At 41.9% G+C, this 144,179-nt stretch overlaps 2 protein-coding genes and 2 long non-coding RNA genes across 13 annotated transcripts; 2 read left to right on the top strand and 2 right to left on the bottom strand.

The window, feature by feature from the left end:
* Positions 1-17,594: 17,594 nt before the first annotated feature.
* On the top strand, positions 17,595-26,332 carry PAX1 (paired box 1). Its single transcript, XM_025469103.3, has 5 exons — positions 17,595-17,853; positions 18,276-18,905; positions 20,474-20,616; positions 21,154-21,376; positions 26,153-26,332. The coding sequence occupies exons 1-5, from the start codon at positions 17,595-17,597 to the stop codon at positions 26,242-26,244; spliced, it is 1,347 nt and encodes a 448-aa protein (XP_025324888.1). The 3' UTR covers positions 26,245-26,332.
* Positions 26,333-45,567: 19,235 nt separating this feature from the next.
* On the bottom strand, positions 45,568-47,953 carry LOC125753485 (ankyrin repeat domain-containing protein 13C). Its single transcript, XM_049100287.1, has one exon. The coding sequence runs from the start codon at positions 47,766-47,768 to the stop codon at positions 46,191-46,193; it is 1,578 nt and encodes a 525-aa protein (XP_048956244.1). The 5' UTR covers positions 47,769-47,953; the 3' UTR covers positions 45,568-46,190.
* Positions 47,954-56,582: 8,629 nt separating this feature from the next.
* On the bottom strand, positions 56,583-57,970 carry LOC112673352 (uncharacterized). Its single transcript, XR_003144740.3, has 2 exons — positions 57,625-57,970; positions 56,583-56,905 (listed from the first exon to the last, which is right to left on the bottom strand). It is a non-coding gene; the product is annotated as an uncharacterized LOC112673352 (long non-coding RNA).
* Positions 57,971-58,016: 46 nt separating this feature from the next.
* Positions 58,017-140,119, top strand: LOC112673489 (uncharacterized). 10 transcript variants are annotated; one of them, XR_003144811.3, is made up of 11 exons: positions 58,017-58,174; positions 83,698-86,150; positions 110,774-110,867; positions 113,973-114,098; positions 116,421-116,558; positions 118,242-118,389; positions 119,417-119,549; positions 121,337-121,500; positions 123,014-123,193; positions 123,810-123,957; positions 139,296-140,114. It is a non-coding gene; the product is annotated as an uncharacterized LOC112673489 (long non-coding RNA). The 10 variants fall into 10 exon arrangements; XR_003144816.3 differs by lacking the exons at positions 113,973-114,098; positions 116,421-116,558 and adding an exon at positions 138,448-138,881 and having other exon boundaries at positions 139,296-140,119; XR_003144813.3 differs by lacking the exons at positions 113,973-114,098; positions 116,421-116,558 and adding an exon at positions 121,997-122,079 and having other exon boundaries at positions 139,296-140,112.
* Positions 140,120-144,179: the final 4,060 nt, after the last annotated feature.

The raw sequence follows: 144,179 nt of genomic DNA, 5'->3' as shown, positions 1-144,179 counted from the left end.
GTCTTCTTGTACTTCTCCCTCTGCTCCTCCTTCCACTTCTCTCTCTCTTTCTCTCTCTCTCTCACTAGCAAATAAATAAATAAATAAAATCTTAAAAAAATAAAAAAGAACTGGCCTGTTTTCTCTCCAATGCAGAACTGTAGAACCCATCCTGTTTTCCCCAAATTTTAATGTTCAACTATCACAATTATATTGGATATATTTGCTGGAGCATTTATTTCCTTTTGGAGGCGGAAGGGCAGAAAGATTCTTAAGTAGGCTCCATGCCCAGCACAAAGCCCAATACAGGGCTATATCTCACAACACTGAGATCATGATACCAAACCGACTCAGCCACTCAGGTGCCCCAAAGCAGACCAGTTCTTTAAGAAAGACAAATGGGGAGTGGGTCTATGAAAAATCCTGCCCAGAGATATCATACAGGGAACACTGATGGATAAGTTTTTAGTAATCCCCATGGTGATATGATTAAATCAATACTAGAAAAGTATGCTTCATATTACATGTATAGACTTAGCCTCAAAATTTAGATCTATATATTGTACATGAGCAGGAATTATAGATCGATAAATTATAGGTGAGCAGGAAACTGACATTTAGAAGGAGGAGCAGAAAAATTGACTGGCCATTCTTTGGAGAGCCATTTGAGTTCAACCATGTTTGAGAATAAAACAAGTTTTAAGAACCATTTGAAATTGACCACATAGATTTTTTTTTTTTTAATTTTCCGGTGCCTCAGACACTTAGGAAGAGGTTGGTGGCTCTTGCTACCACTTCCCAAGCTCTGGTGAGAAAGGAGACTAGGTATTAAAAATAGATTTGACAATGTCTTCAATGAAAAACTAAGAATGTTGGGCAGCCCCGGTGACTCAGTGGTTTAGCGCCGCCTTGAACCCAGGGCCTGATCCTGAAGACCCGGGATCGAGTCCCATGTCGGGCTCCCTGCACCTGGCATGGAGCCTGCTTCTCCCTCTGCCTGTGTCTCTGCCTCTCTCCGTGTCTCTCATAATAAATAAATAAATAAATAAAATCTTTATTAAAAAAGAAAAAGAAAAACTAAGAATGTCAACTCTCACCGAACTATCTGCATCTTATCAGATTCATGTTATGACCCAACTTGCTTAGAGGTAACCCTCATACTGAGGGACATATTGAAACTAAGCTATGCTCCTATGCTCATGTGACCCTGTGCTGGGAAAGTTCAGCAAATTCCTCCTGGAAACTCAATGCTTGAGGCCCCCTGGAAGGATGTAGGCCTTGCCTGTTGACTTTGAACATCTCCTGATGTAGTTAGAAGTCATGGGTAAGAAATGTACTAGGGTACAAGTAAGTGTGTTGGACTGTATTAAAGCCAATCCCTGATGCCATTTTATCAGTAAATGTTTTAGTATATACAGCTGAGAGATGAAGATTTTTAAAAAACAAAAACACCATTATACACCTAAATAACTAATAGTAACTTTAATATTTTTAATATCTTGTCAGTGTTCCCATTTTCATGATTGATCAATAAACGGGTTTTTGCAGTTGTTTTCTTTGAATCAGGATTTGGTCAAGATCAGCTCTTTCCATTGGCTGATATATCTTTTTGGGCTCTTTTGTTTATCTTAATTTTTAAATCTATTTTATGTTCTACTCTTTTTTTAATATTTTATTTTAATTTTAAGTAGGCTCCATGCCCAACATGGAGCTTGAATTCACGATCCTGAAGTTAAAAGTCACGTGCTCTACCAACTGAGCCAGCTGAGTGCCCTATATGTTCTCTCTTTTTAAAACTTGCTATTTGTTGAATAAATTGGGTCACTCAAATGTGTAGAATTTCTTACATTTTGGATTTGACTAATTGTATTCTCATGAGGGCATTCAATGACAATCTTTATCTTTCATGTCCTGTAAGCTGGTAATTTGATCTGGACTTTTGATCAGACTCAGGTTCACTCTTCGGGCCTAGGACTTCCTACAGCAACATATTGAGGAAGACAATGTCTGGTTGCTCCTCTTTTTGTGATATGATTGATTGTTGGGTTCAGGTGCTGTCAATCTTGTCTATAGAAAGTTTTTCACCTTTCATGAAAGGCCTACAGACAACTTTTGAACTCTAACATGTTTCAGGTAGAGCTGACAGCCTAGTATCAAAAAATAGGGACACAAGGCAAGATGAAGATAGAGGTGCACATAATAGGGACGCCTGGGTGGCTCAGTAGTTGAGCATCTGCCTTTAGCTCAGGGCGTGATCCTGTGGTCCTCGGATCAAGTCCTGCATCGGGCTCCCCGCAGGGAGCCTGCTTCTCCCTCTGCCTATGTCTCTGCCTCTCTCTGTGTCTCTCATGAATAAATAAATAAAATCTTAAAAAGAAAATAGAAGGAAGCACCAGGCAATCACCTAACATGTGAGGAATGGCATGGGATAACATTGTCAGAGTCCAAGAGCACAAGTTAGGAAGCTTTAGTCATCATCAGGCCAGGAATTGTGCATTGTCAGCTCAAAGTGACATTTCTGAGTGGATCCTCTCCCAGGTGGCCTGCTGGAGAAAGATAGACCCACACCTCACACCACACACTCAGGTTAATGCCAATGGATCACAGATTAAATGTTAAACATGGAGCCATGAAAGTACCAGATGGACGCATGAGAGATTTGTATCACGGAGGGAGGAAACCTTTCCTAATAGTGACCAGAGTTCTTACAATTAAGGAAAAAAAAAAAAGAGTAATCTAATTCCTGAAAGTCAAGAATCTCTATGTTAAAAAAAATCACCATAAGGAAACTCAAAGACAAGTGAGAAACTGGAGGAAAAATCTGCATCTTTGGGACACCTGGGTGGTTCAGTTGGTGAAGCATCTGCCTCAGCTCAGTTCATGATCCTGAGGTCCTGGAATCAAGCCCCAGGTCTGGGTCCTTGCTCAGTGGGGAGCCTGCTCCTCCCTCTCCCTCGGCCTGCTGTTCCCCCTGCCTGTGTTCTCTCACTCTCTGTCAAATAAATAAATGGAATCTTTAAAAAAAATCTGCATCTTATATTACAGATAAAGTGTGAATCTCCCTAATATATTAGGATTTCCTAGAAACCGAGAAAAGAGCCAAGAACCCAATATAAAAATGAGCAAAGACATTTCACAAAAAAAGAACTGCAAAATGCCTTCAACATGTGATAAGATGTTCCATCTTGTGCATATGAAGAGAAATGCAAACTATAACCGCAATAATACACCATCCATCTCATAACAGATTGGCTGAGAAAAGCTGCTTTGGGGAGTGCAATATAGCACAACCCCCACGGAGGACCATTTGGCAGTATTTATCAAGATTACAATGCATATATCCTTTGGCACAGAAATTCCACTTCTGGAATGTATCCCACAGATGCATACCTGTGTACCCACAAGATAGCCAAAGATTGGACATAATTCAAACACTGAATAAATTCTGGTACTCTGATAGTGGAACACTATGCAGCTCTTAAGAAAAGAACATCAGGCTCTTCATGTGCTGAGATAGAAAGATATCCATGATAAGTGAAAACAGCTAAGTGCAGAACAACGTGCCTGCACTCTGTCTTTTGTGGAAGAAAGGGGGGAAAAGACTATGTGTTCTTATTTGCATAAAAGGACACAAAAGCAAATGATAAGAATGTGTTCCTGTACATTTCAGGGAGGGAACAGGACAAGATGTGGGTGAAAACAAGGCTTCCCTAAGGGAAGCTCTTTATATCTTTTAGATACTTGGGTCCTATGAAAGTCTTACCTATTGACAAAAAATAAAATCAAATGTAAATTTATTTATTTATTTATTTATTTATTTATTTATTTAGAGACAGAGGTCACGTGCATGGATGGGAATGGGAGGAGAGGCAGAGGGAGAAAGAGAAAGAGAATCTCAAGCAGGCTCCATGCTCCGCACAGAGCTCCACACGAGGCTTGATCTCATGACCTGAGATTATGACCTGAGCTGAAATCAAGAGTAGCTGCTTAACTGACTGAGCCCCCAAAATTGTTCATGAAAAACACAGAGAGAGGCAGAGACACAGGGAGAGGGAGAACCAGGCTCTCCAAGGGGAGCCCGATGGGGAACTCGATCCCAGGACCCCGGGGATCATACCCTGAGCCGAAAGTAGATGTTCAACCACTGACCCACCCAGTCGTCCTTGAAATCAAATTTTAAAGAATGAGTAAAGTAGACCATGGTCTCAAAGGTCTATAACTTCCTCAGGGAAGAGATCTGTGTACTGGTAGGTGTAGGTGGTCCCACCCATAGGTCTGGCCCATCAATCTCCAGGGAGGCCCTAGACATGATGCCTTTGCTTCCCTCTACTCCCTGGACCCTCCAGATTATATCCAAACACCAGTTTGCTCTCCAATGGCTGCTCCCATTGCTGAGTGTTTTGAGGTGGGACTCGAGGTGGAGGGGTGAGGGTGGTAGAGAATGTTGTGAAAGCATACCTCAACTAAAAAGCGTTTTTAAAATGAGGTTCTGTTTTTCTGGGATAAACATATTGGAGGCCAGCAGGCTGTGGCTTGCAGAAATTCTGCCTTAGTGAGGAACTAAGATTGTTTTACAATGAGCAGAACTGCTGCCTGCCTGGGTGACTTTGCTCTCTGGCATTCCCAGCTCACAGTTCACCTGGCTTCCCCTTGATTTCTTGAGAACCACCCTAGCCAGTATATATCACACTAGAAGTGTTATATAACATTATAACCAGTAATTGTTACTATAGCATCTATTGAGCATTTGCTATGCAGCTGGCACTTTACTAAATGCCTTATCTTCTTAATCTCATTACCTCCTGATGTCCTCAAGGAATGGGTTCTATTGTGATCCTATTTTCCAGATGGCAAAACTGTAGGTTTGCTGCCTTGCCCACAGGAGGAAAGTGGTAGAGCCAGGAGTCAGCTTCAGTATGCAGAGTCTAAGTTCTGAAGCCAGTGCTCTTTCCCCTGGGACTCGGGCCTCAGCTCAGCAGCTTTCCCTCCCTGGGGCCCCTTTACTTATTTCCCAATGCCCCCACTGCACAGCCTCAATCCCCTGTCCTGCTTCCCCTGCCACTCATTTCCAAGTGGAGCCCCACTCTCCACCCAAACCAAACTGGTTACTCTTCACCCCTGCTTTCCCATGAAAGCTTACTTTGCTCACTTAGCTTTCATGGAAAGGCCCTTCCTGCTCTTCCTTCACCCTCTGGGCCTCCATCTGCCAAAATCCACTCAAAATCACCCTTTAAGATTGATCTCAGAAGCTAACTCCTTCCTCAAACGCCCAGTGGCCCCTGGCCATTCGTGACCTCTTCCACCTCAGAACTAGTCACTCTGCCTGCAAGTGGGGCTCAAAGGTTTCTACCACCATTTTCCTCCTGGTGCCCAAGGGGAACTCCCTGCCTACCCAGAGGCTCCAGGGTGACATCTTCTATTTTATTCTTCAAATGGGTAAAGAGTTTGAATCCTATACCATGAAGAATCCATGCTTGTTTTTTTTTTTTTTAAGGAAGGAAGCTTTATATATATATATATATATTCAATTTTAATTCCAGTATAGTTAACATTCAGTGTTATATTACTTTCAGGTGTACAATATAGTGATTTAATAATTCTATACATCACCTGATGCTCATCACCATTAGTGCCCTCCTTAATCCCCATCACCTATTTCCCCCATCCCCCACCACAACCCCTCTGGTAACCAGCAGTTTGTTCTCCATAGTTAAGAATCTGTTTCTTGGTTTGTGTCTCTTTCTCTCCCCCACCTGCTTTGCTCATTTGTTTTGCTACTTAAATTCCACACATGAGTGAAATCATATGGTATTTGTCTTTCTTTGACTTATTTTGCTTAGCCTTATACTCTCTAGTTCCACCCATGTAATTGCAAATGGCAAGATTTCATCCTTTTTATGACTGAGTAATATTCCCTTGTATATATACACCACATCTTCTTTATCCATTCATCAGCTGATGGACACTTGGGCTGCTTCCATAGTATGGCTATTATAAATAATGCTGCTAGAAACAAAGGGGCCCTGCTTGTTTTGATATAAAAATAATGTTATTTTCCAAAATCATTGGGTGAGATTGACATTTCAGAAGGATGTGCTTTCTCATGACTGGAAGCTCCCTCTGTCCCATGCCAAGCACCAGTGGAAGCTCCCTCTGTCCCATGGCCAAGCACCAGCTGGAGATGCATGTCCAAGTTTAAGAAACAGGTCACCAAAGCATAAAGTCTATATAAGGCAAAAACTACATCTTGATCCCAAGCCCTGAATCACCATTCATGTGTTGATTATAGAAAGAATTTTCTATTTTCACAAATGAAGTACCCATTAATGCAACCCTTCTAAAGAGTCTGAAAGTCATTTATTTTTCAGTAGATATAAGTTTCCCTTGTAATTGAAGCTGGTTGATTAATTAGCTCAATGAAGCTATTTTTTTAGAGCTGGTACAGCCCACCAACACAGTTCATATTCTCCAATTCTAATTTGTGGAGTCCCTAGGAGTTCTGCTGTATTTCCACTCCAGAAATTTACATATATTGGAAACAGAGCCAGACCACATTTTTAAATCACTGCCTTTGTCCCAGAGTCCCCTCCCCCATGCCTCCATACTTACTGCCTTTCTCTTGCTACTCAGATTCTAAGAGCCCTGATGTTAATCTGGGATGGTCCTGATAGAGCTTCCCCACCTCCCTCCTAAATAATTTTCCTTCTCTGAGAACTGCCACCTGCTTCGAGCAGTTCCCTCGGTTGGGCAGGAAGATGGTGGGGCAGCTGGAAGTCAGCCACCCTGGCTTCCATCTCTGTATGATTTGGTGGCAATGATTTTCACTCCAGGCCTCCACCCTTCATCTCTGGAACAAATCCACATGATTGGAAAAGGAGGTAATATACGTCATGGACTGGGTTCCCCAAGAAGCAGACTGAGCTGGGATTTGTGGCAAGAGGTTTACTGTGGAGTGTTTTGTGGATTGACACCTCTGAGGGATGAGGGCCCACTCCTAGCAGCAGGGGTGACTATAACAGAGCTGGAGGGCAGAATGGGTGAGGGATCTGGGCAACATGCAATAGTGCCCACCATGGTACATAAAGTGCCCATCCTACAGTAAACAGAGGCCATCATCAGAACACTAAAGCACTTGCATCCATGAATAAGGCCTAAATAACAAGGAGCCTGATTATCTCAAGGGTATTGACTTTTAAGAACGGAAGATGCCAAAATCTTGGATCTGAGGCACTTTGGGGCATTGGGAAAAGTTAAAAATGTGGGGCAACTCAAGAGAGATGTGCATTTCTGGGGAAAAAGTGATAATCTTGGGCAGGTGAGGGACTCAAATCTCAGTCTCCTTCAGCCAGGGACATGCCTTCACAGCAGGGGCCTGCATGGGGAGACAACCCCGTTCACGCCAAACTCTTGGATTTGGTTTACAAGCCACTAGGCCTAGGCCCTGAGGGAGCCCCCAGTGCTTCCTCTGGGATAAAGAACAGACAGGCAAGGGAAAACCCTCCGCTCAGGACACAAGAGTGAGAAAGTAAACACAGAAATAAAAGACCTTCTTATCTCGGACAAAGGAAGAGAGTGACATTATAGCTGATAAAGCCACAACAGGCCCGGATCCTGTCGGCACAGGGCCCAACACTTCCAGATGAACTGGCTCCAATAAAAACCACAGTTCTCCAAAGTTATTGGAAAACTCTAGCCAATCTATTGATTTTCTTCTTCCTTACTTTCCTCAAACTGGAGACTTTACAGCTGCCACTCAACACTTCAGCTACTTGCCTTCCTTTGGCAGTAGACCCTGTGTCCCAGATGGGTGTCACTTCAGTGCCCTGAGCCAGTCCTGTGCAGTCCCTCAGAACCACAGAAGAATGTGGCAAACAAATAGAAATTCAGGAAAATGCTTTAAGCTGTTTTCCTCTGAAGACACAATTTAATACAACTTGATTTATAAATATTTCTATTAGCAAATCACCCACTGCATGTCTAACAGATGTCCTATAAAAGAGACAAAAATTAAAATGTATTAGTTTCTTAAAAATATGGAAAAATAATGTAATGAGAACAATGGCCACTGATTAACCACCTCCTGTGGTGAAGGATTTTCCATGGTTGGAGCAGTTAATCCTCACTGTGACCCTCTCTTGTAGGTGAGCCCACAGAGACTCAATGGTGTTAGGGCTCAGTAAGTGGTAGAGCCTGGATTCCAAGGGGGGACTTTAGGACTAATAAGAGGCCCAGACTCATCAATATTGTGCTTTCTGTAGCCAGGTTATAGTTCCTGAGTTTGAAGTGCATGCGCTTTTTTGATCCAAAACATAGTGAGGCTTAAAGAGGATGTATAGACTCTCTGTGCCAACTCCACAATTAAAAACACACGATCCTGCCATGAGTAGTAGCTCTAATCACATTTGATAATAAATTACCCCAACCTTCCCATCAGCTCAAATATTAGAGACACAAATAAAAGCTCTCATAGCACAGTGAGAACAGAGAGCCATCAAATTACATCCCCATTCCCTCTGTGATGAAGGGCAGTGTGAGTACAGTCCCAACTGACACAAGCACCTCAAGCCTACGGTGCCATTAAACCACCATCAAACTGCACCTAAGGCTATTCATCCAAATTAGAGCTCTGCTGGTCCCCAAGCCCCAGCCAATTTCACCACCCCCTTCCAGAGTTACCTACGCCTCAGTTTAAAGAGAGACAGAGATGAAAGTGCCAGATTCGTTCTGCCCAAATCAGTTGCCTGACATTGCAAACACGAACACATGTCCTGCACATGCAAAGACCCGCTCCTCGCAAAATGACCTGGGTTGTATTTTGTGAAACGTAATTACAAAAGAGACATGAAACCGAGCAGAGTATTGGCTCAAACAGAGGTGTTATTACAAAAAGAGAGGTGGACGGCATCTCTGGTGCTGCCCCATTACAGGGGAGCAAATCTCTCGCCTGCTGGCCTGTCAAGAGGCAATATTCCAAATGCTGAGTAATTCCCAGTCAGGCAGCTATTAATTCAGTTATCCACTTTGCCAACGTCTCAATGCTAGAAACTCTGTCAGAATTCATTTTCTCCGCATATCCGTTTGTAGGGTCTTACAGGTCTGTAGCTGTCTGTGTTCAGCATCTGTTACTGCCTTTTTACTATTCTGTAACCTTTAAGCTTCTGGTTGTGGCTGAGAAATGCAGGATCATTTGAAGGGCATTTCAGTTTTCATTGTTACTATTATTATTCATTTTCACGTACCTTTAAATGATTTCAACATTATCTTAGAACAGTATAAACAGTGTCATCTTACTAAAGTAGATGAATATAAATAATTTTTTACAGGGTCTATACTTTGTAAAATATACATTTTTAAGATCTCAAGAGGCACCCCTGTAAGATTTTTAAAAATAAACAAGACCTAAAAGCCCCACCAGAATTAGTGTGGCTTGTTCTTTTAGTCATATCGGTGACTTAGGAACAAAAATTTATTGCCAAAAAGGCTCTTTAAAACCTGCACTTTTGGGATCCCTGGGTGGCGCAGCGGTTTGGCGCCTGCCTTTGGCCCAGGGCGCGATCCTGGAGACCCGGGATCGAATCCCACGTCGGGCTCCCGGTGCATGGAGCCTGCTTCTCCCTCTGCCTGTGTCTCTGTCTCATTCTCTCTCTCTCTCTATGACTATCATAAATAAAAATTAAAAAAAAAAAAACCTGCACTTTAAAAGTCAAGGACATTTAGATCCTGCAGCAATGGACTTACTTTCAGATTTTCTTCGAACTCGTTTAAAAATGAAATGTAGTTTATATTTTGAAATATGCATAAGCTTATAAAACAATAAAAATAAAGTCAAATAAAGCAGGCTAAATCTGAACATTTATCGCCAAGGCGAGGTGAATAAAAATGAAAAGGAGTTTTCTTTTAATTGGTTTCTGAGACTTTAGAGAGGATACCTGAAGTATTTTTCCTTCTTTCTCTTACCTCCTCTCCTCCTCCTCTTTCTACGCTCCCCTCACCATATTGACAATTCTATTGTTATCCCAAGCCAGCAGTCTTGTGGGAAAAGGAACTGCTGAGATCTAAAAGGCAACACGGCCAGAGCCTTTGTAAAGAAGCTGTCCTACCCTAAGTGCATGGCAATCAAATAATGCTAACCATAAGAGCAATGACCATAAAACCTTGAAACGCAGATTCAGTGTTTCTTAGATGCTACTAGAAGCTTAAGGATTTTGCCTGCCCTGCTATTAGGTGTCTAGGATACAGTGTTAGGTGATGACGTCAAAAGTCTAGCTGGACCCCCACCTCCTTGGACAATGCAATCATTCTGACTCCCTTTGGGCCCGCATTTTTTATTCATTGCCAACTCTCCCAAAGTCCATCTTCTTCAATAGGCATGGCATGGCTGTCAACCGCTCGCTCCAGGGTGGCCCCCTTTACGCTTAACCAGGAGGCTGTGATCACCTGTGTGGGACAGGGAGACAGGGTTCTTGTGTTAAGACAGAAGCTAACCTAGAACAGCAAACAGACTGAGAAGGCAGCAGTTTCCTTTCAAGCTCTTTCTGACAGCCAGAGTGACACCGTGTAAAAATGCACAGGATGTTTTAAATGTGGATTTAAACATATTTTCAGGGGCTCCTGGGTGGCTCAGCCGTTGAGCGTCTGCCTTCCGCTCATGGTGTGATCTTGGAGCCCCGGGATCGAGCCCCTCATTGGGGTCCAGGCAGGGAGCCTGCTTCTCCCTCTGCTATGTCTCTGCCTCTCTGTGTGTGTCTCTCATGAATAAATAAAATCTTAAAAAAAATAAATAAAATAAACGTGTTTTCATGTGTTGTGATCCCAGAAAACAGTGGCAAAATAAGCATCACATTCTATCGTCCCTTCCCTAAGGCAGAGATTCCAAGACTTTACCGCACATTAGAATCACCTGAGCAGCTCTTCAAAACTCTGGCGCCCAGGCTGCACCCCAACAAGGAACCAGAATCCCTGGGGGTAGGGCTCAGCCATCAAATGTTTTAAAGCTCCCCCTACCTCCCTACCTCCTGGTGATTGTAATGTGCAAGCACTTGGAGAAGCGGTGTTTTCAAGAACACTTTTTGCATTAGCAGGACTGGCTGAAGTGGTCTTTATTCAAAGGCATAAAAACTAAACATTGATTCTAGATGGCTGTGCAGTCGGCTTATTGCAGCACTAGGGAGGAGCCCTCAGATCGTGATGGTGATGCGGGTCTTTGCCTGCATACAATCTGCAGACCCTGTCTAATATTTTCCATACCGGGCAATGAGATCACAAACTCCAAAACACTAAATCAAAACCGGAGGCATTACGGGTCTTCAATAAAACTCCACAGCCCATACATAGGGGAGGAGGGGCGAAAATCAGAACCATCACCAAGCTGCGGACATAGCACTATATATATGTATACACAGCAGGCATCGGGATATTGCCGCAATCAGACAAAAGAGTTATCAAGCAGTAATTAGCTACAAGTGATCAGTAAAAGTTACAAAAAATTCCACTTGTGCCTGAAAGAAAGCTCATCATAAAGGACACTTGATTTCTGACAAGGAAAATTATTTAAGTGGCGTCTCGGGGAGAAATAACATCAGAGTATGCATATGAAATATTAAACGATCCCAGAGACCCTGCTTTGAGAATGCGCAGTTCCAGAGGCCTTCAAGACTTCTGAGCTTGTTCTACAGACAAACCCACAACCAGGGAACAAAGCTTTTATTCCAAAATAGCAATGTTTCTAAATACTACAGGGGATATGAAAAATAAAATCAGTAACAACTAACTATGAATGATAATCTTAAGCATGCAAAAATAGGTAACCAAAAATGGGCACAGGATTCCTGCTTCACTGTCCATCTGCCTGAGGGCAAGTTGAGAATCATTTGACAGCAGGTTTCTGTGTTCTCTCTGTGCCCAGCTTACTATCACAACAATCATTCTGCAAAACCTCTTCACTATCCAGTTTCCAGCGCTTGAATTATGGCTGTGTGTGTGTGTGTGTGTGTGTGTGTGTGTGTACGCACATGCACACAATGAAGCCTGACAAGGACTCATCTTTAATAAGAAATCAGACAAATCCAGGTAAACTGGACTGGCTAGGCATTGCCTTTAATTCGAGAAAAAGGCTCTCCTCTAGTCCTTCGGTTTCCACATCCTTATTCATATCCAGGTTCTACGTTCAGAGGATGAGAAATTTCCAAAGCATTCAAGGGCAGTTCACTTCAGGCTGGTTCCAATTAGGCTGGCCAGTGTGAATGCCTCAGACGTGTCAATAGTTGCAGCAGGGCATGTCTGATTCACCAGGGCATCCTCTGGGCAGCAGGAAACCCTTGCCCACTGCTGTCTACGTGACTCATCTTGTAGGCAGGCATGCCTTCACCCTGTCGTTTCCCTTCAAAACTGTCACTTCTATCTTTTGTCCCCATGTGGCTACTCCTGGATCTCTCTTTTTTCAAGCACCCAGACTCTGCAGGAGATATGCCCCATGGACGTTTTAAGTTTCCCAAATATTTCCACTTTAATATTGCTGCTGTTTAGACTTTAAGCACTGTCACATAAACATTTCTGAGAGCTCACTGCAAAGGTGGAATTTTGACCTGTGCCTGAAGCCCTGTGAGGATTTTATGTTGATGGAATAAAATGAAATAGATTTAATTAAATAGTATATAAGTCATTCTATAGGGGAAATTGAAGCTTATCTGACATGATCACTGCCAGGGAAATCAGGGAGATTTAAGAATAAAGGAAGCCATGGATTGGGCACCTATTTGAACACATGCAAGAATGACAAGGACGCTGCTCCTGCAGAAAGGTTCAAAGAAACCGTTCCTTTCTGCAAGTGACACCGTTTTCCTATACTTTATTTTTATCACCCAAATGCAACATTTAAAATGTTTCTACTCCAAAAGGGATGCTACAAATGCAGTAGTCAGATCCCTGCATCACAGGATAGAAAGTATCTTGGATCTTCATTTGCCAGAATCAATTTATCCGTGTTTGTTTCTTGTGGGAGAGTTAGGGCAGATGTTTTTTGATTTTTTTCTTCTACCTCTTTGAATCCAATGCGGGGACTGCTTTGTTATTCACACGGAAAATACTCTATTCTTTCATTGTAGAAAAGTGACAAAAATTATCTTTCTCTCCTCTTCCAGCGGCAGCCAGTGTAGGCAGACATGGCTCTCCACCCCGCTCCCCACTACCAACTTGACCTGTTTTCCATAACAAACATTTCCAGGATAGCAAATAAAATAGGAGGCTAGTCACAGGACTTCAAGCCCATCTTGGTCTCCAGCAGGCCAAGTGCAAACAAACCTCTGAACCGTTTGAAGATGGTTTTTGTTCTTGGGTGCTCTTTAAAATTTTCAGCACCTTCATTTGGATTTGTGGAGTGTGTCCCAAAGTGGAGCGGCAGGTGCAGGGCGCGACTCCCCCACCCGCCTTCGCGGTGAGTCCCCTTGGCGAGGAGGTCGCAGCAGCCCGGCACTCCGTGGGCACCACTCGCAAAGGGGCCGATATAGCCTCGAGTCCTCCTCCCTCTTGCCTCCCCTCCCTCCACCACAGCGGCCACTCCAGGTGGCATTTCATTATTTTATCTCACGTTCCCGGTTCCCGCGAGCTAGTTTGCTGCTCACGCGTTCCAGGAGAGTTTGCAATTCCCTCTTGGGGTCAGCTCTTCCTCCCGTGTGTCTCCTTGCAGCTGGCCATTTCTTACCATTAGCATTTTTTAAAGTGTGATGCGTGGGATATTTGCAAATCTGTGTGTGTGTGTGGGGGCGCACCATATAACTTGGGGCATAAAGGGCGTAGTAGCCTGCGCTACTTTTTTGAAGAAGGAAAATTAAGATTCGGTTTGACTTCGATTTCTGACCACACGACGCATCGCACAGTGCTCTTAAAATCACAGCAGAGACTCTGGGACGGGGCTGAACCGGGACCCAGGCTGGAGCCACTGCTGCTCCGCAGGCCGAAGCACGGCTTTCGGAAGGAAGGAAGACCGGGATTCTGGGGCTGCTCGCGCGGAGCCCGCGCGGGTTCTGCGCCCGGGGCGGGAGGCTGCTGCCCGAGCCGCGCGGGTCCTCAGGCACAGGCTCCGAGCTGGCCCTCCCGGGAAGCTGCCTGCGTCTCCTGCCCTCGGGTCCTCCCTGGTAGACTTGACAAGCAAGCCGGGGCGCGTCTGACCTCGAGGCTGCTTCTCCAGCCCGCGGGACCAGAGTCGGGCTTTCATCGGCTCCCGAAGACCATGAAATACGCGGCTCCCGGGAACACCCCGGCCTACAGCGACCAGCACGTTTCCTTTGCATCCTAACGGCTCCCTGAGATAGTCCCACCAAAAATTAAAACGACGCAGGATGCATAAAGTAGGTGTGATCGCCACTCCAGGGGTGACCCTGAACGACCCTTCCCACCGCCGCCAGCGCCCAATCCACCCCCCATCGCCGCGGGGAGCGGGGGAGGCAGGCACTCTTTTCCTGCCTCATCTTTAACTCACGGTTTTGGCCCGAAGTCTGCCTCTCCTTTCTCTGCCTTGGGAAATGTGGGTCAGTTCCCGGGGACCCTCATGTCCGTCCTTAGCCCTCAGGGCGTCCAGCGCTCGCTGGACCCGTCATGTCACAAGTCCCGGCGCGCGCCTTTAGCTCGGCGGCTCCCGGGCCCCTGGGAACCGTCCTTCACTTGCAGCGTGCGCCCTGGGCGCTCAAAACCACCAAGCCAAACCCAGTCCGCTTACACATGGAACTGAGATTTTTTTTTTTTTTTTTACCTCTGCGGGTTCAGAGCCAACCATGCCGCCCTCCCTTTGGTCGTATAGGGGACCAAGCTGCATCCCAGGGAGTAGAAGAGACGTTTCCTTTCCTTCCTTGCCTTCGACAATCCCACCTTTGGACCGTCTCGCCCCCAGCCCAGCCGGCCAGGGGAATCTGCAGAGTCTGGCCGGAGGACGACAGGGGGCGACAAACTGTAAGCTTTTTCGGGGGCCGGGCGGTGAGTAGGCTGCGGCTAGCGCAGTGTGGTCCCCGCAACCGGCAGCCGGGTGCTGGAGGGGTGGGGAGGGGTGGGGTGGGGTGGGGTGGGGTGGGGTGGGAGGAAGATGTGGGATGTGAAGTGAGGGCTGGCGGGCTCTGACACCATAAAGAACTCCTGGGCCCAGTCTTCCAACCACCTCCCCAGCCCCAACGGCCTTAGCCCAGGGGAATGAACAGAAGATGCTCTCTTGCGCTGCCCATCTGGGCACCTCCTTGCCAGCCGCCAGCGCTCTACTAGCAGACGCGGAGTGATGTTCCCCTGACAGGGCAATTGCGAACCAGCTCTCACTGTGGCACTTCTGACTTTATTTGCTCTTCCTTGAGCGTGCACGTCGACTCCTCTCCTACAGGAGAAAAACAAAAAATGCCTTTAGCTGCTTCACTTGGTCTTGGGGGTGCACTGGGTTATGGATGCTGTGGTTCCCACGTCTAGGAACCCATCTTTTTGTTCTCCAGCCCCCGACTTGAAATTCAGGCGATGAAAATCTAGATCAGAGGCTAACAGGTTCCAAAGGACCTAGGAAAAACTAAGGGGAGAAGTGCTGCGCATGCCACTCCTGCAGCCTCTGAACACTCCACGTCCTGTGTGTGCTCAGTTCTCTGCTCCGTGCCTTTGCAGAGCTCCGCGCTCAAGCGTGCCCACCTTAATCCAAACCGCATCCTCCCCTACTCCCGACCGTAACCCGACCCTGACGGTCTTAAACAGGCTTCTTCTTCCAAATAGTTCCACCCCACTCTCCTCTTGCTAGAGCGCTGGCTGTCCTCTTCCCTGTCCCGGTGGCCTCCCCGACGCTCCCAGAGCCCAAGACTGCACTATGTTCTCCGTGCAGCGGAGGGAAGAGTCCTTACCTCTTCAGAACCTGGGTTTTCTTTTTCCAAGGGTGACTCTTGCCTGGGCCCCTGCCCCAGCCCTGCCGAGCCCCTCACTCTCTGTCCGGAGAGGCCAGGGTATAGGGCGCAGGCCTTTCGGACACATTTCCACAGGTCGATTAGGAGCGATTGGATGCTCTTTGGTCCGGTAGCGGAGGGTAAGAAGATCGCCGCTACTCCCCGGGCTGCGCTGGTCGGGTGCATCTGTGGCTCCCGCAGCGGCTCCCGCAGCGGCGCCGGCGAGCGGCCGCAGTATGCAGCTCTCCGCCGGCTCCCAAGTTCTAGACTCTTCGGGGACGCAGGACCGGGGAGCTTCTTGCCTCCGGAGGAGAGGTGGGAATCCTGAGAACTGAGCACTCCCTCGTAGGTGCCCCCTTCCTGCTCCTGCTAGTTCCGCCAATGCCCTTGGTGCTGATTGACCCCCAGCTCTGAACTCCTACATCTCAGCCTCCTTTTGTCAGTTCCGTGCAAAATCGGGAGCTTTCTCCCTCCACCTGCTGTCTCTTGGACCCCACTGCCTGACTCCCTCTGGGACGATCATGGTTGGCGACACAAGCTGGGAAGTCCAGAACCGGGTGTTGACTCAATTAGAAATGGACAAGTGTTGACAGGCAATGCTAAGGCCAAAGAGTTCAGGGTTGTGCCAACCCTCACACAAATAAAGGGGAAAGGACCATTCCTGACTTAACAAGACCCCGGGAAGCCACAGGTGCTGGGTGGAAGATGAGGCTAGGCCGCCCGGGTGGAAAAGGATGTGGGCTTTCTGGCCTGATGGAAAGGAACTGTCTTTTAGGCCTAGAGTGGAAGCTGTGGTGTGTGACCTCCCATAGGCCAGGCCACCAGGACAAACCTGGGGTCTGAGAATGAAGGATCTCTGTTCCTGGGAGCAGCAGCCCACAATTACTTTCTGACTGGTGTCCTGTGCCACCTATCAGAAATGAGTTCCGGTGGGTGGACGTGTCCGCAGACAGACAGAATCTAGAATGTGCCCTTTTTACACCACTGAAATCACACCACTGTCCCAATGGAGTGGGTGGCAGTTAAGTATTATAAAAATTTCCCTGAAATCTGGTTTGGGGCGTCCTCTGGAAATGAGACACTCAGGAGTCTGTTCAACCCCAAACAGCTCTCTCGGACAAGCACCAGGCACCACGCTGAACACTCACCACAACACAGCCATGACCGCAGCTGGGTTACTGGCACCAGTCTCTCCATGCCCTGTCGGGAGAGGGGCGGTAGAGGCAGCTATACACTAATGACCTTGCTATGATCAACTTTTACCCACTGGTATCTTAGCGGTAATGTTGGTGCAAGTAGTAATAAAACTAAAAGCAAAACTAGTACTAGTACTAATAGTAGCACTAATAAACCCTCATCAATTTGTTGCGACTACCCCATCATTCTCAAAACCGGAGGCATAAGGGGCTTCAAGGGGAGCCAGGAGAGTGGAAGGTCCCAGGTCCCGCTGGGGTTAGTTAGGATTTGTGTGTGTGTGTGTGTGTGTGTGTGTGTGTGTGTAGGGGGGGGATGGGTTGCGGAGGAGGCCGAGGGGGGAGGAGGACAAGAGGAGGGGGTAGAGTTTCAGGCCGGGGAGGGGGGCGCCGGATGCAGTGACGGGAACCAATGAGCTGCCAACTCGCGCGCCTCCGGCGTGACTGCCGAGATTGACGTGGAGGACACGTCAAATTGATCTCCGCACGCTGCAGCCTCCCGGTCAGACGAATTTCTCCTAATCGGATGAAGTTCACCCTAGGCCTGGGGTCGCGGGCGTGGAGAGGGTCCTGGGAGCGCCCGGCGGCGGGGGAGGGCGGCTGCGCGCTCGGCGGCGGCGCACCGCGAGTTTCCAGCCCGCCGCCCGGCCGCCGCGGCTCTCGGCTCGCGCGCGCCCTCCCTCTATGCCTCTCCCGCGGCGGCGGCGCCCGAGCTCTCCCGGACTGCGCCGGGCCCAGCCCCGGCCGCCTCGGCGCCAGGCAGCTGGCTGGCCCGCACGCTATGGGTAAGGGGCGGGCGGCAAGCGGGACGCGGGTGAGCAGACGAGGCGGGTTGGGTCCCGGCGCCTCCCTTTCCTCCCTCCTGGTCCCGGGCCCCGGACTAGTCGCGTCCTCCGCACGCCCCCAGCCATCTGGGGCTGGGTGGGGGGAGGTCGGCGTGTCGCCCCAGGGGATGTCGGAGGGGATGTACCGGTTGACGCGTCAAAGTCGAGCCCGGCACGCAGGGCTGAAGCGCGCGGCGCCCCCTCCGCAGCCCCTTGGCGGGCGCCCTCTCCCACGCACGGACCCGGTCCGTCTGCTCGCCCTGCGGGACGCTGAGGACCCGCCGCGAGCTCCTCCGGAGGCGCGCCTGGTGCGGCCACCCTGCTTGGCTAACCCGCCGGTGTTCTCTCCCCCGCCTGTTTACTCTCGTCCGGCGCGTCCGCAGAGCAGACGTACGGCGAGGTGAACCAGCTGGGCGGCGTGTTCGTCAACGGCCGCCCCCTGCCCAACGCCATCCGCTTGCGCATAGTGGAGCTGGCGCAGCTGGGCATCCGACCCTGTGACATCAGCCGGCAGCTTCGCGTATCCCACGGCTGCGTGAGCAAGATCCTGGCGCGCTACAACGAGACGGGCTCCATCCTGCCCGGAGCCATCGGAGGCAGCAAACCCCGCGTCACGACCCCCAACGTGGTCAAGCACATCCGGGACTACAAGCAGGGCGACCCTGGCATTTTTGCCTGGGAGATCCGCGACCGGCTGCTGGCCGACGGCGTCTGCGACAAGTACAACGTGCCCTCCGTGAGCTCCATCAGCCGAATCCTGCGCAATAAGATTGGCAGCCTGGCGCAGCCCGGGCCCTACGAGGCGAGCAAGCAGCCGCCACCGCAGCCCGCGCTGCCCTACAACCACATCTACCAGTACCCCTATCCCAGCCCTGTGTCGCCCACGGGCACCAAGATGGGCAGCCACCACGGGGTCCCGGGCACAGCAGGCCACGTCAGCATACCCCGTTCGTGGCCCTCGGCGCATTCGGTCAGCAACATCCTGGGCATTCGGACGTTTATGGAGCAAACAGGTCAGTCCGGGGGGGGCCCTCTGTAGCGTTCCTGGAAGGGGCAGAAATGGGGATTGGAGGTGGTGGGGGGGCGTGGACATGCGGGTGGAGGGTCACATCTTCCTCGGACCAGTTTTGGCAAAAGGGAGGGTTCAGGGCTGGGCAGGGAGACTGAGGGTCTTGGGCCTTCTGTGGGAGTCCTCTGACATCTTGAACATTTTATGACAAATATGGAAAATATTTCCCAAATGGAAGAGCAATCGCTGACCACAAAATCGGAGGCCTGAAATTGTGCTTTTTCATTCTTGCAAAAAGTATGCAAAACCCTATCACCAGATCTAAGCCAAACAAACCACAGAGTCAATCCTGCGACCTTTTCTTATGATCCTGATCTTCTGGGTTCCCTCAGCATTCCCCAGAGGGTTCTGTTCCTTCCAGGCCCAAAGAGTCTTTTGAGTAAAAGGGAAACGGGAGGTGTCTGGCAGGTCCTAACGCGGCCTACATCTCCAGCAGGCCCAGCAGCCCTGCAGCTCCTGGACCTGGGATCTCCCAGCCATCCTGGGGGGGGGGGGGGGGGGGAGTCGCTAGGATTTGCCCTTTGCCTGCAGTTATAACCTGTCAGTTCCTCTTTCTTCACAGGGCTGGGAGGCAGGGGAGGGAGAGGGAGGGAGGTTTGGGGTAGCCTTGATTTAAGGCTCGGAAGGAACTTACGTGGGTTGGGATGGAGTCCCCAGTCTCTTCACAGTGTCCCCTGCTCCCAACAACCAGCCAGGGAATTGCAGGATCTTAGATGAGCAGACTCAGGATGGGGGTAAGAAGCAAAACTCACCTTATCTCAAGAGAGAGGAGGGCCGGCTGGAAGGAAACTGAATGCTTAGCTCCAGTGGCAGTAAGGTGCGCCTCCAAGGCAGATGCCGGGTACAGCTTTGTTTCTCCGGGTGATTCAAGCCAGAGCTGTGGCTAGTGCTGGGCCAGAGCTTCCCAAGGTGCAATCAGTTGACTGGGAGGCGACTTCATCAGGTCTGCACTCAAATCTGGAGTCTTCTCTTGGTTACCCATGCACACACACGCTCCAGGAGCAGATCTGTGCCTGGGACACACGGGGGTCTCTGGGTTGTTGCCTCTTTTGGGAGATTTGGGCTGTATCCAGAGGCAGTTCTGCATCGCCTTCCATACGCTTGTTGAGACTGAGAAACCCATGTAATTCCCATGAGCCTGCGGTGGATTTGAACTTGGACTTTTGCGGGCACAGCCTCCAGACAGGTTAAAGTCGGCTTGGCGGAGCGCGCCTAGCCCTGGCCCGACAGGTCACCTGCCACCAGAGTCTTACTGTTTCGCGGGAAGCGGGTCTGAGGTTGGGAGGAGCGGGGAGCTTTCTTCCCTCTGCCCTGCTGGGAGTGAAAGTGAAACCGGGTACCCGCCACCCCTCTGCCTCCCGTCGCTCTCAGAGCCTTTGGGCACCTCAGGAGTGCCGGAGGACCCTCGGCGGCCCGCGGGTACCAGCTTGCGTGGAAACGTGTGGGCCGGGGGGCCGCGCGCGGGCCCCGCGCAGACTGGGGTGCCCCCTAATTCATCCCGTGTCCCCGCAGGGGCCCTGGCTGGGAGCGAAGGGGCCTCCTACTCCCCCAAGATGGAAGACTGGGCTGCCGTGAACCGCTCGGCCTTCCCGGCCGCGCCCGCCGTGAACGGGCTCGAGAAGCCGGCCCTGGAGGCCGATATTAAATACACTCAGGTAAGTGGCCGAGGGGCAGCGCAAGGAGGTGTCTTCAACGGGGGCGCAGGGGGTTGGTTGGCGGGTGCGGGGAGAGAAAGAGAAGGGAAGACTCGCCCCCCGGGGCTGGGATCGAGTCCGGGGTGTCTGGCCGCGCAGCCCGCCAGAGTCAGCGCCACAGATTTATTGCTCTTTTTCTCAAGCACACTAGTTGGGGGACGCTGTGGCTGACCAGGGAATTGCCTTGCTTTTTGCCAAGATATTTTGTAAGAGAAAAGAAGACGCTGGGACCCAGAACCCAGAAGGGAGAGGGCTCCCCTCTTCTGAATCCGGGTTGGGAACACCGCGACCCCCCTGGCCTTCTACTATTGTGTCTACCAGTTTGCTTGGAAATCACTTTGCCTGAGGCCTGACTGCGAGAGTCCGAGGCCAGGCCGCGAGTGGGGGACGGCTGAGCGGACGCAGGGGGACACGGGGATTCCCTAGCTCAGAGATTGCGCGCCCGAGCGGAGGGCGGGACTGCCTGCTGCTGACGGTCTGTCCCTGTCGTCCCTCCAGGCCGCCTCGGGCCTCTCTGCGGTGGGCGGCTTCCTGCCGGCCTGCGCCTACCCGGCCTCCAACCAGCACGGCGTCTACAGCGCCCCGGCCGCCGGCTACCTCGCCCCGGGCCCGCCGTGGCCGCCCGCGCAGCCGCCCCCGCTCGCGCCCCCTGGGGCCGGCGTCGCCGTGCACGGCGGGGAGCTGGCCGCAGCCATGACCTTCAAGCATCCCAGCCGGGAAGGTGAGGGGCCTGGGTGCGGAGGGCGTCGGTGGATGGCCCCGGGGTAAGGAAGGGTGCGCGGAAGGAGGGTAAGCGCGGGACGAGGTGGCAGAGAGAGAGACGGACAAAGAGGGGAGAGCTGGAGGGCTGGAGTGGGTCCCAGGCATAAATCCTTCCGAAGCCTTTAGCTTCTTGAAGCAGATTGATTTATAACAGGTGTATGCCCTGTTCTTAGAAAGGCAGGCAGAGCTTGAGAGAGGCGGTAGGACTGTCCCTCCTGACTTGTACTGAGAGAGAAGGAAGAGGGTCAGTTTGGCAAACAGAGCTCCAGCTTTGAACCTGGTTTTGTGTCGTTGACCGTGTCATTGCTCCTTTCTGGGTCTCAGTTTCTCCATCTGCAGAAGGGCTCAGAAGCATCATCCAGGCCCACCTTTCTTCAGCTTGCAGAGCTTTGCCTTCTGTGGTGGACTACACCTGATTCTTCTGGGTACCTTTCTCTCTTCTCCTTTGTTCCTCTCCTTCTCTCTTTCCTTCCTTCCTTCCTTCCTTCCTTCCTTCCTTCCTTCCTTCCTTCCTTCCTTCCTTCCTTCCTTCCTTCCTTCCTGTCCCTGGTCTTCGATTCATTTGCTTAACCATATGCTTTGGGAATGGAGAGAGCATTTCAACCATGTATCCCCAATCTAGACCTTTGAACTCTGTGTGATTGGGGGTCCTTCTTTCTGTGGGAAATGGAGCAGGAAGTTCTCCTTCCTCTTCTCCTTCCCTGATAAGTCCAGTAACAGACTTCAGGTATTTATTTCATTGATGGTCAACAGTGTGAGGGGCCTCTTCCTACATTGCCCTCAGGGTTCTATTTTTCCCCTATAACTTGGGAAAGGCTCACCTGCTTTTGAATCTCATTTTCCTCATTGGCGAACAAGGGCTGGATTCACTAATTTCAAGCCTTCCCGCATGTAGGTTCTTCTCACCAGAAATGTGCAACTTCCACAACTCTATAGAAGAGGAAAAGTCACCTTGGGGCAGGGGTGGGGTCCCAGCCCCAGCAGTGAAGGAGACAGCACAAACCTGGAGGGCAGTATGGGGAAGAAGGATGTTTTAGATTACAAAAGGATTTTTACCACTTGATCTTCCTTACACCTGCCAAGATGGAGGTTAGTCAGGCGACAGGCGGGGGCTTCCATCTTTGTGACATTCAGGCAAAAAACTTTATTTCCATGTAGTTTCAGTGAGCTGCAATAGCATGATCAGGGAGAGAGAAACCATTAAGATGCCATCAGTAAATAACAGTCAAGTGGAGGGAATTTTTTTTTTCTCTTCACTTTTTCTAGAGCATAAACATCTTGGGGCATAAATTTAAAAAACAGAATTAGAACTCCTTAAAACTTTACATTTCAGGACAGACTGTGGTGGGAGGGGGTGTCTCATGGTGAGTGCTTTTGCTCAGGGTCTTGTTCTTGGCCTTGAATCTACCTGCTTCCTTAAAAGAAGTTATGTGCTGAATTAGGACTAGAAATGGAATTTTCTCCATTACACAAGTCATTTAACTAAGCAGGTCATTTGAATTAGAAAAGTATATCCACAAATTGCAATGATTTCCACCCCCCTCTGGTGTGTGTGTGTGTGGGGTTGCAGAAAGCTCTTTATCTCCAGAATAGTGCGGTTGTTTGCTAACCCCACCACTTCATCTGGAGACATTTCAGACTCTACATTAGAAACAAAATATGACGTGTAGGTAACAATCCGAAGGGAAAACACACAGTTCAGAATTCTAAACTAACTCTAGCGAATTGAGGGGGTGAGAATCTGTTCATGGTTGATTTTCTTTAGAAGATACTTTCTTTCTGAAATACAGGGCCATTTAATGGCTCTGACATTCAGGTTTTACCTGTATACTTGCTTCCTGTTATGAAACGTCCCACCCATTTTCAAGATCCACAGCAATAATTAGCTACCTTAGTTATAAAAAATTAATGCTCGTTTCCTGACTCTCACAGTTCTTGAAATATCTAGATAAAAGATCATCGAATAAATCAGGTCCATCACTATAAATGATTTCTCAAGCTGGCATACAAGTGTTAGTGTTTGGACAGGAACATAAAAATCATGAGAATTACATGCCTATTTGGGTCATGGAGTTTTACCCTTCTCACTGGCAGAAAAGTGGACTTTAAAGACTCTCCCCTGCCCCTCCCCCAGCCCTCCCCACCCACTGGTCTTTGAAAAATTACAAAGTAATAAGAATCACTGCCTTTAATTTTTTTCTAATCTTTTCTTAAATTGTCTCACCCTAACTAATCCCATTTACTATCATTAATTGCTGTTCAGTTTTTAAGAATAGTAGGAATAACATTTACTGAATTTTTTTCAGTAACAAAAATTTTCTAATGAAGGCAATTTAATATTATGAATGCTCAGTAAAAAAGCAAATACTTTTGATCATCTGGTGCATACATGCACAACACACATATGCTATTATATCTACCTGTCTATCTGCACATCCATCTATTTCAGTGCATCCTCCAAACTAGGTGCAAATGAACATTAACTTACCCTGAGGGAAGCCGAATCAAATGTCAAATTTTGCATTGCTGCTTATTATTTTTATCTTGGTAAAGAGGAGCAAGGCTGGGCTCCCTACCTAACTTGTAGATGAGAAAATATGATTTATGTTTTCCATCTGTGAAAGGAAACTTTGATTCTTGGGGCCTGAGAGAAAAGGAAAGCTCCACCTCATCTACTTTTGGAAGGTACCTGATATTCTTGGAATCTCAGTATCCATGGGATTTCTGATTTCTTGTAGCCAGCACAGGACTGTCTCCACACACCTCTTTCCCACCTCTGGACAGGTGACAGGCCTCACTAGAGGTTCCCGCAAGACAACTGGTATTTACAATTACACTGTGTTTTCAGAAACCATCAAAACCTCATGGTTCTAAAATCCTTCCCAGAGGGGCTTTGGAAAAACTATGGATTCGAGTATCATTCGAATATCAAATCTAGAACTTGAAGCTAAACTGAACTTGAAGCTTCAGTCCACTCATCTCTGCTTGCGATTAGTTCTTGAAGGATTGATCCTGAAAGCAGACTTTGCCAGAGAGCATTAGGGTGCAGGTGTGTTGGCCTGAGAGATCCAACCACCTCTTGGTTTCATTTGACCTGGCCTGGAGTCCCCTACCTAGACCCCACCTCCATCCGCCCCAACCTTGGTCCCAGTGACCCTGCAACCGCAGTCTCAATATTTTGAAAACCCTCCCTTGTCTCCCCTCCCACCCCCTAAGATGAAATGAGCTAGCAGGGGGCTTAATGTGGGCTCAAGCCTCTGAAGCCCCCATGACATAGCCACTCATGCTTCCCCGGGGCCCTGCGGGTGGGAAAGGAGGGGAGGAGAGGTTCTATGGCGAGAGTCTGCCATGGACAGAGCTAAGAACATAGCAGCAGGAGTCTCCCCTGTCGAGTGGGGTGGAATCTGTCTCTTGCCCCCTGCGGTGTTTATTTTATACTCGTTCATTTTCTCCGTGGCATCTAAGGCAAGCAGCCCATAGCTGAGAAACCTTCTGCTGTGATGTTTTCTAAACAGGTCCTCACCTTGAAGTGAGTACAGGGTGGAAAGCAAGGGTCAGAAGACTTTGTTGGTTGAGCCGCCACGACTGTGTTTAGGAAAGAGAGCTGAGAGGTGGGGTAGAGCAGAGTGGTCACTTGGCCCTGAAAACCCCTGTGAAACCGTGTGTGTGTTGTGTGTGTGTGTGTGTGTGTGTGTGTGAGGTTTTGAACCAGGGGTATCCCCCGTGGCTCCCCGCAGCCACCGCAAGTTGCACCTGGCCTGGGCAGCTGCAAGGCAAGAAAATCCAGAGTTACTCCTGATCCCAAAGTGAAGCGCTTCGAGCACCCCCTTTGAAGAAGGAGTTGCAGGGGAAAAGAAGAAAGCTGAAATGGGCACCTTTAGGTATAAACAACTTGAACTTCCTGCAGGAGGAGCTGAGCGGCCAGGGGCTGGGAGAGGAGAAACAGGTTGCGCCTTCGTGGCGTCACTTTGCTGGTTTCCGGAGGCAAATCTTGGGCCCCTTCCCAAAACCCTAACTAATAGCGCAACGCGCAGGATGCCGTCTGATCTGTCACTTAATCTGGAGGCGATAGGCCCCGGGGCGTGCTGTGCCCGCAGGGCGGACGCAGCTGGACTGCCGGGCCGCGGGGCACAACGAAGTTGGCCACCCACTTACAGCGGGGCCGCCTCCGGTGCCTTAGGGAACCGGGCCGCCGCGGGCCGTCCACCAGGGGCGGCTTGGTGACCGCCTCCCGCTCGGTTAACCCTGCCCACCGCGAGCGTCCCGAGCCGCGGGGGACGGTGGACCTGACGGGCCGGCAGCTCCCTGGGCCCGCGCGCGGCTGGAGACTGGGTGGCGGTCCGGGGAGGGGCGCGGGGGTCTCCGCTCCCTGCCTCCTTCCCTGCCCCCTCCTCCCCGCCGGGGGCGCACGGGTCGGTAGGGCAGGCCGGCGCCCGGCACTCCTTGGCTGAGACGGTGCGGGGCGAAGACGAGCGCACTGCGCTGCGGTCAGGGGGCCTTGGCCAGAGCGCCAGGGCCGTGCTCACGGGTGGCTCCCTTGCGGGGATCCGGACGCGCGGGCGCTAGCGGGCGCGTGGGGCCCTTGGCGAGCGGCCCCGGCTTCTTTCTTTAGCCCCCGGAGCGTCCAGCCCAGGTCCTCGCGCTGTCACCCCGTTTGCGGACGTCGGGGCCTCCGGGTCTCTCGCCCTGCGCCGCGCCAGCCAGTGACCCGACACCCCTGTGCTTCCTCCCGCAGCGGCCGATCGGAAGCCGTCCAGCCCCGGCGGCAAGGCCCCGGATGGCCTCAGCAGCTTACACGGACTGCCCATCCCGGCCTCCACCTCCTAGGGGCAGCGCTTCCCCGAGCGCGAGCGCGAGCGCCAGCCCGGGCCCGGAGCGAGCGGCGGACCGGCCGACGGGGCCGAGGGAGCCGAGGGAGCCGACGGGGCCGAGGGAGCCGAGGGAGCGGCGCGCGGGACCCAGGACAGCCGAGGAGGTGCCCGGAGCCAGCCCGCTCGGCCAGCGCGTCGGCCCCCAGGCCACCCGCCCACCGGCCCGGCGGCCACACTTCCCTTACGGGCCAGGGTTTTTAGGCTTTCCTGACCTTTGGCTTTAGACCGTTTCACCCTCGTCCCGATCCTTGCTCCGACGTGGCCTCCCTCGCCCCGCCAGCCGCAAGTGTTTTTCCTACCTCTCCCAGGGTTGTTCGGCACCTTCCCTTCTTCTCCCCTTGCTCTCTCTCCCCAGCGTCCTTCCTGTCTTCACGTCCTCCTTCCTTCCTATCCTGCTTTCCTTTCCTTCTTCATGTTCCCCTGCCTTCCTTTTGTCCTCTGAATTTTTCTCCCGTCTTCGTTTCTTCCCTTTCTCCTCTCCCTTCTGCGCCACCGTGCTCCTTTTCCTGTGGTCCTAACCTCCCTTCTCTCTTGAGTGTCTTTTACAGCCAGGAAATCGGTTTCTCTTCATTCCTACTGCTTCCCTGACCTACAGTAGGTCTTCCAGGAGAGCTCCAGACTGGGTTCCTCCACCCTTAGTCCATGGCAGCTGAGACTCTGGTGTCCGCCTCTCGAAGCCCCCGAGCCCTAAGGGAGGGATCTGGGACCTAGGGCATGGACAAAGAGACCACGGCCTTTATTTTATATTTTCATGTTAATGAACCCAAGCAAAGCTGGATGAACTGTCCTCCCCCCCCCCCATCACATTGTCTGATAATCTGTATGTTCTCAGCACCTAGTGGCTGAGGTTCTCTTTGCTTCCTTTGAGATGATGTCACCCCAAAGAAGATTAGGGTAGGAGTAGAGGGCATTGGGGTCATTGGTATTTCTCTACTTAGAAAACTGCATGTCCTGGAGGTGCCCCTTCTCACCCCTCCACACTTAACAGGAGGGAACCTGACACAATGGAAATGCATCAGCACTGTTTTCAGTTTTCAGGGGTCAGCACATTTGTTCAGTTAAACCACACATTGCTTCTGGGTACAAAGGTGCAATCTGGCTTCTGGTTTGCAAGGGGATGAGGGTCAAAAAAACCCAGAGAGTGTCTTCTAGAGCTGGACACAAGAGCTGTTCACTGCTTCCAGGTTCAGGTGCACTAGTGGCAGGGACCCTGGACATAAAACTTGTGATTTTTGTAGTCATAAAAATATCACCGGTGAGAGTGTCTCACCTGTTAAATGTGGCTACCTTTGAATAAAGGAAAGCATCTGGAGAACGCGTTGTAAGGGTGAGCAAGTCTGTGTCCAGCCTGCAGGGCTGTGTAGGTCCGCCTCACCTACTCTAGTCCCTGACTTGCCAGCACAAACACTGTTCAGATGACATTCCTGCATCAGTTTATTCACTAGCACTCACTGCCCTGGGGCTGGGCAGGAGGTGGAGGAGAAGATGAAGGAGGAACACTTTCAGGGCTCTGCCCCAGGAAACTCCAAGGGCAGCCTGGAAGAACCAGGGCAGAGAAGCACTGTGCAGAAATCATGCTAACAGAAAGCTGATTCTTACAAGAACGAAAGACAGTGAGCAACAATGAGGACCTTTCCGGAACATTTCTAATGTTCTGAAAGCAAAAGAAAATTATCCCAGGCTACCAAACCATGTAGGGATTTCTAACTACACAGAGGTCTCTGGCTAGTTGTTTTTTTGTTTTGTTTTGTTTTGTTTTGTTTTGTTTTGTTTTGTTTTGTTTTTCCTTTCCATGTTTGGCTTTCTCAAGACATTTTTGAATTGAAAGTTTTGCTTGTAGTGGAGCTGCCTGTTTGGACTAATGGAGGCAACCAGTGAGGAAATTATTTTTTATTATAACCCATTGCAATCATACCCACTGAAGGTATGAACTACAAAACGAGACCTGTTTTTTTTTTTTTTTTTTTTTCATGTAGAAACTTTGGTTTCCAGATTTTCAAAGGCTCTTGCTTTAAAAAAAAAAAGTTCCATTTTATAGCTAAGAATATTGGGGACCAACTATTGGTTTCTTTTCTCTGGGCCGTACAGCTAACTACAAATTGCAGGGCTTAGGCACAAAGACTAGATGACAGTGTCTCATCAGAGAACCAGGATGGGGGCTTGAACTCTGAGCCTGGGGTACTCAGCCTTCTCTGCCAGCGTTTCCTGCAGAGAAGCTGGTCTAAATGGTAATAGGAATAAGATATGAAAAGGAAGCATGTCTTCCAGTCACTAGTCCTTTCTGCCGATCTTGTATTTACATGAGCTTTACATGCTTCTGATTTTCATGAGTCCGTGCTTGCTGCCTGGAGGAGGACAGGCTTGCCTGGGCCAGGAAGAAGGCATCCCCCCTGCCTCCTGAAGAAATGAGGAGACTCTACGTGTTTAGCCAAAGTCTCCAAGTTGCCGTCATCCCCATTTCCCTGACATTTCCCACTTGTGTGTTTGTGCTCCCCAGAGGTCAGGGTAAAAAAGCTGGGAAAAGCGACCTGGGAAGGATGGAAGACACCTAGTGTTGTAAATGCCACCTGGAAAGGGCGGCACTTGCCAAATCTGTCCCTAGTGGTTCCCCATATCCTATGGCTGGAGATGGGCCTTTCAGAGTTCCTTGGCCCTGGTGAGCCAGGGTGAGCTTTCATGGGGCATGGACAGCTCCAGGCACAGTGCCTGCCAGCAAGCTTTGACATTGCTGTGTGGGATATGCAGGGACATTCCTTCTTCTCTCTTGAGGCTTCGGGCCATGATAAGTCCCTGTTGAGTTTGAGTTAAATCTTTTCTCCACTGTACTGTGACTGAAGGAGGCCTGTGACCTCTGAGCCTCTGTGGTCTTGTCAATGAAATACACCATCCCGTGTAGTGACACCCATAGTGACCTGGTCTAGAGGAAGACTGACACTGGTGTTGCTTCATCCCCCTGGAGATGATTTTACTATTAAAAAAGGATAGGAGAGTCATTTTTAAGAGTTGATGGGGGACCATAATTTTAAACCTTCCCCCCCCCCCCCGCCCCAGAACATCCCATTAGTACATTGCCGTTTTGGTTTCTGTGCTTACGGATCTGTGGAGGTACTGGGGATGTAGGATAAAATTAGGTAGTACCATGCTAGGTAGAATAATTTAAGAAAAAAATTGCTCCTCAAAAGCAATTTGGCTTTCTAGCACTTGCCTCTTTTTTTTTTTTTTAATTTAAGAATAGTATTTCTTTTAACATAGAGAAACACTAAAACAGAAATAAACAAAAAAGATATAATCACTTAAATAACCCTTTGGGTTTTTTTTGAAAGAATGAAAGTAATACATGCACATTGTTAGAAAATTCTAGCAGTACAGAAACATCGAAATGAAAAGTGAAAGTTTCTTCCTATCCTCATTTCTGTTTTTAAAGGTGAACACTGTTACAGCCTTTTATGAATCCGTCCTGGAAAAAAAAATGCAGACAGTAGAATCTGTCTCTATCTGTATATGTGCTATTTAACAGCGCACACCAAGGATCTGTGCTCTATACACACAGATAGGGTCTGGAGATCTGATCTTTGCATACCAGCAGCTTCAGCTCCACTGTGTTCATTTTATTCTTTTGAATGGATGCATATCAACAGGGTTTATTGAAAACAGAGTATTTGTAAAGAGGGCCAGCTTCGTGCTTTAAGTGAGTAAAGGCAGGATTTTGTTGCATTCATTATTGGAGGAAGTGCTTCGAATGGATTGTAATAACTTCTCTGGGAAGGGTGGTTGCTCGTCAGCAAGGAGGAAGGGAAGGAGACGGAGGGACAAGAGACCTGGAGTCCTTCTTGAAGACACTCAGACTTGTTTTCCAGATCACCAAAGGGCATTCAAAGTGGCTAGGCACTGGCAAATGCAGTTATCCTTTCCTTTGAAGGGAGTCCATCTCTTTACGTCAGGAAAGAGACAGAGGCAAAGGGATGGGGGGAAAGAATATTGGATAGGAATAAAACATAAATATTCAGCACTGGCACAAACTTGCTTCTTACGTGTCCCAAATTCATTGGGATCTCTGTGGAATTAGCCTCCTGACAGATGAACCTCACTGGTAGACAACTGCGTTTTCCCATTTGCTTGTTTCTTGCCTCCTGTTCCAGAGGATGGGATCTATTTCATTGGGTGGTGGTTCGGGTTAATGCAGGCTGTGGGTTTCCTGCCATCAGCTTCCCTAGCTGGGGCTACGTTGGCCTGGGTCTCTTTTCAAAAGAAACTCTACCTGCTTCCTGTATTGCTGGATAATATGAATTTAGGATCTTGCCAAAATGTGCCTGAGGAGCTCAGTTGAAAGGACTGTGCACCCAGACAGGCTATGTAATGAGAAACACTTGATTCTCTTCTTTTAATGGGCAGGAATTATGCGCAAAATGTTATTTGGTCTTCACCTTGACCTCGCTGTCTGAACTATAGCATCATTCACTGAAGAAATGTCCCGTGGCTGAGATAGTTCTAGCCAAGCGATTGGATCTCCACTTAGGAGAAAAAACAAAAACAAAAAAACTTCTGTTTTTGGATTCTTCTTCTTCTTCCTTTTTTTTTTTTTTAAAGGCCAGAGCGAGGAGGAATCACAGTGCCTCTTTTTCAAGGCATTGCAACCAGAACCACACATTTAGTCAGAATCCAACTCGGGAATTCTAAACACTTGGAACAATTATACTCAATTAGGCAAGTCTCTTCTTTGGAGTTGAAACTGGTTGAAACCCCTGTTTCACTCTAAAGAGCTCTTCTCCAGGAGAAGCAGTCTGTGATCTTGGTCGGAACACACATCTGTTTCTGGGCTGGCCAAATCCAAAAGTGGAATCCCAATTACAGTTTTCATGGCTGATGGAATTTCAGCTGCACTACAGTTGAACCACCTGGGCTGCCTCCACTGTCTTTTTTCTTCTTAAGGATGAAATAAGCTGACCGAGTGTTCATTCAGCTCTTAAATTACATTTCCATCTTGTAACATTTTATTTCCTTTTTCTCTGGTGAGATATATTGACCAATGGATTATCTCCAGTTTCTTAGACCAGCCATACAATGTCCACTTTTGGGAGTTCTCCTGGGCACTGGTGGATGTGGTTTTAGCTTCCTAAGATTTTCTTTTACCCCAAACAACACACACCAAAACAAAAATTCTTTAACTAGTTGGTTTGGATTTAACAAGGAATCTCTTGGAGGAAAAAATGAGACAGATATTTGAATGAATTGAAAGAAGCTGTTTTTTTTTTTTTTTTTAAAGAATTGAATTGAAACCTAGAACCTGCGAAACATTTAAAAAAAAGAAGGAAAAGAAAACGTTCCTTTGGCAAAAGGTGTAAAAAGATTAGCTTGATGATCTAAGAAGGCAAACATATCATTCTGGCCACCAGGGGGAGCACATATTGTTCTGTGAGGATGAAGAGGGAAAACCAAGCTAACAATCTACAAAAAAATCCATCATTCTGGTAAACCTGTTCAGGTTGTGACAACACATGTTTACAAGAAGAATGCTTTTGTTGTTGATGTCATTGTTGTAATTGATAACCAGACTCTTTGATTCTGGAACAAAGAGGACCAGCCGGGCTTGTGAAAAATGATTTTATTGGTTCATCCACATGGGAATTATCAAATAAATTAGCTGAGAAGTCAAGAATCCCTTATAAATAAGTTTCACTTCTGACTTTGACTCTGGTAGATACATACATCCAATTCTCTGAATACAGAATGAGTTAATATGGGTTTGAAAAAGCAACCTAGGGGCACATGGGTGGCTCAGTCAGTTAAGAGTCTGCCTTTGGCTCAGGTCATGATCCTGGGATCCTGGGATTGAGCCCCATGTCAGGCTCCCTGCTTAGTGGAGAGCCTACTAGTCCCTCTACCCCTGCCCCCCTGCTCGCTCTTTCTCTCTCACGAATAAATACATAAATAAAAAAAAGAGAAAGAAAAAGCAGCCTACTCAAAACTGACACTTCTAGGAAATACGATGGATTTTATCTGTATTTGTGCTATTTTGATGTTTTGATTAATTTGGGTTTGAATTTCAATTTTAAGCAGCATATCCATTTTTAATAATTTTTGAGGTTCTTGTAAAGTCACAATTCACATTTACAGCAAGGGTCAATATATTACAAAGAGGCAGCAAACAGCAAAGAAAAAAAAAACTTTTATTTCCTTATTTTTCTATTTATTTTAGGATAAAATCCTAAAAAGGTGTGTGGGGGGTCTCTCTTACTATTTTTTCCTCTCTTATCATTTTTAACCTGTACTTTTATGTATATTGAATTCATCCTACTAGCTGTGGATTACCCCATCTGCAGAAAGTAGCCTGGGAGGAGATGGGGTATGTGGTGGCTAAAAGTTGCTAGAGCTAGCTAGGTTCAAATCTCAGTTTTACCACTTGGCCACTGTGGAGCTTTGGGTAAGTTCAGATAAAACTTACCAGCCTCAGTTTCCTTGTCTTTTTAATGGGACTAATATCTCCCTCTGAGGGCACTTGTGAGGATTATATGTAAATTATATGTAAAGAGCAGAGACTTGCTTTGGGTCAGTCGTTTGTGATTAGTTTTATTATTGTCGTTTTCTTCCTGTCCTTTGTGCATTCCCATCAATATTTTATAGTGAATTCATACGTGTCACAGCCCTGTAGACCATATTTTCTATATATCGGATTTGTGAAAAATACAGAGGCCATCAAGACTGCTAATGCTACTCTTGGAATTTCCTGAAACTTTCAACAGCATCAAAGGGAGTGCCACTGTCAGCTACTAATCAAAGCTGGTAGCCCTGGGACATTCACCAAACTTTAGGAGTACTTGATGATTTTATGGCTAAACTGGTGAGGATTAATGACTGGCCAGGTTGCCATCATTACTGCATTGAAGTAGATTTTACATGCCAAGTGCGCTTACTTAGATCAACGTCATGTGACCATGCTTCCTGTCAACTCAACAGACCAGAAAACAGAGACCTTGTCCTGCTCCGTTCACCTCAAGGAGGCCGAAAAGTCTGTTGCATTTCCTGCTGGGGGTAGCATGCGGATTATTGGCAGCCATCTTGCACTTTGGCTTTTGTCTTTCTACTCTACACTGAGTTTTCTTAAGATAAACCACCCTCATTCCTGCCTTCTCCCTCTGGCTGGCTGCCGTTGGGAATGCAACAAGCACAGAAGTCTTCAACTCTGGGGGAAAGTCCTCTTTGGAAGGTCCTAGGAGATATCAGGAGGGGAAATGACCTGTCCTCCTCAGGTCTCCATTTTGGAGCTTGAATCGTGGGTGAGATCTTTATATGTTGCTGAAGCTTAATTAGAGGAAATCCACACATGCTCAAATTTGTGAGACAAAATAGCATTTAATTTTATTTATTTATTTATTTATTTATTTATGATAGTCAGAGAGAGAGAGAGAAAGAGACACAGGCAGAGGGAGAAGCAGGCTCCAAGCACCAGGAGCCCGACGTGGGATTCAATCCCGGGTCTCCAGGATCGTGCCCTGGGCCAAAGGCAGGCGCCAAACCGCTGAGCCACCCAGGGATCCCCAAAATAGCATTTAAAAGATAGCTCTAGACTTTACTATTTTAGTGACATTCATATGCATGCATTTAGATCTTTTTACTTAACAATGCTTCTTTGCTCCGGAGGGAGTCCATGTTTTTTTTTTTTTTTTTTTTTTTTCCAAATGTTTGTAACCTTATCAGTTGTGTGTGAAAGGTGCATACTGATTGAATATGGCAGTTGGGTTCTGACTCCAAATTATTTGGAATTTAGTCTCACAGAACGGATGCTTTCAAAAGTAAACAAAGACATTAAAACATGTATAAAAGGACTGTGTCACACATTGTGAAGTGCAAAGTGTAAATGAATTTTTATAAGCATATGGACCTCATTTCTCTTAGGATATGCATGAATTTAAAAATTAAAAGAAAATGTGGTGGCTGCAATGTGTTTTTAGTTCACATTAGACTTGAAAAATAATCAGAGGTGCCTAATATATTCATAACGGAGCAGACTCCTTCATCATTTGAACCATGGGATAATGATTAATATTACCCCCAAGAGTCTTTCTTGAAAGAAGCTCCAGGGTGGTTCTGTTTTTAAGCACATTCTACAGTTTATGGCCAGACTTCTTTCTTCTTGCACAAACTTCCACATTGCCATGCTCAGCACACTATCACTATCATCTAAATTTGGCTAACACCATAGTTGAGTCAAACACTTTGGCTTCGTAATATTTACACTGAAGTGGAAGAGGCGTGAGAGAGAGGAGAAAAAGTGCAAGGGAAGCAATGTTCAGCCCCTGTGGTCACATGGAATGGATTCTGTCAAGAATGTAAAATAGCATTTGTATCTAAGTTGTGCTCAGAATCGGTAAAAGATCTAAGTCCAGTCAAGAATGTAGTCAGCGTTTTTAATTTTAATTGTCATGATAACATAGCCACAGAGAATTATTCAGGTTGTATTAAGCTCAGTATCAGAAGAAATTTTGGCTGCAAGAATTTCATTCTGTTTAATTAAACGAAAACCAATTAGCATGAAGTTTTTTCTTGCAAGCTTCACTTTCAGCTGTGATGTTGGCAATTGCTGTAAGAGTGATAACCACTGATCCAGTAATATTTCTTTTGAGAGTTTAATACATGTGAAAATAAGAAATGATCTAGTTGACTTCCATCTGTTTTGATCAATGTAGAGCCTTTTAACTCCGGATTCCTTGGGTAAAAATAAAATGTTCATATCCTCATACATGTAAAATATTATTGTTTCAATATAAGTATTATGGCTTTTAAAAAAGAAGTGATGCAGGAGAAAAAGTTCTAACCTTGAAAGAGCCATTCTCTCCCCCGTGCCCCCATGTAGATGGAAAAATGGAATCTCTTGTTTGTCCCAAGCTTTTCTAGCAGAGAGAGAAAGACATCATATCAGTGACACGTAATGTAGTGGCTATACTTTTTAAAGCCAGGGTGTAGGAAAACAGGGTGCATGAACATTGGCTGTCATCTTACATTATTAAATTCACTCTTACCAAGTGCCTAGGCTCCCTCCATCCTCAATAACAAAGGCTAATATTATGCTTTTACTAGGTGCCATGTATGTTTCAAGATTGCTTATGCATATTTTCTAATTCAGTCCTTACAGACCTCGGGGTGGGGGTATACTATTTCTATCCCTGTTGGGAGATAAAGAAATTAAGGAACAGAGAGGTAACATGACTTTTCTGAGGTTATTCAACTAATAATGTCAAGTCCAGTACTTGTGTCTATACACTTTGGCCTCAGAGTTTATGCTCAATCCCCATGAAACTAAGAGATTCTTATAAGCCCCTCAGTGATTTCATCCTTTCCTCTTCCTGACCACAAGTGGAGAGTCTCTGCCCTTCAGGTCTTACCTATTTCTGATGCTTATATGATGTTACATTTGGAAAGTCCCTACATTTGGGATTGGTTCCAAGGCAATGCAGAATTATCATCTGTATGTGACATTTGCAACATTATAGACTAGCCATTGCTGTGTAACAAACTGTTCCAAAACATAATAGCTTAAAACAATGATGATTTATTATATCTCAGTATTCTGTGGGTTGGCTGGGTGGTTCCTCAGCTGATTCCCCCTGGGCTCATTTACGCAGCTTTATTTGGCTGAAGTTTGGCTGGGCTGGAAGGCCCAAGGTGGCCTCACTCACATGGCTGGCAGCTGGTACTAATGGGTGCCTGGGGCTCCTTGGGTCTCTTCCATATGGCCTTTTCTCATCCAGTAAGCTAGTCCAGCTTCCTTACCTTACAATCCTAGGGTAGCAGTCTAAGAAGGCCAGAGTGGAAGCTGCAAGGTCTTTTAAGGAATAGTCTTTTTTTTTTTTTTTTTAAGAATTTGTTTATTAGAGAGAGAGAGAGAGAGCGCAAAGGGTAGTGGTGGAGGGAGACAGAGAGGGAGAAGCAAACTCCTCACTGAGCAGGGAGCCCAGAACACTGGGATCATGACCTGAGCCGAAAGCAGACACTTAGCTGACTGAGCCACCCAGGTGCCCATTTTAAGATATAGTCTTGAAAGTTGGATAATGTCATTTCCACAGACTTCTGTTGGTCACAAGGCAAACTAAGACTCCAGAGATGATAAAAGACTCTGGTTTTTCTACTTCTTTATGTGAGAACAGCAAAGTCACATTGTAAGGGCCATGACTACCCAAATGGGGGAATTTATGGTCAAGTTTTGCTGAGTTATCAATTTTTAAATAATCATAACAAAATATAGTTTTCACAATGTTTACAATGTTTCTTTAATGGCTTGGAAGTCATTTCAGCATCTTACTTCCAGGTGCTCATTAAGACATTGACAATTATTGTGTTAAACAAATGTTAGCTATAGAATTGGGAGGCACTTCTAGATTGTTAGTAAATCCAATATGAATGAGAAGAGTGAACAAGTGTTTTTCTGTTGTTGTTTTTTTGTTGTTGTTGTTTTTTGTTTGTTTGTTTACCTTCTGTCCAGTTGTCTGCATCCTGGAGGAAACATGCAAAGTAGGAAAGGGTATAGATGTTTGGTGTTTTATTTTGATATCTATATGTAAATAGTAAACTGAAAAACTGAGAAAGTCAGACATCCTCTGATTTTGGCTTCAATCATGTAGACGATTCAGTTCCTGCTTTCAGACTTTGCTCTGGGTCTGGAGGCACCTGTGAAAGGACAGCAGACACACAGAGTGCTGTGAACATGTCATTTTGGCTTTGTTTCTAGCAGGATCAAAAGCAGAGGACTAATCAAATGCAAAAGCCTATATAACTGCCACTTTTTAAACACAGTTGGGTGAAGGCAATGCTTAAGTGAGGAACTGGAATGCCAGTGATATACATGGAACCTGAACACTTATGTTTTTGAGATTCATTTGCTGAATCCTTAATGTTCTACATAAGAATTTAATTTTTTTTATTTTTTATTGAGGCTTGGCATTCAGCTAAGAACTAGGAAAACAACCTGCTGTTTATACAGAGAAAGAGAAAAAAAAAATCCTTGTCTTTAGCAGAAAATATCAGAGCTTCACCTCCCTCAGCCCTGAAGCCTCAGTGTGTGAGTTCACATCTGTTCAGGAGATTCTGGTCTTTCATAAGCATGAGGCCCGTTTTAGGCATGTGAAGTGCAAGACCACCATGTGGACTTGCCCACAGTCTTCCCAAATCCAGAGTTTCACTTGTGTTTGTGGAAGGTAGGGCTTGTGATTGCAGTGCCAGAACAACATGGAAACCAAGAGGGAGGCTCTGGATTCAGATCTAAATTTGAGCCCCTGTTTGCTGTTGATGGGCTGTGTTTACTTGGGAATTTACTCCGTTTCTCCTAAGACTCACATTCTTCATCTGTGAAATGGATCTGTATAGTGCCTGCTCTGTGCGATTGCCACGAGGGCTGTAACAAACCTTCCTGTTAATGCGCTTAGCCCAGGGCCTTGGAGGATGATCATTATTGGAAGTTATTGTTGAATTTTGGAATTATGACTTTGGGATCTTCAAAGAGCTCACATTTCAGGTTTTCACTTTAGATACTACCCCCAAATTGCCTGGAGGACTTGCAGTCTGATAATCTCCTAGCTTTTTCCTCTGGTAGCATTGCAGTCAGCTAATTTGGTTAAAAAAGAATTCAGTCACATCCTTTTTAGAAACTCATCAAGTGAAAACCTCATGGAACATTTTGTGCCTGGCTTAACTGGTCTATTTGGTCAAAAGAATTGATCTGGGGGCACTTGTGTGGCTTAGTGGTTGAGTATCTGCCTTTGGCTCAGGCTGTGATCCCAGAGTTGTGAGATCAAGTCCCATATCGGGCTCCCCATGAGGAGCCTGCTTCTCCCTCTGCCTGTGTCCCTGCCTCTCTGTGTCTCTCATGAATAAATAAATAAGAAAAATTAAACTAAAAAAACACAAGTCACAAAGGAGAAAACTGAGAGATTTTATTGCATACAAATGAAAATATCAGCTATTTGAGAGTACTATAAATCTAATTTGAAGACTAAGAATACATTTGGGAAGCTACCAGTTAGTAGGGAAAAGATGTTCACTGTGGTAGAAAAATGGACAACTGGAAAAAAACATTTGTATATCAGTCACAAAGAGCAAAAGCAAATGCCCCAGAAGCAATGAAACAAAGCCACCCTTGTGTTCATAATAATCAAAGAAAGGCCAAATAAAACCAGTTACTACTTTTCCTTTGCTCACTGAATATACAAAGATTTTTTTCAAACGTCAGAGGGGCTCATAGGGTTAGTGGGCCTGGTGGTCTGCAGAGGAGGAGAATTTGGTGCTGTTGTTTCTGGAATCTAGCAGGCCAGTGTGGCAGAGCAGGGTCCTCAGCAAGCGGACTGCCCTGGAAACTAGTGTGAGTTTTTCCCACTCATTTTCTCTCCTTTCCCCTATAATCCCTTTCGCTATTTTTTATATTCCCTGTATGAGTGAAACATGAGAGACTCCTAACTCTGGGAAATGAACAAGGGGTAGTGGAAGGGGAAGTGGGTGGGGGGAGGGGGGGACAGAGTGACAGGCACTGAGGGGGGCACTTGATGGGATGAGCACTGGGTGTTATACTATATGTTGGCAAATTGAATTCCAATAAAAAAATATACAAAACGAACAAACAAACAAACAAACAAACAAACTAGTTTGAGTTGTGCTGTGGGATCTGCGGGAATGGCTGGAGGGCAGCAGGGCTATGATGCCCGGGAGAGAGTTCTGGGGGTTAAATGGCCCTCCAGGGATGCACCAACCTGAGCGAGAGTGTGGGGACTTCACATCCCTGAAGTGGGCAGCTGCTGCGAAGGAGTGGCAGGCAACCCTCTGCAGCTAAGGCACTCCTTAAAGGTGGCATGGATTGTGCACTTGTGGCACTCCCAGAAGCTATGTGGAGGTTCCAGCCTTCCAGCACATTCTACACCATCAGATGCGGAGAACAGAGTGTCTACCAGGTGAGGGACATTTGAGCATAGATGTGACTCCCTGGTACCTTCTTGAGCTTCCCAAGGGCAAGTGCAGGGTTCAGCAGTTGGGATGGTCCAAGGAGTGCAGACCTGGGGCACCCCGCTTCTCCCGTCCGTGCACTGGGCAGCAGCTGCATCACCCTCTACTATGCACCGTAGGACCAAACAAAGGCCACCCTTGCTGCTCCCTGCTGTGGTTTCTCTGTTCCATTTCTTGTAGCATTACCAGGCCTCCCCACGAGGATCACTTTACAGTATGTTTACATTTTTATAAAGTAACTAATTTCTATATGCTAAGTGAAGGTCTGGAAGTAGATATGTCAAAGTGTTAAAAATGCTGCCCAAAGTGGCAGCTTTTAAAAAAATTAAATTCAATTTAATTAACACATACTGTATTATTAGTTTCAGAGATAGAGTTTCGTGATTCATCAGTTGCATATAACACCTGGTGCTCATCACTTCATGTGCCCTCCTTAATGCCCATCCCCCAGTTACCCCATCCCAAAACCCCCTCCCCTCCAGCAGCCCTCAGTTTGTTCTCTAGAGTTGAGTCTCTTATGGTTTTTGCCTCCCTCTCTTTTTCATCTTATTTTATTTTTCCTTCTCTTCCCCTACAATTTCACTCGTATGTGGAATTTAAGAAACAAAACAGATGAACATAGGGTTTTTAATTTTTCCTTAGATCTTTGTATTTTGAAATTTTTCTAGTAAAAATCATGTTCATTTAATAAGACAAAGTATTCTCTTCATTTTTTTTTTTTTTTTTTTACAAAAAATGATGTGAGAAGATGAAGAAAAATGTCAAAACAGAACACTTAAGTATAAGACATTAAATAATGTAGGGCTTTGGCATTGGGGTTAAAGGAAGTTATGAATAAAAAAGAAATTAAAAACTCAAGCATAATAGAAGAAAACAAAAAGAATCAAGTAGGGAGGATATTTAAAAAGCAAGAAAAGACAAGAGGTTTGGAGAGAGGTATGGTAAGTGAAATGTAGAAAATAACTATTTGTGAACACAGTTTTTCTTCTGTGAAACAGGATATTATCTTAGAAAGCCAGAATTTATTGAGAAAATATTCAGAATGAGAAAAAAATGAATCCAAAAAATTTTATACAGCATTTTAATCAATTTAGTCAATTAAATCAATTTAATTAAATCAATTCAATCAATTAAAATCATACAGATTTTAATCAATACTGGAATTTGAATTATTGAAAGGGAATTACTGATTTGCAAAAGAAATATATTTCAGAATTTTGTTAGAAAAATCGAGGCAAAATGTTCTAGTCTTCCACTATTCAAACATTTGTACCATCAGTAGAAACTTAGGACAATAGCATTTTATTAGTACAGGAGCAGGAAAGCGATGAAATGGAAAATATAATTTAAAGTAGAAAGTAAACTGGCCAGCTTAATTTTATTAAGAAGACAGAGGGAAAAACCACTCGCAGCAGGAATGATTTTTAGCTATGTTAAAAAATGTCCCAGCTGTCTAAGTCATTGGTTTTTCTTTTCTTTTCTTTTTTTTTTTTAAGATTTTATTTATTTGAGAGAGAGAGAGAGTGCATTAAGTAGGGGGAGGGGCAGTGGGAGAGGGAGAAGCAGACTCCCCACTGAGCAGGGTGCCCAACACAAGGCTCCATCTCAGGACCCTGGGATCATGACCTCAGCTGAAGGCAGACCCCTAACCCACTGAGCCACCCAGGCACCCCTAAGCCATTGATTTTTCAATATTTTAAGTTGGAGAACTGTTTTATTTCGCCAAAGGGAATGTTTCACGAAGGGTCATGAGGTGATGATGGTGGCATGGCTGGTGGTGAGGACTGTGCAGCATCTCCTTCTGCTGTTACACAATCGCCTTTCTCTTCTTGTCTCCTTCCAACATTTCCCATTTCCAGCCCAGAGCATAGATACCAGTACCTAGTCACAGATATGAGTGCCCTTGACACCCGCTGTGCAGCCCCTGTATCAAACAGTCCCTTTCACTATTAAACTTAAACTTTCTCCACCAGCCCAGAAGATGCCCTTCAAATCAGGGAGAAGCCCATTATATCATGGATAATAAGCCTAAGACATACCAGCATTGCCCCCTACCTAAAGATTTAAATTCCCAAGGGAGATGAACAAATGACATCACTGAAACATGCATGTTATAGGTTGATCGTGTCACTCAAAAAGGTGAATTGAAATCTTAACCCCTGCTATCCAGGAGCGTGATCTTATTTGGACACAGGGTCTTTGCAGAAGTGAATGAGTTCAAAGGATGTTACTGGGGTGTACTCCAACCCAATGGACTGGAGAAGAAGAAGGGCTGTGTGAAGACCACACAGGGATCACAGAGGCAGAGATTGCAGTGTTGCAGCTACAAGCCATAGAATTGACTGTCACTCTCAGAACCTAGAAAGAGGCAAAGAAGGATTCTATCTAGGCTTTCAGAAGACACTTAGTCCTGCCGATATCTTGATTTTGGATTTCTAGACTCCAGAGCTTGAGCTATTTTATTTCTGGTGTTTTGAACTATTCAGTTTGTGATAATTTCTTACCACAGGCAATACTATTTTAATCCTGAAGAATTTTTAAAAATTTTAAAATTTTTATTATTTTTTAAAAACTTTTTATTTATTTATTTATTCATGAGAGGCACAGAGAGAGAGAGAGAGAGAGAGATAGGCAGAGACACAGGAAGAGGGAGAAGCAGGCTCCATGCAGGAAGCCTGATGCAAGACTTGATCCCAGGACTCCAGGATCATGCCCTGAGCCCATGGCAAGTGCTAAACCACTGAGCCATGCAGGGATCCCCCCTCTTTCTCTTTTTTAAAAGTAATCTCTAAGTCTAGCATGGGACTCGAACTCATGACCCCTAGATCAGTTGTCATATGCTCTACCAACTGAACCCGCTGGGTGCCCTAGAATTTATATTTTTAATAATAATTTGAAAAAAGTAGGAAAAACATTTATTCTCAACATCTGAAGGTGAGCTCCTCAGAGACAAGTATTATGCCTTATTTATCTTTCCATTCATGCAGCTTGTAGAACAGTGTCCGGCACTCAATAATTGCTGGATGAATAAATAACGAATGAAGCTAATGGAAGATTCTAGAGACAAGTCCTGATTGACCCAGGCTGTTAACTTTGATCTGCATAATGCTGAAACCATCATCTTGGAAGGAGAAATTTCTGTCAGTTGTCTGTAATTTGGGGCTTGTGTGACAGTAACTGTTTTCAGAGCTGAAACAAGGAAAAACTGTCATGGGGAGCTTGTCTTTATACTGAGACTTTGGTTAATAGAAGTTATGTCAATGTGGCACCAGCAACATTTTAGTAAGGGTTTATACAATTTAAGTTTTGCTTTTAACCATAATTTAAGCTCAAGCGATGGTATCAGTTGAGGAATCCCAGATTCCACCCCCTATTTTTAATCTGAGCTCTAGAAGGTACAAGTTCATGCATTTTTGCCTTTAGTTTCAACTTATTCCTTCACTCATTCCTATTCATTTAAAAATACATGAATGAAAAAACAAATAAACAAAAAAGATTAAAAAAATTAAAATGCATGAAAGAGCAAATAGAGTTCCTTCTGTTTCCTTAGGCACTTTGATGGGTACTAGCAGCTTTCACATACGTTTATTATGTATTTTTTTTCCAATTGCAGGCTTTTTTATTGTTTTCCTTTTCTTCTGTTAATTTTCAGTTTGTGATAAATGAACTGAAATTCATTCATTCATTTTGAAATTGAAATTTCAAAATAATTCTAGACTTGCAAAAATGTTGAAAGAATGATACAGGAATTTCTATAAACTCTTTAAGGACCTCAGATTTGTGTCCAAATATTTCAATGTGTATTTCCTAAAATTGAGGGCATTTTCCTCTGAAACCACACCATGATTAGTAAACTCAGGAAGTTAACACTATTCTATTATCTAACTGATGGACTTTGTCCAGATTTTGCAGATTATTCCCTTTATCTGGCCCAGGAGCCAAACTGGTATTGCACGTTGCATTTAGTTGTGTATTTGTTTAGCTTCTTTTAATCTGTAAGAGTTCCTTGGTCTTTGTCTTTTATAACCTTGAGACTTTTGAGTACAATTCAGTATTTTGTAGAAATGCTCCAATTTGGATTTTTCTGACTTGTTGTCGTGATGAGATTCAGTTTATGGGGGCACCTGGATGGCTCAGTGGTTGAGCGTCTGCCTTTGTGATCTGCCTCTCTCTGTGTCTCTCATGAATAAATAAAATCTTTTATTATTTATTTATTTATTTATTTATTTTTTAAGATTTTATTTATTTATTCATGAGAATACACAGAGAGGAGAGAGAGAGAGAGAGAGAGAGAAAGAGGCAGAGACACAGGCAGAGGGAGAAGCAGGCTCTACGCAGGGAGCCCGACGTGGGACTCGATCCCCGGTCTCCAGGATCACGGCCTAGGCTGAAGGCGAGGCCAAACCGCTGAGCCACCAGGCTGCCCATAAATAAAATCTTAAAAAAAAAGATTCAGTTTATGAATTCTTGGCAAGAATGTCACAAATGTGATGCCCATTTCAATTTATCATAGCATGAGGCAGATGCTGTCCGGTTGTCTCCTTATTGCTATGTGTTGTTATGGGCTGAATTGTGCCCCCCTTTCATATGCTAAAATCCTAACTCCCAATATCTCAGAATGTATCTGTATTTGGAGACAGGATCTTACAGAGGTAATTAAATTAAAATGAGATCATTAAAGTGACCCCTATTCATTTTGACTAATATCTTTATAAGAAGAGAAATTTTTTTTTTTTTTTTTTTTTTTTTTTTTTTTTTTTTTTTTTTTTTTTATTGTGAAAAGTTTATTTGCATTTATTGACTCCTTGTTTTCACCATCATAAGAGATACATTTGCTTGTCCTTTGTGATCAAAGACATTTTGGAATGGATAATCTACTACTCTTTATGAAAGAAAAGGAGAGGAGTTAAGAACAAAATCCAAGTGCAAAAGTTCTCAGTAGTCTCCCTACCTCCAGTGTACCCCAGCAAGCCAGTCACGGCTCCGAGGAACCCAAGTCCCAAGCTGCAGGCTGCCACGCTGCTTCTGCGTCAGGTCGTCCGCACGTGTGCAAGAAGATCCGCAGCACCTTCCTGCAGGACAGCACGCTCCCGGGGAGGGCCCGGGGCAACAGCGGCCACGGCCACGGCCACGGCCACGCAGCCCCGCAGCCCTGCTCGCCCGTGCCATCACACGGGAGGACTCCACCTCCAAGTCCCCTGATCAACAAGCCTTCCCAAAATAACAGGGATCAACTGCTAGTCCATAAACCTAATCTGGGTTTACCAGCTCTTTCCACAAAATTCAACAGACCCACATACGGTGGGAGTAATTGGTCTTTGAATCTGTAACTATGATCACTTCATTATAAAATGTAATAAAATGTCAACATATGCAATGTCGTGTTTCAGCATGGAAGATGCAGCTTTATAGATGTTTATTATAAAATTTTCTTATGGTTGATGCTTTGGATTTTTAAATAAATCATCTCTTCAATAAAAGTCTCTAAATTCATTCAAATTATTTAAAATCCTGGAAAAAGTTTAGACTGTTGGTCGCTCTACAAAATTTGACAGATGCATTCTGACACATTGATCAGGATACATTTAAAAAACATTTTTTAGCTAAGCTCTTTAATATAACATAACATTTTATGACTGTTAAACATTATTCTCCCTAATTTATTTTCAGTCTTGGACCTTTAAACCGTCTTGGAATAAATATGAAAAATTTTAAATGCAAAAATGAGTAATGCATGATTTCACTTTGGAGATTAAAATCAATAAATATTTTCTCGTGACTTAAAAAAATAAACAGTAGGAATCGTCAATCCTGTGTACATTTCTGGAATTTAGCTTGTAACAAATATATTCTGTTAGCATATAAAATGTTTTTTTACCTTACTTTGAAAGCATTAAGTATGTAGGGATGTCCAAAGTACGTGGGTGGGTTTTTTTTTTTTTTAAACTGACAAGAATGCATCCATATTCCATTAAAAACAAACAGAATAATCAGAATGATGTGCACTTATTAGGAAGCGAGTTTAAAAATTTGGAGATTGTTTAAAGTGCTGAGATTTGGAAGAGGAATATCTTTAAGCATGCTAACCATACCTTATCATGAACACAAAAAGGACTTTTAAACTCAGGTTTAGAAAAAAAAAAGAAAAAATAGAGGTTCTATGAAAGGAAGATTAGTAACAAACATTTTCCATTGAAGAAAGAATTCAGGTAAAAACAAATAGCACCACAATGAATTGCACTAAGGTGCTAAAGGAGGTACCTTATTCCCTGCAGAGTGAACGCTCCTTCTGAAATGTATTGCAACATATAAATGCAATTGTTTAATGGTTACCATTTGGTTCATTCATCTACAGAAAACTGCATTCCTTCTAGTTCATTATACTGAACAAACATTCAAATTACTGAACTATACATAATGTTACATAGTTTACATTTTATGAAAACAAAGCTTGAAGGAATATTTATAAATGTCACCTTGAATATAAGATGACAAGTTTAAAAGGGCTTCATATCTCTTAAGACATTTAATTTATGTTAATGGTCCAGGAGTGTTTTAGATATAGATATAGATATAGATATATTTATATGCATATATATTTCAACAAGAAGTGTAAAAATCTTTAAAAACAAATCACAGCACTTATAGCTGTTTTACATAAGAAGTACTCAGGGTCATTAAGGTGTCAAACTATTACACTTATAATATGTATATTTTTAAAAAGACTGAAAATGGCACATCAGGAAACTTGCCGAAATTCTTTTTAAAGGCCCATCTCATTGTATCGTATTACTGATGTGTCGGCTCAATGTAATTCCCTTTTCTTCTCAGAACACCTGTCCCTTCTACTTGGATTCACTTCTGGGTCTCTGTATCTGCTTGCTTTCCTTGGTGAGAGGACATCACTTTCCATGTCAGCTAAAGATCAGGAAAACGGCTCGGGTCTTCCTTATAGTCATCGGGTATAGTGAAGATGGAGCCATCAAATTCATCATATCGAAACTCCTGAAAAGTCACAGTGGCTGTGATCGTAGGAAACACGGGAATATCTAGTTTTACAGGGAAGCCTGGAGGAAGCTTCATCTGAACAAATTCTCTAAGCTTGTTAAAGTGCTTGAAGGGAGCTATTACTTCCAAAACATTCAATAATGACTCTATTCCCAAAGGAAATTCCTGGCTCATGGCTATTGTCGCTTTAAATGTTTTTTTACTCTCTTTGCACACCAGTTCTCTACCCAGATGAGGAGCTTTTCCATTTTCAGCAGATATATACTCTTCCCATGTAATAGTGTTCTGAGGAGGAGGGGTAAGGGACTGTCTTCGAACCGGCTCAAAATTCTGTTCCATTATGTTTCCACCTTTACTCAAACTCTCCATAATGGCCTTATTTCGAAGAATATCTTCTTCACTAAGGTGTTCTCTTCTTTTTCTTGATTCTAAAACAAGTCCATTCACCAGATAAAAGTCTGCCAAAAAGTTTCCTACTCTTTCTGTTTTATCTTCCCGAAAAAGCCATCCAGTTTGGGCACGCGTGAAAGAAATTGATTTGGTTGATAAAGTTGCAGAGTAAATATCACTACTCATTAAAATGTCAACCTCCTCTTCTGTTTCCATCTCTGATTCCTCGTGGTGTATTCGCTGATAAACTTTTTGTTCATTGTCTAACACTACAAAAGATTCAGAGGGTGCCGCATCCCCATTGAAAATGAAGCTTAAATCCCCTCGTTGGCACTTCATGTCAGTAAAGTCTATGAGAGTAGTGTCAAGCCTGATATTGATACCTTGTTTGTATATTTTACATGCATCAGAAGGCAGAATTCGGGAAAGTAAAGGCACCCAGCTTTGAAAATCCCAGTGAAGTTCCAGATAAAAGTCACCTAGCTCTTTCAGGGCTTTTAATAATCGAGGTCGTTTTTCTTCAACACTTTCCCTGGACTGCTGCTTAAGCTTCCTTAAAAGAGCCGTAATCATCTGTCTATCTCCATAGCTGATGGCTTCCGCCAGTGGGCTCCATCCCTGAGCATTTTTCACCTTTACTGGAGCATTGTGAGCCAAAAGTAAGTGGGCACATTCTTTATTTCCTAACATCACAGCAAGATGTAAAGGAGTGTTTCCGTGGTCATCCTTCTGGCCGATGCTGTGCGTGCGGATGAGGGACGACAGCCTCCGCACGTCCCCCTTGAAGACGCTCTCGTGCACCGGGAAGCGCGCGGGGCCGGGGCCTCCGTCGGCGGCGGCGGGCGGCGCGGGGAGGCCGGGGCCGGGGCCGGGGGCGGGGGCGGGCGCGGGCGCGGGCGCGGGCTTGGCGGGCAGCCGGTGGTGGTTGCTGAGGACCCGGGGGCCGGGCCTGCCGCCCTTGCCGCCGCCGGTCCTGCCGCCCGGGAAGGCGCCGCCGAGGGCCGCCGCCGCCTCGTCGTCCCCGGGCTCCAGCAGGTCGCCGTCGTCCTTGCTGGGCTTGCGGTCCCTCCGCAGCGAGCGGATCTTCTCCCCGGTCATCGCCGCCGGGGGCGCGGGGGGGCGCGGGGGGGCTGCCGGCGCGCGGCGGAGCAGGGGCTGCGGCGGCGCGGCGCGATCAGAGCGGCGGCCGGGGGCCCGCGGCGCAGCATGAACCCTCCGGGCGCCCGCGAGCCCGGGGCAGGCGCATGTCCCGGCGGAGGCACCGAGGGCCGCGCGCTCGCCGCGGGGGGGCTGGGGCTCGGGGGCCGCGACGCCGCCGCCGCCGCCGCCGCCGCCGCCTCACAGCGCGGAGCAGGGCACGGCCCAAGAAGAGAAATTTTAAATGCAGACACATACAGAAGGAAGATAATGTGAACCCACAGGGAGATAACCACCATCTACAAGCTAAGGAGAAAGGCCTGGAAGAACAGATTCTTCCCTCAAGCCCCTCAGAAGGAATGAAACATATTGACATCTTGATCTCGGACTTCCAGCCTCCAGAACTGTGAGAAAATTAATTTCTGGTGTTTAAGGCATCCAGTCTGTGGTACTTTGTTATGGAAGCCTTAGGTAACTGACTCACATGTTGACTTGGATCACTTGGTACGGTGGCATCTATCAATTTTATCTACTGCAAAATTACTATTTCCCCTTCTTGATTAATAATATCTTGTGAGGAGTCACCCGGAGACTATAAATATCCTGCTTCTCATCATCATGTCGTGTCACTCACTTTAGCATCACTCATGACTCTTGCCTGAGATAGTGACTTTGTGGTGGTTGCCAATTGTATTAACTATTAAGTCAAAGTAAAACATAAATAGAAAGTATAGAAATCAGCAACTTAGGGTTCAATGAATTCTCACAGAGAACTCATGTGGCTTCTCACTGGCTCCAGGAATGGTACATTCTCAGCACCCAGAAGCGTCTTTGCTTCTCTTCTCAGACTACATCTCTCATTTCCGTAATGCTAACCATGGTCATGATTTCCAATACCAAACAACAGTTTCGCCCAATACAGATTTATATTATTTTTTAAAAGACTTTTTAAATTTATTTGAGAGAGAGAATGAGCTATGGGGGGAGAGAGAGAGAAGCAGACTCCTCACTGAATATGGGGCTCAATGCAGGACTCCATCCCAGGACCCTGAGATCATGACCTGAGCAGGAGAAAGACAATTAACTGACTGAGTCCCCCAGGATCCCCTAGAGATATATATATTAATGGAATAGTTTATTATGAATTGTTTTGCATCTGGCTTCTCTCAGTCAATATTTATTTTTATCACTGTATAATATTCCATTGTATGAATATATCACTGTCCATTCCACCATTGATAAGCATTTGAGAAGTTTCTAATTTGGGGCTGCTATGCATAAAGCTGTTGTAAATATTTTAAAAATATTTTCAATAATTTTTTTCATTTCTTCTTGATAAATATCTAGGAGGGGGATCTCTGAATCATACAATATGCACATTTTATAAGGAACTAAAGAACTAACAACTTTCCCTCCAAAATCGTTGCTCCAACATACTCTCTGCTGGCACAGTGACATTCCAGATACTCCATGTCCTCACCCAGAGTCATTCTCATCTTTTTCATTTTGCCTCTTCTAGTAAGTGTATGGTGGTATCTTATTGTGGTTTTATCTGTCTTTTCCCAATGACTAATGATGTCAAATACTTTTCATATATATATTTATATATTTTCTTTTGTAAAGTGCTGTGCAATTTTTTTTGCCCATATTTTATTTATTTATTTATTTATTTATTTATTTAATTTATTTTTTATTGGTGTTCAATTTACTAACATACAGAATAACCCCCAGTGCCAGTCACCCATTCACTCCCACCCCCCGCCCTCCTCCCCTTCTACCACCCCTAGTTAGTTTCCCAGAGTTAGCAGTCTTTACGTTCTGTCTCCCTTTCTGATATTTCCCACACATTTCTTCTCCCTTCCCTTACATTCCCTTTCACTATTATTTATATTCCCAAATGAATGAGAACATATAATGTTTGTCCTTCTCCGACTGACTTACTTCACTCAGCATAATACCCTCCAGTTCCATCCATGTTGAAGCAAATGGTGGGTATTTGTCATTTCTAATAGCTGAGTAATATTCCATTGTATACATAGACCACATCTTCTTTATCCATTCATCTTTCGATGGACACCGAGGCTCCTTCCACAGTTTGGCTATCGTGTTTGGCCCATATTTTAATGAGGTTGTCTTATTTTTGAAATTTAAGAATTAGGGGGATCCCTGGGTGGCTCAGTGGTTTAGCGCCTGCCTTCAGCACAGCGCATGATCCTGGAGTCCCGGGATTGGGTCCCACGTCAGGCTCCCTGCGTGGAGCCTGCTTCTCCCTCTGCCTGTGTCTCTGCCTCTCTCTTTCTGTGTGTGTCTCTCATGAATAAATAAAATATATATAAAAAAAGAAATTTAAGAATTGTTTGTATTTCCCATATGTGCTTCTTAGCTTTTATGTAATTTTATAGTGGTTGCTCTATGGCTAACAATACAAACCCTTCTATTATCACTGTATCAATTCACACTTTGTACTTCACCTCTGACCTGATACATCTTCCTTCCCATTTTACAAACCCAGTCACCTCGCAGCAGTCAAATCCCCTTAGCCTCTGCTCTGCCATTTGTGCCATTATCATAATAGTTTTATTTCTGCATACATCATAATTATCACCATTATGTTTTTCTTTGTTAGTTGTGTTTTAAGGAAATTATGACAAAAAACCCTGCTGATTTATTTCATATTCACCTAGCCATTTACCATGTCTCCTGCTCTTCATGCTTTCCTGTGGATCTAAGTTTCAGTTCCCTTTAGCCTGCAGAACATTCCTTATTATTTCTCATAGCACTGGTCTGTCTGCTGAGATCATTTCTTTTTCCAGTTTTTATTTTGTCTGAACATGTCTTTAGTCTGCCCTCATTTTTAAAAAGATTTTTATTTATCTATTTGTGAGAGACACAGAGAGAGGCAGAGACATAGGCAGAAGGAGAAGCAGGCTCCCTGTGGGCAGCCCGATGTGGGACTCGATCCCAGGACTGTGGGATCACGACCCGAGCCAAAGGCAGACATTCAACCACTGAGCCACATGGGTACCCCAGTTTGCCCTCAATTTGAAAGGTATTTTCATTGGATATTGAACTCTGGGTTGATGGTCTCCCCCTGCCCTGTCTCCCAAGCACTATCAATCTATTGCTCAGTTGTCTTTAATACCTGTTGTTTATGGGTGAAGTCAGCTGACATTTGTATGTTTTTTTTTTCCTATCAAGTGATGTGTCTTTTCCCTTCCTTTTTCTTGCTTTTGAGATTTAAAAAAAATATTTTGTTTATTTATTCATGAGATACACAGAGAGAGAGAGGCAGAGACACAGGCAGAGGGAGAAGCAGGATCCCTGTGGGGAGCCCAATGTGGACTCCATCCCAGGACCCCAGGATCATGACCTGAGCCAAAGGCAGATGCTCAACCACTGAGCTACCCAGGCATCCCACTTTTGAGATTTCTCATTCTTTTTATAGAAGTTTCACTATGATGTCTAGGTATGCTTTCTTTGCCTTTCCTTCTATTTGGAGTTTGAAACACAGAAAAGAATAATAAAACTAGTGAAATCCGTGAAACAGAAGACCAGCCTACAATACAAAACTTTAGAAAGCCAAAAATGGTTTCTTGAAAGGAGGAATGAAGGGGTGGAAGACACAAATGACCAATATCGGGGATTAAAAAAAAAGAAAAAAATTTCTTGCATCTGAGAATAAGAAAAATAATTTCTTGGTTCTCTGAGAATTGATAGTTTTCTTCATATTTAGGAAGATTTTTGCCATTCTTTCTTCAAATATTTTTTCTGCTTCATCCTCATAGTTTTCTCCTCCTGGGCTCCAGGTACACATATATTAGATGATTTGATAATGTCTCATGGGTATCTGAGACTCTATTCATTTTTCTTTAGTCTTCTTTCTTTCTGCTCTTTTGTTTGGGTAATTTCTCTTGAAGTGTCTCCAGAACAAGAAGGTCCAAGTGCTGTAGATCTTCCAACCGTTTCTGTAGGATTGGCTTGGATACTGTGACCCTTTGCATTTACATATAAACTCAAAATTTTCTATACCCAAGAAAGCCTGCTGGGATGCAGATTGGAACTGCACTGGATCTATAGAGTAAATTGATGTCATTACAATATTGAGCCTTCTGTTCCTTGAACATGATAGATCTCTCGATTTATTTTGGTTTTTAAACTCTCCCTAAATAATAATGTTCTTTAGCAAAGGTGTCTGGGTGACTCAGTGGGTTAGGCTCCTGACTTCAAGATCTCAGACCATGATCTCAGGGTCCTGGGATGGAGCCCTGCCTGCTCAAACTCCAGGCTCAGTGGGGAGTCTGCTTCTCCCTCTGGCCTCTCTTCTGCACTGTGCTCTCTCTCAAATAAATAAAAGCTTTTGAAAGATAATGTTCTCTCATTTTATTTGTAGAGATCTTGCACATTTTAGTTAGGCTTATTTCTAAAAATTTAATGCTGTTTAGTGTCTTTGATATCAGTAGTACCCGTTTAAATTTTGTTTTTTGATGTTTACTGCTTATGTTGACTTAGCTAAAATTCACTTATTAATTTTAATAGTTTATAAGTTTATAAGTAAATTTTTATATATTTCTAATGTATGGCTTCATGTATTCTATGAATAATAGTTTCTTATTCTTCCTTTTGTTTTTATTTATATTTCTTTGCTTTATTGCCTTTTAAAATAATATTTAACAGTGAGTATTTGATCTCAGGTGAAAGTACAATACTTCACCATTACATGTCATGTTTGTTCTGGATTTTCATATACACCTTTTTTATTATTGCTGTATTAAAGAAGTTTCATAATATTTCTAATTTGTTAATACTTTTTGTTTTCTGTCATAAAGGTATCAAATTTTTTCAAATGCTCTTTTTGCATTTATTATAGAGACATATGACTTTCTCTTTAACAATGTGGGGGATTACTTTTATTAATTTTTGAATGTTAACATTGCATGTTAGAAATAAACTCAAGCTGGTAATGACATAGTAACCTCTTTATGTCTGACTTGATTTGGTTTTTTAATATTTTGTTAAACATTTTACACCAACATTTACAACTGATATTGCCTGAAAATTTCCATTTTTTTTAAATGGCTTTTTCAGATTCTGCTATTGAGGTTATACTGGCCTCATAAAATGATTTAGGAAGAATTTCTCTTTTTTTACTATGCTGATATTTTGTATAAGATTGGGGTTCTCAAAAAAAAAAGAAAAAAAAAAAAGATTGGGGTTCTCTCTTTATGCAGTATTTGGTAGATTTCACCAGTGAAGTCTGTGCTTTCCTTGAGGGAGTTTTGTTCTTATGTATTCAATTTATTTAATGTTTTCTTCATGAAATATTATAAAACTATTCTTTTCATCTTCTTCCTGTATTATATTGGTAGGTTGTTTTAAAATGTTCATAATATTCTCTTACTTTTTTAATGTTCTGAAATCTGTAGTGATGTACTTTTTTGCATTCCTAATATTGGGCATGTTGTTTTCCACACTTCCTTTCTATAATTTTTTTTTTATTTTTTTATTTTTTTTATTTATGATAGTCACAGAGAGAGAGAGAGAGGCAGAGACACAGGCAGAGGGAGAAGCAGGCTCCATGCACCGGGAGCCCGATGTGGGATTCGATCCCGGGTCTCCAGGATCGCGCCCTGGGCCAAAGGCAGGCGCCAAACCGCTGCGCCACCCAGGGATCCCACACTTCCTTTCTAGAAACAACTTTTGGCTTTCTAGATTTTTGTGTTGTTTTCCATTTCACCAATTTCTACCACTTTTATTATTCCTGTCTGTGTCCTTTCTTTGGTTTCATTTGCTCTTTTTTTCCTAACTTCTGTAGTTGCTCATTAATTTTACTGTATTCTTTTTCCCAAATATCCATTTAAGACTATACAGTTTTGAGTATGGCTTTACTGTATCTCACTACTTTGTTGTTTTTTAAGATTTTATTTTTATTTTTTAAGATTTTATTTATTTGAGAGAAAGAGAAAGCATGTGCATGAGAGCATAAACAGGGGGAAGGGTAGAGAGGAAAGCAGGCTTCCAACTGAGCAGGGAGCCTGATGTGGGCCTTGATCCCAGGACCCGGGATCATACCGTGAGACGAAGGCGGAGCTCAACCACTGAGGCACCCAGGTGCTCCTGGCCATTATATCTATAAGTAAGGTTTCTGCCACAACCTCTCCTCCCTCTATGTCTGAGATTTATCAAAAACTATGTTGTACTTCTTCCATGTGCCATATTTCTTATGTTCTTTCTGTGTTTTCCATCTTTTTCCTCTCTGTGCCTTGGTTTAATTTCTACTGATCTTTCTTCCAATTCTCCAGTTCTCATCTGCTTCTCAACTCATCTCTTTTCAGTTTATTTTTCAGGATAGAATTTGCATTTAATTCTTTCTTCAGTCAATTTTAATTATGTGCTAGAATTCTCCCTCTTCTGTTTTCTAGAGCATATTCATCACTTTTTTTTGTTAAAGGTAACTCTGTTACCTGGACTTCCAGGGGATTGTTTTTTAAAAGTTGTGTATTGTAATGTAGTCTTGTTTCTTGGTATGCTAAGTAATTTTTATTAAATGCCTGACATTGTATTTGATAAATGTCAGAGAAAACTTGAATCTTTGGACCAGTCTTCTCTTCCTAGGCTTCACTTGTGCTTCATGCAGGCTGGTAAAGGGGAAGTCATCCTTTTCTGGTAGGGAGTGGAGTCTAGTCTTTGTCCTGGCTGGTCTGTCTCTGATTTGCCTTTACTCCTGGGGGGTGTCCTTGTGACAGTCCCTCCCAGAGCCAGTGGTATATTCCAAGGTTTCTCCTCTTTGGTCATCTGTGAGTTTTGTGAGAGCACTTAGTGCTACACCCAGCATATCTCAGACTTCTGGCTATCACTCTGTGCTGGTTTCATCTATTTTGCCACTCAGTGTTTAGGCCATTAGGTTGCTGCTTTGGAATCTAGAAATTTGTCACAGAGAAAGGCTCTGTTTTCTTCTGCCTTGGATCATGGCCCCTCAAATTCTTATTACCTTCTCAACTCTCTGCTGCCTCCAAACAGGTACTTTTAATATTTTATCCAAATTTTTACTTGTGCAGTGTGGGAGGTTTGGTTTATTATAAACTAGTCGGCCATAGTTGGAATCTTGTATACGTTTTTTAGAAAAAATTCTCATTTATCCTCATCTTGTGGGTCACAAGTCTCAGACTCAGAGGACTGAATGGTTTTCTGGAGTTGACATGTCTAGTTACGTGCATAACCAGAATCTGGGCCAGCTCTTCATCCAGGACTCCACAGCTCCTTGTGGCAGCCACATCTAAGGACTAACACCTCTGCCAAGGCAACAGGAGAGTGTTTGGATGTGTCAGCAGGGGAAGGAGGAGCCAGCTGAGTGGTGGCTGCAGTTCTGGCAGGGGTCAGCTAGCTTGTTTGATCACCTAAGCCTCTGTTCTCATCTTGCGTTTGGCTGAAGCCACACTTCTGATGAAGGCAGTCACATTCATAATTCATTCGTGGATACAACCTAAGACTTGCGGTCCCAAATGTGACCATGCTGCATCCCCTACCCCCTCATATGAAGAGGTACATGAGGCAAGAAAGCTTTTCAGGTAATATTGGTCTCTAGCAGTCAGTCGATTTAGAAAACTGGGTTAAGATATTTATTGCCTTTGGGACATGTACGCAGTGAGGCAAATTGTACCTTGGTGTGAAAGACAATTGGCTTGGCCTAAAAGGAACTTAGCATATAAGTGCTTTATTCATAACAACAGGAAGTACAAGCCACAAAACTCCTCAGTTACCATATTCCTTCTGTAGGAAATGAACCAACAGACACCACCAACGTGGCTAGAAGTTTGACCTTAGTTTGAGGCTGAATAGAGAAGGTGGTTTCTGGGCTGGGTGTGGAAGGAAAGGCAGTGAGTAGAATGAAGGCAGAAGCCAGTCTGTTATTTGCTGGAGAAGGTCAAACTGTAAGATTACATTTTAGTGGCCACAAACAGCTTATGACAACATGGTAATGGTTATTTTCCTCGTTTCTCCTCCAAATGTCATGGCGGCTGACTAATTGTGATTGTCAACATGGACGCTGAAGTAATGTTCTTGCTCACATTCCTCCCCTCTTACGTCCTTAAGAATGTCCATAATTAAAACAGTCTCTTCAATGGTCCCATCTTTTGTCAAAAGCACATAAAATGGGCACTTGTTTCCTTCCTCACGTGGTATCTTGCTTTTCGGGAGGAGGAATCATGGAATGGAAGTTGTCAGCCTCTCCCTTGCTTACTCTTCCCAAAGGAAAGATAGCTTGCTGGAGAGTTTTTTAGGTCTGCACTGCCCAAAGGTGGGGATACTGGCCCTCAACAGCAAAAACAAACAGAATAACAAAGACCAAAACCCAGGCACCCCTCCTCCTTTCTTGTGCTGCCCCTCTCTGCATCAGCAGGCTGTGCCAGGACCCCTCACTCCCGTGCTGTAAACATCACAGGATACACTCTCCTCCTCCTTCCTCTCTTCGGAAGCCCTGGACAGGAAGACCAAGCCACCCACCTGGAGCTGGATGTCGGAGCCATGAGGTGTGGGTTTTCTCATTTCAGGGCAGACCTAGGAGGCCTGACCTGCCTTCAAATCCAATAGACATCTTTCTGTCCAACTACTGCCAAATCACCTACTAAAGCTGTTATCTGGATCCCGATTGGGTCATGTGTCATTCTTTGAACTAGTTCCTCACAGGAAGAACACCTGCCCTTACTTTCCAAGCATTTTTTTGCTCCCAGTGGCTGGATGTACATTTACTGGCACTTTGACATAAGCAAGACATAGTTTTGAGAATGTTCATACATTTATTCAATATGTAATATATAAAAGGCTGAATCACTAGGTTGCAATCATATAAAAAACTTCTTTTTTTCAGCATGCTATCTTGGTATTCTAGATTCCTAAAACATAAGTCTTGAGTCACTTTGTAAATGGATATACCAGAACATTATAACTGCAAGTAGCAACAGGAGAAAAACAGGAAAAAAAAGAAACCACAGTGGAAGCAGAACTGAACAATTCAAACAAACACGTGAGAACAGAAGCACCATATATAATGCTGACTAGTGTTCATGCAGCTTTCTGAGCTCCTTGGAGAAAGGTGCTACCTGAAATATAAATAACACAGTTATTTCCCCCCACATTCCTCATATCTTTTTTCCAGTCCTGGTCACAAAATGTATAGAGCATCAGGTTACTGTTCAACTAAAATTATATTATGAGAGACTTCACAATAGTTCCTCTAGGGAACTTGGGGGCTAGTCCAATGGTATCTCCTAAGACCACCTTGTTTTTCCATCAGTTCTGATGCCTGTGACCTCAGGGAGTGAGATCTATGGATTTTTGGAAGAGGAACTTGAAAACCATGTGCCAGATTGCATCCTTGTCAAGTGGGCTCATTCCCGGCAGTGACCTGAAACACTACTTACCTTATCCCAGGACTCAGGTCTACAGTCATGGCAATGGAAATGACTTACTGTTGGAAAATTGGACTGCAATCCTCTAACTTAAAATGTAGATGTCCACAGGAATTTTACATTGCTGAAGTTAAAAGGTTTTGGAAATCTACCCATATATGTCATCTGCTACCTGTTTTCCTGAGCATCTGTATGTTTCAGACTTGAGTTTCTAGCACCTGGCAGGGAGATCAGGCAGGTAATGAACACTCAATTCTATTTGCTGAATGATGGCACCAACAATTAACCTACCCAATGCAACGTATGCTGAGTTGGAAAGGAATATATGGGAAAGGTGAGGAATTTACAGTCAGAAAGAGATAAAAAAGCCATGGGCCAAAGGAGCACTCCTCTGTAGGATCTGGCTTTACCTGAAGGTACCAAAAACTTGCCGTCTCATTCCCAGGCTTCACACACATATGTATATGTGCTTGTTGGCTCAGAAACCACCAGGCTCCCAACATCCTCAAACAAGAAAATAATTTGTTGTTTAGTCTTTGAAGAAATGACTCCCAGGACTGAGATTCAGCAACTAAAAAGCTGACAGACAATATTCAAAATATTGGCTTGTGCTATGGTTTTCCAGTGAAACTCCCTTGCCTTCCCGAAGACCCCTGTGAAGGCCAGCGTCCCAGACGCCTCCACTGATTCCTTCAGGTACTCCTGCACTTCTGTAACCCCTCCGCCACTGAAAAAGGCTGACCTGCCTTTACTAAGAGGATTCTATAGAATGTGACTTCTGAGGTTAGGTCATAATGATGTTATGACCCTGCTTTGTTTCTTTTGGGTCACAAGCTCTGGGGGGAAGCCAGCTACCATGTTATGAGGACACTCAAGCAACCCTGTGAAGAGGTCCATGTGGTTAAGAACTGAGACTTCCTGCCAACAAACATGTTGAGCCTGTTTCCTTATTTATAAAATGTGAGTGCTCCTTCAAATCACATCTCCACTCTTTCTACCTTCAGTGAAGTGCTGCATCTTTCCTTTCTGGTAGTACAGTTTGTTCTGTCCTTTCTCAGGTTGATTTCTTGGTATTTAGAATGATGTGATAGTTACCTAGCTGTGTTCGAGGGATGAGACAAGCCTGGGGTCCTCCTACAGTGTAGCCATCTTACTCCCTCCCTCATCTAACACAAAATGTCCAACATCTAACTGCTTCGTGCAGGTTTTTGAACACTGTCCTGAAAGTGACAAACAGAATGGCTGTATGGGGACAGTGTACCGATTGTTGGCCCTCATGGTTGCATTGCTGATTGGGAGCTGCAGCCCACTGCCACTGCCCAGCGCCATGGGAGATGATTGTACTGCATTTTGCTAGCCTAGGAAAAGATCAAAATTCAAAATTCCAAGTACAGTTTCTACTAAATGTGTATCTCTTTTCCATCATCATGAAGCTGAAAAATCCTAAGTCGAACCATAGTAAGTTGGGGATGGTCCTTGTTTCTGGGTTTTCTTTTTAGTGTGCCTGGGTTTTTTTGTAGCATTACCATATTGGCTAGGTTTTTTGATTTTCTAATATGTTTTGATTATGATCATAAGGCCACTTGCCTCTATCTTACTTCTTTTTGGGGATGGGGTGGGAGTCCAAAAGTTCTAGTTCTTTTTGCCAATTTATTCTTCTTGATTAGAAAATAGAAAATTAGGGGTGCCTGGGTGGCTCAGTTGGTTAAGCATGTGACTCTTTCTTTTGGCTCAGGTCACAATCTTAGGGTCATGAGATCAAGCCCCACGTTGGGCTCCGTGCTCAGCAGGGAGTCTACTTAAGCTTTTCTCCCTCTCTATCTGCCCCCCTCTCCTTGCTTTCCTCCTCTCCCTGTCTCCCTCTCTAAAATAAATAAATAAAATCGTAAGGAAAAGGAAAATAGACTAAAAGCTGGGCATGAAGACATTATAGATTGCATGGGGTTCTGTGAAGGTAAAGCACATAGATAATTCTTCCTATCTTCCACTCATAGTTAATGCTTTCCTTTCCTGCTTCCACTACTGTTTCTCTTTCCTATTTTCATCTGTCCTCCACCTATATTCCCAAGTTTGTACTCCCCATTTATTGATTTGCTGGTGTCCTGTTGGACCTTTTCTACAGTTATTGTTTTAGAATTGTTTACAGTCTCTCAACTTTTTATTTTCAGGATTTTAAAAATGGAGCATTAGCATAGATATAGTAAAGAACATATGGTACACCAGTCCTAATCATATAGCTTGTGAATTTTTATGAATGTATATAGATCCATGTAACTACCACTAAGATGGAGAATCCATAAGGTTCTCCCCTCCTGCTTCCCACTTTAATCCCATCTCCATCCAGAATTCACCACCATCACCACAAGGTAGTGTGCCTGTTCTTCAACTTCACATAAATGGAATCATACTGTTAGTACTCTTGTGTCTAGCTTCTTTTGCTCAAGATTATGTCTCTCAGATTCATGTATGTTTTACGGGTTCCAGTGGTTTGTCCTTTCTTATTGTGTGCCTTATTATAATGTGAAAATAAACCACAATTTATCCATTCCTTTGTTGATGGGACAGTCATATTCTCAAAATAACATGTTATTTTTTTAAAAAGATTTTATTTACTTATTCATGAGAGACACACACAGAGAGGCAGAGACACAGACAAAGGAGAAGTAGGCTCCTCGCAGGGAGCCTGATGTAGGACTCAATCCCAGGACCCCGGGATCACACCCTGAGCCAAATGCAGGTGCTCAACCGCTGAGCCACTCAGGCGTACCTCAAAATAACATTTTAAATAAACTTTATTATCCACAAATAATATCCTATAATTAGAATAGAAATCTTCACATAGTATTTTAAAAAAGCTAGATTTTCAGAGCTAACTGACTCAGGAAATTTGGTCTATCCTTTGTAGTCAGTGGTCACAGAATTTGACCCTAAGTATTTATTTTCACACTTGTGAGATAAGCACTTTTTTTTTTTTTTTAAATTCTGGTGACCTTGAGATACCGAAACTTAAATATCTTTTCCTCAAAGTTCCACAGACCACCAGGGAGGAACTGTGGTTGCAAAGATAGAGGAGATTGTCAAAAGTTGGTTGAATGTCTTCAACATTTATTTATTAATTACATTTTAGGGAACACACTCTTCTCACATATAGAGTTTAAGGTGACATGAAATATTTGCAATGAAGGAGTCTGTGTAAATTTGAAGACAGTAAACCATTCACAATCATTTCCCATGATCACTTGAGACAAATAGAAAGGAGGCCAAAGGTTTAACAGCCTGCAAAACAGGTTTGCTGAAGGCAGGGATGGGCAGATGCTGCCTTATTTTCTTTGGAAGCCATTTGTCACTGTCAAACACACACAGTGACCTCTCTCTTAGCTCTGTTCAAACAAGAGTATAGTTTGTATCCTGACATTTCCCTGAAAATGGCAAGTTTCATTTAGCACCAGGGTAGTTTCAAGCTTTGTGTTCACTGTCATAAAGGGGAGTTGAGTTTTTTAAGAGCTATTTTGTTGAACAATATTATTTCCTCATGAAAACCCATAATCTGAAATTTCAAATATATATACCTTCGCATTCTCTTGCTGTCTCGGTAAAACTTGAAAACTTTCTTTTTGTATTATACGCTAATTGAGCTCAACTTCATTACTTAAATAATCACATTATATTTATGTGATTGTGGGTCACTGATTCTTAAACTATTATTATTGCATCTTTTTTCTTCTAAAGGAAGCTAATAATTTAAATATATGAGTCAAAGATGAAATTAAGATTGTTTTGTTAAACAATGGTCTAAAACTCAGCTTTGAATAGAAATTACTGTTTAACCATTACAGAATTGTAGAAAACAGAATTGTTGTCTGAGAATAAAACAAGTTGCTTTTCACATGAGCCAGGAAAATATAAAATAGAGACTTTTTATTAGAAGAACATTAAGGACTTGGTTAATAAATAATTATGTATGTATACCTCATCCAGGCTCTCTTCCCTTAGAATGAATTCTAAAGTTATCAAATATTTGTAAACTTTTCTTTTTCTTATTATGAAGGAAATGTAGCCAGATTGTAGGAACAGCAGAAAATATACACAGTTCCACAACAGAAAAACATTCCAAAGAAATGTATATAAAAACAGTTAATACCAATCACTGTATCTGAATTGTAAAATTCAAGAGCTTGATGATACCTAGGCAATATTTTAGTTCATGAATTGGCAAACTGTGGCCCCTGTGCCAAATCCATCCAGGTGCCTGTTTTGTAAATAAGGCTTGATTGAACCATAGCCACACCCATTTGTTTATAGACTATGGCTGCTGTGGCACTACACAGCAGAGTGCATAGTTTGTGACAGAGATCATGTAGCTTGCAAAGCCTAAAATATTTGCTATCTGGCCTTTTTTCTTGACCCATGGTCTAGTTCATCAAATAAAAATTAGATTATCTGGAAAGCATTCTTTTAAAAAAAGCATAACATATTAAGATATGCCCAGTCCTTACTTCAAGGAAGTTATAGTCTAATTGGGAAAGAAAGGACATGGACATTAATACAATTTGAAGTAAAAAAAAAAAAAAGGTGGCTGGTGTCATAGATGCTACAAAGTGCTTTAGGATTTCAGTGGGGGCATTAGGGAAGGCATCATGGAGAAGGTGAAATTTGAGCTAGTTTAATGGATAGGTAGGATGTGACTGCACCAAAATCTATAAAATATTCCTATTCAAAGAACAGTGGAAAGAATGGCTCAGAGATTGGGGAGAAGCATGCAAATATGATGACCAGCAGACAGATCAACTGCGTTAGTATGAGGAATTATGAAAGCGTGGTGGGGGATATGTTTGGAATGACAAGGCTGAGGCATTTGAATGCAGTCTGAGAATGAGTATTTTACGTATTTGGCTTCAAGAGGATTGGAGAAAAACGTGGTCATTAAGTTCGTTTATGTGCTTCCTGGGACTACATCCCAAATTTGTGACTTACATCCAAATCCTTGTGCTAGGTTCTGCTTTTGGGGGAATCCAAACTGGTTGAGTAATGAAGGTCTGAACTAGACTGGTGTCCTGGAGAATGTGAGAGATGTTATACAGAAAGAGAAGGAACATGACTTTGTAATACTTGCTATAAGGAATCTGTCTTAGTGACTTTCAAGCTAAAGCCATATTTTAACGCTTTAAACTTCTAGGCTTACAATCTGAGGTCCTGAGAGGTAATGTGACTAGTCTAGGCTCTGGCAGAGAATTGGTGGCAAGTATAAATCTGGCAACTGAGTTTCCAGGACTCTTTCTCCTGCTCAACATTGTGGAGTTTATATATACAGGGCTCTCCTGAGTTGCAGATGGGAAAGTAATACATGGAGGCTAAGAAGTCCAAGGACCTACAGCACATACATGGGTCAAGAGCCCAACTGGGCAGTTGAGTGCAGGCCAAAGTTGTTATTGACTCTTTTTGAGAATTTAAATATGCCTTTGATTACATGTTTAAGGGGAGGTAATTCAAAAGCTTTTAATATTTGTTCCTTCAAATATTTCAATTTTAGGATTCAAAAGTAGAAGTGATATGAGTGAAAACTGCATTTATATGGGAATGAATTCCAAAATTAGAAAGCACTTTTATTCAGTTGTTAATCTACTTATAAAATATTATTTTTTAAAAAAGATTTATTTATTTGAAAGAAAGAGAAAGAGAGTTCATGGGGGGAGGGACAGAGAGAGGAGGAGAAAGAGTGTTTAAGTAGATTCCATGCTTAGCACATGGAGCTTGACATGGAACTCAGTCTCGTGACTCCAAGATCAGGACCTGAGCTGAAACCAAGGGTTGTATGCTCAACTGACTGCTGACCAGGTGCCCCTACTTTATTTATTAAATATTATGATTAGGCATTGTGCTGGGGATTCAAGTAAGAAATGATTCTGGGGTCACCCAAACTCAGGAAGAGAGACTTACAATGTGAAAAATGCTAAAATAGAGGTGCCAACATATTAGTACCTCTAGTCAGGAAGTACTAAAACCATGAACACACACACACACACACACACACACACACACACACCTTATTTTTGGAGGACTGAATGAAGAACATGGGCTGGCAGAGATAGTGAGGGAGGGTGAAAAGCTCAAGGGTACTGGAAAGGGATGCCAGGGGTCATCAGAACTCAAACTCACCTATTTTACCTGGATCTGGCTAGCTCTGATTGGCTACATCAAAGCGTCAAGGCTGATAGTTTGCTTTAATCAGGTGGTATAATCAACCTTTTGGCTGAATGGTTCTGTTGTAGAAACCCAATTCTCCTTGGAACAAACAATCCTAAACTTTGTATGGAACCATAGAAGACCCTGAATAGCCAAAGGAATGTTGAAAAAGAAAGCCAAATCTGGGGGCATCACAATTCTGGACTTTAAGCTGTATTACACAGCTGTGATCATCAAGGCAGTATGGTACTGACACAAAAACAGACACATAGATCAATGGAACATAATAGAGAACCCAGAAATGGGCCCTCAACACTATGGCCAAATAATCTTCGTCAAAGCAGGAAAGAGCTTCCAATGGAAAAAAGACAGTTTCTTTAACAAATGCTCTTGGGAAAATTGAACAGCCATGTACAGAAGAGGGAAATTGGGCTATTCTCTTACACCATAAATAATAATAAATTCAGAATGGATGAAAGACCTAAATGTGAGGTAGGACTCCACCAAAATCCTAAAGGAGAACACAGACAGCAATCTCCTTGAACTGGGCCATAACAACTTCTTGCTAGACACATCCCCAGAGGCAAGGGGAACAAAAACAAAGATGAACTATTGGGATTTCATCAAGATAAAAAGCTTTTGCACAACAAAGGAAATAGCTGACAAAACCAAAAGACAACCTACAGAATGGGAGAAGATATTTGCAAATGACTTATCAGATAAGGGGCTAGTATCCAAGATCTGTAAAGAACTTATCAAACTCAGCACCTCAAAATAGCAAAAAACCCAGTCAAGAAATGGGCAGAAGACATGAACAGATATTTCTCCAAAGAAGACATACAAATGGCCAACAGATACATGAAAAAATGCTCCACATTACTTGTCATCAGGGAAATACAGATCAGAACCACAAAGAGATACCACTCATGCCAGTCAGAATGGTGAAAATTAACAAGTCAGGAAACAACAGATGTTGGCCAAGATGTAGGAAAAGGGGAACCCTCTTACACTGCTGGTGGGAATGCAAACTGGTGCAGCCACTCTGGAAAATAGTATGAAGGGCCCTCAAAAAGTTAAAAATAGAGCTACCTTACGACCCAGCAATTGTACTACTAGGTATTTATCCAAAGAATACAAACATAGTGATTCAAAGGGGCACATGTACACCAATGTTTATAGCAGCCATGTCCACAATAGTCAAACTATGGAAAGAGCCCACATGTCCACTGATAGATGAATGGATAAAGAAAATGTGATATATATATATATATCACATCGAATGATATATATCACATATATATATCACAATGAAATGTTATAACAATGTTATATATATATCAATGGAATATTACTCAGCCATCAAAAAGAATGAAACCTTGCCATTTGCAGCACATGGATGGAACTAGAGTGTATTATGCTAAGCAAAATAAGTCAGAGAAAGACAAATACATGATTTCACTCATATGTGGAATTTAAGTAACAAAACAGATAACATAGGGGAAGGGAGGAAAAATAAAAGAAGATGAAAACAGGCAAACCATATGAGATTCTTACTGTAGGAAACAAATAGGGTTGCTGGAGGGGAGGTGGGTGGGTGGATGGGGTAATTGGGTGATGGGCATTAGGAGGGTACTTGATGTAGTGAGCACTGGGTGTAATAGGCAACTGATAAATTATTGAATTCTACCTCTAAAACTAGTAGTACAGTATATGTTAACGAAATTGAATTTAAATAAAAAATTTAGGGGGATCCCTGGGTGGCTCAGAGGTTTAGCACCTGCCTTCGGCCCAGGGCATGGTCCTGGAGTCCTGGGATCAAGTCCCGCATCAGGGTCCCAGCATAGAGCCTGCTTCTCCCTTTGCCTCTCTCTCTCTCTCTCTCTGTGTGTGTCTCTCAAGAGTAAATAAATAAAATATTTAAAGAATAAATAAATAAAATATTTAAAAATGATATACAGTGCAGCCTAAGAAGTTATGGATTTTTTACTTATGTTCCTTATTTGGGAAATAAAATATATTTTTTACTTACTTAAAAAGACAAAAATAATAATAAAAAGAAACCCAGGTCTCCTATGACCCAATAGCAGTGTATTGTTTTAGGTGACATATACACTTATTGCCTGTTCAAATGGTCATCTCTGGGCAACCAAATAAAAAAAGTTCCTTGCCCAAGATTACTTCTTACAACATCTGGGGGGCTAGCTTCTTTCAATGAGGCATTATTTCTCTATCATTAATATCTGTACATCCTTATAGAATGATTTCAGTCGGGGCATGGGTCTATTTTATATGTATGTTATTTATTTACATTTATAGGCTTTTAAAAAAGCAGTTCTAGGTTCAAAGCAAAATTGAGCAGAAGGTGGAGACATTTCCCGTATGTCCTCTACCTTCACATGGCGCAGCCTCCCTCACCAGCAACCCCCATGAGAGTGGTACAGGTGTTACCACTGATGAACTAACATTAACACACCTTTATCACCCAGACGCCATAATTTACATTAGGGTTCACTCTTGGTGTTGAACATGCTATAGGTCTGGACAAATGTATAATGACACATATCTACCATTTTAGTACCATCCAGAATAATTTCTCTGCCCCGAGGCTCCTTTGTGCTTCATCTATTCACCCCTCCCTTTTCCACCATCCTCCAGCAAACCTGATCGTTTTACTGTGCCCATGGTTTTGCCTTTTCTGGAATGTCATATAGTTGAATCATGCAGAATGTAACCTTTTCAGACTTCTGTCACTTAATAATGTGCATTCAGGTTTCCTCTGTGCCTTTTCATGGCTTGATAGCTCATTTCTTTTTAGTGCTGAATAATACTCCATGATCTGGATGGACTGCAGATTATTTATCTCTTCACCTACTTAAGGATATTGTAGTTCTTTCCAAGTTTTGGCAATTATGAATAAAGCTGCTATAAACAAAAGCTGCTGTTTTTATACTGCTTTTCAGAATTGTGTCAACTGTCAAAGTTGACTTCCACCTATGGTGATACTGGTTTTCTACCTTTAAAATATATTTAACTAAAAAAAAAAGAAGTAGAATTTAAAGGCACATTTTAACTACCTAGAAACTAAATTGTAAAGATGGTAAACAAATGATTGAAATTTGATGGAATAGGGAAAAATTCATTTTGAAACCTGTTCTGCTAAAAAAAGAAAGAAAAATTAACTTTGAAATAGCATTTTGTCCAAGCTGAACTGAGTTCCATGAGATTTCTTTGAAAGATTTTATTTATTTATTTATTTATTTATTTATGAGATAGAGAGAGAGAGAGAGAGAGCGCGAGCAGGGGGAGAGAGAGAAGCAGGCTCCCTGCTGAGCAGGGACCCGATGGAGGCTCAATCCCAAGACCCTGGGATCATGACCTGAGCCGAAGGCAGATGCTTACTGACTGACCCACCCAGGTGCTCCTACCATGAGATTTTTAACACCAAATGCCTTTAACTATATTTGGATTTTGCTTTGTGAGGAGGAAGTTATAGAAACTGGAATGCACCAAACCTTGGAATCAGCTTGGCATGTGGTTTAAAGGGATGCAAGTTTTGGGGCACCTGAGTGGCTCAGTTGGTTAAACATCTGCCTTTGGCTCAGGTCATGATCCCAGGGTCCTGGGGTGGAGCCCTGCATTGGACTCCCTGCTCAGTGGAGAGTCTGCTTCTCCCTCTGGCTGCCACTCTCCCTTCTTGTTCTCTCTCTCTCTCTCTCTCTCCCCCTCTGTCAAATCAATCAATCTATAAAAAAAAGGGGATATGGGTTTTGGAATCAAGCAAAGCTGGGTTTGAATTCTGGTTTCTTAACCTACTAATATGAGGTCTTGTTACTCAGACCTCAGGGTCATCATCTCTAATATGGCTTACCAGCACCCTCCTCAAATATTTATTGTGAGAAATAAATGAAGAAACATTTGCAAATACTTAGCCCATTTTGGGTACTCAGTAATTGGTGTCTGCAAGTACTATCTCTCATTTGATGTTTGTGATGGGCCTCAGCCTTGGGGACATCCTAAAACACATAGGCTTTTGCTCCTGGCTTTGTGCTCTCCACAGAGCAGCTCCTCCTTCTGGACCATCTCCAGAGCAGGTGCATGAATGAACAACCCTTGTGTCTGTCCTGTTCATTTGTTCTAGACATTTTAAAGAAGTGCAGAATTGAAGCCACACTGAAACAGAATTTTTTTCACCTGTCTGTTGTGGAAATTTTTCCATTTGGACACAAATGCTCTGAATTTCCTTTGTTGCAGAAAGTGCTTACCATGGGGGCAGCTGGCGTCCAGGTTTGCTCTCAGAAGGGCTGGTGCTTTAGCAGCCACTCATTATATTATCTGTTGATCAAGGCTCTAACTCCTGGAATGTGACCTTGTGACCACTGGTTAAAGTGGGTCATTGCAAACGAGCATTAAATGCTTTTCTGATGATCCCAAATGGAAGGGATTGGACCAGTAGAGGTGTGCTGTGATCATCTCAGTCAACCTTTGATGTTTGAGGTAGACGACTTTGTTATGAAGTTCTTTGGAGAGGGCAGTGAAAGGTTGGCACAGGGGATGTGATCTGTAAATGATACTCAATAAGCATTGCATTTTGTTAGTACTGATAACGATCCATGAATCCAATGTCTACATCTTTCCTGAGGTCTTGACAACATGTGACTACTGTCTCCTCAAAGTGCCATCGCTCTCACTCCTCAGGTTTTTCCTCTGTGTCTCCAGCCTCTATTCCACCTCCTCTGCTGGTGCCTCTTCTGCAGTTAGTTTGCTACCTGCCAGTGTCGCAGACCTCTGTCCTTAGTCTTCATTTCCCTGGATGCTGTCAGCCAATCCATGGTTTTAAATACCATTTCTACTTTATGATTCCTCATTAATTTCTCCAGCTCTAATCTTGCCCCTGAGCACCAGCCTCAGGCATGAAACTACTTCCTTGATGGGTCCACTAGGAATCTCTAGATTGACCTAGACTGCACAGAGCTTTTTATCCATTCTACTGCCTCCCTTTTGTCACCTAAGATTCTTTCATGGCACTAACTGATGCTGCTGCCCCCCCCCCCCCCATCTGTCCAGGCTCATTTTTTAACTTCTGATCCTCAGTCTTTCAACTGTCTCATGGAGCTATGCTGATAGTACAGCCTCTGATTCTTAATCTAAATGATAATTGTAATACTTGCTTTGCCTATTTTATTGGGTTGTTATAGAATAAAAATGCTTTGCAAAGTGCGGAGCAATATAGGAAGTTACCATTCTATTGTTGGACGTACCTTATCTGAGGACCCACATAATAGATTTCTCTCAGAGTTTGTTTATTTTCCCCACTGGTAATCAGATTTTCTTTTTTTTTTAAGATTTTATTTTTTTATTTGACAGGGAGAGAGGGAGAGAGAAAGAGAGAGAGAGAATGAATGCATAAGAAGGGGGAGTGGCAGACAGAAGGAGAGGGAGAAGCAGGCTCCCCGCTGAGCAGTGAGCTGGACTTGGGACTCGATCCCAGGACCCTGGGACCATGACCTGAGCTGAAGGCAGATGTTTAACTGACTGAGCCACCCAGGTGCCCGAAAGATTGTCTTTTTTTGACAAACTGTGACACTGCCTTCTGTCAGCTACCAGAAGCACTGTGACTTGATACATCTGTTTCCTTGCTTTGATTTAGGGGAAACTCAGAGCAAAACCTCATGTGTAACCATCCTCACTATTCTTGAGTTAGTTTTCAATTATAATTATTCTTTCTCTTTTCAAAACATGTTTCATTAATGTTTAACTTCATTTTAATTTCACTGTTGTATGTTGATCTTTCATTGCCGTCTTTTTTTAAGAGTCTTAGTACAAGTTCATAATGGATCAATACATGAACTAACACATAAATCTCGTCACCACAATCTACTGGATTTGGAGGTCCATCATTGTATTTTATTATCATTAACCTGAAATCTAAATTTTACTAAGGTTAAAAGGAATATTTTCAAAGCATTTGGGGGAGGACACACAAATAATTGTTAATTAATATTTAAGATATATATATCTCATATATATATCTCATATCTCATATATACTCATATATATATACTCATATATATATATACTCATATATATCTCATACTCATATATCTATTTCCCATAATAATTAGGGACTTCCTTTAGTTGCATAGAATCATGGATTTAAATAACGTCAAGTCTTTATCATGTGGTAGGAAGGCCAGAGGTAGAGTGTTCAGGGCTCCCTCCCTCTTCATGTTCTGCAACCTACTTAAGGACTTTTGCCCTAAGTATCACAGGATGGGTCCTGCATCTTCAGGCATTGAGACTGCTTTCCAAGAAGGGAGAGAAGGAAGGAGAAATGGTGAAAATTCAGTGGAATCTGAACCTAATTGCCTGCAAAACAATACTTCCCTGGACGCTCCGATTGGCATACTTCTGCTGATGTTTAATCAGACAGAACTGGGTTGCATGGCCACCCCTAGCTGCAAAGGAGTCTGGAAGGCTGAATGTTCCTTAATGAGATACATGGTTGTACCAAGCCCAGTCAACTGTTTCTTGGTAAGGAAAGGGCGGGGATTGGTACTGGGGAGGCAGCTAGCAGGGTATGCTACATTCTCCAGCCTTTTTTGCTTAGAGGTCAGATTTCTGAACACAGAAAACATTTCTAGCAATCCAAGTAGTGTTTGAGTACTTGTTATACTTAATTTAATTTTTTTAAATGAAAATCTCACTTTTGACAGTGGTTTTGAGAATTGAATGAAGTATATAGGTAAAGGATCTTATATGAGCTGCTCTAACACAGTGATAGTACAGATGTCAACTGCTCATCACAACAAATCTTGAAAAAGAACACCACTTACCAGGTTTATTCCCTTCACTTTCACCTTAAAGAACAAATGATACTCCAAATGCACTAAATAAATATTCTACAAAAATAATTTTTTGACACTACAGTTTCAGGCAAAGACACATTCATCAATTTACTCAATAACATAGTCACTGGTCAAAGAGCATCAAATGAGTTGAATTTGAGCTATGTGCTCTATCTGGTGAGCCCACAAAGTTTTGTTTCATGCATTTAGGCTGAGTGAGAAGTGAAGTGGCAGCATTTTCAACAAGCGTCAGATCTCTTGGACATGTGTACAGTTTGTAGGCACTTTGAGGGACTTTGATGTTCAGTCTATTTTGCCCCATGTTTTTCTGCACTATGCATTTATTTAAGTGTGATCTGTGTGCAAGATAACCATGAACTCCCCCAAAGTTGAAAAATTAGTGAAGAAAATGTTTGGAAAAAAGGAAAGGGGATGAGAGTAATGTATTTTTCTTACTTATATTTTGTGTATAAACTCAACTTGTTATTTTCCCATTGTTGTTTATTACTTATGTAAAGTTGTTTTTATTGTTCAAGTGATATATTTTTCTGTTTGGATTGGGATGGAATACATTATATTTTCCCCTGTTAATATGAAAGAAAAAATGTAAAAGTAAATGGCTTTTTACTTATGGATAGATTTTCAACAATAAGTTTAAGTGGTTAAGCAAGGAGTTGTATGCTGTCAACTTCTATGTGGAATTATATTGTAGAGAGGATGATTGAGGAACTTGTTTTTGTGTTGACTATATGGACTATATGGACTATATATATAATTGACTATATGTCTTGTGTATCTATCTCATTTAATCTTCCCAACAGCCCACTCGGAGCAGGCACATCAATTCATTATGCAGGGAAGTTATGATGGCTAAATATAGTGGAACTATATATCCCAGAACTCCCTCCCCTGCATGGTCCTAGTTTTTGGTTTTGTGACACTGAAAGACCGAAGGGAAGTTGCAACCCTTGAGTGATGCATAGTGTGCAGGCTTATTTGGTGGGTATGGGCTCTCGTTCATCTCCTCTCCAGCTTTTCCAAGTCCTGGGCTATGTGGATTAGCTCAGTGGCGAAGGCACCAGTTTCTTCTGAAGGTCACCTCTATCATCAAGATTGGAGATGGTGACATGATCTTCAGTCTATCTTTGGGAATTTCTGCTTTACGTTCAGCTTTTCTTCCAGATACCCCACACTGCTGATCTCAGTCACTTCAGACGCACCACCAGATGCAGACACAATGTCCATTCTGGACTTTTCCACCAACTCTCACATTGCATAAGATCCAATCCCTATAATAAATCTCTTATTCCATGTCACTCATGGGGATCAAGTTCCAGAAGTCATCAGACTCAGAAGATTATTTCTTACACTTGGCTCTATAGCTCCTTAGGGAACCTGCGAGAAGTGAATAAAATTTATTTAATTCCTATCCTGTGCTAAGCCCTGGGATCAGTGCTGTTAATGCATTTAATCTCTACAACAGGTATTATTACCATTTTATAGGTGAGGCAGCTCAATTTTTCTTAGGGCTAGTTCTACAAATAACTTTTTTGCCTTAGGGCAAGATGATGTCCAAAATTTATTTTTTATGGAGAATCTGTCGTTGTAAAAATATTACTTTGGAGACAAATTTTCTGAGAGCAGTAAATACCAGAAGCCAAGCCAAAAACTTCAGCACCCTGTTGAGATTGGGGAAAAGGCAACATTGACTTATTTTCACTTAAATTTGTGACCTGGAAAAAAGTCAACAGGGGTGGTTTTCTTCTTGTTCTAAGGCTTGTGGCTGCAAATTCTTTGCATGCCCATTTATTTCACTAAAGCAAATGGTTGCTCAAAGTGCTTGAGAGACATGGGTTATAAGATGCTACAGCTGTAAATTCATTTCCCAGAATTCAGAAAAGTGTGGTGCTCAATTCGGTAAACATTGCTTCCATGAAAATTTAGTTTACTCAGGTTGTGTATTTGAATATTAATCATAGCCTGTCATGAACCAGGCTGGTTGGTTGACCAGCTGGCTCACCATTTCTTTGTGTTCAGTCTTCCTCATGTCTTTTACTACTCCAAGGCTGGCATTTAAATGCCAGGTCCCGAGCATGTTTTGAAAGAATACATTTGAATGCAATTACTAAGCCTCCTTTAGAAGTCCAGCAGCCCTGTCTATTATAATAATTGATAGTCCAGAAACTTGTTAGAGAGAAAGGAATTTAATCAAAGCTAAAAGTAATTTATAGGGTAAGTCCGACATACACATACTTTCTCTAAGCCTTGGTTTGATTGGTTTTCATTTTTGGGATGTGTATTTGACATTTGAAACAATTTTGGTCAATAATGCTTTCATTCAAGGCTGAGAGTTCTTTGACCTATGTATAGAAAATGAGGGAGAGAGCCAAGAGAAATTTGGTGCCAGTGGTGACTGCTGAACTCTTAGGATCATTAAAATATACTGCTAACTGCATGAAATAAAGCACATTTGACTCAGATTTCTTCTTTGGAATAGTATTGGCCAGTTTCCCAGGAAAGAAACTTCTTTCCTCTTCCCAACGATTCTATCTTCTGTTGCAGACTATTCTCCGGTTATTAGTGGCAACAGCAGAGTTAAGTGCCCCACCCTTACTTCTCCTGCGCTTATCTCTGATAACCTTAGGTACCCATGTCTTCTTAATGAGAGCTCTCTTCATGAGGTTTTCCTGGAGTTAGGAGCATGTAGGCCTGGACACAAGCAAGCTGTAGATTCTGAGGAGTTAGTGCATCAGGAAGAAGTTCTTGGACAATGATGGAGGGGACCCGGTGGGGAAATACACAGCTTCCCCTCAAAATGGACAGGGTTTGTTCTTCACAGTCTTCCAGAATTTCCAGTGGGATTGAGGCCCAGCAGATCATCGAAGAAATTTTTCATTTACACATTTCCTTCCCTTCCCTTCCCTGACTCACTTCTCTACTCCCGTACCTGTTTCCTGGGCTCACCTCCTGAATAATTGATGCATGTAAGTCATCTCAGATTCTGCTTTGGCAGAGTCCAAACTAAGACAGTGAACTTTATGTTTGGTTCTGTAGGGTTGTCTTTGAGGGCTCAACCTGAGGAGTGAGAACAGATAAGTAGCTGATAACTGGTGGGCCCATCTGCAAAAGAGCCAGCCAGGGCAGTTGAGGGAGCGAGTCCCAAGGCCAACTTCTAGAAAGGCAAGGTTGTTATAGGAGAGGTGGGCTGGGTGCTGGTTAGCAGGGGGTTGGATGGAGAGGAATGACCTCTAATGGCTGGGAGCAGAGGTGTAAAGGTGCACCCAGGAAGGAGTTTCTTCTTTCCCTGAATACTTGATGAGGCACTTCATCTGCATCTGTCTCTTATCCACCAAGCAGGAGCTGACAACTCAAGTGGTCAGCCCCACTTCTACAAAGCCCCAGATGGATTTTTACAGCACTCTTCAACAGTAATTAATAAGGTTATCTGCACCCAGATGCTCTATGGGTACCTCAAGTTAAGCCTTTCCTGAACAAAATTCATTCTTTTCTGTTATCCCTTTCATCTCACCTCCCAACCTCCAGTCCTTTTCTTTCTTCAGCATTCTTTCCTTCAATTAAAAGCAAGCTATCCACTCCGGAGCTGTATGACATTCCTTGTACTCTGTCTTCCTCGTCTGACTGCTCACCTAAATGACTTGGCTGCTCACCAGAGCAGTTTGGCTCCTCTGAATTTTCCTGGTCAGGCCATCCACTCTCCATTGTCGGCTTTATGCCCACATTATTATTCATGTCAACATGTTGATCCTCCCATGACTTCACTCCCCTCCTCTACCACCCCATTCATCCTTCCTTCATTCTGTAACCAGGACAGTGTTCCTAAATGACATGATCATGATCACATGAACTTTTAACAGCTCCTATTATCCATAATTAATAGTTTCAATAATTTTGCCTCAGGGCATCTGGATGGCTCAGTCAGTTAGCATCTGACTCTTGATTTCAGCTCAAGTCATGATTTCAGGGTTGTGGGATTGAGCCCTGAGTCAGGCTCTGCACTGAGTGTAGAGCTTGCTTAAGATGTTTTCTCTCCCTCTGCCTCTGCCCCTCCCCCTCTCTAAAAAAATAAAATAAGATAATTTTGTCTGGCATTTGAGGTTCTTCATATCCTTGTTCCTCTTCCTGAGACCCTCTTCCTACCAAACACATGGATCTATGTTCCTTGTGCTCCAGACCTGCACAAGGAACCTGCACAAAATCTATCCCAAGAAACATGGATACTTGGAGATGTATCCTGAATAGAGATACAAGGGTTTCAGGATAAGAAACTAGACAACACTGCCCACTCTTTCTCACTCGTGGATGTTCAAAAGGTGCATCTGCACACTCTAGATTCTGAGAAGTCTGCAATAAAGAACTGTTTACTTTTGCGTAACCCGCTGTTCCCAAACTTATTTGGCCATGGTGTCTCTTTCTCGCCTTTACAGAATGCTAGCTATTATTAATATCGTGAAGAACCAGTGTTCTTGGGATACAAGCCATTTTTTCTAACCACACCAGACTTGACATCTGAAGCACACGTCAAACTCCAGGACTAGGGTTTTGTTTATTTATTTTTTGCTCTCAAGCTGTTCTATTACCCTGAAAGGATTTTACCCCAGTGTCTTTCTCAAAGTCCCAACTCATCCTTCAGGGTGGGGCTGTGATGCCACACTCAGAACACAGCTGCCTCCTTCCCATCAGCGCCCCTGCCCATCTTGTTCCTGCCTAGGACTTTTTGGTGCTTCTGAGATAGAAACGATTTCTTTCTGCCTTGTAGTATGAATAACTAAAATTCTTATTGAAATTCAAGATCTTTGAAAACAAGCATGTTTTATTTTCCTTTTTTAAAAAGTGTTACCTTCAGTGCTGTGCAAGTACATTGACCCCAAATAGCTCATGAGCAACCTTTTTTTCTGAGTTAATTTCACAACTTTTTCATTATTTCTTGTAAAGTCTGTCCAAACAACAGAGAAGCATGATTAGTCAGATCGGGTTTGAATCTCATCAGGGCTGCTTACTGGCTGGTGATCTTGACAATCTGTGGGCCTTCTCTGAGCCCTAGTGTTCTTACAGGGGGGGTGGTGAGATGATCTGAGCTAATGTGTGAGGGGCTGAGCACTGTACGTGGAGCCCAATCAGGCTCAAACCCACATTGATGGATGATGAGTACTGTGACGTCTCCAGACACCATGCCACAGCATAAGCACATTACAGCCTTATTTAATTTAATCCTCACAACCTTATGAGTTATATGTTATCTTTCTCATGTTATAGGTAAAAAAGCCAATATAGAGATCTGAGATTTTTAGTTTCACACCAGAACACAGGCTCTATAGAACCACCACATGATAATGAGGACTGGGTATTTAGTGGTTGTTATTTTTATTCACAGAGATTGCCAGAAATATGGAATTCAACCGAAAAAAGAAATACCAGAAAATACTGCATCAAAGGAGACTTAGGTGTTGAATCCAAATGTTTGACACTACCACTTACTATTGTGAGGTCTGGGACAAAGTAATCTTTAAAAAGAAATTCAGTTTCCTTACCTGTCAAGTGAGGATAATAGTGATATTTTTACCTTATGGGTAGAGAGAATGCAAAGAGACAATATACATAAAAGATTTAGCCTCGTGCATGGCTCATGGTGAGTTTTTTTGAAGAGTAGAAGCTAATGTCACTGTTATTGTTATTACTGTCTCTTCATCACTGTGCAAGAGGATGAAGAGCAGCTACTTTGTGCTTATGCCAATGAGAAACAGTGTACATAAACTGTCAGTAATCTTTTGACTTGAGAGAGGAGCAGTTAATTCAACCACAAAATTTTATTCCAGTTTCCTGTGAAAAACAACAAGCAAGAAAATATCCCCTCTTATTAAGATACAAAGAAATGGAAAAATCCTCCATGCTTATGGATTGGAGGAACAAATATTGTTAAAATGTCTATGCTACTCAAAGCATATACATTCAATGCAATCACTATCAAAATACCATCAGCGTTTTTCAGAGAGCTGAAACAAACAATCACAAAATTTATATAGAACTATAAAAGACCCCTAATAGGCAAAGGAATGTTGAAAAAGAAAACCAAATCTGGAGGCATCACAATGCCGGATTTCAAGTTGTACTACAAAGCTGTGATCTTCATGACGGTGTGGTACTGGCACAAAAACAGACACATAGATCAATGGAACAGAATAGAGAACCCAGAAATGGGCCCTCAACACTATGGCCAAATAATCTTAGACAAAGCAAGGAAGAATATCCAATGGAAAAAAGCATCTTCAACAAATGCTCTTGGGAAAATTGAACAGCCACGTACAGAAGAGGGAAATTGGGCTATTCTTCTACACCATAAATAATAATAAATTCAGAATGGATGAAAGACCTAAATGTGAGGTAGGACTCCACCAAAATCCTAAAGGAGAACACAGACAGCAACCTCCTTGACCTGGGCCACAACAACTTCTTGCTAGACACATCCCCAGAGGCAAGGAGAACAAAAACAAAGATGAACTATTGGGATTTCATCAAGATAAAAAGCTTTTGCACAACAAAGGAGACAGCTGACAAAACCAAAAGACAACCTACAGAATGGGAGAAGATATTTGCAAATGACTTATCAGATAAGGGGCTAGTATCCAAGATCTATAAAGAGCTTATCAAACTCAGCACCTCAAAATACCAAAAAACCCAGTCAAAAAATGGGCAGAAGATAGGAACAGACATTTACTTATAGAAGATGTACAAATGGCCCACAGAGAGATGAAAAAATGGTCCACATCACTTGTCATCAGGAAAATACAGGTCAAAACCACAAGGAGATACTACCTCATTCCAGTCAGAATGGCTAAAATTAGGGGCCCTTGGGTGGCTCAGTGGTTGAGCATCTGCATTTGGCTCAGGGCATGATCCTGGGGTCCTGGGATTGAGTCCCACATCAGGTTCCCCGCAGGGAGCCTGCTTCTCCCTCCACCTATGTCTCTGCCTCTCTTTCTTTGTCTCTCATGAATAAATAAATAAAATCTTAAAAAAAAAAGAATGGCTAAAATTAACAACTCAAGAAACAACAGATGTTGGTGAGGATACAGAGAAAGGGAACTCTCTTACACTGCTGGTGGGAATGCAAACTGGTGCAGCCACTCTGGAAAATAGTATGAAGGGCCCTCAAAAATTAAAAATAGAGCTACCCTACAACCCAGCAATTGCACTATTAGGTATTTATTCAAAGGATACAAGCATAGAGATTCAAAGGGGCACATGCACCCTAATGTTTATAGCAGTCATGTCCACATTAGCCAAACTATAGAAAGAGCCCAGATGTCCACTGATAGATGAATGGATAAAGAAGATGTGTGGTATATATCATATACATATATATATATATAATATATCATATATATATATATATATACAATGGAATATTAATCAGCCATCAAAAAGAATGAAATCTTACCATTTGCAACAACATGGATGGAACTAGAATGTATTACGCTAAGCAAAATAAGGGAAAGACAAATACTGTATGATTTCACTTATATGTGGAATTCGAATAACAAAACAGATGAACATGGGGGAAGGGAAGGAAAAATAAAAGAAGATGAAAACAGAGTTAGGCAAACCATAAGAGACTCTTACTGTGGGAAACAAACTGAGGGTTGCTGGAGGGGAGGTGGGTGGGTGGATGGGGCAACTGGGTGATGGGCATTAGGAGGGTGCTTGATGGAATGAGTACTGGGTGTTATATGCAGATGATGAACCACTAAATTCTTCCTCTAGAACTAATAATACAGTATATGTTACTTAAATTGAATTTAAACTTAAAAGCAACTCTCCTTTTAATTTATTAAAAATTAATTAATTTTTGAATTTTTCAAGTTTTACTTTGCATTCCAGTATAGTTAGCATACAGTGTTATATTAGTTTCAGGTGACAATAAAGTGATTCAACAACTTTATACACTTGGTGCTCATCATAACAGATGCACCACTTAGTCCTCATCAACTATTTCCCCCATTCCCCCCTCACCTCCCCTCTGGTAATCAGCAGTTTGTTCTTTGTAGTTAAGAATGTTTCTTGGTTTCTCTCTCCTTTGCTCAGAAAACCTGCCTCTTCAAAATTCTGGAACATATAATAAAATGTGCTTGGTAAAAATTGAACCCATGGCACTGTAAGATTAGGTGTAACTGCAGATCTTCACCTGTGTGGTTGTGGAGCTAAACCCGGTGACATTGGGATTCCCTACTGACTCCTTGGATAGGAGCTGCCCACTCAGAGTGGGGCTTTATCTCTAAGTGGAAGATTTGAGGGTTAGGCTTCATTAGCTTCAAAGTAAATCTGTCTTTGCCAGACTCCAGCACATTTCTCTATTAATTCAGGTCTTCTCTTTATGGCCTTTAGTAAAATTCTGTGATTTTCTTCCCATACGTTTTGAATCTTCTTATTAATTTCTGTTTCTAGACACAATGGTTGGTGTTTCCATTGTAGACTGGATTCTTTACCTTTTTTTTTTTTTAAGACTTTATTTATTTATTCGTGAGACACACACACACACACACACACACACACACACACAGGCACAGGCAGTGGGAGAAGCAGGCTCAACGCAGGGAGCCTGATGCGGGACTTGATTGCAGGACTCCAGGATCAGGCCCTGGGCCAAAAGGTAGGCGCTAAACTGTTGAGCCACACAGGGATCCCCTCTTTATCTTATTTCATCTTCCCTCCTCCCTCACTCCTTTCCTTCCTTTCTAATTGCCTTCCTTCCTTCCTCTTCTGACAGTAGTAGTTTGAACTTAACTGATTTGTGTATGCTTATTTTTATCTTCAGCCATCTTGCTCATTTAATTCTCATTTAGATCCAAAAATTTGCCAGTTAATTTTGGATTTTCTAATCATATCACATTACAGAAAACAACAGTTTTCTTTTTCTTTGTCTTGTTTACTTTTCAGATTTTTTTGTCTGTGTCGACAAATATTTCTAGTAGGATATTGAATGGTTAGGCTGAGAGTAGTTGGCCTTGTCCTATTAAACTTCATCATTACACATGATGCTTGTTGAGGAGTGCTAGAAAATAGATTGTCATGTTTTCTTCGATGAGTAATTTGGAAAACTTTTTTTTTTAGATTTTATTTATTTATTCATGAGAGACACACACACGCACACACACACACACACACAGAGAGAGAGAGAGAGAGAGAGAGAGGCAGAGACAGGCAGAGGGAGAAGCAGGCTCCATGCAGGGAGCCCGACGTGGGACTTGATCCCAGGACTCCAGGATCATGCCCTGGACCAAACGCAGGCACTAAACCGCTGAGCCACCCAGGGATCCCCATTTGGAAACATTTAAAAAAAATTATATATTGGTTTTGAATTTTATCCAATCATTTTGATCTCTATTAAGATTATCTTATTGGTTTTCTAATGTAATATACTAAAGCAATTATATATATTAATATATATTTACATATATGTTAGGATAATATTAAGGGTACCCCATATTAAAGCAATTATTAGGGATCCCTGGGTGGCGCAGCGGTTTGGCGCCTGCCTTTGGCCCAGGGCGCGATCCTGGAGACCCGGGATCGAATCCCACATCAGGCTCCCGGTGCATGGAGCCTGCTTCTCCCTCTGCCTGTGTCTCTGCCTCTCTCTCTCTCTCTCTGTGACTATCATAAATAAATAAAAATTAAAAAAAAAAAGAATAGAATTAAAAAAAATAAAGCAATTATTAATATAAATAGCTTTTTTGTAATTTTGCATTGATCTTGCATTCTTAATGTAATAATTATTTGGATATATTATAACTTAACACATATTGTTAAGTTTGATGAAGTAATAATAAATTAAGATTTTTGCCCGTATATTCACAAGAGAAGAGTCTATTATTCTATTTTCTGGAATTATTTTCTGTGATTTGTATATCATTATTTTTAGCCAGTAAAATGGATTGAGTAACTTTTCATTTCTTTCTGTTCTACTGAACAATTCCTGTTCTACATGGTCTCTTTCTTTAACATTCTTACCCATAATTCTTTTTGGGACTGGTGTTTCTTTTTAATTTTCTTGTCGTTTTTTTTCCTTTTAGGAATAAAGATTTGGTTGCCTTTGTAATTTCTTTCAAGGTTTAATATCTTCTCAGCTTTAGAAAAATATTTTATTAATTTATTCATGAGAGACACACAGAGAGAGAGAGAGACAGAGAGACAGAGACAGAGACACAGGCAGAGGGAGAAGCAAGCTCCATGCAGGGGGCCCGATGAGGGACTCCATCCTGGGGCTCCAGGATCACACCCTGGGCTGAAGGTGGCACTAAACTGCGAGCCACCAGGGCTGCCCTTTTTTTTTTTTTACTTTTTCTTAAGCCAATTTTAATAATTAAGAAAGTCTCTGTATTGTCCTTTTTATTCCTAAATTTCTTTATCTTTATTCATTCCTTTCATCTACTACCTGCAGGTATATTTTGATCTTTTTCTAGCTTCTTGTGTTATAAATTTAGATCATTTATTTTTTGTCTTTTTCATTTTTATTTTTAAAAAATTTTATTGTTTTATTTAAATTCAATTAATTAACATATACTGTATTATTAGTTTCAAAGGTACAGTTCAATGATTCATCAGTTGTATGTAACACCCAGTGCTTATTACATTGCATGTTCTCCTTAATGCCCATCACCCAGTTACCCCATCCTCTTTTTCATTTTTAGATAGATGCAAGAATGTTAAGTTTTTCTCTGAGTATAGCTTAGTCTCCATCTCATACACTTTTCTATAAAATATTTCATGGTTTGTTAATAGAGTTTATTTATTTATTTTTAAGATTTTATTTATTTATTCATGAGAGACACAGAATGAGAGAGAGGCAGAGGCACAGGCAGAGGGACAAGCAGGCTCCACACAGGGAGCCCGATGCAGGACTCTATCCCAGGACCCCAGAATCATGCCCTGAGCCAAAGGCAGATGCATAACCGTTGAGCCACCCAGGTGTCCCCTTTCAAGTAGTTCTTATTTTCATCTTTTTCCTCCTCCTTACTCTTATTTTGTGAGCCACCCCCCACAAAACATCATATTGACTAGATGACTTCTTCAAATTTGTTGATACTGCAAATTATTTTTGTTTTTGTTGTATTGAACACATCAATTACTGAGGGCAGCAATTTGAAATCTTGTATAATAATAAGATTGTTAGTATCTTGTTTGGTTTTGTAAATTTTTGCTTTATGAATTTTGAGGCTACTTTATTAGGTACATTCAAGTTTAGAATTGCTATATCTTTTTGAAGATGTGGATATTTTATCATAATGCTCTGGCTTTCTCTATCCCTAATGATTTTTGTCTTTAAATCTATTTTGTCTGCTTTTAACATGGTTTGTCCAGCTGCCTTCTGATTGATATTTACCTGGCATTTATTTTTCCATTCTTTCTTTCAGCTGTTACCTTTCTTTTTTCATATTTCTTTTAGGCTTTAGCTTAATTTGTATGTGTGGTTTGTCAATAGTGCAGAGATGGATTTTGTGCTTTGTTTTATTTTAATCTGACCAGCTCCACTTGTTTGGTAAGTTTCATCCATTCTTATATGTTGTGGTTATTGAAACATTTGAACTTGCTTATTCTCATCCTACATTTTTATTTGATTTGACCCACTTTTTTCAGAGCTTCTTTTTTTCTCCTTTATTGCCACTTTTTAGATTGACTAAAGTTTCATGATTTATTTTTCTTACTACATTTTTCCTTCCTCTGTGGTTTGGAGTTTATGCATTAATGTAATTTGCATTTTTCATTTTTGTTTTATATTATATATTTCATTGTTATTTTAATGAATATTTAATAAAATTTAACCATATATGAATAATATAACAATGTCTAAAGCCCAGCTCATATTTGGGGGAAATACAAATGGGTGGCGGGGAGAATGCAGAATGTCCATGGGTCATAGAAACCACTGACTAGAGTCCAAGTAGCAGGAACTTTCTGGGTTTCCACAAAATTTTAAGGAAAAGGAGAATGAGCAGAAAATAGATGAGACAGACAAAAAGAGCAAGTAGGGGAGCACGGAAGAGCACAGAGTCTCAGAGGCATAAACCAATTTTATTGAGATGCAGTTTACTTACTTGCCAGTGAGAGTATGTGAGTGTGCGTGAGTGTATGTTCACTTGTGAATGTGTATGTTTGTTAGTGTGTATATGTGTCTGAGAGTCTGTGTGTGTGTGAGAGAGAGAGTATGAGTGTGTATGTGAGTGTGTTATATGCTCAGTACTGAGGACAGAGAAAGGCAGAGAGTGGGTAGGAAGCCAGAAAATACATCTGACAGTAAAGAACGTAAAGACTGCTAACTCTGGGAAACGAACTAGGGGTGTTGGAAGGGGAGGAGGGCGGGGGGTGGGAGTGAATGGGTGACGGGCACTGGGGGTTATTCTGTATGTTAGTAAATTGAACACCAATAAAAAATAAATAAAAAAAAAAAGAAGGGCTCATTTTCATGAATTACCCAAAACAGCAAAGTTTGAAAGGAAAAAAGCTAGTGAGGAGGCTGGAAAGCGAGGCCATTACTGTCATAGTATGGGAAAATGTTGAAGGCAGGATCTGAATTGTGGGGTTCTTTCCAGACACAAATGGGTCAGGAGAAATTGAATTTCCTTGGATCAGGGGTTATAGGTTGACAGCAATCATGACCTAGACAGGCCAGACTGGCGTAGTTCAAAAATATCTCTTCTTTCACAAGAAAAGCTTGGATGACTTTATTTCTGAGATTTTTATCCTGTGCTATGGTTACTCTTTTTTTGAACACTAGCTATTGGTACAAGAATCAATTTGTTGACAATAGTTGCTGAAGAAGTTTTGAGTCTCATCTCAATGTAATCTATACCCTGATTAAATTATAAACAGATTTCTAGGATTCAATAATGATAGTCTACATGGTGTAGAAAAGTAGGATTCAAATAGAGTATTCTCTTGTTCAGTGACAGGAGTGCTAGTGACATGTCGGTTTATGAGAAACAGATATGGTAAAATAAAAAAAATGTCTAGTTTATTTTTCTCCACAAGGCAGAGTTATGAAATCTTTTCCGAATGAACTGACACACAAAATGGAGTTAATTAGTGTGATTAAAAAAATTATGTTTTTCATTTTAAACCGTATTTTTTCTTGATATTATTGCCATCTGTGCTGAGGTCTTCTTACTCATCTTATGACAGATGGATTTTAAGGCATGGACACTCTTTTCACACAAAGTATCAGTTAGCTGTTCTAGCCTTGAAGTTTGATTGACAGGGAGCTTAACATACAATTTCTAGCCCTGTAGTCAAGTTATTTAACTTCCTTAAGTTCAGTTTTCTTACTGGAAAAATTGTGTCTACCTCTTGGTTTTTATTGGTGTGTATGGACTAAATGAAATACAAGGCAGCATGGGGTACCTAATAAGTACTCAATAAATATTCTCTATTCTTGTCGTTCAGGTCCACAAAGTCTTAATTTCAACTTTTTTTCACTTTAAACGCTGGAAGAAGATTGAAAATGGCAACTGGTATATCATAAAATGACACAGGACCCTTCAGAAAAGTGGGGAGGTATTTATATCTCAAGTCAGCACTATATAAACATCTATGGAAGCCAACAACATTGTATGTCCTCTAAGTATTTCATGGAAGCAATGGAGTTCCTGCTGGGACATGGTCTTGCCAAGCCCCCTAGAGCCCCAAACATTGCCTTTTCAAAGACTCTTCTCTCTACTGCCTCGGGCCACGTTCTGTCAGAAAGCTGCCTTCTTCAAACAGGTCACTAAGTGTGACCCCAAAGAAAAAGCACATCGAGATATCCATCCAACTCTCAAAAGCTTCACTTGTACTCTGTGACCAAAGAGCCTTCTTCCCGTGGTGTATATGAGAGAAGAGAAGAGCATTTCAGAAACCACACTTGAGGCCATTGCAGAGTGAAAGAGGCAAAAGGCGTCAGGCGGGTTTCCAGATTTCTCTCTGGCCCAGATTATCTAGATTTACATCCAGCCTCTGGGACAGTTTATCCAAAAGCTGTTAGAATGATTTGGGTTTCACACAGAGTTATAAAAACATAGCATGAGCCTAATGTCTTTATTTCCTATGAAGTCTTGTTGAGGGAAAGTGAAGCATATTTGTGTCCCAAAGCCTGGAGACATAGGGCCATAATGGGGAAATATGGAGGTCACTCACCAAGACCAGATAGTAACAAAAAATAATCCCCTCCCTTTTTTTTCACGTTCATTTATGTAAGTTGGTCAAACTGGCATCTACTCACCAGGAGATTTTTAGATCTGAGAGATATGGAATAATCTTTCTTCAAATGCTACCCCTGTTCCTATGAAATCCTTCTGTCCTTAGAAAACATCCAGTCAAAAAAATTAATAAGGCTATTGAAGGAACCAAGGGTGCAGCAAGGCTCATTGTATCAGAGACTAAGAAGGTTCACATAAGTCTTAGATCTGCAAGGTGTATTGGTCAGATTCCAACTGCAATACTTCTGTGTAGTAAATTATCAAAATCTCAGTAACATAAAACAATTATTAATGTTTTCTTAGTCATAAGACTGCAGATCAGTGAGAGAAGCTTGGCTCCAAGAGGCCAGTGGGCTCAGGTTTCCTGCATCTGTGTCGCATCCTGGGACTAATGATGGCCAAGGACATAATCTTTTCATAGTGGTTGCAGAAGCTCAAGAAGGACAGGAAGGAACATGCAATGATTCTTAAGGCCTGGGCTCTGAACTGGTGCACTGTCACTTCTGCCCCAGGTCATTGGCCAAAGTATCTCATACTGTCAGGCCCAAAGTCAGTTGGGTGAAGAAGTAAAGACCATTCACCTTGACTCATAGCAAGAGTGGGAAGGAAGTAGGAGTTATGAGAGGAGAATAAGTTCACCCCACAGGGTACCTCAGGCAATGTCCGCCTAAGAGGATCAATATAAGTCCTACTTTCTTGGTACCTTGGGTGGCATTACATAGTCTAGCCAGATGACCTACAACTGAGGTGAGGTTGTATATTAAAAATTCCAATCTCAGCAGCCTGACATGCAGCTCAGGCTTATGAGAAACTTCTTCGGGAAATGCTATTGCTCTGAGTTATCCTCCATACCAAGGTATAAGCAGTGACTAACCAGGCATTTTTATGGCATGCAAAGCTACTATATTGATTACAAGATAATAGAGATTATGGAAAATTTTCCCCAGTGACAATTTGGGAATTGTAATATACCTAACAAATAGAGCCTGCTCATGAGAGGAAATTATCTTGGACTCCTAAGAGTGATTGAAATGAGAAAGACTTGCATTTGAGGAGCACTGAAGAATTTGAAAGCAAGCCTACATCTCCAGACTTGATGCTCCCCACCAGGCCCGCTCCCTACTCGTGGATCAGCTGAGAGCAGGCACACAGACAGAGATGCCACATGGCATGATCAGCACTGGAAGCTGGCTTTTCCCCTCTCATCCTATCATTTTGGTGTAATAATAATGCAATGCATTTTGGATTTGATGCAAATGGCATTTGCATTTTGATACTCACTCCTTGGTTTTCCTCTCACAAACTTGTTTATAAGGATTTCCTTCCAGAGTGACAGTGATTGGCCAACCCCCTGCTACTCGGTGGCTTATCGACCATTGACTTGACTCTGCAACCATAGACTCACGTCTTAGCACAGATCAAGTGGACTGGGGGTCTAGTGTGTGGCTGCCATGTGTCATCCACATGGCTTTGGGCTTGTTGGCAAGCCACCACTTCAGCCTCTCCAAGGAGGAAGTATCTTCATTAGAATGTCCATGAGAGATCAGTGGACATGGACAGGGATGGAGCATTGAGGACACAGAGAAACAAGAAGTGTCTGTCCCTGTGAAGCTGCAGTCTAGTGGAACATACTGAGGCAAAATTTAAAAAGAATGTGACAAGGTGTGATGAGTAAACAGCTATTTTGATTTGCTGTCTAGGCATTTTACAGGATGATTACCTTGTTGACAGTGAGCCTAGGCATTTATTTATTTAAAGATTTTATTTATTTCAGAGAGAGAGGCAAGAGAGAGCACCAGCAGAGGGAGAAGCAGAGGGAGAGGCAGAGGGAGACAGAAGCAGACTCCCCTCTGAGCAGGATGCGGGGCTCCATTCCAGGACCCTGAGATCATGACCTGAGCTGAAGGCAGACGTTTAACCAACTGTGCCACCCAGGTGCCCCGAGTCTGAGCATTTAAATAAAGGCCTGGGTTTATGATTTTTGCCACAAGATCTCATTTTGCTATTCCTGGGGCACCTTTGAAAAGAACCACTTAGAATTGAGCCCACAGCAAGTTAATGACCTCTACCCCAACCACCTTATAAGTAGTAAGTAGGTGCTTGCTTGCCTGTTCTCTGTCTCCTGCTTGCTTATGACCTGGGATGGAAGACTGCCGTTCCCTGGCTCATTGTGTGCCCCTACCCACCCCATTTCTGGGATCTGTAAGTAACACATCTCTGACTTTACTTCCTTTATGGAAGTGTATTGAAACTGCACCTTCATTAAAGAAACCTTATGGTTTTCACTTTCCCAAAGTGGCAGCTTGGAGGCTGAAGAGCTACCTGCTGACCCCATGTGGGTGGCTTGTGCCTCCTCAGTCAGCATATCATAATCTGCATATTTTCTATTTAATATTGGCTCTTCCAAGCAATTCCTAAAAGTAGTGATCGCATTTTACAGAGAATTCTAGTAACTTGAGCAAAGGTCCATAGCAAGTTGATAGCTGAGTCAAGATTCCAATTCACACCAAAATTTGACTTCCGAGTTTTTGCTCTTCTTGCCACTCAGCTCACAGGAAGTGAAGCATCTCATTTCCAAAATCTCATCTCTAGCAGTCCCCTCACCTAACATATTTCTAATCTCCTATGTTCATTTTTTTGCTTTCTCTACTTGGGCAGGAACCATGTCTTAAAAGAATTTGAATCCCCTGAAGTACTGTTATGCTACTGGATAGTAATAGATACTAAAAAAATAACATTAAGATAAAAAAAAAAACAGAACTACTAACACAGCCGCAAAAAGCGAACACTGTGTTGCCAAACCAAATAGAAGTGTGCTTGAGGTGCCTTGTTTTCAGGGAGCATCTGAATTGCCCCTATTATTTTCCTCTTCTTGATCAGTGAGCTCCGAGGGACGAAAGATCAGATGAAAACATTAGCGTAAAAAAATTAGTGTCAAAAGCTCCTTAGAAAAAAGACAAGTATCCAGTCATTTCAACTGCTCACACAAAAAATATGTTCCTCCCTTTTCTTATTTCTATTTAAAGTCCTCATTAACCTTCCTAAAGTCCCAGTTTCCACTTAATCTCTGTGCTGGTCAAGATACAGTCTTCATTCCCTAACCTTCTCTTTCTACCCAGTGGTCACCCTTTGAAGTCACAGAGAATGCCACGCACACAAGGAAGCCATTAGTAGAGTCCCAACCTATATAGCCTACCATAAATTAGAATGCTAAGGGAGCCTTTTCATCCACTGCAAAGCCACTTGGGCTGACTGCTGGCAGTGCCTTCCCATCGATGACAGGTTACCAAAGAGTTCTCTCTACACAGCTCATTTCTGGTGGCAGCAATATTCCTGTCTGACTTCTGAAGTGATTTTTGCAATGCACACGGCTGCCAGAGACAGGGATTCTGGAATGAGAGTTTTAGCAGAAGCCCCTGGCCCCAGCCTGCTCCTTTCTCTCTGCTGTGGAGGGGCTGGGGGCCAACCTTGCTGTGTAAGTCTCCCTTGCTGCCTTACTTCCCTGAGTCAAGACCTCAAAACTAGTCATGTATTTGCACTTCTAAGACTCTTTCTACTGTGCTTATGTGCTTCAGTTCAAGTTTTGACTTCTAAGTCTCAAGATGTGTGTTGAGTCTATTGAAAAGCGTGAAGTTGGCATTCATTGTAAAGATGAAATTGGCCCCTTTAAGAATTTCATGTATGTCAAAGCATAAAATAATTTTAAATAAAATATTTCTATACATATAAAATATCTACTAATTGTGATAATACTGTATTTAGAGGGTAATAGATTCTAGGATATGAAGTATTAGGAAGATACTTGCTTCTTTCATTGCTGGAATGAATTGTGAGTTGTTGCATTCTTGGGGAAAATAGTTATACCTTGAGTCTCAGTTTCCTCATTTACAAAATCAGGTAAGAATGAGTGATCTCTTTATTTACTTCAAATTCTGATAATTCTACTACTGGTTTGGGTTCTCCCAGAAGCAGAGAAAAAAATTGATTCAGGAGGTGATCTCAGGAAACTGTTAAGGGTGTGGGGACGTGAGACAGAGAAGATAGCCCATAGTGGGTGTATCATCAGGGCCACTGGGCTTAATCCATCTGGAGACCCCCGGAAAACAGTATGAAACATGCCTCAACCTGAGGTCGCTGGGGTATTTGCATAGTAAATCCTGCCAGTCATCGTGAGGGCCATTCCCAAGAGGCCCGTCTGGCCTGCCACAGGATGGAAAATGCTGGAGGAATCCCTGAGGCCGAGAGAGGCAGACGCTGATGGTTGGAAGGTGGGCAACACTCCCGGAGCTGGTGGGTGTGCAGACATGGGTGGAGCACCCACTGGTCTTGTTAGAGCTGCTATATTTGCCCTCCAGATCTGCAAGTGAGTTGTGCCTTAGAGACAAATGGTAACTCTGTGTAGTCAAGGTGAAAGTCATGGCAGGATCATAACCTGTGTCTTTGTGATAATTGCATAGTCTCATCTGGTCTGGTGGTTTTACCCAGAGCATCACAGGACACAGACGTTAATATACAGCCTTGTTGGTAAAGACATAAAAACACGTGTTGAAATTACTAAAAAGTATTTTAGTAAATCCATGTCATTCTTTCAACGTCACCATGTTTCACCGTCATGATGTCATTCTCACTTGGATTCTGAAATGTCTTCCAAGCAAAAGAATAATGACTAGCAGCAAGATAGTATTCTGGGAATGCACAATCCCCAAGTGTCCATGCACGGGGCATCATGCACAGGACAAATGTGGCTTATGGGAATGACATCCCACTCACCCTGAGCATGGCTGTTGTGTGTACTGAGCACAACTGATTGGATAAGACACTAGCAAAGAGATTTCAGGTAGATTCCAGTGCTTCTGGACAACTTATGGAACTTCCTGAGCAAGTCAGATGTGTCCTTAGTAACTGAAAATCCCTGCCAATAGCAAGGGGGTGAAAGATAGGCCCAAGTTTCTAGTTCCTTTCAACTGTTTTTCAGTTTGTTAATGGAATTCATTCATTGGGTTAACAAATCTCCCTTGAGCACCTGTCCTGCTCTGGCACTGAGGACACAGCAGTTAAAACTGATAACATCTTACCCTCACAGAGCTTCCTTTTTACCAAAAGAAGAAATGGATAACAGACAGACAAACAAGTAGCTAAATAAACACTATGTCAGAGGTGAACAATGTTAGGGACAGAAATGAGACAGAGTAGATGGAGAGTAGTAGAGAGGTTTAGGAGAAGAGATTTATCCAGATGCTGGCTAGGGATCATCGGCATTTAAAATTCCTTTGAGGCTAGACCCATGGGAATGGAAGGAAGGGCTTGAAGAATCCAGGCCTACTGCTGACAATAGAGTCGAGGTCAGGAATTAGAAAAGCAAAGAACCTGAGGCCATGGTAAGATACAGGGGTGGGACGGAACAGGGGAGACGAGGAAAGAATGCCTGGAGGAGAACCTGTCAGTCATGTGGCACCTGTGAGAACTTTGGCTCTCACCTTGAGTGATGTGGGCAACAGAGGCCTGACATTCTCTGATTTTGGTTTGAAAGGCATCATGCAGAAGCTTGGGGGAAGCAAAGCTGAGGGAAGTAGCAACAAAGCTATAAAGACCATTTTATGTCGATTTTGTTCATGTTCTTCATGTGTAAAAAAAGTCCTTAGCTCTGTCTTTCCCAAGTGCCAAGAACTGAATTGTGTTCCCTCCAAATTCCTGTTTTGACGTCCTAACCCCCTAAATGATGGTATTTGGAAAATGGGGCATTTGGGAGATAATTAGGTTTCAATAAGGTCATGAGGGTAAAGACTATATGATGAGATTAGTGCCATTATAAGAAGAGGAAGAGACATATGGACTCTCTTCTAGGTGAGGACACAGGGAAGAGGTGGCTGTGTGTGAGTGAGGAAGAAGGTACTCGCCAGGGACTGGCCATGCTGGCACCTTGGTCTTGGACTTCCAGTCTCTGGAACTGAGAGAAAAGAAATCTCTGTTGTTGTTTAAAACCACATACCTTCTTTCCTTACTTCCTTTCTCTTTCTTTCTTTCTTTCTTTCTTTCTTTCTTTCTTTCTTTCTTTCTTTCTTTCTTTCTTCTTCTTCTTCTTCTTCTTCTTCTTCTTCTTCTTCTTCTTCTTCTTCTTTCTTTCTTTCTTTCTTTTTCTTCTTCTTCTTTCTTTCTTTCTCTCTCTCTTTCTTTCTTTCTCTTTCTTTCTTTCTTTCTTTCTTTCTTTCTTTCTTTCTTTCTTTCTTTCTTCTTTTCTCTTTCTCTCTTTCTTCTTTCCTTTTCTTTCTTTCTTCTCCATAACCAAAGAGTTCTTTATCACAGATAGTATTTTCAGAAATTCAGATTCAAAGTATAACAAAGTGTTTTGTAAGGCCCATATGGATCCATACAAGGACACCCAGAATGGCTGCCGCAGAGACTGGGTGGAGGCTGCAGGTGGCCTTGGCAACTTCAGGGGTCGGGGGCTGGGCACTAGGTCATCCCAGGAAAAATGGAATAAGGGCAAGTGGTGCCTGTGTCCTAGGCTTGTAACAAGCAGTCAATGCCTGGAGACTCTCTCTCATACTGACAGAGGGAGCCTGAGAATGGAGAGAAAAGAAATATCTTGTGTTTAAAGTCACTTAGTCTGTGGTGCTTTGTGATGGCAGCCCAAGCAGACTCATACATGAGCCACTTTTATTGTCTTTGCTTCGGGCTGCTGGCAGAAGTCAGTGGCAGCAGGGAGTCCTCTGGGGAGTGGGCTTAGGGCCTTCAGGAGATTGTCAGGTGGAGAGAAGAGCTATCAAAGAGAGGCCATGGGGAGGCCAGCAGACCCAGACCATGCAGGGCCAGGTAGGTCCTGGGGTGGTGATGATGGGGCTGGAATTTCACCCTCTACGGGAGGTGGGGCCTTGCAGGGGATGGGCAGAGGAGTCACATAGTGGTGTTTGTTGTAAAAAGATGGTTCTGGCTGCTGAGAAGGGGTAGCAGGTGGTAGGAAGGCAGGACTGCAAGTGAGGAGTCCAGGAGAGATGGGTAGTCCAAGTGCAGGCCCGGGACTTCAGTAGCCGCGGGGTGGCCGCAGTGGGAAAGGGGGACAATGGAATTGGGCAACTTGTGGATTGAGTGTGTGCCTGTATAGGGGGTTGTTGAGAGAGAAGACATCCAGGTAGGGCCCTGGATTCAGTCCCTAGTGAGTGGTGGGGTAGGATAGCAGGCAGGTGCAGGTGTGTCAGTGACCACCAGAAGCTGTACCGTGGCTGGGTCACGGTGGCATGGCCAAGATTAGATGCTGAGTGGATGCATGGAGAAATACCATGAGCCTGGGGCCCAGTGGGTAGCAGGAAAGAGAAACGAAGCAGAGGGAGTGGGGTGGAGGAGTTTGGGAAGGGAACAGCCCTGGCCCAGTCTGACTTGGGTTTCCTGGGATGCTTATAGACCAGCAGGTCACAAACATAAATAAATGCTATGTAGCATCGGACCCACAGGTCACTGCTATCATAACTATAGTCCCAGGCTTTTTTTCTGAATACAGTGCTTTAAGGGCTGAACATCAAATTACTTTTTCTAAATATGGAATTTTCAGAGACACACTGGTTCACCATAGGAAAGGGTTGTTCAAGTTGATTCCTAAAGCCCCCAGCCCCTCTATTTTAGTAAGCTTTCCCCCCTAAGTGGGACTTGAACTCATGACCCTGAGATAAAGAGTCGCATGTTTCAGTGCCATAGCCAGCCAAGTGGTGCCACACCTAATGCCCCTTTCAAACTTGAAATTCTAATGATCCAATACCAGAACTCTAGCAATGCTGGAAATACATATTTCTTAACCATAACAGTCCATTTTGTAGTTTAACCTAATGAATTTGTTTCAAAACCAAATAGTCTTGGTGGCTTTTTGTGATTTTATGACACAGGTTACTGAATTTCTGACAGGTGAAATCAAATTTTAAATCTTAGTTAAGGGAAAAGCTGTTGCTGCTCTGCTATGAGGAGACAATTGGTACCTACAAAAGAATCTGCCTTTCGATAGATATATTCAATCATATATTCAAATTAATTCATGAATCAATCATATTTATTTTTAAAAAAGATTTTATTTGTTTATTTAGAGAGACAGAGAGAGACAACACAAGTGTGGGAGGGAGGCAAGAGAGAGAGCAGCAGATTCCCTGCTGAGCAGGGTGCCAGATGTGGGGCTCCATTCCAGGACCCTGAGATCATGACCTGAGCCTAAGGCAGATGTTTAACCTACTGAGCCACCTAGGAGTCCCTCAATCATATTTCTTGAATTTAATTTTAAAAATTTCATATGTATATATGATTTTATAAATTTAATTTTTAAAGATTTATTTATTTATTTATTTATTTATTTATTTATTTATTTATTTATTTATTTATAGCATGCAATGGGGAGTGGCAGAGGGAGAAGGAGAGTCTTGATCAGACTCTGAACTGAGCTCAGAGCCCAGATGTCAGATGCTTAACTGACTATGCCACCCAGGTGCCCTGTAAAAATTTGATTTTTAATGTACTGAGTACGTTGCAAAAAAAATTTGACTGATTTTTTTTCTGAATCACAAAGAGGAGAAAGTGATTTTGCTTTTGTAGTCTACTATCTGAAACAATTTAGACATGATGTTATTTTCCTGATATTCCTTTGAGGTAAGTAGGTATAATGCAATTTTAACTTCTATTGAATAAAAAACTAAATGGGAGAGAAGACACAATGTTCTTATAACCCAAATTACTCATAAATGTTGCAATTGACAGAAGAAGGGCTGTTTGCATCCGCTTTAAGATGCACTGAGTAGTACAATAAGTTTCCTCTTATCATGTTGATCAAACTGTACTTGGATACTATGAAATGCGTTTGATGTTTGTTAAGGTTTAATTTACTAAAATAATTTCTTAGTGTTCTAGGAAGCCAAAAGTAGTAAAATGTAATTAATTACATTTTAATGTAATTTTAATTTTAATTAATTACATTAATTAAAAAGTGATTGGATAACTCATTCAGTGATACACTGGCAAGAACTTTTAATCCTGGTCAGAGCTATTTCACTATGTCAATTTTACATTTTTTCTTGAGCAAGTTGTGTATAAATAGGTAAATATAGGAATAATGTAAAGCAAAATGGATGGCTGGAAAGCAGACAATGCAGAGATATGGTTATTTGGCATTATCACAATTTTTCAGAAATACTCAGTTTTTATACTGCAAAAATGAGCCCCAAACTCACTCCACGGAAATCGATTTGAAGGTGGAATTTAATGCTGTTAATAGCCCATACCAAATTTACTCAAATATTTGAAGTTCTAGATGCTTTCATTCTGTTCTAAACAAATGTAACTTATTTGCAAATGGTTAAAAGTACCAAAATAATGGCAAGAATGCTCTTTTTTAGTTCTGATGATATTGCTTCATTTTAAAGCATCAAGGATGATTTAGATTTTTGGAAGAACAGAGGAGGCATGAAGATTTCTGAATTCCCACAAATGCAAACCACCACTGAGAGGACCAGCCTCAGGACAGCTGTGGTCTGGAAGCCAAATAGTGCAGCAGCAAAAAAAGAGCTGTTCTTTTTTGAATAATAATGACAATAGAATCTCTCCAAACTGAAACCGAGGAAGAACTAGAAACATTGTTTTCTTACTAATGTGAGGTTGGAAACATTGGCTTTCAAGTGAATTGGCCATGACCACACCAACACTTGGATGGGACCAGGGCTGGGATTGCAGGCAGATGTGAGTTTGTCATCTGCATGCCAACATTCAAACATTTTCTCCTTTTTCCTGTTAGCACATTGAGGTGGGCCTTGCTTGAGTGACACAAACTGATTACAGACACATGTTACCTGGAAACATGCTGTTTGGCTTAACATGAGGTCCATGTACTTAGTCCCTTGTGTATAAAAACGCAACATTTATCCAGGATATTTGACAAATGCTCAGAAATGTCTATTATGCCAGAGAGCTGTCAAAGAAGCAGTCTTTTCCAATGGAGAGCTCCTTAACCCCATTTCCACCAACTGAATAAGGACTTTTGTCTTGTCTGGGAAAAATCATGACACCAAAATGTATGACTTCAAAGTAAGGAGTGAGGAGGGGGATGGAAGTATGAGAAAATCAAGGTTACTTGTGAGGACCCAAGGACTAGCACATGCTTTCCCAAATATGTGATTTAAGTGGTCATTCTCCACTTATTCCATTATCCCATTTCAAAAAAGCTTGCTATTTTTCAAATAACATGCTATTTTCTACACTTTTTTCTTTAATATACAAAGAGTTCTTATAAATCAAGAAGAAAAAATTCTTTCCAAAGATATGAACAGAAAGATAAATAGAAATGGTTTAGAAAGATTTTCACTTATCAGTTGGGCAGAAATGAAAACTTTGAAACAAGCAAACGTGATTATTGCATTATTGCAGCAAACTCTGGCTAATGCATCTCTGTAGATGGTGATAAAAAGTGAAAAGAAGTTCAGATGGAGACTTTTGAATTGCTGGAGATAGTGAAGATAGGCACAATCCCCTAAGATCATGACCCTACTTGGAGAGTCTAAGAAATTATTGATAATGAGTGGGGAACAATACCAGTTAATGTGGTGCTCCATAAGTGAACTGCAGAAACATTTTATCACAAGAAAACTGCCCCATGATCCTGAGGACAATACACTATGCCTTTGGGCATTTACTGAGAGGATGTGTAGAAACTGGGATGAATAGGTAACATTTGTGTGTGTGTGTCTTTGTGTGTGTGTGTGTGCAGATATACATGTGTTTGTGTGTTCTTTTTTTTTTTTTTTTTTTTTTGTGTGTGTTTGTGTGTTCTGAGGGGCACCTGGGACTAAAGATTCTCTTCTCCATCATTCCAGGCTGGACTGTTAAGAATCTTAGTGTTAAAAGTATGTCAGGGTCAAGCATTAAAACACGACTGTAAGGTGCAATAATCCTGAGCCTTGCCTTTGGGGTTTCTCTCCATCTCCTTCAGTATAACTCAGTTCTTCAAGAATAATGTTTTAAGAACAGCCCAGGGCAAGAGCTCAAGGCAAGAGCTCAAGGCAGAGTCTAGATGTATGCATGGGAAGTTATGTCTTCACAAGGGGTAACAAGACTCCCCAGTAAACACTGCCATCATTCTATAAGATTGGCACTAAGTCTTGTGCAGAAGTTTAGTATATATTTTGTAATTGTTTTTTTTGAGTACATAAATAAAGAGAATGTTCTTCAGATAGTCCATGACTTCTGGCTTCATCCCAAGCACATAAATGGACTTAAAAACAAAGTTTATTGATTGCTGGACAGTCACCTTTAGGAAGGAAGGGGAGTCTGAAAGAAAAGCTGGAGAAGGCAAATTATCTTACTTTGAATATTCTTTCTTCGCCAATTCAATTAGAGAATCACTATTCTGTTTGTTCATCAATTGTTTTAGTTTGTCTCAATAAGAAAAATCTTTTCATGGAGGAAAAAATTGCTTTGTTATGTCCTTGGGTATGACCCCTCTCTATTTATGTTTCTGTGTCTGTCTCTCTCTCTTCTAGCTTGTTCTTACTGATGTCTTGGTTAGGTTGCCTCCCTGATTTTCATTCTTCTGTTTCAAGTCACTTAGTACCAAATTTGAAACTTCAAGGTCTTAATTATTCATAATATCTATATCTATCTATCTATCTATCTATCTATCTATCTATCAATCATCTATCTATCATCTATCTTATCTCTCTTTCATTCTGTCAACTACATTCAGTGCAAATACCAATCTTCTTCAGATATTCATAACATAAAAATTATATATAATATGTAGATATCTATACTTATCATATATATAAATAAAGAGAGATTCATTTTAAAGATTGGCTGACACTATTATAGAGGCCAGCATCTCAAGTTTGCAAGGAGGGTTGTCAGACATGGAGATAGAATTTTTCCCTTTTCCTGAGGGGACCTCAGTCTTCTCTCCAACTGAGTAAATGGAGGTCTATTCACATTCTAGTGGTTAATCTGTTCAAAGTCTACATATTTAAATCCTAATCTTTTATTTTTTTAATTAAAAAAATCCTAATCTCAACAACAACAAAAAATGCCTTCATGACCACATCTAGATTGACGTTTGACCAAGCAACTGGGTATCGTGGCCTAACCAAGCTGAGACATAAAATTAACCATCACAAGGTCAGTACTCACTATACCCCATCCCCAGCTTTAGATCAGAATTCCAGCCCTCTGCTGGTCCAGATGGGGAAATAGAACAATTAGGACTCCATCTAAATGCAGACCTAAAGGAATACCATCGACATTCTTGCTAGTTAACTGGGAGATATTTGCTACTTGATTTGTCAAGTAAATATAATGATGTATATCTTTAGCACACACTTCTGTTTGGCAGATGATATGTCCTTAACATGGCACACTGGTGTAGGAAATTATTTGACTTCCTAGTTCCATATGGTGACATATTCCTTTTGTGATACTAGAGTATGAGTGTGTTAAATTTTTTAGTGTGTGTGTGTGTGTGTGTGTGTGTAGGCATATGTACCACATCTGGAATTCAAAAATATCAAGGAACCAGATGTACATTCATATGATCATATATGTACATACACATATACTACCAACTCCTTTAAAATGGGAACGGCTTCATTTGTATCCTTTAGTTTTATTGAAGGATCCTGAGAGTGAATAAAACCATAAGAAAACATATGGAAAAGCAGTCAAATAGATTATGAATATAATCTACATTGTCTTAATAGCATCACAGAGGGAGGTGGGGCTGTGATGGTATTTACTGATTATTTAGAGTTGTTGTTAGATCCTGTATGAGGTACTTCTCTTGCATTATCTCCTCTGATATTGTGAGGGAGCATTTTCTTTAAACTGGGGAATTGGGCTCAGCAAATAAAGTGCACAAGCAAGATTTGCTCTCGAGTTTGCCTTAATCTAAATACATGTGGTTTGTTCCCCTATTATACTGCAGCGACATCTCTGACCATGTATGAACACTTCCAGAATACTCAACTGCAAATTACTCATAAGTTTTAATGGTGATGATGGGCAATGTGCAGACACTGCTTTGAAAGTCTTCCAGGCAAAATTATGCTTGATGGCTTAGAACTTAGGGATACACTGATCCATCAGAATACTTCCTCCTCTCCCCCTTTTTTCTGCTTCAGGATACTTCTCTTCCCTCACAGAGGACTTTGGAAGAGACTCTGCTAGCCCTCCTCTTACCAGGTTCCTTGGTTTTAGAAAAATTGTCCCAAGTGCCCCAAAGGGGATAGATTGTAGGGGATCAGTCTGAGAAATGAAAGAGGTAATATAAGTAAGACATAATAGAGACAGAAATGGACTTAAGGCTCTTCAGGAAGTACAACAAGCAGGATGTGATATTGGTTGAGTGGACTGGGAAAGGGAAGGGGAATGAGGTCAATAAGTACTTCAATTTCTGGTTTTGGCAGTGGGGCAGATGGAGCCAAGTTTCAGTGGTATTTTGTGTCTGTCAGTTGAAGGTGCATTTGGGCCATCTGGGTGGAGCTATCCAGTAGGTGGTGCTGTGGCAGTCAGAAGAGAGGGCACAGGGAGACATATCAGAGGTGGAGCTCTGAGGAGTCCAGTGACTGGCACATTGCCTGCTTCCCACAGGTGCTCACCAGATATTTGTGAAATGCATTGGATGAGAGGGGTTGTTATGGACACACTTGGATTGGGATAGGAAGTTGTTAAGTTTGCATTTGAAGGCTTTTTTTCTCTGATGGGGCTGTCATCTGCTGAAGGGGAAGAATGGGTGATGGTGTTTTAAGATTGAGCAGAGAGAAGTTCTGAACTTAGCCAACACTGAGAGGAAATGAGTCAAATAAAGAAAGAGAAAGGGGTCCTTGAGGAGTCTCAAGGGCTGAATTAAGGTGGGATGCTGTAAATAGTGGTTCCAGCCTGCTGGGTGGTATGGCTTTGTCAGCAGAGACAAAGACAACTCCCAAATGGTGGAAGTTGAGTTGATTAGCAGTTGGGGTTTCACTGAGTACTTACAATGGTAGTGAGACCAGGGAGTTGATATGATTGACAGGAATGGAGTCTGGGACTGTTCCTTCTTTGACTTTTTGGAAGAGTTTGAGAAGTGTTGTTAATTCTTCTTTAAATTTTTTGTTAGAACTCACCAGTGAAACCATCTGGTCCTGGGCTTTTCTTTGTTGGAAGGTTTTTGATTATTGATTCAATCTCCTTACTCATAATTAGTCTGTTTAGATTTTCTATTTCTTCATGATTTAGTGTCAGCAGGTTGTATATTTCTAGGAATTTATCCACTTCTTGTAAGCTATCCAATTTGTTGGCATTTACACTAGTCTCTTATGATCCTTTGTATTTCTGTGGTATCGGTTGTAATGTTTCCCCCTTAATTTGCATATATTTAAAATTTGAGGTCTTCTCTTTTTTTTTGGTTAGTCTAGTTAAAGGATTTTAAATTTTGTTCACTCTTTCAAAGAACCGACTCTAGTATCGTTAATCTTCTGTATTGTTTTCTCTATTTCATTTATTTCGGCTCTAATTGTTATTTCCTTCCTTCTGCTAACTATGGTCTTAGCTTGTTCTTCTTTTTCTAGTTCTTTGAGGTATAAAGTTAGGGTGTTTATTTGAGATCTTTTTTTTTCTTGATGTATGCATTTACAGCTGTGAATTTCCCTCTTAAAATAGCTTTTGCTGCATCCATAAGTTTTAGCATTTGTGTTTACATTTTTGTTTGAACCAAGGTATTTTTTAAAGATTTTTAATTTTTGTAAGTGATCTCTACATCTAAGACATAGATGGGGTTTGAACTTACAACCCCAAGATCAAAAGTTACATTCTTTACTACTGACTGAGCCACCAAGTACCACAAGATATTTTTGATTTCTCTCTCTCTTTTTTAAAAGATTTATTTATTTATTCATGAGAGACACATAGAGAGAGGCAGAGACACAGGCAGAGGGAGAAGCAGGCTCCTTACAGGGAGCCCGATGTGGGACTCAATCCCAGGACCTGAGGATCATGCCCTGAGCCAAAGGCAGATGCTTAACCGCTGAGCCATCCAGGCATCCCTTGATTTCTTTTTTGATTTTTTTTTTTATCCGTTGGTTGTTCAGGAGTGACTGTGATGAATTGCACGGACTGACTGCTTTCCATGGCATTAGGGAAAGACCCGCTGGAATTGAAGAGGTGGAAATCTCAGTGAAGAGAAGTGAAATGGGTGTGACTAAGTGAGAGAAGAATGTTCTGGTGATAGCCTAAGTATGGATGCAAATTTTAGTAGTGCTAAAGATGACAAGATCCAGGGTAAAGGCAAAGGAAAGCATCACCAGTGTGGGATGGAGAGGGAGCTTACTGAGGTGGGAAGCCCAGGACTTGAGGGTGAGAGGTAGAACTCATGGGTCCAGAGACATGTGTCACCAAGGGCTGGCTGGCATTGGGCTGAAGGAGGAACAAAGGGCTCAGCACAGAGTTCTTCATGGGGGCATGAACGAGCCTTAAGAGTAAGGACAAACATTATATGGTCTCATTCATTTGGGGAATATAAAAAATAGTGAAAAGGAATAAAGGGGAAAGGAGAAAAAATGAGTGGGAAATATCAGGGAGGGAGACAGAACATGAGAGACTCCTAACTCTGAGAAATGAACTAGGGGTGGTAGAAGGGGAGGTGGGCGGGGGGTGGGGGTGACTGGGTGATGGGCACTGAGGGGGGCACTCGATGGGATGAGCACTGGGTGTTATTCTATATGTTGGCAAATTGAACACCAATAAAAAATAAATTTATATAAAAAAAAGAGTAATGCTGTAGGCTCGGTAAATATTGGGAAGCCATGCCTCATTTGGACACTTCCTAGAAGCTTACCTTAAGATAAGGAACTTGGTATAGGAGGTTTACTTGGGAGATGATCCTTGGGGTGCAGAGAGAGAAGGGAGAGAAGGCAGAAAGAGAAGGAAAAAAAGCCAATGAAATGTCCAGTAATAAATGGGCTTCTCTGAGGGCAATTAGGGACATGCCTCCTGGGACTGAGAATTAGTTCACTGAGTGATGAGGGGCCCCCAGCTCTCCTCAGCACTGGCTGTGGGTTGCCATGGGGAGTCAACTGGTTAGTACCTGTCCTACGTATAACCAAGGTTCTCCATTGGAAAGAGTTCATCTTCAGGAAAGAGGCAGGAAGTCTGTAGCTTGTATGGCAACTGCCACAGTAGGCTGAGTACATACAGGTGAGGCACTGCCAGCTTGTCAATTGGATGGAGTGACTCTGGAGGGAGTAGTTTTTGGGCAAAGAGGAAATGTCAGGACCTGAATGTGACACTATGGATAAAGAAGTGACTAGGGCACCTGAGTGACTCAACTGGTTAAGCATCTGCCTTCAGTTCAGGTCATGACCTCTGGGTCCTCAGATCGAGGCTGCATCAGGCTTCCTGCTCAGCAGGGAGTCTGCTTCTTTCTCTCACTCTCTGCCCTTCTTCCCTGCTCGTTCTCTCTCTCTCTTTCAAATAAATAAATAAATAAATAAATAAATAAATAAATAAATAAATAAATAAAATCTTAAAAAAAAAGAAAAAGAAGTGGCTGATCTCACCTGATGTTGACATAGATGAGACATGCAAGGACACAGCAGCAGACCCTCAAGAGGGCACCAGGGGAAGCTCACCTACAAGTGAGAGCCAGGTTTCAAATAAGGGAGGAGGGCACGCTCACTGAAGGGCTGTGGATGTGGGAGGTGTTTGCTTGAGCAAGGAGTTTCTGGAAGGCTCAGGGATGTTAGGTGGAAGAAGAGAACTGACACAAAGGGATGAGGAGATGTTCAGAGCTCCAGGGAACACAGGTATCTGGAGAGGTTCCCATCTGAGCTGTGATCCAGCAGTATGGGCATGTGATACAGTGTAGTTCCTCATAAAGTTTGTCCTTGGAGTATTGGGGCTTTTTAGAAGGAATTATCTTCAGAGCATGTTTCTGAGACACTCTGTGGATTGACCCAGGAATCTTACTGCCTGTTAGAAATAGCAGTGCCCAAGTGTGTGGAGGGAGCTGTTCTCTTTGACAGGACCATGGGATAGGATCCTGGTTTCAGGCCACTGGCCAACATGCCCCAGGGAATGGCCAGAGCTGGTTTTCTGTTCTGAGGTGGTTTCTCCAGGTGCCTGCCAGAGAGAAGAGCCCCAGCCTGTGCTGTGTGACCTCACCCAAAGCTAGGCTGAGAAGGATGAGAAGGGCCTTCTACACATTTGTAATTTTCACATTTTTTAAATTGATGCAATCCTTTCTTCAAATGGAAGAGTTCTATCAAACCTAATATAAAGACAGATTTAGACAGAGCTGCTGGGCCAGGTCTCTGAGTGTCAGACACACTATGGCCTCTCCAATTGGCCAAAAGGAACCTGATTTGATTTAGTCGTGATCAACTAAAATCTACCCCTAGCTTGGGCCATAGTGGGACAATTACACATTGAGGCTCCCTTGCTTTGGCCTGTGTCTGCTGCATTGCATTTTGATTTGGGTTTGTTGAGGATGGCTGGCGGACAGAGCTGTGCTCCTGTGTGTTGGTGAAGACCCTGTGTACTGTTCACACAGACACTCTTTTATGGGGCTCGAGTGCAAGAGAAACTCCTTGTAGGAGTTCTGGCAACAAAAAATGTTTTTCTTCTGAGCAGCTACTTGTTATTTATTTATTTATTTAATTTTGTGGCTCCTGGGAATGCCATAACACCATTTGTCTGCCTATAAAGCTGAGGTCCAAGTTTGTGGTCCACCCAGCATCAGCGTTTGTGCAGAAACTTTTTGGGCATGGATGTTACCCTGGATTCCACTGAACTATCTTATACTCATTTTTCCTTTACTCTGTTTTTTTTTTTTTATATACTAATAGAATTATGTACCCTGTTGTGTTTAGAACAGGTAGAAGATTGCCTTCGGAATCATAATGAGTTTTGGTGACTTAAAGCTAAGTTTGAGTTGCCTGGAGGCAGACCCAGGGATAAGGGTTGAATGCAGTCATTGATTTGAAAATGACCCTGGGATCCTGGGTAGGACAGTGGGGAAGGGAGGCAGGAGGGGAGGAAGCCAACAGTGCAGGTGTGATCACAAGCTGGCGACACTGGGGGACACTGGGGCTCAGTCTTACTGTGGACTTTTGGGAGAGATGGTGGATGTTCCTGAGAATTGCTTCACTAAGGCGTAGGGAATTTGGAGTATTTGTCCACTCACTCCCTCATTTGTTGCTGGGGCTTGCTCCTGAGGGCATTCAATGCCTAGCACTTGGGCCTGCCCGATGTGGCCACAGCAACTGCTGCAGCCTGAAATGGCCTTCAGGCCACAAGTTGCATGTGTTTGCAACAGAGAGCAGTAGCCTGCATTGAAAGGTGAGGGTCAAGGAGAAAAAGGTGGAACGCAGGAGTTGACCACAGGAGCCTTCTGGAAGAGGGGGGGAGATATGTAAAAATGCCCTTATTTTCATAGTGCCTTCTGGTTATTATTTTCTGGAACACCTTGATAGGGTTTGTAATGCAGAGAAAAAGAACTTCAGTAGTTTAAGCAAGAGCTACCATCTTCACTACAACACATTCCCTGCAAATGTGACCTCACAGTCCCTATGTTACACAAATGCCATCACGGTGGCTCTCTCCTTAGGAGGTGAGCAGGAAGTCAGTCCTTTCCTTGAGCCTAGCTCCAGGATCTAGGGGGCAGAGGGTGGTGGCTCATACCGTTATGTAAATCCATCCTGGCCATTTTGGGAGGAGGAGCAGGAGTGCACATTCACCCCTTGGGGTCAGACTGGGACTGCAGCCCTCAGAGCAGGTTGGGCAGGACACTGAGTCAGGATGTGGCTCTTGGAGGCTTCCCCACCTGAGGTTGGTTGCCCTGTGGATCTGGGGCTGCTGCTCCCTCAGGTGTCCCTCCAGACCAGGCACTGTACACACCTCTCCTCACATTCTCAGGGCTTAGCTGAGGTCATGACTCTTAAACAGACTGTACGGAAAGTCCTGGGGCCACCAAATGGTAACAATATGAAAAGCTGCTAATTATGCACCTCCTTCTCCAGCCTGCTGCTGTTGGAGTTCTTCCTAACAGCTCTGTGTTCTCAAAAAAAAAAAAAAAAAAAAAAAAAAAATCCAGATCCTTGATGTGCACTTTTCCCCACTCCTCAGAATGGTCTATACCCATCTTCCACCAACTAAGAAGGAAGCACAGATAAAGATTGATACTCTAGAGGGCCTTTGGGTGGTCAGAAAGCTGTGGGCTGGCTTGAGGGCCTCTGGAAGGGATCAAAATGAGTCTCACTGCACCCCTCAGCCTTCTTTATGCCATGCTCACTTATTAGGCATGCACCAGACATGCATTCCCCTGCCTGCAACACCTGGAGCATGGAACTGGTGTATACTACTACCTGTGGGTCAGGCATGAGCAAGTCCTAGTGTCCTGAGTGGCTCACTCACCATCTTTCAGTCTTGTAAAATTTAGATGACCGGATGGGCCTTGTGCACCTCATGGAAACAAGTCAGATTGATGGTATGAAAGCACAAGGTTAATTCTGATTTTACTAATGTAGTGTTTTAATTAATGATGTTTTAATATCAATGTTAACTTGCTAAGTCAGAGAAATGATATATCAGTCAGCTATATCAATTAGAGCTCTACCCTTCATTCTGAATGTTCTTTAAGCTTTTGCACAGCAAAACCTAATACGAAGCATTTGTCATTTGTTGCTCTTAAAATAATGCCTTTTTATTGAGGTATCATTTATATATAATATGATGCACATGTATTTAGGTATACACATCCATCAGTTTGACACATGCAGGCACCCATGTGGCCCATACCCCTGTCAAGATACAGAACATTCCATCTTCTCAGAAATCCTGTCCCTTCTTCGCACTCATGCCCAAGAAGCAACCACTTCTCTGATTTGTATGCCGTATGTTAGTTTTGCTTGTTCTAGAACTTCATAGATGTGTACTCCATTGTGCCAGCTTCTTTTGTTCAGTCTACTGGTTTTGGGACTCATCCATGCTGAGTCTACTGGAAGTTTATTTCTTTTTGTCATTGAGTAGTATTTTAATGCATAAATATACTATTTTCCTATTTTGTATAAAAGCATATAAACACACATTTTCCCACTTTTTAAAGGATTTATTTATTTATTTTAGAGAGGGAGAGAGAGAGAGAGAGAGAGAGAGAATGAGCATGCCAAAGCAGGGAGGGACAGAAGGAGACAGAGAAGACATCTCAGGCAGACACTCACTGAGTGTGGAACCAGACTTGGAACTCAGTCTCATGACCCTGAGATCATGATCTGAGCCGAAATCAAGAGTCTGATGCTAAACTGAATGAGTAACCGAGGAGTCCCTACATTTTTTTAAATGTGAAAATTTGTAAATTATATCGTAAAAAGCAAGCCCTGATTTCAACCCCACTTCCACATCCCTGCCTTCAATTAATAGGCAAGTCCTATCATTCTCCCATTGTTTTTCCTCAGCTTTGCCTCCCTCCTTCCATCATGGAAGCAGCTCTCCAGGCCAGGTTGATGAGTTCCCTTCACTGGTCCACTGGGTCTGCTCTTGGTTCCCTGCTGGCGCCCTGCCCTCTTCATTCTATCATCCACCTGGCCACCACAGTGCACCACAGATTAGATCATGCCACTTGTCTGGAACACATCAGTGTCTGCTTAGTCCCTGAAAGTAAAATCCTAAATATCACCCCTAAAGCTCCAGTGAGTGGACCTCTGTTGCCCTTGCAGTCTCCTCCCATCCTGTTTCCTACTTGGTTTTCTGCCTTTCAACTGCACCTGTCTTTTCTCAGTGGCTCACTCACACCCAGCTCCTTATCAGCTCAAGTGCTGTTCCCCATGTTTCAAATGCTGTTCCTTTTATGCTTGGCTTGGCTGCTCCTCTCATTCTCCATGTTTACACTTAAATGTCTCCATCCCAGGGTAGCCTTCTCCAAATACTTTTAATGAAGTGACCTCCTGACCTATTTTTTCCTCTATCATTACTTGCCCCCTTCTGGCCCCCACTTAGCATAGTTTGAAGTTAAATACTTGTCTTCTTGTCTATTGCCTGTCTCCGTCTCCTCCATGAAACCACTGGCTCCATTAGGGCAGGGAGCAGGTCTGTCTTGTTGACTAGTATTACCCAGTACTGGGCATGATATGCATGCAGTAGGTACTCATAAGTGTTTGTTGAACAAATCATTGAGTTATACATAAAATATGGTTTTCCTAAAATGCCCTCGCTGGCCTGGCATAGGATGATGCATGATTGCAATAGTCTTCCCTCTCTTCCAGCCATGGGGTGTTAAGTTTAATCTGGCAGGTAAAATCCAGGGCAGTCAAAGGTGTTGAAAAATCACTTTGGACTTGGGAAGGCAAATGTGGAAGAATAATTTACAGAGATATTAATTTGTGTTTTTATTTTTCCTGTTCCACAAAGGAAGCCAGACTTTTTCTTGCCCCTTGGGCACAAATGCATATTTCTTGCACACCTGTTTGCACATAAAGATTCATACTCACCCCCCCCCATACTTCATTGTGATGGGTAGATAGGTTAAATCAAATGCAGTTTCTGCTTACTAAACACCATTATCAAATCTTGAAATGGCTCACTGGATTTATGAGTATTCTTTTCATTTATTGTGTGCTATTTCCACCACTACAAAGATCACAGTGTTCTGTATTCATTTATGAAAATAAGTTTGCCTTGGCATATTTTTAAAGTTTTAATTTCTCTTAGCTACACCGCAAAGCCAGTAACTGCTATTTAATTCATTCCATATTTGTCGCTGGGCACAAGCAATTCTTCTAGAGTCATTAGTGAACACGCAAATAAATGCCCTGAATGTGCAGGTGGGTAGCAAATAATAAGTCATTAGCCGACGTCTGCAGGGAGGAAATTATTCCTATGGAGGAAGGTAAGTTTTTCTGGGAGCAATGCTAAATCTCCAGTTAACAGGAAACAATTTCATAATTTATAATTCATGTGTGACATAATTTACATGATTTGTAAATTACTAAATGGCTCCCTGGTGTACATATATTTATGCATGCATTCATGGTATGATCTTACCTAATTCTTCAACATTTGAAAACCATACCTTCATGGCTGGGAAAACCTAAGTCTCCATTCCCATCAGAATGCAAATTATTCACTACCAGGATTTGTGCCCCTTAGCAAATGCTAGCAATAGGAGAATGTATTGGCATCAAATGCCCTCATTTTGGAGCAGCTCAGAGTTTTGTTAGCAGTCAAACTGGGATTTGGATTCTGTCACCTAATCCAATCCAGAGGTCCCACAAACTCAGGTTGAGAATGGAAGAGGGGATACCAGAGTGAAAAGGAGAAGATGGAGAAAGAGAGATTGTGGAGAGAAATCTGCTAGAAAACAAATGAAAGGGTCCCTTTCTGGAGAGGCAATGCTAGAAACAGACTCTCAACTATAAAGAACAAACTGAGGGTTACAAGGGGATGGGGGAAATAGGTGACAGGGATTAAGGAGGGCACTTGTTGCGATGGGTACCGTGTATTGTATGGAAGTGTCGAATCACTATATTGTACACCTGAAACTAACATTACACTGTATGTTAACTGGAAGTTAAATAAAAATTTAAAAAGAAAGAAAAGGAAAAAAAAAAAAAAGAAAGGGTCTCTTTCTTCCATACCTTGTCCACTGCTCTCAGATGGGGAACTCTGCTGGTCTTAAAAGTATTTTGAAACTATTAATAAACTGTGGTTTTGATTCTTTTTTTTATAAATTTATTTTTTATTGGTGTTCAATTTGCCAACATATAGAATAATTTTCTTCTTTGTATTTTTTGCATTTTCCAAAATTTCTATAACAAACATATACTTTTATATACATATACATACACTCTTGAATCTGAGATTTCTAAATGCATTGTTTTTTTTAAAGATTTATTTATTTATTTATGATAGAGAGAGAGAGAGAGAGAGAAAGAGAGGCAGAGACACAGGAGGAGAGAGAGAAGCAGGCTCCATGCCAGGAGCCCAACGTGGGACTCGATCCCAGGACTCTAGGATCGCACCCTGGGCCAAAGGCAGGCGCTAAACTGCTGAGCCACCCAGGGATCCCCGCATTAAGTTTTTTAAGTCCAAGAGTAAAAGATCGGGTCAGTAGATTGGACTTTTATGGCAAATGTCTTATCAGAGTAAAAATGGATAACGGGGTTAATATAACAAACAGAAAAATTATTTAAATCCTCCCAATTTTTCTTCTAAAATATTCCATCATTTGATGAGGAAATACATGATTTTTACTTTCTAATTTTCTAAAACACTGGGGAAATGCAGTAAGACTCAAAACCACAAATGATGGATGTGCAGTGTATGTTTGTTATAGAAATTTTGGAAAATGCAAAAAATACAAAGAAGAAAATTATAACCCCCATACTCTTACTTTTCTTCTGATATATCTTTTATTTGTCTTTAGAGTGTTTAGAAGAAATTCTACTGAAAATATTTTTTAATGGAGTCCTAAAAACACATGCAAAATTAGTCTAGTAAACCTATACATATAACCATATATATAATCTATATATCTATATCTATCTATATCCATCTATATATCTATATCTATAGACATATATATCTATATATATAATTATATATATAAATCTATAACCATAACCCAGCTTTAAAAATTATCTGTATTTTGCCAATCTATTTCATATTTCTTTCCCCCTCTATATTTTATTTTTATTAGTGTATTTTATTTATTTATTTATTTGAGACAGAGAGAGTATGCATGCAATGGAGAGGGACAGAGGGAGAGGGAGAGAAAGGATCTCAAGCAGATTCTGCTGAGCAAGGAGCCCAACACAGGTCTGGATCAAAGGATCCTAAGATCATGACCTTAGCTGAAATCAAGATTTGGACGCTTAACTGAAAGAGTCACCCAGGCACCCCTATTAAGTGTATTATAAATCTCAGGCATCATATAATTTTACTCATAAATACTTAAGAATAAGTGCATCTTTAACTTATAAGGACTTTTTAAATAAATCTAACTGTCGCATCATTAAATAAAAAATGTTAACAATAATTTCTTAATTTCATGTAATATCCCTTCATATTCAAATTTACCAAAATTGCTACTCAGTTTGAATCACATATTACATTTTATCTAATTATAGCCCTTAAATTTTATTTATTTATTTATTTATTTATTTATTTATTTATTTATTTAAAGTAAACACTATGCCCAAGGTGGGGGGGCTTGAACCCATGACTGTGAGATCAAGATTTGCTTGCTCTACTGACTGAGCCAGCCAGGAGCCCTGAGTATCTTTTATTATTAAAGCCAACTCCTTATCTGTCTTTCCTGTCTTTTCTTTTCTCCTCTCTTGGTTTCTAATGATTTGTTGGATACACTGAACTTTTTGAGCTGGCAGATATCTTACATCCTAGGTTTGGCTGCTTGCTTCTTTGTGGGGTTGTTTAATGGTTTTCTCTATTCCTGACATTTCCTATAAACTAGGAGGTAGACCTGGAAGCATGATTAGACTAAGGAATTGCGTGTTTTCTATAAGGATACTTACATATGCCACCTTACAGCTTACGATGAGACCTATAATGTTTGTCAGGCATTGTCTGATACTTCAGTATAAAGTTCCTTATCAATATTTTACCAAATCCACTGATGATCATTACTCAGATCTAGTGGTATTCTGGAACCAGCTCAAGCCTGTTTGCACCATCTTGTACCAGTTCACAAGAGCTAATTGGGACCATTTCTTTCCAACTCTGACTGAGTGACACCATATTGGCAGTTTGTAATCAGCCATGGTGGGAGTGGGATATTTACAAAAAATGGCCAATGCTACAAATCAGGCCCTTCTTCCCTGTCCAGTGTTAAACATTTATATACAAAACATTGCTTAGATCCATTATTTCATTCAAGGCTACAAAACAATGATATTCTAATTCTGCCTGCATTGATTAAATACAGGAAAGACAGCCTAATTCTTATTTTTGTTTTTGTTTTAACTTTTATTAATTTTCAGAATAATGAGCTCTTGCCTTGGCAATTGCCAATCATAACCAATGAGATTTTTTGTTTTTGTTTTAACATTATATGCTTATTGAGTTTTCATATTTGATGTGCCTCAATTGAACAAATCTCTTATTCTTTTTAGTGTCCAAACTGTTCTATCATAGGGTAGCAAAATCTTTTCAATTTGATTCCTGTGTCCTCTTGACAAGTCTAATCAAGAACCCATTCAATATGGCTTGCATTCTCCAAACACCTAATTCTTAGGCATAAGGAAAACTTTTACAACTGATTTCTTCTTAATTGATTCACTGTATTAATTGGCCATTTCCTTTCCCTATAAGATATATTGACCAATGTCAAATGCACATACCCTGTAGACCATCTTCTTGATCAAGTTATGTTTGAAATAACTGTCCGTGATGATGGAAATATTATATATTTTGCTGCACAATGTGGAAGCCACTAGTCTTATGTGACTATTGAGTACCTGAAGTATATCTAGTAAGACCGAGGAGCTGAACTTTACATTTTATTTAATTTTAGTTAACTTAAATGTAACAAGCCCCATGTGCTTGTGGCTGCCATATTGAATAGCACAGTTCTCAAACATCTACAGATTTCTACCTCCTTTAGTTATGTTCTCCGCTTATCAGGAGTTTTTGGGTTTGTTTCCAAATCTTTTTTAAGATTCTCACACTTTTTATTGTATTTGTACATTTTTATTAAATCATGTGAAAATAAAATAAAACCAAACTGAATACTTATGAGAGAATTTATGAAGGCAAGTCACTTAGAAATTGTTGATTAAAAAAAAGAAATTGTTGTTGATTTAGATGTGTGTAAGATAGCACTACAAGTCTGGGAAAATTACAAAAATTTATCAACTTTTCTGCACTCTGATAATTTAACAAATATCTCCAATCTCTTATGGTACTTAACAAATTTTTAAAAATGAGTGATAAAGAATCCATTTTGGGTGTGGTTCCTGGAAAAAAGAAAAACTCCAATCAACTGATGCATTCTGAAGAATTGACTCTTCCCACCATCCCCCTTTTAAAGACAAATGCATATACATATAATTTTAAAAAGATTGCATTTCTACTTTAATCTACTTTTCAAGAAATTATTAGTTCTAATAGCAGAGTACAGTTTTCAGTGTATTTTCATGTAACTCTTCTATTCAGAAGGAGATTTTTTTTCTCATGATATTTTCTAACTGTTATTGTTTGTGTTCACTCACGACTTTGGCAGGGAAATGGGGAACAAAGTGGCCAGAGACATGCAGAATCCAAATCTTTAACCCCCTAATGTGTTTCATTCCCAGGAAGCAGACAATCAATCTACATCCTGGATCCAAGGACTCTTGAAGAAAACAAAACCACGGTTTTGGCCAGTTTTGAGGGGTCATAGCAACAGAGGTGAGGGATGAATAATAATTTAAAAAAGGCAAATGTCTGGCTTGTGGTCCCTGAGCACTTAGAAGGGAATTTGGCAATATCAAGGAGTCAACATGGGTCCACTGTGAGTAAGTTGCCTTTAAACTGGCCTCACTTCCTTTTATAAAAGATCCGGAGAAAAAAAAAAATCCAAAGGGTCTTAGTGAATCATTACTACACATCAGGCCCTGTCCTAAGTGCTTAACTTGGATTTACTCATTAAACCTCATGACATTCTTGTGAAGTAGAAACTATTTTTATCTTTAATTTAGCAATGATTAAATTGAGGTACAGAAAGGTTAGGCATCTTGTCTAAATTACTCCACTAGGAGGGAGGCCAGGATTTGAATCTAAATTTCATCGGTAGAAAAAAAAATAATAAATTTCATCGGTAGATTGAAAAGGAATTTGAAGACATTTCAAGATATTTTTACAGAATATATAGAACAATATGGGCTGGATGATCATCTAATTATTGGATGAAAGACTGGATTAATGAAAAAATTTTAAAATGACTACTTCTTACCTTTTTAAATCTCTGTCTCTATGAGTTTGACTACTTTAGATACCTCATGTAACTGGAATTATACAATATTTGTCCTGGTGTGACTGGCTTATTTCACCTACTGTGTTATCCTCCAGGTTTTCCATGTTGTCTCATCTGGCAAGATTTTCTTCTTTTTAAAGGCTTACTAATATTCTTTTGTATGTATATACCATATTTTCTTCATCCATTTAAGTTGTCTCCCTACCTTGGCTATTGTGAATAATGCTGCAAAAAACATGAGAGTGCAGATGTCTCTTTGAGATTCTAATTTCAATTCTTTTAGGTATCTGCCTAGAAATGGAGTTTTTGGATCAAATGGTATTTCTGTTTTTAATTTTTTGAGGACCCTCCATATTGTTTCTCATATAAGCTACATCACTTTGCATTCCTATCAACAATGTGAAAAGAGTCCAATTCTCCAGTTCCTCACCAAAACTTATTACCTTTTATTTTATTTTATTTTATTTGGTAATAGCTGTCCTAATGGGTGTGAGATGATATCCTATTGTGGTTTGGTTTTGTATTTTCTTGATGAATGATGTTGAGTACCTTTTCATTACCTGTGGGAACAGATCTTCTTTGGAGAAATGCCTATTCAAGTCCCTTGCCCATTTTGCAATTGAACTATTTATGTTTTGCTCTTGAGTTGTAGGAGTTCTTATATATTTTGGATAATAATTCCTTGTTGGATATATGGTTTACAAATATTTTCTCCCATTCTGTTGGTTGCCTTTTCATTGTTGATTATTTCCTTAGCTGTGTAGAAGCTTTTTAGGTTGGTGTAGTCCTGCTTGTTTATTTTTAATTACACTGCCTGTACTTTTGATGTCCTACCCAGGAGATCATTGCCAAGGCCAAAGTGAAGAGGCTTTTCCCTATATTTTCTTCTAGGAGTTATACAGTTTCAGGTTTTCTGTTTAAGTCTTTAGTCCATTTTGAGCTGATTTTTCAGTATGGTTTAGGATAAGGGGTCAATTTCCTTCTTTTGCATGTGTATATCTAGTTTTCTGAAACCATTTGTTGGTATATCTGTAAAATGAAAAGCTACTGGGCAATGTAAAATAATGACTACTGATACAAGCAACAAGATAGGTGGCTATTAAAAACAGTGTACTCAGTGAAAGAAGTGAGACATAGCAGACAGAGATGAGTATATGTGGTATGACTCAACTTTTAAGAAAATCTAGAAATGGTAAAGATAGAGCACTAGCATGCTGATGGCTTGTTGCTGGGTGGAGGCAGGTGATTATCAAGGGCATAGAGAACATCATGGAGTGATGGGAATTTTCTGTATCATGATGTCATGGTGATTCATGGCATACACATTTATGTGTCAGTACTCATCAGAACAGACACTTAAAATTGGTGAATTCTGCTATATATAAATTATGACTCATTAAGTCTGTTTAAAGATGTAAAAGATTGATGTATTGAATTAATCTTAATACCCCAGGCTTAAGGCACTGCCAAAGTGAGGACCTTTAGCAAAATGTCACCAGGTTACACTACCTCCTAGCCTCCTAGCTGGAGTAACATCTTTTCCTTTTTATTAGTTTTGGCTTTGATGCTAGTCAAACATAAATATATTTTCATTAGAAAACATTTCATAGGTAACAGCAGAGAAAACATCAAGAGTCTTCACTTCTCTCCCAGTTCTATTTACACCCATCTTTCCCAAATGCAAGTGGAATAGAACTCTCCATATATTGTTCAGTGACCTGCTTTATTTATATAATGATGCACCTTGGAACCTCTTGCTCCAAGTCATGAGTCTTGGAGTTCTTCTATGTCAGTTCATATGAGTCTGTCTTATTCTTCTTTAAGACATCTATGTTTTGTGATCTGTAGAGAGGCAGAGACATGCAGCTATGAAAAGTATATATGTTGGAGCCTAACTTTGAGTCCTAGCTTTTCCATAGACTAACTATATGACTTTAGGCAAGTAATTTAACCTCTCTGTGCCTCAAGTAATTTTACCTCGTCTGTGAAATGAGGATAACAACAATACCTACCTGAGAGAAAATAATGCAAGGAAAGCCCTAGAACAATGTCTGGCACACAGTAAGATCTATCCAAGTATATATTATTAGCATTTATTATGAATATATAAACATTTATAAGACAACTCCCTTAAATTGTTTTAAATAATGCTGCCGTGAACATCGTCATATATACAATTTTCCAGGTATATGAGTAGTTTTCTAGGACACATTCCTAGAAGTAAAATTGCTGGAGCGAAAGCCTTAGCTTTTGGCAGCTACAACTAAAGTACCTTCCAGGGGGATCCCTGGGTGGCTCAGCAGTTTAGCGTCTGCCTGTGGCCCAGGGAGTGATCCTGGAGTCCAGGGATTGAGTCCCACATCGGGCTTCCTGCATGGAGCCTGCTTCTCCCTCTGCCTGTGTCTCTACCTCTCTCTCTCTAGTCTCTCTGTCTCTGTGTCTATCATGAATAAATAAATAAAATCTTAAAAACAATAAAATAAAGTACCTTCCAAAAGTAATAGATAATTACATCTATCTATTTGTAATTCTACCAACAGAGTAAAGGATTCAAGTTATCCGAATCTACTCTGATAATATAAATCTCCCCCCACCCCAATCTGGTGGACGGGAAATGAGATCTCACTGTGGCTTTGATTTGATGGATCAATATTTTCTTCATCAAGGTGGGTGAAGACACAGGTGGCATCTGATCGAGTTTGCCAACAGAAACCTAGGAAACTGGACCAAGCTTTTATATGTTGGCTAAAGCAGAACCAAACAAAATGGCAGTTAGCAGAGCTTAGTACAAAATCTCACAAGTAGGTTCAGTGTTCAGCAGGACAAGTTTGAGAAGACATTGCCTCTGGATAACAGTGTACATAGAAATCACTTAAGGGTTCCAGGCACAGTAAAATTGGGATCAGATTCCTAAATTAGCTTACATAAGAGTAGGCTGTCCCATATAAGGAAAGTCCTGGGTCACTCTGTGAATTTTGGGAAGAAGTCGATTCCCTCTTATTGAAGGTGTTAAGAAGGCTGGATATATTTTTGGACCTATTGTAGAGGAACAATATGTCCCATTATAATGAACATCTAAATTAGTTCTAGAATGGGGGAAATGATTGAATGAAAAAACTTAGAAATTCTATGATTGTCCATGTTCTCCAAGGTTAAGGTGGAGCAGAAAGACAGATGTATGATCCCTGGAGCAAGCAAAACAATTTTTTTTTCATTGTAGGAGAAGAATAATTCTTTTTTTTTTTTAAAGTTTTATTTATTTGAGAGTGAGCAAGCAAAAGAGGGGAGAGGGAGAGAATATCAAGCAGACTCCCCGCTAAGCTGGCCTGACTCAGGGCTCCATCCACCACCCTTGAGATCATGACCTGAGTCCAAACCAAGAGTTGGGTGCTTAACCTACTGAACCACACAAGTGCCCCAAGAATAATTCTTTTTTTTAAAAAAAACTGTAGGCAAAACACATAGGCTATTTTAGGAAAGTGAAACTACTCTGTGTAACACTGTAATAATAGATGCACATCTTTATAAATTCATCCAAATCCACAGAATGGACAACACCAAGAGTGACCTCCAATGTAAACTATGGACTTTGGGTGATAATGATGTGTCAGTGTGGGTTCATCAGTTGTAACAAGTATACCACTCTGGTGGGGGATATTAATAAGGAGTTGATGTCAGGGAGGCTGTGTGCGTGTGGAGCAAGGGGTATATGGGGGATCTCTATACCTTCCTATATACCTTCCAATTTTCCTATATACTTAAAACTGCTCTGAAAAATAAAGCATTAAAAAAATGTAAGTGTATTTACACACAGTAACATTGTGTAGAAGGACAAAATATGCAAAAGTGCATATCTTGTAAGCTTTGGCAAGTGGGTAAGCTTGTAACCATCACCACAATCAATATACAGAATTGTTCCACTGCTTTCCTGAATCTCCTTGCTGCTCCCTTTGTAGACAAAGCCTTCCTCCCTCCAACCCTTAGCAACCATTGCTTTTCTCCTTCCCTGTACTTTAACATTTTTCAAAAGGGAAAATACAAACATAAATGGAATCATACAATATGGTCTTTTGAATCTGGCATTTTTTCACTCAGTGTAAGATGCTTAGTATTGACCATGCAAATGCATGAATTAATAGCTCATTTTTTTTTCACTCCTGAGTAGCATCTTGTAGTATAGATGTACCCTACAGGTTGTTTATCCATTCATCCACTGAAGGACATTTGGGAATGTTTCCAGTTTTTGGCAATTATGAATAAAGCTGCTATAAACATTGGCTACAGGTTTTTGTGTAAATACATGTTTTTATTTCATTAGGATAAATAAACACAAGTGGCATTCCAGCATTCCATGGTAAATATATATATAACTTCAAAAGATAATCATATTTTGAGCGTACCAAGTCTGCATTCCTGATTTGCTCTCTGTCGTGGATCAGAAGTAAGTTCTAGGTCTAATTTTTCACACATAGCCACTTGCCTTTGTCTTCCACAGAAAGTGGTGAGAGGATCATGAGCATCACACAGGATTTTTAAGTTTTAGGATTTTTTAAAAATTTTTTTTAAATGTATTTATTCATGAAAGACACGGAGAGAGAGAGAGAGAGAGAGAGAGAGAGAGAGAGAGAGAGAGAGGCAGAGACACAGGCAGAGGGAGAAGCAGGCTCCACGCAGGGAGCCCGACGTGGGACTCGATCCCGGGTCTCCAGAATCACGCCCTGGGCTGCAGGCGGCGCTAACCCGCTGAGCCACCCGGGCTGCCCAAGTTTTAGGATTTTTAAGGACAAAATTGCTCTATTAAGACACATAGCAAGTGTGTAGGAATTTCCCTGGCGATATTTATGCAGAAGAATTACAAGGAAGCGAATTTGCCTCTTAAAAAATCATCATTAAAACATGTATGTCAATTATAAAACCTCCATCTAAGGATTAAGATGCCGTCTAAGAACAAGAATATTCTTTCATGCTTAGCTTTCATTCTTCTTCAGGGAATCCTGGAGTAACTTGTCACACATCAAATACCATGTTTTAAAAAGAACCAGTACACTGTCATGAAAGCTTCTGCCACTAATAGAAAACTAGCACTGAAGGACACTAAATAAACACTGGCATAGGAATAACATTAGGTGGGTAACATTTTTTTGAGAGTTAACAATATCTTTTGTTGTATCACATTGTTCATTCCATCAGTCTGGATCATATCCATGGATAGGATGGCCATGAGGTTCTTCTGTTCACATAGCTACTTAGATTTATTGTTTTGAAACAAAATCTATTTCTCTCTAAAATAAGCAAGGACATGGGGGCAATCAACTCTTTTCTGAAGAGGAGTGTTTTTAATTTTTACAGACATCTTAGGAAAATCAGAAACCAAATAATATACAGGACTGTTGAGTTTATCTGGCAAGCAGGAAAATCTGTTACCTATATGGGTAGTTTTTATAAAGTTGCAGCACTGATTTAACACAAATCAAGAACTTTCACTCAGAAAAAATCCCTTGTCTTTGGCTTTAAAGAACAGTGATACAAATCAAATTAATCAAATTAGCAAATCCCTATGATTTTTCCACCTTTAAAATAAATATTCAGTGATTAAAAAACAGCATAGTTTTGGTTAAGAATGATATAATTTTGTTTAAATTAAAAATAATCACAGAAGGATAATGTACCACAATATTTCCAACAACCATGTGAAGTGAAATAATGTTATTATAATTGCTAAACTAAGCCTGTCTATTCAAAGAAAGAACATCATTCAGTGTTCTTAACTGTGAGCTCGTTCTCAAGGGCCTTCAAATAAACCCACAAGAAAGTCTGAAGAGTGAAATGAAACATTTCTCTTTTTCCATATATTTATTGCTGGTATCAGATTTTTAATGACTGGCAATTTGTGAAATTTAGTTTTTCATAATAAATCAAAAAAAATAATATAGAGACAAGAGAACTCTTCTAATTGGTCTCAAATCTTCAGCAATTGTTTCAAAATATTCATGTGATGAAATAAAATACTTTGTATTGTGACCTCTTACTTAGGAATGACAACATCTTAATTCAGAGTCTTTGGCTGATTTCCAAAGTCAAACAGTAGAGCTGTATGAGAGACAATTAGTCATTAGTCAAGCCTCATCCCAGTGCCAGGAAAGTCAACTCACCAGGAGCATCTCTCAATACCCTTATTAAGTTACTAAAACTTGACTTGCTTTTTTGGATTAGTAAAGTGATACATTGTTGATTCTGAACGTTGGTAATTTAAGATGGTTTCTCTGCATAGCATTCAGCAAACCATAAGATGGTTTTTTGATAATTTCAAGTTTCATCAAAATATAGATTATTATCCTGCGTAAGTTCCCTGTAATCTTAGCAGAGGCTGCGTAAACCATGGCTCCAGGGGCTGGTTTCTCAGAAATGTGGGGCTTTTGGGATCACCTAACAGAGGAATGAGTTCTTGATGACTCTTTGCAAGTGAACAAGCAGTTTACAATTTCACTTTTAAAAAAGAAAACAAACAAGGATGTAGTTTTGAAATGCAAACATGTTTTTTTTTTTTTTTTTTACTTAGACATTGTCTGATTTCAGGTTCTGTAAGAGACATCTATTAGATCCCAGGCAATTATTGTACATCTTGGGGTTGCAGAAAAAGATAGGTCTCCCTGTCCACTGTGTGCCTGACTGCGATAGATAGACCCTTGAGAGGGAGGGCAGTCAGCCACAGGGGGTGGCCTATTTCTATTATTTAGTTTGAAATTTCTGGATCAAAGTATGCCTTTGAGTGATTTACTGTTTCTTTTTCAAATATTTCTGTTATACAGACACACAATCTGTATAGTGGCTTCTTCAGGAGACTGTGGCGATCCCTCCTGGCTGGGACACCAGATGGCCTCACAGTGTGGTTGCAGCCAGCAGTACCAGCATCTGCTGAAATTTGTTAAGAAACGCAAATTACCGGGCCTTGCCCAGGTTTGTTCAATCTCAAACCCTGGGGATGGGGCCAGCAGTCTGTTTTAAGGACTCTTGAAGATACTGAAGCACACTCCAGGGTGAAATTACTGACCTTGATAATGTTACTTTATGAAGGAACAAATTTAACTTAGAGAATTAAAAAAAAAAAAAAGATATATATATATTGAAAAGGGACTCTGCTTTGTGCAGCATGGTAAGAAGCCGGAAGTGGTAGGGAGTTAACACCCTCAAGGCAGCCGTCATTGAGGATATTCCAGAAACTGGCACTGAAATATCCCAGCTCTTGCCTTTTGGGTGGGATAATCCCAAGATTGGGTTTTGAGGAGCAGTTTCTGTGGGATTGACCTCAGAACCTTGCGAGCCAGCTTTGCAGGCTGTTACTTGTTCTCTGGATCACTCCCTCTTTCTCTGTAGGAGTTTCCTGTAACCCCATATAAACAACATTCAAATTTTTGCCTTGGGAGGCTTTTGGGAAGCTCTGAACTAACACACATATTGTTAAGTGCTCAATAAAAATGGATGGAGAGGTTGAATTTTCCCTTCATTCCAACCTGGGTTAAGAGGCCATTGCTCTATTTGTGATACTCCTGAACAGAAGCAGAAATACAGCCAGGAATGTAGTGGCCAAGGTTAAGAACATGGGCCCAGAGCCAAGTTCCTGTGATAGAATCCCGCTTTCCCTCTCACTGGCTGTGTGATGTTGGGACCATCTTTTATCCTCTCTGTGTCTGTTTCCTTGTCTATAAAACAAGCACCATTCCTGCACATACCTCAGAGGGTTGTCAGGAGGATTTAATGGGTTCAACATGCAACAAGTGGTTAGAACAGTGTCTGGCATGTGGTAAGTGTTTAACAAAAGTTATCTATTATTTTAATATTGTTGTTGTTTTCTTAATTTGTTGTCTTTTCTTGACAAGTGATTTCAGCACTGTTTCAATTTTATTAGTTCTTTTTCTCCGAAGAAATTCTCCAAGGTTCCTCTGTGGTTCTCTGACTTGTTGATCATGCTTGTTTTTCTGTCAAGCCATGAGGCTTCATACAGCATGAAACACGAATACAATGCAATTACCGATTCTGCATTTAATAGTAAACATCTGGCAATGAAGAGCTTTATGAGGATAATCCTATTGGGTCTTCTCAACAACCTTGGGATATTTGTAAGTAATTTATTTTACTCAAATTAAGGGATTCAAACTCTTGGTTGTAGACCCTCCTCCACTCCTCCAGCCCTAACACTATACACACAGGACCAGCTGTGTTACTTTGGTATGAATGATTCTCTTACTTCCTTGGGCATCAGAATTCTGGGGATGGATGGATGGCTAAAATATAGATCACCAGGCCCAACATTTAGCATGTCTTAAGTCAGGAGATCTGGGGGCATTTGTAACAGTTCCCAGTGATGTTGATGGTGTTAACCAAGGAACCAGACTTTAAGAAGCACTACTCTGTATCATAGCCCTATTAGAACATTTGAGTAAAATAAATGAGATAAAAATGACCTAGGACTACAACTTTACTCTCTTGATATGTTTGGCACATATGATGCAGATATTTCTATTTCCTTTGGCAATCTTTATTTATTTATATTTGGCAGTCTTTTAAAAATGATATAGAACAGAAATTTATTTCTCTCTTACATAAAAGAGATCCAGAAGTAGGCCATGCAGCGTTGGCATGTGACCTTGGTGTCAGGGGCTAGGTTTCTTTACATGGAATCTTGTTGTCACTTACACAGTATCTTCTTGTTACTCCACCATCTTCAGAATGTAGCTTCTATGGCATGGCATTAAATGGCTGCTGGGGCACCAGCCATCACATCTACACTCCAGCTGACAGGAAAGAGGGGAAGCTGAAGAAGGGAACACTTCTTACCTTAAATTAAAAAAAAAATTACTGTAAGGTTAAAAAAAAAACCCAAAATCCACCTAACATAAAGCTATTCTTACCATTTTTACATGTACATTTCAGTAGTGTTAAGTAGAGTCACATTGTTGTACAATGGATCTCAAGAATTTTTCTATCTTCTCCTTTGTCAAACTTTAAAAAAAATCACACACACACAAAAAAGAACCCAAAGCCCAACAAAGACCGAGGCATACTTTTAACAGCTGCAAGAGCCGATGACATTGTGAGGATAAGATCTGTATGTTCATAGGAAAAGCTTGTCAACTTCTGGCTTCTCTCTCTTTATTGGTTGGCTGTAAGTAAATCATGTGGATTCCCAGCAAATGGCAGTTTGGAAATGCTGGGTCATTATGATAATGAAAAAACATGATGTAGGGGAAAAGCCACTCTCTCAAAGCTCTACTTACCTAATATCTGTGGCATTTCTTTGATCATCCAGATCTCCAAATGAAATTTTAAAAATATATAGCATTGTGCTCTTAGGCCAAAAACAATGACATTAAAATTTTTTGTTTCAGCACTGGAACCTTGTGTCAATACATTGTATGTAAAACCATCCAACACATTAAATGTTGCAGAGGCAATATTGCTGAGGTTGAAGTGAGGGGCAGCGAAAGAAGGAGCCTAGAGCCCCCGCATTTAGCCTCCCCAGGAAAGGACCCCTAGGAGCAGGCTAAATGACGAGGTTCTAGGCCTCCCCTATAAGAACCACAAAATGTCCTAAGCATTTATGGTATTGGTTACCAGTGTTACTTTGAAAACTGCTGATCATTCCTCAAGTCACACATGTTGTGTCTTATTTCTGAGTACTAATGGCTATCCTAAGGCTCTGTACAAATAAGGCAATAGAATGTTACAGAATAAACCCTGGTTTGGGTGTGAAGAGACTTTTCAGCTAACCCTCATTTTTCCTTGAGCTGGCTTTGTTACTTGGGGAGTCAGCTAATCTCTCCTTTGTAGAAAAAGAGACTGAACTAACCTCTCTCTCTCGTTCTCTCCCTCTCTCTCTCTCTCTCTTCTTTTTTGTTCTTAAAAGCTCTAACCTTCTCCGGTTCTCCTTCATGCCTGGATATAAAGACCTTACTACTGATGGAAAGATTATCTTGGGAAACGTTGGCCCAAACTCAACGCTTTTTCCAAACATCTGGTCTCATTTCCTTCTGCTGGGCAAATAGATACCCTGGCGGAATTCCAGTGCAGGTAATTACATTCTGCCCACCACAATTTTCCTTGCATTGTCAATTGGCTACGGTATTCTTCTGTATTTCTCCCTGGTAACTTGTCTCTGATATAATTGTCTGCTGTTTCATAGAGCAGTATTCAAGCTGTGGCTTCCTTGGGGGAATCATCTAGTGATGGTAACTCTGTCACTACCATGGGCCACAGACCTTTTGGTTTTGCTGGGTGTTTCTGAAGGGCGTGGCTCAAAAATATATGGCAGTTCTCTTCCCGGTCTACTTTTAATAGTGATGTCATTGAGACTTGCCTAAAAAATTTCCAACTGGAAAGTACAATGACAATAATGGCTCATATTGATCCAAAAGGTTTCTAATAACAAATCACACTGATACTCATAGCTAATACTGATACCAATACTAACAAAAATAATGACAATAGTGCCTTATGATGTATTAGATACTCTTTTAGGTGCTGCCCATGTATCTAGTTGTTTACCATTGTTTTTCTCATCTCAAAGATGAAGCAACTGAGGCTTGGAGGGGCCGTGTCTCTTGCCTACAATTTGTGTGGTTCTTTTAAGTCTCCTGAGAGTTTGGAGAGGTCAGTTATCCTGCATCCATAAAGTGAGCCATTAAAAAAGAGTGAGGTAGATTCATATACAGTGGGTGACAAACCCTCCAAGATATATAATTAAATGAAAAGAGGTAGATATAGGATAATAGGATGTTATACTTTTAAAAATTATTCTTAATTTTTATTTATTATTATAATTCTTATTTTATAAATCATTTAAAGGGCTATGTATATTTTGCTGCTTTATGCATTTCTTTTCCTGGTCTGGAAGGAAGTCTGAGGCAAAGTTAGCAATGGTTACCATCGGGGTGAAGGTTGATCTTATTTAAAATTAATTTACCTTCTGTAACATCTGAGTTTTTCATCATGTGCATATAGTATGTTACTTAAAAATTTTTTAAATTGTCAGAATGGGCTATCTAGATGGTGCGATTATGAATAAACTTTGTTTCCTTTTCTCTACGTCTCTATTTCAGAGACATAATAAATGTTATTTATTTTGTATGATATTTCTATTAATAAATGGCAACTTGGCCTAACTCTGCCATGAGTCCGAGGGCTTCATTCTTTTGGGCTATTCGGCTGGTAGGAGGAGGTGGGGGTAAACCTGGGCAGGCGGGAGGAAGTGGGGGTGAACCTGGGTGGGCGGGAGGTTATGGGGGTGAATCTAGACTGGCTGCACGTGGTTCAGTTGGTGGGGTAAATCTGGGCAGGCTGGCTGGGGTAGTGGGGTGGATAGGGGGTAGATGCCTGAGGCCCCGAAGTCCTAAGCAGGCAAGGACATGGGTCAGACATTGGTCTTTTCATTCTTTCCCAGGAGAACATCAACCTCGAAATTTCTTTCTCTCTTCTTTGAGGTTTCTAATATGTTTGTCTTTAAAAGAAATATATTGAAAATTTTAGGTCAAATTCACAATTTAAAGCAGAAATCTGAGTGATGTGAACATTGCCTTCCATGTAGGACCCTCCATGCAGGTACTCCTGGTGGATCTGGTTTAGTATAAGGGCATCGGGAGCAGGCTCTTCTACAGTGCCATGCCTTTGGTCTAGAATGCTCTCAGATTCTGCTACTGACATGTCAGTGAAGCAAAAGGCCCCGGAAAACAACCTCTCTGCTTCATGGGAATTGCCAGTTGTAAATGTGAGTACACACACAGCAGTTAGTTATCTCTTTGGGGGTTAAGTTACCCATTCAGTGTGGGCTTGTGCAGACAATGGGTGGGGTCCAGTGACACCAGAGTAATCCTTTTACCTGCCCTATCTAAAGTGACATTGGAATGAAGGGGCACTTTCAGAGGGTATCAGTTTCCTAGGTTAAGTCCTACAAACAAGCCCGGAGATCCTTAGCTTTGTAGTTGTGCTTCCACTCCAAGCCTGGGGAAGTCAGCCCTACTTGTCACTCCCAAAAGCAGATGAAAGCCTTGCTGTGAGTCTGGTGGAATTCCATTGTGGCTGTGTTTACTCATGGTGGCCCAGCGCCTCCACCCCTATATGGTCTGCAAGGGGACTGGTTTGCATGCCAAGCCCAACATCCTGAAAGCGTAAACAGCGATTAAAAGTCACTATAAAAAGTGTTGGAAAGGCAGACAGGGTTTTCCATCTATCTCGGCGAATCAGTTCATCTCCCACATGCCAACACCTTGGGGTCACCCAATACTCCGTCTTGTCATTTTTCTTTCAAAGAAGCCACTCCTTCCATTTTTCACCACAAGGAGCTGTGGTGACAGATGCTTAAGAATTCTGTTTTCTTTTTAAAGGAACTTAGATTACAGCAGGACTTCGATGAGAAAGGTGATGCAGAAGAGCAGATGGGGTGGAAGCAGAAAAGGCATGTTCAGATTCGATTGTATCCACAGTAAGGACTGCTGAGCCCAACCAGATGCTGAAATCCATCCCAGGGATAAGGTACACCCCTGCACCTCTGCTAGGGGGACATTAGCTCTACTGGTTCACCTGGTTTCTCATTTTTACCAATGCTTTCACGTCAGTGGAAACTTCTACGAATCTAGGTGATTTTTCACATTCAACCAATATGTATATGCTGACCACTTACAATCTCAAAGGTGGGGTGCTGGAACAGAGAGACATGCCTATGGCCCTGCAGGCCAGGGGTGATCTCACTAATGGGATTTTTCATCCTTGTCTCAAGCTGAACAAACCTGATTATGTCAGCTTCTTGTTAGAGACCTTTATATTCTATGTAAGCTCAAACTGTGTATCAGGATTCTGGTCCCCACATCTCCTTCCAACCTGGATGATTGATACCCCTCTCCCTCTGTTCTCCATTCTGTTCATCAAATATAAAATGCACATGTGTACCCTGCCTTGGCCCGTGCAGTTCCCTTTTTCTGGAATGCTTGTCTTTCTGCTTTATTGACCTCACCTCTGTTCATTGCAAACCTAGCTCAGATGCCATCTTGTCCAGGTAGCCTTACTCTAGTCCTCCAGGAAACATTAATTGCCTCTCTCCTTAGAGTAGATTATTATCAGTGATACTATTTGTGTGTGTGCTTATCTCCCCAAAATGTTTCTTGAGGATTTCAGGGAAGCGCATTTTGCTCATCTCCACATCTTTAATTCCTAGCAGTGTGCTGGGCAATCAAGATGTATTTGTTGAAGTGAGACATATAAGATTGTCAGCAGGGATGCCTGGGTGGCTCAGCAGTTGAGCATCTGCCTTCAGCTCAGGGCGAGATCCTGGAGTCCCAGGCTCGAGTCCCACTTCAGGCTCCTTGCATGGAGCCTGCTTCTCCCTCTGCCTGTGTCTCTGCCTCCCTTTCTCTCTGTGTGTCTTTCATGAATAAATAAATGGAATCTTTAAAAAACATTAGATTGTCAGTATTTCTCATGAAAAGAATTAGGAAGAGAATAAAATAAAATACTCAATGCTAAGACATCTTGGAACACAAAGAGTTTCTCTTTGGTACATCTGGTTCATTTGTAGGTATTACCTATGGTTATTGCTTGATGTGGCACCTCATCCTCTAGCAGGCAAAATCTTGGGAAGCTCCTTTTGAGGGTTCTCCTACTGGTATTGGTATCAGTTTACCATTTTCTTTTGAAAATGGATATATATAGCATTCTGGGGTTTTTTTAGATTAAAAATATATACATGCTTATTATTAAAAATTCAAATGATCAAGAAAAGCAAAAAATTAAACAAAACCCCAAATGTAAAATGTACTCTGAATCCCACTCTGCAGAGATAACACAGTTATCATTTTGGCAAAAATCCTTTGAGTCTCTGTCTACTCATGTGCAACACACATAACAAATGATCAGTTTCATGTACTTATTTTCAAAACATATTAAACTTTATGTAAGTGAGTTATATTGTGTCCACTCTTATGTAACATTTTTATCTCTCAATGTATTTGGTATTTTCATATCAATTCACATGACTTGGCATCATGTATTTCTGTAGAATCTCCCATTGAATGGATGTCTCATGATGTTTTCCAAATGTCTGTTGATGGACCTGTGGGCTACTTTCAGGTTTTCACTACTGTCAGTTTCTACCATATAGACATCCTTATCCAGTGGAGTCACATGCCATGTGGGGTTTCAGGAAAGGCAATATAAGATAAACTTTGTAAATTTTTCAGGGAGTTAAAATCACCACCAAAAATTAGATTGTTGCCATAGTGGAGAAAAAGCAGCTTCTGCAATTAGTTGGTACCTGATTTGTTCTTCTGCATCCAGTTAGGTGGTGATTTACCAGATTATTCACCAGGTTTATAATCAGTCATCCGATGGTCATTCACCAGGTTATTCACCAGGTGCTCAGACCTGGTGAAAGAGCTAGCTTGTGTTCAGGTTGAGGCCATGTATTGCGTGAAAGATGAGCAATACATTTCCCATTAAACATGGGGCCTCCGCCCAGCACAGGGAGATGTTCTTACCCATTTGAGGCCTTTTGAGGTGATGAGGATAGTGGAAGAAAGAGCAGGTCCTGCCACCCTCCTGGCATGTGCCTGCTGTGGGAGAGGCCAAGTGGAGGGCAAGAATCACCAGGAATTCAAGAATCTCCTTTTCTTTCTCTTTCTTCCTTGTACAGAGACCATAGATTCCCTTTTGCAAATGTTAAATGTGAATCCAGGGTCTTGTTATACATATTTCCAGAGGCAGAGTGTACTGGATCAAAGTGTGCCAGGTCAAAACTTGACCAGTGTATCACCCTAATAAAAATGCAGACAAATACCTACTTCCCCCAATTGGTTATATGGGTATGCTCGATCCAATCCACCATTGCCAGTCTGGCAGGCTCAAATGTAGCAGGTTTTTTTGTTTTTTCCTTTTTTTGTTTTGTTTTGTTTTTATATCTGTTCTTTGTCATCCTAAGCTCCTAGAGTACTTGTGCACTCACAAGTATGTGAGTGTTCCAACCATCTTCTTTGACCACATTCTCTGTTGCCTCTCCTTTTTTAAAGTAACTTAAAGACCTCTATGCACAGGGAGGCTTAACTGTTAGATGTGTTGCACATTGCAAATATTTTTCTCTTTTTGTAGTTTAAATCTTGATTTATAGTGTTGTTATCTAGTATAAAACCTTTTCATTTTTTATATAGAAAACAGTCTAGTTTCCTGCCTATAGATCCTAACTCATTTTCTGTTAAGACTGTCAGATTTTAGTGTGTTTTTCCACTTTTGAAATTAGAATCAGAAAGAGTTGGTTTTGTCAAGCTTCTCTGTCTAATTTATCTACTATTTTGATGCCCCTAAATTTGTACTGATAATTCTGTTTTAAAACATGGAAGGGAACAGAGATTCTGTAGTCAAATTCTATAGAGTGAATAATTCATTCAGATACACCTCATTTAAGTGAGACTGTCAGAAAACATAAATGAGAGGAAAATGAATTAAAATGGAAATACTCTTTTTTAAAAGGAACTTTCAGCAACTTATTTATTTATTTATTTATTTATTTATTTATTTATTTATTTATGATTTATTTGTTTGAGAGAGTGGGAGAGAGGGCCAGAGGGAGAAGGAGAGAGAGAATCTCAAGAAGAATCCTCCTGAGCGTGGAGCCCTACTTGGGGCTCAATCTCATGAGTCAAGATCAGGTGCCCTGAGATCAGGACCTGAGCCCAAACCTCAAGTCAGACGCTTGACCCACTGCACCACCCAGGCACCCCAGCAATTCTTAAAGCAACACTTCACTTTGGAACCAGAGCTATGGTTTAGTCTCCTTGGAGTCTTCCCTAAGACTCAGAGTTCATAGATAACTTCCATGTCCCCTTCTCTCAAGAAATACAAGCTTCAGTGAGACATAGCATTTCCCTTCAAAATCTCTCAGTCCATCCCTGAACCTTGCCTTTCAACACATGTTATCTATTCTTTGTAGAATGAGAAGAAAGAGATTGTGTAGGAGATAGTTCAAACTGTTGAGATAACTCATTTTTTTTTTTTAAAAAAGCCAAGGCCAGGAAGCTCCTTTGCAGTGCATCATTTTTGTGTGGATGTTAGATGCACATGCTGAGCAGTTCATACTCGCAGCCTAGGCAGGGCAGTCCAGCTAGGTGCTAAGGCCCGAGTGTGGCCACCTGTCCTGGGCCCCTGGGCAGGCAGGGACCCTGGGCTGCAGATGAAGTCCTTGGCCACAAGCCTCTTCCAGAACAGGAGTGAAAAGAGGTTTCTCACTCTCTGGGTGGGTAAGGGAAGCTCAGGTGAGGCCCCTCCCCGCAAGATCACCAGGCGCCAGCTCTACAGGGAGGGGATCCATGTGGCCTCATCCCCTCTCTTCCTGACTCTTCTTGCCTCTCTGCTCACCAGTACCCCCCCCCCCCCATAAAAATCACAGGAGACATCATTTCCCCCCACTCATCTTGGGGGCTTAGCCAATGCTCTGTGGGCCTGGGTATTTTCTTTTCTCTCAGGTTCTAATAACAGGACATTGGGTTTGATTATTTTTTTGTTGAGCTCCAGATAGAAAGAGGAAAAGAGAATATGCCTGGAAAAGGGAAGTATGGACTAGGTGAATTTTTTTCCTTTTTTTCTCTTTTTTTTTTTTTATAATGTGGTTTTGGTCTGGCTCAAAGGCTGGAAATGTTTTCAGGAGATTCAAATCTCTCCTTGATTTGTAGTGCTCTGAAATAGGATCCGAATTGCCTGCTGTGCAGCCAGTTGGCTGGCAGTTACCTGGGACACAACAGCCTCTGCCTGCTGCTTCCTACCCCAGCCCTCTTTCTTCTTTTTTTTTTTTAAATTTTTTATTTATTTATGATAGTCACAGAGAGAGAGAGAGAGAGGCAGAGACATAGGCAGAGGGAGAAGCAGGCTCCATGCACCAGGAGCCTGATATGGGATTCGATCCCAGGACTCCAGGATCGCGCCCTGGGCCAAAGGCAGGCGCCAAACCGCTGCGCCACCCAGGGATCCCCCCAGCCCTCTTTCTGTGCTGCCACTGGTGATCTGGCTCCTGGACTTAGATGGTGGCACCCCTACTCCTTTCTCATGTGCCTTTGTTGGCCTCTATAGCCTGGGGGTCCGAGGCTACTCCAGAAATGAGCTCTGCCCTGGGCACCCCTGTGCAAACACTGTGGCCTGCATTGCCGTTGCTTGGTACAGCTAATCTCAGCTGGTAGCAGGGCCTCCTTCTCTACTTCTGTTCCAGGAATCTATCCTTCCATGCTCTTGCCAGAGGAAGCTCTGGAATCAGAGCTCTGATTGCATTATTCCTGCATTCAAAACACTGGCTTTATAAATCCTACCTGGACGGTCTTTGGCCGGGGACCAAAGCTTCACTCTTGACCTGAGCCTCCTTACCGCTGCCCCCAGGACTGCTGGCCACACTCCCTTTACTCCTCTCCAGGGGAGCTCCCAGGACGGGGAATACCCCTCAGGCTCTGCACTTGGGCTGCCTGCTCTTCCACTGCTGTAGTTCAAAGCCATGCTTGCCCTGAAAGAGAGCTGCCCCTCTCTAATGCCAGCCCCTATCTTCCTGGTGAATATGATCTCTTCTCACATGGGATTTACCATTTTACAATGATCAGAGCTATTTTTTGTTGTTATAGAAATCAAGTTTAGAAAAAAATACACATGTGATACTTTTGTATTGCAACAATTCAAATAATACAGAAAAATGAAAGTTTTCTGTGCCCTCTACTCTCTCCTATCTTTAATGCTTGGAGCTACTACCTCTAGAAGTTGAGTGTATGTATTTTCTTTTTTTTTTTTCTGAATAGAAATCCAGATGTAAGCACATAGTGGGGCTTGTTTTAAACAAATTTTGGATCATTCTGTATTATTTTTCTGCCACTTCCTTTTCTCAAATATCAAAAACATTTTTTGTCAGCTTACAAAAATATATTCCATTATTTTTAACGATAACATGATATTCTCTACTATGCTTGTCCCATGATCTCACTGTTCTCTTATTCACAGATACATTAGGTTGTTACTATTGTTTGCCTATTACTGCTAGTTGTTCAAACATCCTTATACATTTATTTTTGTATATTTGAAGAAATATCTCTATAGGATAGATCTAGCAGTGGGATCCCTGGGTCAAGAGTATTTATAGTCATTTGTCTATAAATGTCATCTCACTTAGGAGGCTCTAGGTTGGTAGTGTGAATTCACCCCTCTTTTGCTGCTTTGATAAAGTCTTCAGAGTGCTGTCCGTGGGTGGTTGGGACTTGTGGTTGGAAGGAGAATATTTAACTTAATTTAATTTTTATTTTACGGCTTAAAATTTTATTTATTTATTTGAGAGAGAGCACAAGTGGTGGGGGCATGGGTGGGACAGAGAGAGAGGGGGAAGCAGACTCTCTGCTGAGCAGAGAACCCAGTATGGGGCTCAGTCCCAGGACCCTCGGATTATGACCTGAGCTGAAGGCAGACACTTAACTGACTGAGCCACTGAGGGGCCCCAGAGGGAGAATATTTTAGATAAAAATATCACATTTCACATATTCTTATCAAAATTAGGATAGAAAGAGAGAGAAGCTGAGAAAAATATGTAAATAGGACAGGGCTGTTTCACAGAAAGTAAGCTGAGTTTGAAAGTCAGAATTGCACATTAGAATCACTTGAAGAGGGGATGCCTGGCTTAGTCAGTTAAGCGTCTGCCTTTGGCTCAGGTCATGATCCCAGGGTCCAGGGATGGAGCTCCACATTGGGCTCCCTGCTCAGTGGGGGAGCCCTGCTTCTACTTCTTTCTCTACCTGCAGCTCCTCCTACTTGTGCCCTGTCAAGTGAATAAAGAAAATCTTTTTCTTTTTTAAAAGATTATTTATTTATTTATTCATAGAGCCACACACAGAGAGAGAGAGAGAGAGAGAGAGAGAGAGAGAGAGAGAGAGGCAGAGACACAGGCAGAGGGAGAAACAGGCGCCACGCAGGGAGCCCGACGCGGGACTCTATCCTGGGTGTCCAGGATCACGCCCCGAGCTGAATGCGGCGCTAAACCGCTGCGCCACGGGGGCTGCCCAGAAAATCTTTTTTTTTAAAAAAGAAAAATAACTTGAAGAATGTTAAAATCTCCCAAGGCCCAGGTTTATACTTAAACCAGGATCTCTGGAGGACGATCTCAAGCACCAGCACTTTGAAAACCTCCCCAGGTCCTTCCAGTGTCCCTATGAGGCCAAGAGCCATGCTTCACTTGCCGCTCTGCTCTGGCGAGCCATAGGCATCTTGAATGCTCTGGTTGCATTTCTTTCCCCTCTGTAACATGAGAATGTTCTATCTTACAAGTTTTTGAGATGGCAAAATGAGATAGTAGTTGTGAAAACAATTGTCAAAAGATAAGAGCATTTTCAATAAAAATACAAGCCATCATTATTATTTTTCAGCTCAGCCAGTCACCGACAAAGCCAAATATTTGGAAAATATTTGAGCAGGTCTAAAATTCAGAGTGAGAAAAGAGGATTGATTGCTGAAGGAGAAAGCAATAGTTGGTTGAGCTGTTCCTAGTACTGGTGGCAACCGGAGATCTGATAGTTATGTCCATATGAAGAACAGCACTCTCCTCAATTTGTGAAGGATTGTGAAGGCAAACAAGGCAATGTCACAGAAAAGAGCAACATAAATATTTGCCATCGGCACTGATAAGAACAAATTGCTTCTGTGGACTCAGTCTCGGCCGTACAGCCATTTGAAAATTAGTCCAAATGCCAGAAGGCCCAGCCTGCCCGCCTCCTGCCCACAGCCCCCCCATTCCTTCTCCTGAATTCTTTATTTCAATCCCAAGGCTAAGGAGAGAATGAATAGGGGACAGAGGAGATGGCTGTCCAATTTAAGATCTAAATTTGATGATTACATCTTCCCTGGTGTGCCCTGAAATTAACTAAGAGCGCCATTTCCTGAAATCTGACACCCACATGGGTTTTTAGCCTCTGTCTGCCCTTCCATTTCTAAATGTTCCAATGTGTCAAGCAGATTAAAGACTGAGAAGTCCTACAGTTGGAGAGATTCATTAAACTTGGTTGGATCTGCATTTCCCAAATGTACTTGATCATGGAACTATTAACATCCCTTGAGTCACCATGCAATGCCCTGGAATGAAGGTGCCATAAGAGCTGGTCCTTGTCACTCACCAATCCAGGAGAATTCAAGAATGTTCAACCCATCCTCTTCAATTGTACTACTTTTCAGATGGGTGAACAGAGCCCCAGAGATGTCAAGAGCTGAGAATGGATGCTACCGAGCTCCTATGATACCATGTGGTCGGGGATCCGGGCTTTGGACCTCTCGGTATGCAGGCAGTTGTTGAACAAAAACTCTCATTTTGGCAGTATGGCAAGTGGAATATATTCAACTGTGCAGTTTGACTCTTGAGGACCTCATGTTGCCTATCTTAGAAGCAGTGACTTGAAATATCAATGTAGAATACAAAGAGAATATAGTATATGCTAAATTGAGTGGCATAGACTATAAGTTGTGGTAAGCTAGCTCTCTGGAAAATAAAAACCCTCATTTGTAGTGTTTGCCAATTTCTTTTCTTTTTTTTTTTTTTTTTTTGTTTGCCAATTTCGATGGTATAAATACTTCTGCCACAGGTGAGGTCAAGCTAGCAACATGATGACGTTGAACATGGAACATGGAAAAGATGTTGGTCACCATCAGAGCAGATTGCAGAGGACAGGGAGAGGTTGGTGATGATTGGAATTGTCCAAAAGGGTTCCTGAAGGGGACTGAACTCAAGCTGGAAAATACTGAGTAAAAGGATAAATAGCAGGAAAATTGAAGCTGGCAGAAACCAGAGTCTTGTTTCCTTTGTTTTTTCTTCTAGTTTTATTGAGATATAATTGACATATGACATTGTGTAAGTTCATGTGAGTGTATGTATTTGATTTGATAGATGTGTAAGAGCAAATGATTATAATACATTGTGTTAATCTCTCTCCCCTCACATAGTTATAATTATTTTTCTCTTATGATGAGAACTTTGAAGATGTACTCTCTTACCAACTTTCAAATATATGATGCAGTATTGTTAACTAGAGTCATCATGTTGTATATTATATCTTCAGAGCTCACTTACCTTACAACTAAAAGTTTATGTGATTTGACCATCTTCACCCAATTCCATCCCCACCCCTGCTTCTTGTAAACATAAATCTGACTTCTATTTCTAGTTCAGCTTTTAATTATTTATTTTATCTTTAAAAATTTATTTATTTGAGACTAAAAGGTTGAGAGAGAGAGAGAGAGAGAGAGAGAACAGAAGACAGAGGGTGGGGAGGATCAGAGAGAGAGGGAAAGAGAATTTCCAGCAGAATCCCCACTGAGCGAGAAGCCTGCTGCAGGAATTTATCCCATGACACTGAGATAATGACCTGAGCTAAAATAAAATGTCAGATGCTTATATGACTGAGCTTCTCAGGAGCCCAGAGTTCAGGTTTTTTAGATTCCACATACAAGAAAGATCATACAGTAGTTGTCTTTCTGTGTCTGACTTATTTCACTTAATATAAAACTCTCAAGGATTGATCCATGTTGTCACAAATGGCAAGACTTCCTTCTTTTTTCATGGCTAAAACAATCTTCCACTGTGTATGTGTGTGTATATCTATAACTGTATTTTACATTTACATATTTATAGTACATATACATTTTCTTTATCTGTTTATCCGTCAATGGACACCAGTTGTTTCCATGTCTTGGCTGTTATAAACAATGCTACAAAGAACATGGGAGTGCACATGTCTCCTCGGGATAATGATTTTGTTTTCTTTGGTCATACATCCAGAAGTAGGATTGCTTGATCATATGGTAATTCTATTTGCAGTTTTTTAGGAACTTCCAGAAAACAGAATCTTTGATGAAAAACTTTATACCTTTTTCAGATTTGGAAAGAAAGGATAAACTTAACTCATCTGAGATAAAATTTACTGAATCCTAAGACTTTTTAAAAATTTAGATTTGTGTGATTTTATGTCTCATATAGAGTGTAGAGCCTACTTAAAAAAAAGGGCTATCATTTAGGGGTGCCTATCTGGCTCAGTCTGTGGAGCATGCAACTCTTGATCTCTGGGGTGTGAGTTTGAGTCCCATGTTGGATGTAGAGATTGCTCAAAGTAAAATCTTAAAAAAATAAAACTTTAGATTTGGACTCATTTTTTTTCTAATTTTTCTTCTAAACTTTTCATTTCAGAATAGTTTTAAATTTTAGAGAAGTTGCAAATACACTACAGAGAGTGCCTGCATATCCTGCACCCGGCTTCCATTGTGGCTAGCATTTTACACAACTATGGTACATTTATCAGAACTAATGAATCAATATTAATACATTATTAATTTTAAGATTTAATTAATTTATTTGAGGAGAGAGAGCAAGTTGTGGGGGAGGGAGAGAGACAAATTCTGTGCTGAGTGTGAAGCCCAAGGTGGGGCTTGATCTCACAACCCTGAGATCATGACCTCAGGCGATATCAAGAGCCAGATACCCAACCAACTGAGCCACCGAGGTGCCCCTCAGTACATTATTTTTTTTTTAAACTAAACTGTATACTTTATTTATAGTGTATTCATTTTTTTCCCTATTGTCCTTTTTCTGTTCCAGGATTCCATCCAGGATGTCACATTACCTTTGGTTGCCTTGTCTCCTCAGACTTTTCTGGTCTGTGATAGTTCTCAGACTTTCTTTGTCTTTTAATATGCTGACAATTTTGAGGAGCACTGGACAGATATTTTGTAGAATGCCCTTCAATTTCTGTTTGTTTCATTGTTAGGATGGGACTGTGGGTTTTAGGGAGGAAGAATGTGGAGATAAAAAGTACTATTTTCATCAAATGTATCAAGGCTTCAAGTCATCAACATGGCTTCCTGCTGAGGAAGCTGACCTTGAGTCCTTGGTCCTTGTGGTGTTTGCTAGCTCCCTCCACTGTGAGTTACTTTCCATCCTTTCCACATGACACTCTTTAGAAGAGTTCCTTCATCTGAGCCTCATTTTCTTATTCTAAATTTCCACTGTGCCTCCCTTTAAAAGGTTTTTCTAGATTTTCCTCATTTCACTCATCCTAGATGCATGATAAGTGATCTTAAGACCTCTTATTAATTAATTAATTAATTAATTAATTTTATTTTTCTATTTTTTTTTCTTGGACTTCAATTTGCCAACATACAACATAACACCCAGTGCTCACCCCGTCAAGTGCCCCCTTCACTGACCGTCACCCAGTTACCCCAACCCCCTCCCCCACCTCCCTTTCCACCACCCCTTGTTTGTTTCCCAGAGTTAGGAGTCTCTCCTGTTCTGTCTCCCTCACTGATCTTCCCCAGTCGTTTTCTCTCCTTTCCCCTTTATTCCCTTTCCCTACTTTTTATATTCCCCAAATGAATGAGACCATATAATGTTTGTCCTTCTCTGATTGACTTGCTTCACTCAGCATAATACCCTCCAGGTCCATCCACGTTGAGTCAAATGGTGGGTATTTGTCGTTTCTAATGGCTGAGGAATATTCCATTGTATACATAAACCACATCTTCTTTATCCATTCATCTTTCTTTTTTTTTTTTAAATTTTTATTTATTTATGATAGTTACACACACAGAGAGAGAGAGAGAGGCGCAGAGACATAGGCAGAGGGAGAAGCAGGCTCCATGCACCGGGAGCCCGACGTGGGATTCGATCCTGGGTCTCCAGGATCGCGCCCTGAGCCAAAGGCAGGCGCTAAACCACTGCACCACCCAGGGATCCCTCCATTCATCTTTCAATGGACACCGAGGCTCCTTCCACAGTTTGGCTAAGGTGGACATTGCTGCTAGAAACATCAGGGTGCAGGTGTCCCGGCGCTTCACTGCATCTGTATCTTTGGGGTAAATCCCCAGCAGGGCAATTGCTGGGTCATAGGGCAGGTCTATTTGTCACTCCTTGAGGAACCTCCACACAGGTTTCCAGAGTGGCTGCACCAGTTCACATTCCCACCAACAGTGCAAGAGGGTTCCCCTTTCTCCACATCCTCTCCAACATTTGTTGTTTCCTGTCTTGTTAATTTTCCCCATTCTCACTGGTGTGAGGTGGTATCTCATTGTGGTTTTGATTTGTATTTCCCTGATGGCCAGTGATGCAGAGCATTTTCTCATGTGCGTGTTGGCCATGTCTATGTCTTCCTCTGTGAGATTTATCTTCATGTCTTTTGCCCATTTCATGATTAGATTGTTTCTTTGCTGTTGAGTTTAATAAGTTCTTTATAGATCTTGGATACTAGCCCTTTATCTGATAGGTCATTTGCAAGTATCTTCTCCCATTCTGTAGGTTGTCTTTTAGTTTTGTTAACTGTATCCTTTGCTGTGCAAAAGCTTCTTATCTTGATGAAGTCCCAATAGTTCATTTTTGCTTTTGTTTCTCTTGCCTTCATGGATGTATCTTGCAAGAAGTTGCTGTGGCCGAGTTCAAAAACAGTCTTGCCTGTGTTCTCCTCTAGGATTTTGATGGAATCTTGTCTCACATTTAGATCTTTCATCCATTTTGAGTTTATCTTTGTGTATGGTGCAAGAGAGTGGTCTAGTTTCATTCTTCTGCATGTGGATGTCCAATTTTCCCAGCACCTTTTATTGAAGCAACTGTCTTTCTTCCAGTGGATAGTCTTTCCTCCTTTATCGAATATTAGTTGACCATAAAGTTCAGGGTCCACTTCTGGGTTCTCTATTCTGTTCCATTGATCTATGTGTCTGTTTTTGTGCCAGTACCACATTGTCTTGATGATCACAGTTTTGTAGTACAACCTGAAACCTGATATTGTGATGCCCCCGGCTCTGGTTTTCTTTTTCAATATTCCTCTGGCTATTCGGGGTCTTTTCTGGTTCCATACAAATCTTAAGATGATTTGTTCTAACTCTCTGAAGAAAGTCCATGGTATTTTGATAGGGATTGCATTAAATGTGTAAATTGCCCTGGGTAACATTGACATTTTCACAATATTAATTCTTCCAAACCATGAGCATGGAATATTTTTCCATGTGTCTTCCTCAATTTCTTTCAGAAGTGTTCTGTAGTTTTTAGGGTATAGATCCTTTACCTCTTTGGTTAGGTTTATTCCTAGGTATGCTTTTGGTAGCAATTGTAAATGAGATCGACTCCCCAATTTCTCTTTCTTCAGTCTCATTGTTAGTGTAGAGAAATGCCACTGATTTCTGGGCATTGATTTTGTATCCTGCCACACTGCCAAATTGTTGTATGAGTTCTAGCAATCTTGGTGAGGAGTCTTTTGGGTTTTCTATGTACAGTATCATATCATCTGCGAAGAGGGAGAGTTTGTCTTCTTCTTTGCCAATTTGAATGCCTTTTATTCCTTTTTGTTGTCTGATTGCTGAGGCTAGGACTTCCAGTACTATGTTGAATAGCAGTGGTGAGAGTGGACATCCCTGTCTTGTTCCTGATCTTAGGGGAAAGGCTCCCAGTGCTTCCCCATTGAGAATGATATTTGCTGTGGGCTTTTCGTAGATGGCTTTTAAGATGCTGAGGAATGTTCCCTCTATCCCTACACTCTGAAGAGTTTTTTTTATCAGGAATGCATGCTGTATTTTGTCAAGTGCTTTCTCTGCATCTATTGAGAGGATCATATGGTTCTTGTTTTTTCTCTTGTTGATATGATCTATCACATTGATTGCTTTACAAGCATTGAACCAGCCTTGCATCCCGGGGATAAATCCCACTTGGTCATGGCGAATAATCTTCTTAATGTATTGTTGGATCCTGTTGGCTAGTATCTTGTTGAGAATTTTTGCATCTGTGTTCATCAGGGATATTGGTTTATAATTTTCCTTTTTGGTGGGGTCTTTGATTTAGGAATTAAGGTGATGCTGGCCTCATAGAACGAGTTTGGAAGTATTCTACCTCTTTCTATCTTCCCGAACAGCTTTAGTAGAATAGGTATGGTTTCTTCTTTAAACATTTGATAGAATTCCCCTGGGAAGCCATCTGGCCCTGGACTTTTGTGTCTTGGTAATATTTTGATGACTGCTTCAATTTCCTCCCTGGTTGTCACTCTGTTCAGGTTTTCTATTTCTTCCTGTTCCAGTTTTGGTAGTTTGTGGTCTTCCAGAAATGCGTCCATTTCTTCTAGGTTGCCTAATTTATTGGCATATAGCTGCTCATAATAAGTTTTTAAAATCGTTTGTATTTCCTTGGTATTGTTGGTGAGCTCTCCTTTCTCAATCATGATTTTATTAATTTGAGTCTTTTCTCTCTTCTTTTTAATAAATCTTTTCTCTCTATTGTTGGTGAGCCCTCCTTTCTCATTCATGATTTTATTAATTTGAGTCTTTTCTCTCTTCTTTTTAACCACGGTTCCATGGTTTCTAATGGTTTATCTATCTTTTTAATTCTTTCAAAGAATGAACTCCTGGTTTTGTTGATCTGTTCTACAGTTCTTCTGGTATCTAATTGAGTTCTGCTTGAATCTTTATTAACTCTCTTCTTCTGCTGGGTGAAGGTTTTATTTGCTGTTCCTTCTCCAGCTCCTTTAAGGTTAGCTTTTATATTTGAGTTCTTTCCAGTTTTTGGAAGTATGTTTGTATTCATGCTTCTATTCTTGCTAGGACTTGCACCACTGCCTTATACATGCTATAAGAACAAATAAAACGTGTCCTCCTTAAAAAGGTTAAGGATTTAATGATTTCTTTGGAGTCTTCCAGCACAGCACATAACATCTCAGGAGTGACTAGGCTGGGTCTTCAGGAACATTTTGCACTACTGCTGACTATTCAAGACCCCTGACTTCAGGGCATAAGTGACTTATGGAGAACACCTACACACTCATCTTTGTTCCCAGATTACTGAGAAGATATTGCATGAGACCGCCATCCTCAGGCCCCAAGCAAAGATGAGACTCATTTTTCTTACCTTTCTCAGTCTCCTGTATGCTCTGTCCATACTTATAGCTCTCTGTAGATCTTTAATAAACTCTTTTACTTCCTCTAAGCTCATGTTTGATTTCCATCCTGCAGGAAGCCAAGACCCCTCCTGGCTGGTCCTGTGGGAGCCCCCTCTGGGTTCACAGACCCAGCCAGCCTGTATCAATGCCAAGGATCTACTGCATACAAGTCATGGCTCTGTATATAGATATCTCTGAGAGATAGTTACAAGAAGCTGGACTCTGTTCTATCAACATGTGCTTCCAAGGTCCTCTTATTTGAGCAGAACTTTTCATGGAGCCTGAAATGGAACCTTCTGGAAAGGGAGCTGTCTCTTTTGGGGGAGTTCGGGTCAGCCTTGGTTGAATAGCTCCAAGAGCCATGGTGGCCTGTTGTAAGAGGACTCCTTAAACAAAGAGTCCTAGTGCTAGGTGGAAATAAACTGTAGCTTGATCTGGAACCACCTGGAAGACACGCAGGCTGAGCAACTGGGCATCAAGCTTGTCAAAAGAACAAAATCCAAACAAGTAAATGTGAAGATCTAATTGGCTTTATTAAGTGATTCATGAATAGGGCAGCACCCCATCTATCAAATAGAGAGATGCTCTATTTGTACAAAATGAGAGACTTTTATAAAAATGAGGGTGGGGCAAGGAAATTATTAGCAAAAGAAAAGAATGTTTTATGCAAAATTTTCTTCCCTCAGGGGTATGTAGTGGTCTTACCATGCAAATTACCTCATCTTCTGGGGGGGCGGGGAGGGAGGGAGGAAGAGGACCCATGTGACAGATGACATCATTGGTGCTGATTGGAAAACTCCTGCTGACCAGTTAGGATTACACTTTGGGAGGAGGTTGAAACTGCAATTAGATTAGGCAGTAAAACCTGGTTTTGCAAGTTTATGTGACTCCATTTTGACTTTTGTTGTTTTCTTTTAATAGGCTCCATTTGGAGAGTGCAACCACCTTATTATCCTAGAGGCAATTTAACATCTGGAGACCCAAACGAAATTGGGGGAAGGAGAAACTGTCAATTGCATAAAAAAAGAAGCAGCATAAAGGGGTCTGCCTTTACTTTCTTGTCTGGGCTGTTTATATCATCCATCTTGACTTTAACCTTGTCTTTGAGCCCCACTCACATCAGGCCTTGGACAAACCTATAAACTTAATGAGAAAAATTCTGAGAGTTGGTGAAAGCAACATACATAGAAGTAGGGGCAAATGGCTATGACACAAAACCTCATATTTGGCAAAAGCTCAGATGACAAGCGCTGGCATGTGTAACTTCCTGGCCTCAAACTGAGATGGGGAAATGAAAGGAACCCCATTAAAAAAAAAAAAAAAAAAAGCTGTTTTTTTTTTCCTTTTTTTCTTTTTTTTTCCTGCTTCTCTTCTTGCTAGACCGTGTATCCCTGCCTTACACACAGCTTAATGTCCTCCTTATAAGGGACAAAGAGTTATTGGTATCTTTGGAGTTTCCCAGCACAATAGGTAATATCTCAACCATTGGTGCTAGACATCATGATGCCAAAAGACCCCAGCTTCAAGGAATAAACGACTTGTGATGGATACCTGGACCTTGTCCTTGTTCTAATCAGTTCTTGGATATATGAGAGGACAATAAAAACCTTTAATAAAAACCTGCAGATCCCGGGATCCCTGGGTGGCGCAGCGATTTGGCGCCTGCCTTTGGCCCAGGGCGCAATCCTGGAGGCCTGGGATCGAGTCCCACGTCAGGCTCCTGGTGCATGGAGCCTGCTTCTCCCTCTGCCTGTGTCTCTGCCTCTCTCTCTCTCTGTGTGTGTGACTATCATAAATAAATTTTTAAAAAATAAAAAAAAAACCCCTGCAGATCCCAAAGAAAGATGAGACTCATGTTCCTTTCCTTTCCAAGTGTCCTGAACAGTCTTGTCTGTACATGCTCTATCTCTTCAGTAAATTTTTCTTTCTCCTTCTACTGGTTCACATTTGATTTCATTCTGTATGAAGCCAGAGACCCTCTCACCTCGGTCAAAACCAGCCACTAAGCTGAGTGCTGCACTAAACCCCCACGCATTTAAAGCTTAAAAGAGCCTCATGTCTGGAGCTGCTTTCTAGACTAGTAAATTCTGTCCTGGAGAATTAACCAACAGTGCTCTTTTCCTTATTCCCTGATATGGCATCCACCACCACAACCTCCCACATGCATTGCTTCTACATATCTACATTTCTGACTTAGAACTGTTAGTTTTAAAAATCCCAGCCAAGGCAGTTTTTTTCACTAATTAATGTCTCCCCCTTCCTTCTCCCCTCTTCCTTCTCCCATGCTGTCTGTAAAGCATCAAAGAGGGTCATGGGTAGGCCTGCATACAGGACAGGGGATCTCATCTTCCTGAAACCTGTGACCTCAGGGTTTAATAGGGTTATTTGCTGGGAGATCTCAGCACCCAGTGTTGCCTTATAGCCCTTTTGTCAGCCCTTTTAAAACTCTTACCCAAGTGGAGTGGAAGAGAAGGGAAAGGAGATGGGACAGGCTTCTCTCCCTGTAGAAAACCCTCAGGTCACCACAGAGGCCCCCTGCCAACTTTGTGTCACAGCAGTCTTCTTCCAGTCTTCTGGTTTCTTCCTTGAGGAAGAAAATTGTTCATTGTTGTGGTCTGAAGTGTGTGCTCTCCAAATTCATTCTAACTCACAGTACCTCAGAATGTGACCTTGATTAAGGGTAGGACCTTTAAAGAGGCAGCTAAGGTAGAATGAGGTCACTAGGGTAGGCCCTAATGCAGTATGACTGGTGTTCAAACAAGAATGGAGATCAGGACACAGACACACAGAGGGAAGATCACGTGAAATCACAGGGAGAAGATAGCCATTGACGAGCCAAGGAGAGAGGCCTCTGGAGAAACCAACCTTTCCAAAACCTTGACCGTGGACCCCCAGTGTCCAAAACTACGAGAAAATAAATTTCTGTTGTTTAATCCCTGCAGTCTGTGATTCTTTGTTCTTGCAGCCTCAAAAAACACATATACTCATAATTCTAACCTTGGAGAGCTAAGGAGGAAATGGGGTCTTCTGTGTAGCTAACTTATTGCAAGACTGGTGAACAGTCCTCAGATTCCTTTCTAGGCCTAAAACAAGGTGGAAAAACACTGAGTTAAAAACAGAGATCTCTGGGACATTCTGAGGTGCAGAACCAGTGAAAGAGCCCGCCACTCCCTCTTCCTGCAGATTTGTTCTGCTCGGGATCAGGTGGGACGCTGCCCCAGCCTCTACATTGGAAGCCATTTCCCCCAGAGAGAATGACAGGATCAGATTTACCTCTCAGAATCTGACCCTGCCACAGCCATCAGGCCCCAGATAGATGAGAACATGTAGCAAAATAACCTAAACAAATTTTTTTAAAACTTGAAGAATAGGTCAAATTATTTGCATGCCTGTCCTCCCCAAACTGCATCTGACTCCTACCTTCCTGCTAGCCTCCTCCCGTGTCCAGAAATAAACCTAGGAGTCTCTTGAATTCATTTGTGTACTTTGCCTCAATCACTTTTCTTGGTAACTCATTCCATATGTTTGCTACCCTGGGTGAGGAGGAATGCTGTCTGAATCTTCTGTTTACTCTGAGTTTCCTAGTTTTATGAACAATTTCCTAACAATAAGGTCAATTAGACCATGGGATCCTGTTCCAAGGAGAGTAGCAGAGTCCCCATCAGGGGTCCAGCCCAGGCTCACCTGGACGAAGCACCGGGGCACTCTATACGAAAGGCACGGGTGTGGGCAGCCCAAGCCGGGTGCATGATCTAATTCTACAGATATTTTTCCATCATCAAGTCCTATGATGAGTGGATTCTCTGACAATAAATGACTGTTTCACCATCTTCAACAAAAGCAGCATATGCTGCTTCTTTTTCTGTCTTGAGAATTTTACAAAGGATAAAGTCAGAGTGATTACTAAGACTTATTTTAACAATTATCGAGAGTCTTTCTTTCATTATTGGAGCTACCTGGCAAGTGCTTACTTCGTGCTTCAAATTGATGGATTTCAGAAAAAACAAACATGAAGAAGAAACCAATACAATTTTAATGGATCAAAAGCCCACTTACTAAAAACCACAATTCTCAGATCCATGTTTTTATTAAAGCAGACTTTCATTTGGTGCTACAGATTTTACTAAACCCAGCATTTTTCTCAACCAAAGAAATCTTATGACCAGCAATAAATTTCCTCCAAGAGATCATTTTCCAATCAGTTGCATTACAGCAAACTTATGCCATTATACTTACCTCCAAAATATACAATTACATATATTAGCGTATACCAATGAATTTTTAATTTCTTGCCTGTTAGTTCAAACCACATGAAATATTTCTGCAACCGGATATTTTTATTGAGACCAAAGCATTCATATTCCAAACAATGCATTTCTATTCAGATTCTTCTGAAGCTTAATCAAAAGAGTTTGTATTATCTGTTATCAATATGTTCTTATTCAAACCATTCTTTTACTTGATTCTATTCACTCCTTAATCCATTTGTGCACATTTTTTAGCCAACTTTTATACTACTTTGTGTATCTTCCCTATTGATACTTCAGGGTACAGAAAACAACATATTATTGATATTGTGACTATTTCCTAGATTGTAAAATATGTGGATCTCAGAATTTTGGACCTGAGTAAAACTTATGGAGAGTTTCACTTTCTTTCTTTCTTTTTTTTTATTGGAGTTCAATTTGCCAACATATAGCATAACACTCAGTGCTCATCCCATCAAGTGCCCCCCTCAGTGACCGTCACCCAGTCACCCAAAGCTTCACTTTCAAAGATCACAAATGTAGAGTTTTCTTTGATGTACCTGTTACATGGCCAATTGTCTTAATGACACATGGTCAGCTCTTTAGGATAAAAAGCAGCCTAACTATAGTGAATGGAAATACTAGCACACAGAGAGGTGAATTAAAGATAACCAGACTAACCTCTGGACAAGCTTGACTTGACTGAGCTTTTAGAATAATCTCTGTTTTCCCCAAAACTGCAGCTCGTTAAAACTGGCCTTTGGAAGTAACCTTTTCTAGTTGTATTTTTCTTCTACCTCCTGGCCAACACAGAATGCTCATTTGCAAATTCCCTGGTCATGGATAAAGCCAAGTCTTTCCACTCTGGCTTCCCAGTTATAGTCATCACCACACAAATACACATGCATTTGTGTATATGAATACCCACACACAGATACATGAGTTCCAAATTGACATCCCCATCAGATTCCTTCTCATCTTTACACCTCCTATTCTAAAAGCATCCCCGAACTTGTATTTTGCCATGACTGAGGGCAATACCTAGAAGACTGTTTTGAGTTCCTAACTTCCCCCTCTTGGCATGAAGCTGAAATGGAGGTCCTTACATTCCTTGTAACAGTCATTCCACTATCCTAGCCCTCCTGCTTCATTTCCAATGGAAAGCAAGCCTAGCTGCTGGCCTCTTATTTTTCAACCAGATGCAGACCCTTCCCAGAATGCCCTTGCAACCTAGATCTGCCCTCCCCCAACTCTGGTCACCAGCTCCAACCACAAGCCAGAAGTAGAAAAGAAATCATCCAGATCAACTTTTGTTTTGTGGTATTTAGGGCTTTCCTTTTAGATATTTAGATATTATTCCCCTTTCAGTATTTTTTACAGCTACGTGTCAAGATTTTTAAGACCTAACTGCAGACATATACTGATTTTGCATGATTTTCTGACCTCTGATCTATGTCACCTAGAACTATAGAGTCCTGAAGTTTCGATTTACCTGCCTCACCAATGCAACTGATCGATGGCCGGTCCAGGTCCAGACAGACTCTGTCCAGGCAACTGT

This window comes from Canis lupus, chromosome 24 (assembly GCF_003254725.2).
Source record: "Canis lupus dingo isolate Sandy chromosome 24, ASM325472v2, whole genome shotgun sequence".
NCBI lineage: Eukaryota > Metazoa > Chordata > Mammalia > Carnivora > Canidae > Canis > Canis lupus.
Note: the sequence above shows the minus strand (reverse complement) of the source record. Positions and strands in the feature narration are given on the sequence as shown.

Coding starts and splice junctions, on each gene's coding strand:
- LOC125753485 (XM_049100287.1), bottom strand. CDS start 47,768: ATGACCGGGGAGAAGATCCGCTCGCTGCGGAGGGACCGCAAGCCCAGC.
- PAX1 (XM_025469103.3), top strand. CDS start 17,595: ATGAAGTTCACCCTAGGCCTGGGGTCGCGGGCGTGGAGAGGGTCCTGG. Junction 18,906..20,473: donor GACGTTTATGGAGCAAACAG/GTCAGTCCGGGG, acceptor GTGTCCCCGCAG/GGGCCCTGGCTGGGAGCGAA. Junction 20,617..21,153: donor CCGATATTAAATACACTCAG/GTAAGTGGCCGA, acceptor TCGTCCCTCCAG/GCCGCCTCGGGCCTCTCTGC.